The sequence below is a fragment of the Gobius niger genome, assembly GCF_951799975.1.
Source record: "Gobius niger genome assembly, chromosome: 1".
In the NCBI taxonomy this organism is placed as follows: Eukaryota; Metazoa; Chordata; class Actinopteri; order Gobiiformes; family Gobiidae; genus Gobius; species Gobius niger.
This window is the reverse complement of record NC_136852.1, coordinates 47,920,388-48,064,566: the sequence shown is the minus strand read 5'-3', so window position 1 is coordinate 48,064,566 and position 144,179 is coordinate 47,920,388. Positions and strand designations below refer to the sequence as shown.

Here is a 144,179-nt window from a genome sequence, read left to right as displayed (position 1 = left end):
CTCGAGTTTATAAAAGTTGGGGGGGGGGGGGGGGGTTTGAAGTAGGGTTGTACAAGCTTCTCGTGAGTCATTAGTGTTGACACCCTCGTGTGGAGAGCTGGCCCGTCATAGCAACGAGCGATCACGGCTTCAGAGGAGAGAAATGTGGAAGATGCAGCTAAATGATAATGATGGGATATTCCTAAAACGGTTTAGACATATATTCTGGAGAGCAATCATTATGGGTACATAAAGCCAACTAGTTTCCCTTCCCATTTGGCTTTCATAATCAAACATAAAGAATGACATAAACTGTCCCCTTTAGTCTTGAGGATTTGCACCGGTCAAATGAGGTTCTCAAACTTTTCACACAAAGTCCTACCATGAATTTAATTGACCTTCTAATCATATCAGGACTGAAACGGGTCTAAAAATAACCTAAATTGAACAAAAAGTTGTCTAAACTGGGTGTGAACCACTCCTAAACCATAAAAACACCAAACTTAAACACATTACAGAAGCTTAAATGAAGTCTTCTCTAATTAGAATGAGTAAAGTCTAAATTTGCAAATTACCCTGAGCAGAGAGCACCACCTGTAGAGGCGCAAGTAGTTTGAGAACCCCTAGTGCAGGCCATGGGTAGGCAACCTCAGGCCCGCGGGCCAAAGCCAGTCCTCCAGCATAGAGTTTCTGGTCCCCTGGATGACTATGTGAAGTATTTTTGCTCAAATCAGCAACCAAACACCTACAATAACATACTCTAAAAAATGTGAGGAGGAAAAAAATAATAATACTGACAATTACTTTTAAATTTCCTGGCAAAAAAAAGTGGTAATATGTTATTACGATGCTGGCAGTTGTGGAACGAGGATGCTTTACTTCGGCCACAATTGGGGAGGTTTGGCCCTCCACCAATCAAACTTGCCTACCCCTGCACTAGTATAAACATTACATACATGTTTAAAAAACAGCAATATACTGTTCATAACGCCACCAGTAGAATTTGTCAGTATATCACCATGCATTTAAATTAAAATGAAGGCTTTGACTGTGAAAACGTTCAACAAAGTTACTGTGAAATATCGGTGACTTGATTTTGATGTTGAAAGCCGTTGCAAAACTGGCCACTCAAGACTGCCCATCCAACACATGACTTAATTCTACAACTCTACTTCAAAACTCCGCTAAAATCACCATAGACTTGGCGTCACCCTTGCCCTGTTGTCGTTACCTAAACCAAAGACGTTTTGCCCACAGTGCCACTAATCGCCTTCTCCACTAAACAGCGTTACCTCAGTCGTGAATGTCTTTTTATATCGTGTATATGTCGCCAATATTTTTGTCTACATTGTGCTGTGTGGCCGGAGTTTTTCCAAGGCATTATCAACGCTCTTCTGCGATCAATTATCAATTACGCCCCGGCCCGATCTTGAGCCGCGGTCAGAGAAGCGTGTACTACATGCTTTTTTATTTTATTTTTTTCTTGTTGTCCTTGCGTGACCCTGAAGCCGTCGACCCAGCGCTTATCACTGGACTCGCACGAGATTAAAGCGCGTTTTGCGAGCTGTATTTACTGATGGAGAAAAAGTCATGACACCCGTGCACGCAGCGGCGGTGCTAAAGGAGCAGCGCCGATTATGCCCGGACACTGTCTGTGTTGACGGTACATGCGTAAAAGGGCAGCAGATAACAAAGCCAATATCCGTGGCTGTCAATCTCAACTGATGGGGGGGGGGGGGGGGGGGGAACATATTTATCCTATCTTTTGAATGGTCACAACTCCTACAAATGGCAGGCGATGGTGAAATTATGCAAACCCATTGATAGGCGTGATGACAGAGCTGGAGAAGAATCATTAGTAGTTGAATTTGTTCCACTGTATCGTGTCACTTCAAGCGCAATTTCACAGTGAGCTTTTTATAACCGGCGCAAAATCACTTATTGCGTAAATAAACAAAAGTCGATTGCCAAAAATCAGGAGCACAGTAGTAACATGGTTATAGGATGCTAAGAATACTGCGGGATAATGCAATTTGTGAATAATCTGATTGTGTTTCTTCTTGATTCTGGACTTCTTGATTCGTATGACCATGAAATGAATTGGAATGGCAGGTGTATGTCCTGTTTCCAATTCAGTTACTTGCTTCTTACCTCTTATCACTAAAAATGAAGGCCTTAAAGAGTCATTCTCTTGGATCCAAAACGCATTACATTGGATTCAAACTGGCATTAAATTAAAATTTCTCACATTTCTCACATTTTACACAATCTTTTGCTCAAAACTTGCCCGTCGTGTCCAAATTGGTTTTGCCCTCCATTTCCCCTCCGTTTGATTGAATGCTTACAAATCATTAACTATGCCATTTTCACTTTTTTTTTTTTGCATTAAAGCATGCACAGTGTTGGGAGACAATTGTTCAATTTACAGATGAAATGCTAAAGACAAATCACTAAGCTTGATTATGAATACTCCAGATAGTAATGCTCAAATCGAACTCCAAATTGTGAGGCCTGTGCCTCAAAATGGGCCCTCGATGGGGGGGTGTCCTTGGGTGCTTCTGATTTATTTACGCAGCTAATAGACTGCCAATGGTCGCTAAGGAGGTGTTTAATCTTCACACATGATGGTAGAAGTTTCTAAAGTTGTTTCTGCTCTCAATCCTGAAAACCGATCGAGAGCGAAACGTCCTGTCGAGTTAATCAAAGTTCGCGCACCCCTGATCTAAAGTTGGTGGTCTTGTGTCCAGTGTTAAGAATGATACTTTTTGTGATTTATCTCAGGGAATACGGCGGTTTTACGCTGCAGCTGCCAAACACAGTTCTTCAAATCGCCTTCTCCGCCTCTCTCTTGTCTGCTCCTGTTGACTACCTGTGAAGAATGTGATCCGTGTTAAAAGCATGTTTAGAATGTGTTAGGACTTGAAACCAAATAAATGTGAACGTTATGCAAGTGTACCTGGCTTTGTCCTTTTGCGTTTTTTTTTTCTTTCTCCCGCTGCTTAAAGTTGGGGAGCGGCGGAGGACGGTCGAGAGCTATATGTGAGATGATGGGCTATTGAGTGGGTGATACAGAGCTCAATGAAGCACGCCGGGCCCGGGCTAAATGAGCTGAAAGCACACATGGGAGGGAGGGGGGGGGGGGGGGGGGGACGCCTGTGTCCGTGACCCGCTGCTCTGGCACTCTTCAGTGTTTTTCACGGACAAGATGCCGGCATTCAAAAGCAGCATGAAAACGTGTATTTGAGCCACGGTGTTTTAAACGGCCACAATTCACTCGTTAATTTGAATTTATTCATGCAGATGGAGCCAGTTCATCAAACTTCAGCTGTCTTACCAACCTCATAGCGCCTGTTTTCGCTTCAAAAATACACTCTCTGGAATGAATCGTTCAGCTTTAATATAGTTTCACTTTCGCTAACTGTAGATTTCTCCCTGGAGCCACGAAAAAACACCACGTATAAAAAAGAAATGAAATTATATTTAAGAAATGAAATGATCTTGGAAATAACGTCAGTTTAAGTCTATGTTTTCAGTGGTAGTACGAGCGCTCCAAAAAGTAGATATCATGCTCTGTCTTAAAGGTGCATTATGCAACTTTTTATGTGAATTGAAAAAAGTTGAAATTTGTGCCTTATTTCTCCTTGTAGTGAACCAGCGGCTGTATGAGTGGTCAGCATGGCGCCTTTATTTTCCTTTAAAACTCTCCAGGATCAGTTGTTTTGTAGGTTTTCTGGTGAGAGGCTCCATCAGCAGAGAAAACCTACTAAACAATTGATCCTGGGGCTTTGTAGAGACCACTGTGAGGGAAAGTAAAGGCGCCATGTTGACCACTAATACAGCCACTACAGGGTCAAATACACACAAATATCAACTTTTTTTTTTCCATATAAAAAGTTGCATATTGCACCTTTAAATGACTTGAGGAAATGATGTGTTTTGTTTTGAGCAGTTTTCACTCATTTAGCCTTTGTTCCTGATCTGACCAAGTCTACTTTTCTTTTGCTGCATTTTTGTCACCCTTTATGTAATCGTTTTGTTGCTTTTTTTTTTTTTTTTACCTTTTTCTTGGTCGCTGGTTATTTTTTAACTGTAATATAATTATCCCTGATGCTGCTGAAAGAGTTTGAACTCTCTGCACAAGAGACAGTTAAAGAGGATGACACGAAGCATTTGGAGGTTTGTTTGCTTCCTTCTGGGCATTTTTTTTTTTTTTTTTTTTGCAAAGCTTTGTTCTTGCTGCCATTTGATGAAATCCTCCTTGAGGCTGTTTTTTATCTTTACATTTTAATCTGGAGCACTTACAAGTTTTAGTTTAGTTTAAATGTTTCACTCGTTTTCCTCTGAATTGCAAATGGTAAATGGTCTCAACTTATATAGCGCTTTTCCACCTACATTAGGCACTCAAAGCGCTTTACAGCAAGGATCCACTCACCCATTCATACACAGACACTGGGGGCAATGTGGGTGAAGTGTCTTGCCCAAGGACACAATGACAATGTGCACTTTCAGGAGGTGGGATTCGAACCCCTGACGTTCCGATCATGAGACGACCCTCTCTACCATCTGTGCCACTGACAGACACTGACAAGACACATTGAACCTACGGGTACGAATAACGAATCGGTCAATGCACTCCCGGTTGAAGAAGTTTGTTCCTCAGTTCGTTCTTTCAGCTGATTCATCAACAACTTTTATCAAACACATGATGAAGCAGGCGTCTCGTAACCGTTTACTGATGTAAGGTTCGTCCTTGTTGAGCTCCGTCCAGAGGTCAACTGGCGAACAGACCGTGTCCTTGCGGGAACATGGTGTAGTCATTTCGGCCGCAAGAGCTTTGTCAAGAGACATTTCGATAGGTTTTCCAAAGTTCCCCAATTGAAGCAATGGGGATTTTGACTGGAATACCTTCACCCCTTGGAAACATTTAAATCACGGAACGCCAATGCTTAGTGTCTGCGATGTATTTAAAAAAATGTGATACTGAATGCCCCCCCCTTTCATGCTTCTCTCTACTGTCCAAGGCAAAAGGGCGTTAAGGGTGAACAAGAAAATAAAGCTACGAATCATAAATTTGCAACCAGTTTCACTGGCTTCCACTTCATGTATAATAGCGCCATTATGAACCGAATGGGCCCGAAACGCTGTGTCATCGTCTTATATGGTAAATGGCGGCTTTTACGTTTAGAATCCATTAACCTATTCGCTCGCACAAAGGCTCACTGTTACCAGCTTACTCGTAAACACTTGAGGTAAGATGGGGTGCGGCGACATGCCTAAGTACATACTGACGATGTGAATGGAGGAGGGACTGAACCATTGACCTTCCTGATAGAAAAACATGGGCTTGATGTTGAAAGACATTTGTATATTTGTTCACCTCTTTAAACGGGTTCTCTTCTATTCATGTGGCTAGAACCACACCAGACATGTTGCCCTTAGATGAAACAGGAAGGGAATGTCGGGACTTCCAGATAATGGCGTAGCGGTGGATCTTGTCGCATGCCAAGGTTCGATTCCCTCGGGTTTTTTTGTGTTACCAGTGTAGCATTTCCTCAGGGTATTTGGATTTCCCCCATCATCCTGAACTATCCACAGTAGGCAAGATGTTCAGTTTAATCAAAAAGAGCTCAAAATCTGGAAATGGGCCTCCTGGAGGTGCACGGATGTTGTCCACTGAGACAGGGAGGCAGAAGAGAGAAATATACAGGGGCATGAGCACTGAGCAGATGTTGCAAAGCTTTAGGGCCCGTTGTCTCTAGATTAGATTTTCTTGGACTTAATACTGTGGGAAGAAAATGTGTGTGAAGGCTATGTAATTTCACACATTTTTGCCTAAATTAGTCATAAAAATCATAAGAATGAATAAAGGATGTCTGCTTAAACTAATACCACATATACCATACCATACCATATTGGCCATAACATGTAAACATTCACAGGACAGGGAGGAAAAAGTAAGTGAACCCCATAAATCTCGCTGAACTGCCTCTGGAATGTCTGTTTTATTTGCAAAATATCTTGATAAACTTGTTTGGGAGCAACACACAGTCATGTGTGAAACAGCACACAAACATCAAAACTCTACTGTGAAGTATGATGAGGATCGGATCACATTTTATGACCAATTTAGGCAGAAATGTGAGAAATTCCGTTCACATACATTTTCATCCTACTGCATGTTGACAGTTTTTTTTTTTCTTTTTAAAAAGATGAAATTTGCACTTTTAACCAGCTTGTTTAAAAATGTAAAGAGACTAGATGCAAGTTGGTCATTTTATGCTCACTACTGTCACCTCAGGTCTTACGCGTGTCTCTATATACGAGCATGACGGCACTTCGGACCCGAAGTAACAACTTTTTGAGTGCAGGATTTTAGAGGCAGTTGTGGTGAACAGGTCTGGGCTCATTCTACATATTAGGACATGGCTGGAACATGTAGGGGGAGGAAAATACATTTTTAAACTCTGCATAGTCCCTTTAAGATATCCAGATTTCCATCTGAAAAAAAGATCTTAACTAACTAACTCAGTTACATTTACTGAAGTAATTACGTATCTTTTTGGAGCACTAATTAGAGAAGTGAAATCATTCAGTCATTTTTTATTTCTACTTGAGACATATTGTAATGAATCTTTACTCTTACTTCAGTAAACAAAATGTTACTTGTGCCACTGTGAGTAGGTATTTAAAATATAATAAAACGTTTGTAGTTTGTTTCATGCCCTTTTTATTCAGCAATATAATTTTTTTCTTTTGTGTTTTTTGTGGCACAACTACAACATAAATCAGACTGCTACACTCAAACAGTTACTCAGTACTCATGGCACTCAAGTAACAAATACTCTTTTGCTTTTACTTGAATATTCATTTGGAGCACTAGTACTTCTTACTTGTACTTGAGCAAAATTATTTCAAAGTCACGATACTTTTGAGTAAATATTTATGCTACTCTGGCCACTAATACAAAATCAAACCATACATTTAAGCCTGGCTGCCTTTATCATTTTGATTTTGTCTTTGAAATTATAGGTAATTTTAGCCATTTTTTATTCACAGAATGGAACACAAATGACAGATATATATTTTTTTCCCCTCATATTTATGTCACTAACCTGTCACTCACAGCAAACATTTAAAATTGATGTCTTTACATTTCAATTGAAATGTAAAGGAGAAACTGATGCCATTTTTTTGTTTTGTTGTTGAGCACAGTCATATTTTAGTCCTTTTCGTGGGTCAGTGGCAATCGCCTTTGAACTTTCCTCTCCATATTTTTTTATCCATACGTTCTAAGTTACGGCTCAAAAATGTAAAACAGCAACCGTCATCAAAAGATCCCATCCCTGCGCTGCTCCTGTCTTCCCCATCCTGCTCTCGGTGAGTGATGGCTGTTTTTTCTGGAGGTCCGGCTCGTATCAGTTTATCTGCTCAAGGCTGACACTGCGCCTTTTGACAGGACACCCACCCCCCTTCCCAAATAAATAAAAAAAAAACATTAAAATCCCAACACACACACACACACACACACCATCCCCATCCCGCTCTAATCAGATGTGATGGAGTCAAGGCTGCCCAGTGGCGTTATATAAGAAATGGTGTTGGTTGGCTGCGGGTTTTCGACTGTGCCCTTCACCAAAAGTCTTATCTCTCCAGACCCCTTCCTCTGTCGGCCTGATACCGCAGCCACAGGACCACCGACTCTCACACTGATCTGTGGTCACTATGTCTTCTTATGTTCGGAATTAGAATCAGATGCAGATCAGCGGTTTATAAATCACTTGTATTTGTAACTTACAAATTAATAAACAAATTGAAATAGGACAATGCAAAGTAAACAGCCACATTTACACACACACAAAATAGCGTGCTTCAATTCACTTTCCTTATAAAACTGAGCTATGGCAAGCATGTTAGACCATTTTTAAGTTCCGTCAGTAGGAGTACAATACAGAGTACAGAACAGTGTATGATTAGATAGATAGATAGATAGATAGATAGATAGATAGATAGATAGATAGATAGATAGATAGATAGATAGATAGATAGATAGATAGATAGATAGATAGATAGATAGATAGATAGATAGATAGATAGATAGATAGATAGATAGATAGATAGATATGCCGATCATTACTGATAGTCACTAGTTTCCAATAAGAAGGAGCCATGGTATTATTATATTATAAAGGCACTTAAAATATTGCCACTTCCTTGTTGTCAATACCATCCTCGATACAATATTCCTTTTGTATGCATGTTTATTATCTTTTTTTCTATGTCTATGTTGAGGCGTGCATATTTAAACATTTCACTCGTCAAAAGATCAATACTCTATAGTGTTTCCTAACTAACAAAAAGGCAAGTTGTACAATATGTTTGATATTGAATCCTGGCTTTCACGTTCAGCGCGTTGTACATGGCGAAATTGTATTCTCTGAAACGCACAGCAATGAACTTGGTGCTGAGAAATTTGAATATGAATGACCTCTTTCACTCTTTCCCAAATCTAAAATGCCTCTGAGCCTCACAGACTGGAATGTTTTGCTCTGCCTCTGTGCGTGATTTTAATTAGCCTATCTCGCCTACATTGTGTCCAGTGCATTGTTTTTCACTGTGTTTTGTGTGTTCAAGGCTGGGGGGACGCAGGCTCACAAACAAAGTACTGTCCCTCCAAGTCACCGGCGTCATATCCCCCACAAACACATCGCAGCAACATCACAACGGCACAAGTGATAACATTGTTGCCAGTTTATCAAGGCAACGTGTCGATTTTTATTTACCACCAGAGACCAAAGTGGGGCCCGCAAGCTAAAAATGGGACCAGTTAATTGACAACAACATTGAGTTTGATGTATTTATCATAGAGAAGTATATTTTAGTGACATTAAGCCAAATATCAAAATATAGTATCCAAACATACATTTTAATGTTTTGCAACTTAAAGAGAGCTTAAACAGGCGTGCCAGAGCCTTTCCCCACCCACAAACAAAAGTCAAATATTGCTGTGAACGGGGTGGTCTCGGAGGCGTGAGTGTGTGGCCGGTGTCTGCTCTGTTGACAGTCTCAGACCAAGCCCCCAGATCTGACAGAACTGACAGGCTGCCGTTACCGGATTTTTCATTTCGTAGGATTTGTTGGAACACTCTCATGACTTGTGATTGGTTAATGTACCAATACACCTACGAACAAAAAAATTCGCCACGAGGCGGTCGTGTGCGCTGTGCATTTCCAGGTTGCTATGTGACAGAAGCCGAGGCATGTGTGGGCGGGAGCATAGAGCACAGAGGCAGAACCACGGGCAGAACTGATGACGTTCTCTGGATCCGTGACATTTCGTGGCGCCAAAAAAAAAATTCAAATAGATATGTGGAACCTGAGGGACGGGTTTACCGTGCGGTTTCAGACACAAAAGCGGGATTTGGAACAAGTTAGTGTAACCCCTATCATGTGACACGGACTATACTTGCCCTGATTTGTTCCCACCGCTAACATGGGAATGGTAAAAGTCATGGGTTACGCTCGTCCCCCTGCTCCCCCTGTGTGTTGTGGCTACCCCTTGGCGTCTGGTCTGAGATCTTGAGTGGCTTCTACCTCGGTGTTGCAGTGCCAAGGGTATGAGAGTAGGGTAGGCAGAGTCTCAGATAAGTTTAATGTTATTTATTATTGAGACAGAAGGTTTTGTTCCCATCTGTTTAGGTACTGAAATCAAGCGAATAAATCCATTAGAAACCTCTGAACACCGTGTACGGCGCAAACCCAGCCACAATACACTGCAATCTTTAGGTTGAACAAAAACACCCGGCTTAATTTAACATTGCAGCAAACACTGCAAACAGCCCCGTGTAACATAAACAAAGTAAATACAAAAAAGTAATGAAAAGGTTATTCCTTTACATGTGCATTAGGACCAACAAGTTGCTACCACTGACGGACTAACAAACAAAAACAATAACATAGGCTCTAAAAGGACAGCAGTTGGGTTTAGTTTAGTTTAGTTTAGTTTGTTTATTTGAGCAACAGATGCATACAGGTATAGTATACATATAACATACAGAATTTTTCACAACATAAGAGGTATTAGTGCTGCTCAAAGGGAGTAGGAAGAAGTTACGGCAAAATAGAACATTATAAACACACCATACCTACTTTAAACAACTTCAATATTGTTAAAAATGCCATAGCCTTAATCTAGTGCTCAAACAAATACATATACATTTACCCACAAACAAATATATTGAGTAGGACATGTATTTAACTCTAGTCAACACCCTTTACACCGCTTATCAGCAAAACATTTGGTGTTCTTTAAATGCTGATATATTTTACAAAAGAGGTCCCGAGTTGTTGGTCTGGGGGGCGTCACATCCCAAAAAGCTTGGGAATAGAAGACAAAATCAGTTTTTCCGATCATATTTAGAGAAATTTTAATCAACTCGTTTCTTTATTTTATTTATTGGTTTATTTGGTCGGGACAGTGCAGAAACAAGCATGCATGTAAACACCCCACACCTACGCACACACAGATACAGGGAGAACATGCAAACGGCCCCATCCTAAAAAGGCCCCATCCTAAATTGATCATCCACTTGTCTTTGTGTGGGATAAATCCACTGTGAAAAAAAGAGGGTACACTAGATCTAATCCATTAAACAATTTTAAGAGACAAGGTTAGCATGAAAATAATGCGCTGAAAAGAATATAGACACAAACTTTAAGTTGACTATATAGCTATTTCTGTAGTGCCATGGGCAGAGCATGTGTCTTGGAGTTGGAAGGTAATGTTAAGTGCAGCCAACAGCATTTATATACGATCGAGTGCATTTACAAATCGGTTTGTCAGATGAAACTAGGCCCCTTGACTGGAATACGGATTAAATGCCTTGGATTTGCCATATTTGCATGTTAGAGCTGTCATAATTGTCTTGTTTTGGCCACTCTCTGCTGTTTGTTCAGATCCGAGAGAGTATTGTTTGGGCAGTTCTTAGAGAGAGTACATTATGTGTGTCATTGGCAGTAACATCGGGGGTGCAACATGGCCTGGTTTATATTTTCTTCAGAGCGACCTTGTTGAGATGAGGCCGAGCTGCGTCACAGGAACATTTCTGACATCAAACCGAAAACCCTCTGAGTCACTTCCAGCACCAACATGAGGACATTTATGTTTCAAACGGAAAGTGCTGGTTCTGTCGGTCAGAACGTGTTTAATCACATGTACCGTGTAAGTTGGGACTTGGTTTATAAACGTGGCAGCCATGAACAAAGTACTGACTTGAAAAAACATGTAAATTGATCATTTTCCTTCAATTTCTATAAAATAACCATGGCTTTAATAGGTGCTTGACCTAAAGATGTATCCATCTTTTAATTTTACAATATCAGTTAATTTCCTCCCAATATTATTTTTCTTTAATGCACCAGTTTAAATTTGATCTCACTTTATAGACCAACTTTTTCACAGCAGATTGGTTGGTAATTAGTTAATTTACTCATTTACATTTCCTTGAGTAAAGTAGATAACACTTTTAAGAGAAGTTACATCAGAATTGAACGGATGGCATTTTTTTTTTTTTTTTTTTCCTTCGATATAATTTTTATTTTTATTGCACTGTCCATCATAAAACAGCCCATGTCCAAAAGCTCCTCAATGCTTGGGCTTTATTCATTTATCGATTTCTATTTAACAATAATAATGTTATTGATATGGTTGCTAATTATTGCAGTTAAATGGTCTCTTTTCACCGTTACTTCAGCTCTGTATAGATTTTCTCGTGTGTTTTTATAGCAATTTAGCTAGTGGCTACAGCATTTTGATGCAGCTCATTTTCGCTCAATATGGATTCAGTATCTCTTTAATCTAGATTATTTGAGTACTTTTTAGTTGCTGGGTTAGTTTTTCAGATGAATAAACCCCTGGGCATAAAACGGCGTATGAATCAGCAGAACTGTTAGCCGCGAGTTAGCGGCTAGTTAGCAACATTAGCCTGTATCTTGTAAACACTGCAGACTCCACTGCAGCACTAACAACATTTAGCTCTGGTTAAATCCAGCACAGACTCTGATTAAGGGAGTGTTGTCTGTAATAAAGTCAGCTCTATGTGGAATATTGTATTTCCAGTTTGTTGCTATTTTCTCTCCTTGCGCCGGCCACACATCATGTGGCGTCGGTTTCTGGTATTGGGACCAGATGAATGAGTACGTGTATGAGTACAAGCATGTGTTATCGGCCCGATACCCGATACTGGTATCGGCATCGGTGCATCCCTAATAATTAGCTTATTTTAGAATGAAACAAGATATCCCCCTCTGAATAAGTCTAAGTATTATATCAGCAAAACAAGCCCATATCTTTAAATGTGACTCAATTATTCAGATTTGGTCGCAAAAAATACAAGCAATTTTGGGCATAAACTACCTTGTTAATTTTTTCTTAATACATTTCCCTCATATTTATGTCAGTAATCTACAGTAAAAGTTTCACATTGAAATCTCTAAAATTAAAAATGTGTCCCCATTCACCTGCAGTGTCTCGCCTTAATTTGGAAATTTGGATTTTGAATACATGTTCTGCCTTGAGAACTTCATTAACTTGAACACGAATGGGTTTTGTTCCAAATGTTATTGATTACAACATTTCACTAATAAACTTTCAAGTATTTAATTAATTATTTAGCAAAAACCAAGTCACCTGAAAAGTGTTGAAAGATTTTCTGTTGATTTACCCCACTAATAAAACTGGCTGTAGCAGTAACTCATGAAATCTATATGAAATATTCAATGATCAAAAATAAACTGGTTTGTTCATATTCTGTGTATGATGTTTTATTACGCAAGGTTCACACATGTGTTTTGTTTTAGTATTTTTAATCTAATTTAATTTTATGATGATTATTTATATAGCATAAAGTGTTTTAACTTCCATTGAAGGTTAATATTTATGTATTTTTGCTTTAACTTTATTAAAGCCCAATTTTAAAAAGCCTTGCAAAGTTGTAGCAGCGGTTTACAGTATATTATTGTATTTGCTGCATTTCTCTCCTTCGTTACTGCTAAGATTTTGATTGCTTCTTCCTGCTCGGCCACATCCTCAGTTTCCACATATAAGTGCAGCCCCGCTGTACTTACGTCAAAAATCAAGGCTGGAACTGGCTGTGACTGAGCCCCGCGCCTCGTCCCGGCTCGTGTTGGGGGGTGCGTCCCACACTTCTGGAACGTGCCTCTCAGGTGTGGTCTGGCACCGTCTCTCGCCCCCTCCCTGCCCCTCGCGTGCGTCTCTCATCTGAATCCCCTTGACCCTGACACGTTCAGGACGGGGGGGCTGATAAGAGGACAGCCAGCCCCCCTCCCCCTCGCCCCATCCCCCCCACACCCCTCCCAACTCATTCCTCACCTCTGTCCAACTGACACACTTCCAGACGGGATAACCTTGTTCGGAGCGAGCCTGCGATGCCGTTTGCTGCCAATGGCTCCACTCTGTTGTGCCTCCTCTTTCCTTGAAATACTTCAGGCTTTTAGATTCAATCTTTTCATTCATCCATGTTTGTGACGGCCTGTTTTCAGGTCTTACCAAGTCAGCCCTGAGACGACTACAAATGCGGCAGCCAGAGCAGTCACAAAAAACAAAGAAAAGACTGCGAATCACTTTATTCTAATGGTTCCTTTAAGCCGTATATTAGCATTTTGCTCCATAGCTACAAATTCTGGAAATGGAAAATGACTTTATTAAAGAGGGGGTATTACGCTATGCATTTGGTAAAGTATCTTGCACAAGAAAATGCAATATTGATCTAAACAAGCTGAAGCACTTTCTGATTTTCAAGCAATCTCCCCGTAATCCCTGTTCCTCACGTCCCTATTGCTTCCCTTTGCTATACCACTGTTTCAATAAAAAAGTAGTCTGTGTTTTTACACTGTGATGAAAGGATTGATCAGAGCAAAGAGATCAAGAGCTGAGGACAGCAATTGCTCCCTATGTGGCTACCTAAGGTTTAAGAAATACTCAAAGATGTGCGAGTTGATTGAAACACAGACCAGCTATTAAAAAAAGGATATTTTTTGCAGGACCCCTCCACCCGATCGTTTATAGATCTACCATGCACAGTGGTTGGATTCTCATATAGCAACTATGGTCCTTTAAAAAAAAAAAAAAACAGTATGCTGCTTGCTTCCAATGTTGGGATAGTACTATCGTGCAGGGCTGGGCAACATTAAACTTGGGGCCTAATCTGGCTCTTGTGTTTGAGAAAACTGACACTGAATACTAAAAAACAATTCCTCCAGACACTTGTTTGTAAGTCCGAATGTATAGTGCTATAGGGTTTGTAAATGTGAGAAGAGGCAAAGTGCCCACTGGATCGCCACACTAGCAGAGTGAATGCTAGTGAGATAGCAGAAAAGACTCTTCAGGTTCGTGAGCCAGGTAACCGTTTGAAGAGAAGCAGAAGGAGCCGAGGCACTGTGGATTTTCAAAGATAGGTATTTTTTAATTTACAGCAAAAATAGGTATTTTCGTTGGAGTCTTCATCAGGGTAAATCGAGGGCTTGTAAACTGTGTTCATTACCATGAGGAGCCTCAGCAAACTTGCCAGCCCTGCTATAGAGTATGCAAAGAAACAGTGGAGAGTGGAGAGTCCAACAAGCACAAATCAACACTCTCCTCAAGGTCCTAGGTTAGATTCCCGGTCAAGTGAGGACATTCTGTATGAAGTTTTCATGTTCTTCCTGTACTCTGATTCAGATAAGAATTAGCTTAAAAAAGTGGCCTCTGAGCTAAATGCTTAATCACTTTCAATTAACTTTCTGCTTTTTGTGGGGTCGGAAACCATCCAATGGCCACTAAACATTAAATCATAGTATGTCAATGATAGAGAAACCACAGAAAGACAAATCACGTCTTGATCATCTTTGTGATAAAAAACAACAAAACGCGCAAGTTTTTCCGTCACCATTTCATCGCTTTCAAGGCAAATAAGAGGTATCTTTGGTTACAAGCCACCAGAAGAAGGGATTGAAATGAGCACATGATAAAAAAAACAAATGCACCAATCACTTCATATCAGGAAAGTAAGCCTGATCCAATGTAATAAGCTAATATGCATCAGCGTCACTGCAAAATCGCACACGACTGACCTGCTCAGTGTACGAGTGACATGACACGTGTTACCATGGATACGAGCTTGGTCTGTCATATCGTCCCTTCAAACAGCGTGTTTATCACCCAAACAGCAATTAAGTAAGGGATAATGTATAGAATGCTGGTCATTATCGGGGAAATAAGCACCGACAGGCGTTCTACTTACTTTGTGAAGAGCCGTATAATAAATAATGTTAGCAATGTTTACTTCAGCAACAAAGGACAAGTAGCCTAGCTTAAATTAGCCGAAAGCCACTTAGCGTTTTCAGGCTTTCGTGTCTGCAGCGATATGTTCAGGAGGACATTATCAGCGGGTTTAGCTCTCGCCTGTGTGTCTCCTCCTCCTCCTCCTGGCACCTGCAGCTGGATTTCACCGTGTCCGTGCTGCTTTTCACCGGCTTTAGTAGCACTGACACCGCAACATGTTTGAATCCCTCTATAGATGCCATGAAACGGGAATGCCATACCTCGGCATACTTTGAAATAGGGCCTGGCTTCACCATTAATTTCAATGGAGGGGATAGAACGCTCAATACAAACTAAGAGATGTTCTCATTTGTAGGAACAGCCTCAGATCGCAAACGGCATTTCGGTGGTTGGACCTGGGTGGTACCGGGATGGAGAACAACAGATGCTCGAAGCAACTGTAGGTCTGTGGTGTAGAGGGAATCGTCTTTGATTCCGAAGGTTTGATCGTTGTTTGATTTTGTTGTATCCTTGAGCAAGATCCTTAAAGGAATAGGCCACCGTTTTGACATACTAAGATATGTTCATACCTTAGCTTTGACAGGTTCTTTAGGACCTGTATGATCTTTACCCGTGCCTTCAATCACGTAAACAGGTCAAGATAGAAGCTACCAATCTCTTCCACGTTTTCCCTATTTAAATATGGTTACGTGAAGTGTTCCACTACAAAGTATAATTACACAAAATTAAACAATGTGGATTTACTAAGCGGATAAAAGGGGGAACTATATTGTAAGGCGTAATAATACCAGGAGTTTGGCATCCGCACAGCAAAGTACTGCACGGATTTTCTCAGTATGTAAAACGGTGGCCTATTCCTTTAACCTACAATGCTGTTGTGTGGATGTGAGGCTGGAATAAATGGAAAAGACAGTCCCAGAAGTTCTGTGTGCATCCTTTTTTCTGTGAAAAATGCTACAAATAGAATTCTCTTCCCCTTTCCCTTCCTACTATTCGTTGTCGCAGCAGCCCAAGCACTGGATAAAAGAATTTCAGCTGTCAATCTGCACCAACGACCTGCCAACACTGACCCCTGCTATTAGCTAATGCACTTCAAGTTGGTTTAGGCAGACTCCATTCAGCAATATTAAAATGTACGATCTGAATTTGAATGACCTGCGCTCTTGTCCTTTCTGTAAACTCCGCCAGTGACTCATGCATCGCGCAGCCATTCGCGTGTACTGTACATCGTTGAGAAAAGTTCTGTGTTGTTGTCTGCAGCAGATTGTGAAAAGCTATAGTAACCTGCTCTGTGGCCCATTGTCTGAAGCGTACGTACATCACTGTGGTTCGACGCTTAATACGAGCCCTCTGACACAACACTTGATCCGGCGTTTTCTTTCCCGCTGCGGAGGATGTGAAAAGAGTTTGCTTCTTGACTCTCTCTCCGCGCCTTGCTATTTAATTAAACGGCATTGAACTCTGACCCCTCACCAGCCAATCAGACGACCACTTTTATTCACTGTTTATGAGTTCTATACTGCAACGTACGGTATCCGCGCGGCGTTCGCGAAGCCATGTGTTTTAGTCATTCACCGAAATAGCCTTTTATTATATTTGAATACTTAGCGGCTACAGTTAATGGGGTCAACTGGACCCACACATGGCCCCTGACTCTTTTAGATTTTTGCGCATGGCGAGCATGATTGGAAGACACACAAAAGCCTCTCAATTGGTTTTAATTGAGTTCACATTTTGCCACTGTGTTTTGAAAGTAAATGCATTCACCTCTGCGCGCGCCGCGGCATGATGGTTTAGTAAAAAGCCCCTTTTATGACGGCTAATTACCAACTAGTCGGCTGTAGCCTTGAGAGTGAATGCGATTCTGGCATAAATCTACACTTGAACATCTGGTGTCCGGGATAATAGAATCTTTCACCAGCGCAACGCAATAAATTCACGCTCAGCGCAGAATAGCGATAAGGCTGACAATTACCGGGCGAGGGGAAGGAGTTTTTTCTTTTCTTTTTTGGCGGGGCCCCCGAGCCACCTCTTGCTGTTATGAAATGTAGGATTGGGCTTTTTAGAAGTCTCTCCAAAGTGAGCCGTGGGGGAAGGGGGAGGGGGGGGGGGGTTGAGGGTCAAGGAGGAAGCAGCTACACGAGCTGGAAACAGTCTTTGGCATTAGTATCGAGATCCATCCGCAAGAAAGGCTCATATCACTCGACAGGTGTGTAAACAAGAGCGGGATTCTACCAACCTGTGTGGTCATTTTCAATGCGAAGGACAAATACAGTAGAAGCTAGGACATTTATTGCTTGTAGGTCTTTGTAGGCGTGCATGATGAGCGAGTGGTGTGAGGTTGTGTCCTTATGCAACATTCACAACGATAAGACAAGACAAAAGGACCATGCTCCAGTCTCATTTGTCAATATACAGTAAGTGAGCATAATTTATGGAGATTCACTGAAAATCATGTTTGTGGGATTGGATTGTGGAGAGCTTTCACACTTCTGTGTGACCCATTGAAAAAGCAAATCTATGAATCTGCCCAAACTACACACAAATGTCCTTTTACTTTGCCACACATTAATTTTATATGGACTCATTAACCTGTTATCTGCCATTTTAGCTAGGATTAGGTTATGGTAAAATGTTAAATGGTCTCCATTTCCATTAGGCCCAAAGCGCTTTACAGGAAAGGAACCAGTCACCCATTCATGCATCAATGTACGCAGACACTGGAAGCAAGGTGGGTGAAGTGTCTTACACAAGGACACAACAACAGTCTACCAACTGTGCCACTGGTTCCCCACCACACAACAGTGAAATATCCATGACAAGTAACAGGTTAAAATGCAATGAATAAATATGTTAGTTGATGAAAGAGACATGGGTAAGTGCATTGATTTTTATCTATTTTTATTTTATGTATTACTTATTTTTGCTTACTTTGACGAGGGCCAGACTGTGGCCTTCTCAGAGTTCTGTCACTTTTACTTGTCACAACCAGTTGTTGGTAGGTTTTTGGTATTACTTTATTTTACACTACCTTGATACATTGTACCTAACTAAATTTAGTACAATGTAATGTGCTCTGTAACAATCTGTAATAACTTGTACATATGTAGTACGTATACAATGGAATAACTTGTATTAGTACTTTGTAAGTACATAATGTAATAGCACACAAGACCCTTAGGGTTAGGGCTTAAGGTTAGGGTTAGTGGCTTATTTTATATTATGTACATACAAACTACAAATACATATTATTTCATTGTGTATCTAACCCATAGGTACAACTTATTACACATTGTTACAAAGCCCTTACATTGTACTAAGTTTAGCTACAATGTAACTAAATCTAGTAAGTGCAATGTATCAAGGGTAGTGTAAAATAAAGTGTTACAACATTTTTTTTTCTTTAATCATGTTGTCATTTTACATTATCTTTCCTAAGGTAAGGTAAGTAAGTCGTAATGGGTGAAGCTTTCCTTCTATTATGATTTGTTGCTGTTGTATATGATGCTCCTCTGGGGTTCAGAGGGTAAACGTGTGTGTGAAGTACTCAGCTTGCCTGTAATAAAGGATAAAAGAGAGCACATTCGTTTAGCTGCGTTTACTTTGCATCAGAGGATTCTTCTTAAACAGCTTTTACAATCAACTATTCTATTCTAAATGGTTCTAAATGGCCTTATGCAACATTCACAAAGATAAGACAAGACAAAAGGACCATGCTCCAGTCTCATTTAGAAAGTCCATGTGGACATAGCTTAGTAAAGCTATATATATATATATATATATATATATATATATATATATATATATATATATATATATATATATATATATATATATATAATGTAAATTACTTTTAACCCAATGTATTTTAAATGTATTTATACTTTTTACCTTTTTAACTAAATATCTTTACTATGAAATGAATCACTATTTTTACTATTTATATTTTTAACAATAACTCTGTGAAATATACTTTTAATCAAATCTCTATGCTTAATACTGTTATTCACTAAGCACGTGCACAACAGTAGCCCTAAACCTCAAAATGGCTACCCTGTATCTAATACAGTTGTACAATAGCATTACGGGTATTTGGTAATAAACTCTTAATATGCATTGGTGACAAATAAAACTCAGTAAATGTCCTATTGTATGAAAAACGTTTCATTAATGTCCTTAAAGGAATACGCAACCGTTTTTACATACTGAGATATGTTCTTACCTAACCTTAGATGAGTTAATATATCCCCGTCTGGTCTTTGTCCGTGCGCTCTGTCACGCAAACGGAGCACATACGCAGCCTCTCCCACATGTCATATAGCTCCAAAAAAGCTTCCACGTGTTCCCTATTTAAATAAAGTCACGTGAAGTGTTTTCATGCGAAGTATATTTACACAGAAATGTAACATGTCGATTTTATAAGCAGATAAAAAGGGGAACTATATTGTGAGGCGTAATGATACGAGGAGCACAACGTCCGCGCAGTAACTCCTAAAGGTTATTAACGAAAGTGAGCGGGGGGAAGTCTTCTTTAGCTTTTTCCCACGTTGCAATTTCCCGTACACTTGACAATTAGCTTAGCAGGTTAGCTTCAAACTCGATGACACGTTGTACAACCTTTGTTTCTGTTTGACTTACGCTTGACCATATTATCGTAAACACCTTTGGATAACATGCATACAATTTGTGAACTTTTAGTGTTTACCAACCTGTGATAAAGAATAAAAGTGAGCACATGTGTTAAACTCCGTTTACTTCGCACGAGAGGATTGTTCTTCCTCTGACGCCTCAGCTACTCTCTATCTATGGACATGCGCCATCTACTGGTCAGCGTAGGGATTACACTTAACTCAAAAGAGATTGCATGAGTACCAAATGTGTTATTGCATGAAAATAAAGTAGCTGAATTACGAAAATAAAAATTGTAGGGGTGTCTATTGTTACTTAACATATGCTTACTATTTCCAGGCCTCTGCATATACATTCAATATGTGATGAAAAGGAGTTTCCCTTTTTCTTACCGTTTGATTCCGAAGAATGGCCATGACGGTACCTATTTCATCATATTTGGACTTAAAAGGGTAAAAAAATTAGTGATAGTGCCTTCAAGTTTGCGCTTTTCACAGATAAAATCACAAAGTGCTGTACAAGAGGATAGGTTGAAAACGTGAATACAAATTTATATATAAAAAGAAAATTAAAACACTAATGTTTTCTCAAATAAATGTGCCTTCAGTTCCACAAGCAGGGTCAGGGGCAGGGCATTACACAAAGTCATTTGATGAGTCTTTGTGTAAATGTTGTACACTGGAAACCCTCTCGAATGCGGTCCAGTTCATCAGTGCACAACATTACATTAGCATGTGATGTGGCTGTGTTGTGTTTTCCTTAATTGACATCATATTATTGCTGCACAATTAGATTATTAATTAAAAAACGAATTATGACATAAAACACTTTGTAATTCCATTTTCTTAACTGTTTCGCTTGTGAGCCCGGCTGCAATAACGGGAGGTGATACATTGTGATGCAGGAGATGGAGAGAGTGAGTGAGTTTACAATAGGTACAGAGCCTTATATGTCTCCGCCGTACCTTTGTCACTTAACAAACAATGGCAGTGTCTGAAAGAGCGTTGGCCAGAATCGAGAAAGTGCAAAAGACGCAATTTCATCAAGGCCACATATTGATTTATCCTTACATCTACTCTTATATAAAGCTGTAGTTCATGTCCTGGATATTCAAATATTCTCTCACATTCTCTTCTGGATGGTGTGGGAGAATACTTAATTTTAACATTTTTAAACTCCGTGCAGTCCCTTTGAGTATTTCAGTTTGAGAACTCCTGACAGAAGTCACATGATGCACTCAGAACATGTTCACTTACCTCCCAAGGTTGAACTATTCCCTAGACCATTTTGAAATGGTCTTCCATGTCTAATGGCACACCAACATCTAAACTTTTTAATATTTTATCTTATATTGAAATGGTTGAAAATAAACATGTTATTTGGAAAGTGCAGGAAGCCAACTGAACTGTATTAAGTGGGTTTGTGGCCAGTTATTGAACACACAACATCCTGAATTTCAATTTTCATAAACAATTGAGTTGGACAATTGAAACATAGGAAACAATATTAGACAATTATTAGAAATCATAGAAAATTATAATACGGAAAATAAAAGAGGATTACTCTTTGTAGCCGATCTGGAGAAGGCATTTGACAAAATTAGCCTAGATTTTATTTATAAAAGCTTAGCTTTTTTCAATTTTGGTGACTCCTTATTGCACTGGATAAAGACGTTATACAATAAAACAAACTGCAGAATTATCAATAATGGATACATCTCTAGGACAATACCTCTATTAAGAGGCTTAAAACAAGGGTGCCCTCTGTCTCCTTACTTATTTATTATTGCTATGGAAATATTGGCGATAAAAGTCAGATTGAACAAAAATATTGAAGGGCTCAGTAATAATAATATTGAAAGTAAAAATGTATGCAGACGATACAAGCTTCTTCATCAGCCCCAATCCTCATTGTTTACAAAACCTTCTAAATCTTTTGGACATCTTTTCACAGCAATCTGGACTTAAGCTTAATTATGAAAAATGTAAAATATTAAGGATCAGAAGTTTAAAGGGAACGTCGTTTAAAATGGAATGCAAAGTGCCTGTTGTGTGGACAGATGGACCAGTTAATATACTTGGTGTTGTTATCCCAGAGAATCTGGAAGACCTAGGTTCAGTAAATTATGATAATCGACTAAGAAAGCTGGATAAAATACTGCAATTATGGAAAGGGAAATCTTTAACTTTGTTTGGTAAAATATCTATTGTCAACTCTTTAATTATTCCTCAGTTTATTTATCTATTTTTGTCATTACCAGCTCCATCACAAAACTTTTTTAAGGTTTATGAGCAGAAGGTGTTCGATTTTGTCTGGGACGGCAAGATCAAAAGATCAAAAGAAAGGTTTTGTACAATGAATATGAATATGGGGGTTTGAAACTTCTTAACCTTGAAGCTATGTGTCTACCTTTAAAAGCATCAATTGTTCCAAAGATGTATCTTAATACTGAGTGGTACACAAGTGTCCTGCTGGACAAAAAACATGTACTGTATCATAAGAAATTGTATCCGTTTCTACAAGTGATGCCCTCCCATTTTCCATATGTAGAGAGTCTGCTGGGAAATATCTCGGGGTTCATAAAAGAAACAATCCACTCATGGTGGTGCTTTCAATTTTATGTATCTGAAAAAAGAGATGACATTTTGCAGCAGATAATATGGATGAATTCTAATATTCTAATAGATGGAAAGCCTATCTTTTGGAAGAATATGTTTGAAAGAGGAATCATTTTTGTCAATGACATTATCAATGTGAACGGTAAAATCATGGAGTATGATGAATTCAGAACTACGTATGGCGATGCCTGTTCCAGCTTTTCATTTAATCAACTAACAGGAGTAATTGAAAAAATGGAAACAAGTAATTAATTATGGAACTACTAAATTATCTGTCTGTAAACCTCCAATAAGAAACTTTAGTTGGCAAAAAGGAACAAAAATAAATAGAAAAATATATAATTTTTATTTAATAAAGAAATCTCTGAAGGCTGCCCCATATAGCACATGTGGAAAATGGGAGGACTACTTTGACTCCCCATTGCCATGGGATGCAATATTCAAATTAATCTACAAAACTACTATCGATGTGCAAAATCGTTATTTTCAAATTAAAATTATTTATAACTTCTTACCCACGGGTAAAATGTTAAAACTGTGGAATATGACAGAATCAGATGTTTGTCGTTTTTGTTGTCAGGAGTCAGAATCCACCCTGCATTTGTTTTGGTATTGTCATATTGTGTCTTTGTTTTGGGTAGAAGTTGAAAAAATGTGTTTAAAGATTGGTTTGTTTATGAAGCTTGATGTGGTTGTTACATTAGGAAAATTCATTGACTGTCATGATTTAGTTAATTTAATTATTGTACTCGGTAAAAGGTTTGTTTTTAAGGCCAAAAATAGATATTCACTTAATATTACTTTCTTTAAAACATTTATTCAGAATAAAATATAAATATAAACAGATAATGATGCCAAAAAACACAAAAGTAGATGGGAAGGTCTCAAATGCTTATTTTGAAAATGTCATTATTGATTAGATTATATGAAATCTGCTGTTTTCCTAATTTGAGTGTACATATACATAAAAGCATGTGTTGCTGAGCCCGACCTGGACATGATCTGGACTGGACCTGGTTTTAAGAACCCTATAGACCTGGTCTGGTAAAGATGATGTCCTATATTTAAAAAAACAAAAAAAACCAAAACAAAAATAGACAAAAAAGTACCTAAAATAAAAATTTGTAGTTACTGAAAATGGTGCTGTCAGTGGACCAGCAACACACACAGTTCCTGTGCCACGAACTTTGTTTCTTTGCAGACTGCAGTGATGTATATTGTGGGAGCCAGAGTAAGGCAAGGCAAGGCAAGGCAAGGCAAGGCAAGGCAAGGCAAGTTTATTTGTAGAGCACAATTCATACACAAGGCAATTCAAAGTGCTTCAAAGTTGAAAACAAATAGAATCAATAAAAACATCAACATAAAATTAATCAATTACAGTAAAAGGCGAGAGTGCAGATAAAATACTTTCAGTCATATGCATTGGTAAAAAGAACTGTTTTCAGCCTGGATTTGAACATTGTCAGAGTTGAGGCTTGTCTCACATCCTCGTGAAGACTGTTCCAGATTTTAGCTGCATGAAACTGAAACGCAGCCTCACCGTGTTTATTATTGACTCTGGGAACCACCAGGAGGCCCCTCCCTGAAGTTCTCAGGGCCCGAGATGGTTCATACGGCTCTAACATGTCAGAGATGTACTTTGGAGCTAAACCATGAAAAGACTTGTAGACAAGCAGAGCTGTTTTAAAGTCTATTCTCTGAGTGACAGGAAGCCAGTGCAGAGACCGGAGCACTGGACTAATATGGTCGTATTTCCTGGTTCTTGTCAGGACTCGAGCAGCAGCGTTCTGGATGTACTGTAGCTGTCTGATAGCTCGTTTAGAGAGGCCAGTGAGTAGGCCATTACAGTAGTCTAACCTGCTGGAGACAAATGCATGGATAAGTCTCTCTAAGTCTGGTTTTGACACTATTCCTCTGATCTTAGCAATGTTTTTCAGATGGTAAAAAGCTGCTGATGTTATTGCTTTGATGTGGCTGTTTAAGTTCAGGTCTGAGTCCATGATTACTCCTAGATTTCTAACCTGATTTTTTGGTTTTAGAGAGAGAGACTCAAGGTGACTGATAACACTTTGTCTTTGTGCCTGTGGGCCAAAAACAATGATCTCAGTTTTGTCTGAGTTTAGTTGGTATTGATACTGTAGGTAACAGCCCTTTTGTGTGAATGAGTGTGAATGAGTGAGAATGAGTGTAAATGGGGGTGGAGGGAGGGAGGGTTTTTGGGTTGGTGCACTACCTGTAAGTGTATCTTGTGCTTTTATGTTGAATGAATAATAATAATTTAAAAAAAAACAAAAAAACAAAAAACAACAACAATTGAGTTGTTATTCGCAAAACCTTGGATATATGTAGCACTGTAGCGCAGCGGTTAGCACTTGTGCTTCACAGCTAGAAGGTTAGATTCCCACCTGGACAGGGTTTCCGGTTTTCCCTAACACTAAAAACATGTGCAATAGGTGAATCCTATAGGTGTTTCTGGAGATGGGTCCCATCTCCAGAAATGGGTCCCATCTCAGCACTGTAGCTGCCCACTGCTCCCTATGGGTCGTCCTGTGGCGTCAAGGAATGGGTTAAATGCAGAGGACAAATTTTGTGCAGTTGATGTATAATGACAAATACAGCATCTTTACCTTTAAGTAAAGTATGTGGCACAGCCTAAATTATTCACATTATTTAACACAGGGTTTACTTTATTGTCCAAACATTATTCAGTAAACGTACATTTTGGATTTATAAGAAAACATCAGAAAATGTTAAGAGATCTCTGGATAAGGTTGGGACCTTTGTATTTCTGATTTGCCTTGCAGAATCGCTGCTTTTTGACAATGCACAAGGTCACTTTATTCTTCCATTTGAATTTAATTTACTGGGTTTTGTAATGCTAATCATGTTCAGTCAACACAGTCTCACTCCGAAAGCGTCATAAAGTGACGAACGGTCACTCGCCTTATGCGTAATATAGAACGCAAAAGGTACCCGTCTGCGTCTCCCTTGACGCAGTGGGTTTTTCGCGTATTTGAATGAGAGCCCGTTTGCGTCTCCCTTGACGCAGTGGGTTTTTCGCGTATTTGAGAGCCCCTGTGCGTCTCCCTTGACGCAGTGGGTTTTTCGCGTATTTGAATGAGAGCCCCTGTGCGTCCCTCTTGACGCAGTGGGTTTTTCGCGTATTTGAGAGCCCGCGTGCGTCTCCCTTGACGCAGTGGGTTTTTCGCGTATTTGAGAGCCCGCGTGCGTCTCCCTTGACGCAGTGGGTTTTTCGCGTATTTGAGAGCCCGCGTGCGTCTCCCTTGACGCAGTGGGTTTTTCGCGTATTTGAATGAGAGCCCCTGTGCGTCTCCCTTGACGCAGTGGGTTTTTCGCGTATTTGAGAGCCCGCGTGCGTCTCCCTTGACGCAGTGGGTTTTTCGCGTATTTGAATGAGAGCCCCTGTGCGTCCCTCTTGACGCAGTGGGTTTTTCGCGTATTTGAGAGCCCGCGTGCGTCTCCCTTGACGCAGTGGGTTTTTCGCGTATTTGAGAGCCCGCGTGCGTCTCCCTTGACGCAGTGGGTTTTTCGCGTATTTGAATGAGAGCCCCTGTGCGTCTCCCTTGACGCAGTGGGTTTTTCGCGTATTTGAATGAGCCCAGGCGCGGCTCATTTGACGATATCGGTCAACTCGTAGTATAGAACGCGTACACTGGCTTGAATCCCTCGCACAAGCGCATAAAGCACGCAAACACAAACCAGACGCGCAGAACTACAGTATTATTTGCGTGAATCTGAGGCCAAACTGTTGTTCATTAAAGCTAAAATGAGGGATCCAGGACAAACCAAGCCGGACCCAACCAACCCTCAAAAACTACTCCAGGAACTTTTACAATATCGTATTGCATTACAGCAATAATAACAATTTAAAGCCTTTTTCCTACCTTCTGCTGTCTTCATGGGACGAGTACTCCAGTATAAGTCCCACAAGTGTGCAGCCGCCGCGCGTCATGGTCCTGTTTTAATCCATGGCCTTGCCGGGTCTTTCCACCGGCTTGTACCCGGCGAAGGTGCGTTCTCTTCGGGCTAGCTTTGAGCTGCGGCCCGCTGGAGTCTAATGGAGTCTCGTAGCAACGATTCACACTTCCTCTGCTTCAGTCCTTTTGGTGAAAGTGATGCCAAGCGTCCGCGATGATATACATGATATACGCGCCTCTATACGGCCATTTGAGGTTCAAAAACACGCATTTATTGATCATATGTTTGACTAGGCGCCAATGTACAGTGACAGGATCAGCTGTTTTGATTGACACCTCCGTCAACCAGTGACACGCGTTCAAAACTGTGACGTCACTAAGAAGATGGTCAATCTATATTTTTATTGTATATTTAAGTCATTGAGCAGAAGATTCTGAAAGCACATTTATAGCATGGATTGGAGGCCTATTTTATTTTATTTTTAGAATTATTATTTTTTATGAATTTTTCAGCAAAAGGTAAACAGAACTGAAGATCCCTGTTTCTACACGGACTCGTTTTGGTGTCGCGCCCATCCCCCCGAGGCTTTAATAAGTTAGAGGTGAGTTGTTTTTAATCGTGTCATTTTACCTACTTAGTTGAACGCTTCAAACGTCTAGGCTCTAGAAACAACTTGCTGTAGGCTGTATGTGAGTATATTTTTGCTGGGATTCATATGGCTGTAGAGCCTTATACAAGCTACTAAGTTTTTTTAGACAGGATTTTATTTTGTGTTTTTAATAAAGTAGGAACTGATCCAGTGCTGAGCCTCTAAATTAGGGTGTAAACTGATACAATCATGATTAAAGCATGTCACAACAAAGATTACATTTATTATTTTTTATTTTTTTATTTTATTGACCTTTATTTAACCAGGATAGTCCCACTGAGATTTAGAATCTCTTTTTCAGGGGAGTCCTGGCCCAGAGGGGAATCTATTGTACATGTTTTTAGTGGTAGGGGAAACCGGAGAACCCGGAGGAAACCTACGCAGACACGGGGAGAACATGCAAACTCCACACAGAAAGTGGGGTGGGAATCGAACCCTTCTAGCTGTGAGGCGTGAGCGCTAACCGCTGCACCACCGTGCCGCAACCAAGAACCTGACCATCTTTACCAAGGCCCAAAACCATGGGATGCAGGTCATTCCTGTATAGTAGGAGTAGAACCTTTGTCATGTGCTGCAAACATATTATTAGTAATGAATCATTAATTCCTTTCTTTGTGCGAGGACAGACAGACGTCTTTCTGAATTGAGGAGAAGATCGAGGACATGGGATTTGGAGTTTGTCCACTACAAGACCGTAGATTCTTCACTCTACTGCATCAGATTGCTCCAGGTTTGTCATTTCCACATCAGTCAGAGGGCTGCACAAGTTTGGACAAATATCTACTTGCAAAGGTATTGTGATTGCAGCTAGATTTTTGTCGTTTCGTTAATACAAAAATGTTGTAATTGTGTCCTTGTAAAATAGACTAAATAAGACATGACGTCTTCTATCACTGAAGACACTAAAGTGCGCAGAGGTTTTGTGGCAATCACCTCTAATTTAAGCTAGGCTTCTTGTCATATATACTGAAGTTGGCTTTGCCAAAGCTATTTTGTAAATGTTTAGTGGTGTTTAGAGGCATTGTTTGAAGGGAGGATATGACAGACCACGCTTGTGTGCACTAGATGAGGAATTGTCTTTTCTTTACCTATGTTGTTAATGATCATTTCGTGTTTGTGTCCCAGCATTATTGATCTGCACCCTGGTATATCCTGGAATAGTCACTTGTGCAGTTTTGATGACATCTCTTGAAGTGTTATGACCATCGAGCACAGCAGGTAAGATCACGTTATACAGAAGAATCAGCCTCTGAATTAGCTGGTGCGGTGTTTTGTTTATATGGCAAACCAGAGCGCTCAAAAGCATATCAAGCATATCAGGTTTTCAGCACAGTTCATTCACAACTGAGGCTTATCTCACCAACAGACACTCAACTCCACATTTTCAGAAGACGGGGGACTGACATCCTGTCTGTGCGTTCTGTCAGAAAATGAAAAGTATGTTATTATTGTCACATGGTCTATAGTTCCGAGTTCATTTGCATGTTTTGAGCCAGCACTTCATGGTGGAAACAACCAGTCATCGCCTTGGTTTTGTTGGATGCAGGGAAAGAAAGTCCGCACAACCGCATAATTGGCTTGCAAATTTTAATGTTTACTAACACCAAAACATATACATATGCAAACATCTAACCTTAAAGTAAATATCTAAAAAATCTAATCAAACAAAGGCAGAAGCAGCTACATGAGTATTAAGTTTTTGTCATTTTCTCTTTCAAACAGCAAAGAAAAGTGTGTCATCAAAATGCCTACATTTACAGAATGTCTTGTGTTTAAACTGAATTTAAAAAATGTTTTCCTCTTCTCACCAGCTTCTACCGGCAAAGAGACTACAACGAATGAAGATTTTGCATCATTATAAACACACAGCAATAAGGGGCTTCTGAACGGCCCGTTGTCTGAGCCGTCAGCTAGGATCTGTTTGCCATGGAAGAGCCGACCAGGGGCATGAAGCCCCCGACAACAGAGCTCCAGGATCAATCAGGTGCTCAAACCACTCCCTTCCAGAAAGGAGGCCCCTTATGAGAGACCAAAAGGCCAGGTTAGAATCGGAAGGCCGTCCTTCTGTGGACCCACCACCTGTGGGAGGAGCCATAGGGGCACTGGGCAGCTCGTATGGTGGCCCCACGACCCGGCAACGGACAAGTGGAAGAAGATGGATGGATGGATAAACATAAGCCACAGCTGGACTGGACAACTTGTTTTCTGGGAACAAGAAGTACAGCATCAATGAATGTGTGACGAGAGACTGAAGTAACTGACTGACATTCTTGACTGAAGACTCCAGTCCATTCTGTACCACTTGTTCAAACAAAACTCTCGATTCTAAAAAGCTGAAGCATAGGTTTCAGGAAATGGCACAAATTTCATGCGTTTTTGTTTCATCACCCAGCTCTAGCAGGAACTGAATTGTAGTGGAGGAAGTTTGAGCTTTGAAATGACAAGAATAAATCTGATATACGTGCAAGTATTTCAAATTAAGAAGAAGATGGTGTCAGCATTTTGAAAGCTGTGTTAAAAAGTGTTATAAGTGTTTGAAAGGGATGGAATGCATGATAACCACATCATATACAGTATCATAACATGATTATTTTAAATTCTATTTTAAAATGATGCAAGCCATTTTAGCGTGTGGGATGTTTAACCTACTCCTGGTCAGTGTTTTCCTATATAATATTTTGGTTCAGTCTTGCAGGCACTGCTTTAGACGAAGACTTTCTTGTTTCAAACCTGTTTGTTTTCTTCTTTGATGGGTTCTGGCTGTACATTCTAACAATTACTGTACTAGTTTCTACTCATCAGGTTAGTTACTAAATATGTTCAACATCATTTCATGCTTGGTAATGTTTAACATTATATTAGAAAATAAAAATAACATTTTTAAAAAGTCTTTACAGCTTTGTCTTGGGTCTTTGGGCTGGTCTGTTTAGTCTTTACCAAGAGGCACATATACAACATTTCTTGAATAACAACCAGATATTAAAAATATGTAGAGAATTTTGAAATTGCCAATTTATATCAGTGACAGGATTCATGATCTTATGGTGCAACACTAACAAACTCCATAATGACATTACTATTTCACTAGTCACTGATCGCTATTGAATCATACAGACTTATAGAACGCTATGTCACCTGAAATGTATTCATAATATGTAAACAGTGCTTAATTTGTAAATTAGTATTTTCAGGAACACTTTTGGTCTGAAGTGATGGATTCGGGGAACAGGCCAAAACATTTGCCGGAACACTCTCATTAAACACCATTATATCAGATAAATCTTTTGCCGGATCCTCCATAATATATCCCAGATCCTTTAGCCTGGATCAAAAATCCAGCATAAAGGGTAAGAACTGTTGAAAACATTTTGCATGTGGCTTCTTGATAGAATGAAGCCATTCTATTCTTGATAGAATGGTAGCTAAGAAGTAAGGGTTCGATTCCCACCAGGGACGGGGCCTTTCTGTGTGGAGTTTGCATGTTCTCCCCGTGTCTGCGTAGGTTTCCTCCAGGTACTCCGGTTTATCCTACCACTAAAAACATGCACAGTAGGCCAGGATGAATAACAGTGCACATGGGGAACGACGGATGGAAATTAGCCCAAGATAATAATCCGTTGTGGCTTGTTTACATGCATTGGACCCATGTATGTTCATTAACATACACTGTCCCATCAAATAAACCAATCAATAAATTATACTTATTTTATGTGATCCAAAACAACGTATAGTTAGGTTCTTTATTTATTTATTTTTCATCAATTAGCTTTAAGCCTCCCGCGGGAGGTGTTCCAGGCATGTCCTAGTGGGACAAGACCTCGTGGAAGACCCAGGACACGCTGGTGGGACTATGTCTCCGAGCTGGCCTGGTGTCGCCTCGGGGTCAGAACAGCTGGAGGAGGTGTGTGTGGACCGGAAAGTTTGAGCATCTCTGCTGAGACTGCTGCCCCCACGACCCGGCCCCGGATAAAGCGGAAGAAAATGGATGGAGCTTTAAGCCCTGGCCACTTTTCAGGAACAAAATTACATTTTTGGTTAAAATACAGTACACATTTCTTTAAATATAATTAATTTGCATAGTTGACATGTCTTCAATCACTATTAAACAAGATCTGATCATTCAATTATAAACTTTAATACCTTTTCAATTTTGTCCATGTTGGGCAGCTAGAGAGTGTCTAAAAGTATGTCTGGAAGGAGGCATCAGGGCTGAAGTGAAAAAAAAAAGTTTTTATAGTAGAAGCAAATGAAAGGCATTTTCTGAAAGCTTATGTTAAATGGAGTAAGATGATGTAATTATAATGCCTGTACCCCACACCTGTTTTTAAATATTTAGGCTTAAGCACTGCATTTGGGCAGTTTTTAAATGCATATTTTTCAAGAACCGTAATAGCTATCATAACAAACTAAATTTTGCTGGATCAGTTTTGACCTGAATTTTAATATAAGAGCATTTGAAACTAGGGGGCGCTGTTAATTATTTACATTAGAAAAAAAAATATGAGTAAACATATTAAATGGTATAATATTGGCATGCCAATTACATATGTATTATATTATGTATTGACAATCAACATGAGTACCATTCATTTTATTTTTAATAAATGTGTTTTGAAAAAATGGCAAAATTAAAAATGTACCATATATTACTACATTTCCCATGAACCCCTGCCTGCATCTGTGCGTCCTTTGCCGCCATATTTGAAGTTCTGTAGTTGCCATATTAGGTTTAGAGATTAGGGCTGTAAACATGAATAAAATCGCTATAAACCCCCCATAAACTTAGCCGAATTATTAATAACATTTATAAAATATGAAAACTATGTTTACTTCGCAAATACGTTTTGTCATTTTAATGTATCACATTATTTACTGTTAGCCGAGTGGGTGCACTATTGTGTTGATGCTAGCTAGGGTTGACGTCCTTAAAACTTGTGTGTTTCGACATCAAAGAAACCAGCGGAACTAGTTAACATCAATAGATTAATAAGGTAGATATTAAAAAATAGCCAAATTATTTCGGATGGCCATTAATTTTAACTTTTTCCACCACAACGTGGTCTCCTTGGTAACCAAACAAAGATCAGGGCCTGATCTATGTACATTTCGGCCTAGATTCTAGGCCGAAATGTACATAGCCCCTTAATGCACAGACATACTAGCTCGGGACATATCAGAGAAACAACATACTGTTAATCATATAATTATGAACATGAAAGATACCAATGCTTTTTTCCTTTTATTGCAAATCATGGACATAAACATTTGAAAAAAATCTAAATCTCAAGAGGTTGAAGCGTATCCACAACTTTCCCTTGCTTCAATCAAGAGTCTCAGGAAGAAAGTCTGGTTTCTCTTCAAAACGCAAAACAAGTAGAATCAGACTTCCAGCCGTGGCTGTGTGTTTATAATGATACAAAATCTTCATTCGTTGTAGTCTCTTTGCCGGTAGAAGCTGGTGAGAAGAGGAAAACATTTTTTAAATTCAGTTTAAACACAAGACATTCTGTAAATGTAGGCATTTTGATGACACACTTTTCTTTGCTGTTTGAAAGAGAAAATGACAAAAACTTAATACTCATGTAGCTGCTTCTGCCTTTGTTTGATTAGATTTTTTAGATATTTACTTTAAGGTTAGATGTTTGCATATGTATATGTTTTGGTGTTAGTAAACATTAAAATTTGCAAGCCAATTATGCGGTTGTGCGGACTTTCTTTCCCTGCATCCAACAAAACCAAGGCGATGACTGGTTGTTTCCACCATGAAGTGCTGGCTCAAAACATGCAAATGAACTCGGAACTATAGACCATGTGACAATAATAACATACTTTTCATTTTCTGACAGAACGCACAGACAGGATGTCAGTCCCCCGTCTTCTGAAAATGTGGAGTTGAGTGTCTGTTGGTGAGATAAGCCTCAGTTGTGAATGAACTGTGCTGAAAACCTGATATGCTTGATATGCTTTTGAGCGCTCTGGTTTGCCATATAAACAAAACACCGCACCAGCTAATTCAGAGGCTGATTCTTCTGTATAACGTGATCTTACCTGCTGTGCTCGATGGTCATAACACTTCAAGAGATGTCATCAAAACTGCACAAGTGACTATTCCAGGATATACCAGGGTGCAGATCAATAATGCTGGGACACAAACACGAAATGATCATTAACAACATAGGTAAAGAAAAGACAATTCCTCATCTAGTGCACACAAGCGTGGTCTGTCATATCCTCCCTTCAAACAATGCCTCTAAACACCACTAAACATTTACAAAATAGCTTTGGCAAAGCCAACTTCAGTATATATGACAAGAAGCCTAGCTTAAATTAGAGGTGATTGCCACAAAACCTCTGCGCACTTTAGTGTCTTCAGTGATAGAAGACGTCATGTCTTATTTAGTCTATTTTACAAGGACACAATTACAACATTTTTGTATTAACGAAACGACAAAAATCTAGCTGCAATCACAATACCTTTGCAAGTAGATATTTGTCCAAACTTGTGCAGCCCTCTGACTGATGTGGAAATGACAAACCTGGAGCAATCTGATGCAGTAGAGTGAAGAATCTACGGTCTTGTAGTGGACAAACTCCAAATCCCATGTCCTCGATCTTCTCCTCAATTCAGAAAGACGTCTGTCTGTCCTCGCACAAAGAAAGGAATTAATGATTCATTACTAATAATATGTTTGCAGCACATGACAAAGGTTCTACTCCTACTATACAGGAATGACCTGCATCCCATGGTTTTGGGCCTTGGTAAAGATGGTCAGGTTCTTGGTTGCGGCACGGTGGTGCAGCGGTTAGCGCTCACGCCTCACAGCTAGAAGGGTTCGATTCCCACCCCACTTTCTGTGTGGAGTTTGCATGTTCTCCCCGTGTCTGCGTAGGTTTCCTCCGGGTTCTCCGGTTTCCCCTACCACTAAAAACATGTACAATAGATTCCCCTCTGGGCCAGGACTCCCCTGAAAAAGAGATTCTAAATCTCAGTGGGACTATCCTGGTTAAATAAAGGTCAATAAAATAAAAAAATAAAAAATAATAAATGTAATCTTTGTTGTGACATGCTTTAATCATGATTGTATCAGTTTACACCCTAATTTAGAGGCTCAGCACTGGATCAGTTCCTACTTTATTAAAAACACAAAATAAAATCCTGTCTAAAAAAACTTAGTAGCTTGTATAAGGCTCTACAGCCATATGAATCCCAGCAAAAATATACTCACATACAGCCTACAGCAAGTTGTTTCTAGAGCCTAGACGTTTGAAGCGTTCAACTAAGTAGGTAAAATGACACGATTAAAAACAACTCACCTCTAACTTATTAAAGCCTCGGGGGGATGGGCGCGACACCAAAACGAGTCCGTGTAGAAACAGGGATCTTCAGTTCTGTTTACCTTTTGCTGAAAAATTCATAAAAAATAATAATTCTAAAAATAAAATAAAATAGGCCTCCAATCCATGCTATAAATGTGCTTTCAGAATCTTCTGCTCAATGACTTAAATATACAATAAAAATATAGATTGACCATCTTCTTAGTGACGTCACAGTTTTGAACGCGTGTCACTGGTTGACGGAGGTGTCAATCAAAACAGCTGATCCTGTCACTGTACATTGGCGCCTAGTCAAACATATGATCAATAAATGCGTGTTTTTGAACCTCAAATGGCCGTATAGAGGCGCGTATATCATGTATATCATCGCGGACGCTTGGCATCACTTTCACCAAAAGGACTGAAGCAGAGGAAGTGTGAATCGTTGCTACGAGACTCCATTAGACTCCAGCGGGCCGCAGCTCAAAGCTAGCCCGAAGAGAACGCACCTTCGCCGGGTACAAGCCGGTGGAAAGACCCGGCAAGGCCATGGATTAAAACAGGACCATGACGCGCGGCGGCTGCACACTTGTGGGACTTATACTGGAGTACTCGTCCCATGAAGACAGCAGAAGGTAGGAAAAAGGCTTTAAATTGTTATTATTGCTGTAATGCAATACGATATTGTAAAAGTTCCTGGAGTAGTTTTTGAGGGTTGGTTGGGTCCGGCTTGGTTTGTCCTGGATCCCTCATTTTAGCTTTAATGAACAACAGTTTGGCCTCAGATTCACGCAAATAATACTGTAGTTCTGCGCGTCTGGTTTGTGTTTGCGTGCTTTATGCGCTTGTGCGAGGGATTCAAGCCAGTGTACGCGTTCTATACTACGAGTTGACCGATATCGTCAAATGAGCCGCGCCTGGGCTCATTCAAATACGCGAAAAACCCACTGCGTCAAGGGAGACGCACAGGGGCTCTCATTCAAATACGCGAAAAACCCACTGCGTCAAGGGAGACGCACAGGGGCTCTCAAATACGCGAAAAACCCACTGCGTCAAGGGAGACGCACGCGGGCTCTCAAATACGCGAAAAACCCACTGCGTCAAGAGGGACGCACAGGGGCTCTCATTCAAATACGCGAAAAACCCACTGCGTCAAGGGAGACGCACAGGGGCTCTCAAATACGCGAAAAACCCACTGCGTCAAGGGAGACGCACAGGGGCTCTCATTCAAATACGCGAAAAACCCACTGCGTCAAGGGAGACGCACAGGGGCTCTCATTCAAATACGCGAAAAACCCACTGCGTCAAGGGAGACGCACGCGGGCTCTCAAATACGCGAAAAACCCACTGCGTCAAGGGAGACGCACGCGGGCTCTCAAATACGCGAAAAACCCACTGCGTCAAGGGAGACGCACGCGGGCTCTCAAATACGCGAAAAACCCACTGCGTCAAGAGGGACGCACAGGGGCTCTCATTCAAATACGCGAAAAACCCACTGCGTCAAGGGAGACGCACAGGGGCTCTCAAATACGCGAAAAACCCACTGCGTCAAGGGAGACGCACAGGGGCTCTCATTCAAATACGCGAAAAACCCACTGCGTCAAGGGAGACGCAAACGGGTACCTTTTGCGTTCTATATTACGCATAAGGCGAGTGACCGTTCGTCACTTTATGACGCTTTCGGAGTGAGACTGTGTTGGTTCAGTGTAACACTTCATACACTGCCAATGTAAGGAGCGGAGACTGCAATATTTCTCCTGCTATGTCTCTTAATGTGGATAATGTGAAGAAGGACATGGCAGGACTGTAAGAATGAAATTGTGCTTCTTCACAGTTACATTTCCATGTTAATCATATTTAGATCATTAGTCCATTGTGACAGGAAAAATCTATTTAAGAATCGATAAAGACATTACACTTCAATAAGTGTGTTGACTGGGGAAGAAATGCTATGCACAACCTCGCCCAGTGGTTCTTAAACCTTCCACAACAAGGTACCGCCTCATAACATAATGACCTTCTACATAACTTGTCATAAAACATTTAACGTTGTTTGACCCTCTCCCCACAGGCAAAAGGCCGTGGTCCATCCAGACCAGTACCTCTCGCCAAGAACTGTTTTTTTTCCCTTCTGCAATCAGACTCAGTTACACTAAATAACTCTGCAATCAGACTCAAGAACACTAAATATCTCTACCATCAGACTCACCTGCAGCACAGTGGAGCCATCACAAGAGGAGCTACAGGTAACAAAAAAAGGGACAAACAAGGAGGTATCCGGGTAAGACTCACAGCAAAGCCAAACAGGCCTTATGTTGTTCTGGCTAATGGACGTTCACTGAAGAATAAAACAGATTAACCGCTAAACTCTTCCCAGAAGATGGCGAAAGACTTTTGTGGAGCGGAGGGACCTGCGCAGGAGGAAGAGGAAGGATTAGGTGGACCTGACCAGTGCAGGACACCACGCTCTGATTTAGATAGAAATCATAAAGACGACAAGTGTATTAAGTGATAGCAGTGGATCAAAGTGTGGACATACCACATAGAGCAATGCCAAATGGCCATTCATGAGTCTGATATAGAGTTATTGGATCTTGTAATTGTTCATGAGTCTGATGGTGGAGGGAAAAAAACTGTTCTTGTGGCGGAAGGTATGGGTCTGGATAGACCGTATAGTCCGGGTCCGGGTCCTGGAGTTGAACAGGTCCTGGAGAGATGGGAGTTCACAGCCAATCACCTTCTCAGCAGCACTCACAATGCGCTGCAGTCGGTGCTTGTCCCAGTCTTTAGCGCCGGGGTACCACACGGTGATGGAGGAGGAGAGAATGGACTCCATGATGGCCGTGTAGAACTGCACAGGCATCTTGGTCGGCAGCTTAGTTTCCTCAGCTGCCACAGGAAGAACATTCTCTGCTGGGCCTTTTTGATGAGGGAGCTGATAGTTGGCTCCCATATGAGGTCCTGGGTAGTGGTGCTGCCCAGGAAACGGAAGGAGTCTAAGATGGAAATGGGAGTGGGAGAGTCTGTCAGGGCGAGGGGGGATGGTGGGGCTGTGTCTTTCCTGAAGTCCACGATCATCTCCACCGTCTTCTGGGCGTTCAGCTCCATATTGTTGTGGCTGCACCAGGACGCCAGCCGGTCCACCTCTCTCCTGTAGGTGGACTCATCACCGTCTGAGATGAGCCCGATGAGGGTGGTGTTGTCCGCAAACTTGATCAGTTTTACGGACTGGTGACTGGAGGTGCAGCAGTTTGTGTACAGGGAGAAGAGTCAGGGGGAAAGCACACAGCCCTGAGGCGGTCCACTGTTTGTAATCCGAGTGTCTGAGACGATCTTCCCCAGTCGCACGTGCTGTCTCCAGTCCGTCAGGAAGTCCACCTATAGAGGGAGTCTATTGCTGTTTTTATTCTGTTTTAATTGACACATTTCAGGTTAAACATTTTGTTCTTTCCTGCTATGTCAATGTTTTAATAAACCTAAACCTTATATACATCACTGCAGTCACTGCAATTAGACTCATGGACACTAAATAACGCTAATCATCAGATTCATGGTTGTATGATTGAGTTTCATTTTGATCACCAATTTTATATTAGTAATTGCCGTCTGTATGTTATCAGCTGTACCTGCACTACATGCTCAGAGAGCAAATTTCCCCTGGTGAGACAATAAAGTTGAATTCAATTCAGTTCAATTCATGAACACGAAATAACTCTGCCATCAGATTCATGTTAACCTGTTGCTTGTTATATATACAGATATATGTGATTATTCATGTCACATCTGCAGCTTTTTGTACATTTGTACTGTTTGTTGGGACATATACATTGAATATATTTTGTATATTCAATCATGTTTATTGTTTTTATGGCATGCCCTTTAGACTTAATTTGTATTTTATCGCTAGTTCATGCTATGTTGTACAATTGTGCTCAATAAGTGAATGTTTCTGGCTGTGTCTTTACTGTCAATGGCAATTTAACCTTTTCTGATTCTTCCAAGTTAAAACAGGCCTAAATCCATGCAGATCAAACCAGGACTAAAACGGGTCTAAAAAGGAACTAAAATTAAACTACATTATATTGAGTCTAAACCAGAAACCACCCAACTTAAATGCATTCTTAATACACCCTGTCACAGTTTGAGACCCGCTGTGCTCCCCTGATACACACACACTATCCTTATAAAAATGTAATGTAGATCAGTGTGTGTTGTATGAAGAGTCAGTGTGAGCATACTGTATATACAGTAAGGGGGTGGTTCAGTCCGTTTGGGAATGTACACATAAAACCAGCACCATGATTATTTGCAACTTTAATTTCTAATATAAAAAAAAGATAATGATCAAGTGAAAAGAGTTTAAATAATTAAGTTGCAATGTGGATAAAAAAAAATGTCTGTTGGCTTTTCAATTAACTAGTTTTATTATCTAGATTGTTCTTTGCCTCTTTGCACTCTAGCGGGAACATAGTGCTCCAACAATTTGTCAAATTAACTCGAGTGTTGGTGAGACATCCCACTTATATCTGTCCTATAAATTTCACCGTTTAGTGCTTCTTAGATGAGGAAGCTATAATTATATAGAACAATTATATAGGATCCACATTTCCACAGATCCATGAATAAAGTATATAAAGGCCATGTCCTTGTGATGATGACTCCGTGACACTTCTGACGGGACACAGATAAAGAGTTCACTAACCATGTGGTCATGTCTGTTATACTGTAGGTCTAGTATCCACTTTGGAATAATCACACAAACCGAATGCAAGATGGTGCTGCTGGGTCACAATCTAATAAAATACAAAGCAGAAAGATGATGCTTGTAGATGTAGAAGTTAGTTTGGCATTGGACATTACTTGGAGGCTCATTAAAGAATAATGTGTCAGAGTCAGAAATGTTTCTCCTCATTTGGGCCCATCTTTCAATGCTGCTGCTTTGCATGTTTTTTTTTGTTTTGTTTTTTTTTGGGGGGGGGGGGTTGATTTATATGTATTCATATTTATTATTTTATTATTTTTGCATGCAACTAATTTTGCCTCAGAGCAAACACTTGGTAAATGGCCCCCTTTGAGTGTAGACAAGGGTTCTCGGTACTCTGTTCTGTTCATATCCTCTTTTTAAGCACTTCTTTTACTTCTTTTATTTTAGGAGACTCTGGGCACTGAACATTATTTTTAATAGTTTGTTTGTGCATCAGGTTTTGTAATATTTTTCATTTAAAAAAAACAACACAACATTATATTGTAAAACATCTTAGTCTTAGTATTTGTCTCTGAGTTTTACATCAATTCCATAATTAAATTGTATGCAACCTTGAGCATGTACAACTGCATTAACTCAACCTGCACATCCCGTTTGTCATGATGTGCCCAGCAGGGGGCACAAGTCAGTCATGAGTCATTTATCACCATCCCTCATTGAAGCTACTATTTATTTTGCGCTCAAAATGCAAATGCTCACACGGTTGATCTTCTGACCACACACTCACGTCACCCTAAAATAAAGGTTTTTGGTAAATCTGTATTCTTTATCGACCTTGCTCAGCGGCACTGAGGAAATCCCCTGCCATGTCCACTCTCTCTGCACCATTGTTGCTCCTTCTTTAAATTTCCCTTTTCTAAGTGGTTTGTTGTTGTACCCTTTTTGGTCATGGACATGTAAAGAAAAGTCCACCTTTTCTTGTGTTTTTATAGTGTGACATGGAACCAGCACTCCTGGACCCCAAAGTTTTAGATGATAAGATCATGTAATACAGTGGTATATGCTGAAGTTCTTATAAATGTCTACTCTTTTTACTCACAAGGCTACTGACTGGATCAATTTCACTCCCATCAGTTAAGTTGAATCAATATAGTACATATTTTTCAATGTAGGTTTTGATGAAAAATGTGCCTTTTTCACTCTCTGAAGTATAAATGTCCACATGTATCACTCTTAAGGATCATACCTTTATTTGTGACACTTACAATGCTCTGAGTTTTCTTACCGTTTTATACACCGTATATGCTCACCTTGTCTTAAAAGCTTGTGAATTGCTACCTTGACTTCTGAAAATATCAAGAAGCATATCAATTTCCTCCTATCATGATCTGACTCTGTGAAGGGATTGTACACCATTGCTGTAAAGGAGACTCCAACATTTTTGTGATATAACATAGCATCATTATTTAATATCCTTGAGCCCAGCTTTGTGCTGTATTGATTTCCGTACATGTGGATGCTTCAGTAAAAATGTTTTTGTTCTCTCTCATTAAACATGTTTCATGATGCAAAAGAGGTAAATTGACTTTAAATTTGGTTTATATCCATTACATCTTATTTCGGTGGCATGGACCTCGGATACTTTGGGCCTTGGTGATAGTGGCGACAACAAATATTCACATACAATATAAATAAAATATGCCAATCATTTAACATATTGCCATGTTTAAACAGCTGATTATGTTCTGAACAGAAATAAGCCCCATCAGGCCCTAAACAGAAAGGAAATTCACTCTGTGAACATAAAACCTCGATAAAAGAGCTTTCGGAGGAAGATTAATGACCAGCCAATAAAACTCTGTTTACATGTGATAAACAATAGTAAACAACCAAGCATTTATCTGATTATTACTGTTGGCGATAAGGGCTTAAGAATAGCTTTGCATGTGATTAAAGGTCACATTTCTGTGTCAAAGACAGTTAAAAAAACAAAACAAATATGATAAATTATTGAAAATATGCATTGACGTTTGTGCCATAGCTGAATGTGCCATTATCATTTTCTACCCTCTCAGAATAAGGAAGAAATGCTGATTCACAAAACCAGGAGAACGTTTTCAGCCTGAATTCAGTGAGCCTCACTGAAATGTCCCAGACATGTGACTGTAAAATAATCTTATTTATGGATAAAACCCATCAGTATATCTGCTTATGTGTATCAGTCATATCGCACTTGTACCAGTCACTGTCCATACGTGGAGCATCCTGCTGAAGATTTCACCCACACTGATTATGCACACTAAAGTGAGCGGAGGGCGGGGGCGGCGCTGCACAAAATATAATGGATTTAGTCTAAACATGGAGTAGGCCTTAGCCCTTCCCCTTTATTTATTGTACAAATATATCTGGGAGACAGAGACAGAGCTGTGCTCTAGTCACAGCACGCTCACTAAACAAAATGGTGCCGCAGACAAACATTAGATAGGCCATCCTTCTCCAGGGCAGTGACAGAGGGCCAGCACAGCAGGACACAGATGATATATAAACGCTGATATATAAATGAACTGATAGGGCTAATCCAAGACCTTGTAATGGTGAGGGAGGTCAAAGGTCACACAGATAGATTAATAACAGTTATCAGCTGGATGTGCTGAAAAAACAGTCTCCATTCACATCTGCTGCGTAAGTATTTCCACAGAGAGGCGGGACGGCTTCGACACTTCCCTTACAGCCCTAGCTCCTGCTCCTTCCCTCTGTTCCTGCCGTCTGCTCCTGCCATCAGCTTCTTCCCTCTGCTCGTGCTGTCAGCACCTGCCATCAGCTCCTTCCCTCTGCTCCAGCTGTCTGCTCCTGCCCTCTGTACCTTTCATCTGCTCTTGTCGTCTGCTCTTGTCAGCCGCTCCTGTCGTCTAATCCGGCTGTCTGCTCCTGCCCTCTGTACCTGTCATCTGCTACTGTCGTCTGCTCCTGCCATCAGCTCCTGTCGTCTGTTCCTTTCGTCTGCTCTTGTCGCCTGCTACTGCCGTCTGCTCCTGCCTTCTGCTCCTGCCGTCTGCTCCTGTCATCTGCTCTTGTCGTCTGCTCCTGTCGTCTGCTCTTGTCGTCTGCTCCTGTCATCTGCTCCTGTCGTCTGCTCCTGTCTTCTGCTCCTGCCTTCTGCTCGTGCCGTCTGCTCTTGTTGTCTGCTCTTGTCGCCTGCTACTGCCGTCTGCTCCTGCCTTCTGCTCCTGCCGTCTGCTCCTGTCGTCTGCTCTTGTCGTCTGCTCCTGTCATCTGCTCCTGTCGTCTGCTCCTGTCTTCTGCTCCTGCCTTCTGCTCGTGCCGTCTGCTCCTGTCGTCTGCTCTTGTCGCCTGCTACTGCCGTCTGCTCCTGCCTTCTGCTCGTGCCGTCTGCTCTTGTTGTCTGCTCTTGTCGCCTGCTACTGCCGTCTGCTCCTGCCTTCTGCTCCTGCCGTCTGCTCCTGTCGTCTGCTCTTGTCGTCTGCTCCTGTCATCTGCTCCTGTCGTCTGCTCCTGTCGTCTGCTCTTGTCGTCTGCTCCTGTCATCTGCTCCTGTCTTCTGCTCCTGTCGTCTGCTCGTGCCGTCTGCTCTTGTTGTCTGCTCTTGTCGCCTGCTACTGCCGTCTGCTCCTGCCTTCTGCTCGTGCTGTCTGCTCTTGTTGTCTGCTCTTGTCGCCTGCTACTGCCGTCTGCTCCTGCCTTCTGCTCCTGTCGTCTGCTCCTGTCGTCTGCTCCTGTCGTCTGCTCTTGTCGTCTGCTCCTGTCGTCTGCTCCTCTCGTCTGCTCTTGTCGTCTGCTCCTGTCGTCTGCTCTTGTCGTCTGCTCTTGTCGTCTGCTCCTGCCGTCTGCTCTTGTCGTCTGCTCCTGTCGTCTGCTCCTGTCGTCTGCTCCTGTCGTCTGCTCCTGTCGTCTGCTCTTGTCGTCTGCTCTTGTCGTCTGCTCCTGCCGTCTGCTCTTGTCGTCTGCTCCTGTCGTCTGCTCCTGTCGTCTGCTCCTGTCGTCTGCTCCTGTCGTCTGCTCTTGTCGTCTGCTCTTGTCGTCTGCTCCTGTCGTCTGCTCTTGTCGTCTGCTCCTGTCGTCTGCTCCTGTCGTCTGCTCCTGTCGTCTGCTCTTGTCGTCTGTTCTTGTCGTCTGCTCCTGTCATCTGCTCCTGTCGTCAGCTCCTGCCATCAGCCCACTTCACACAGGATTATGTGATTTATGGATCTTTATTCAATAGCTGCTAAATATATAGCATCCTGTATATGCTATTTATTTAGCATTTGTTTAGTATCTATATGTGTTCAGTTCCATATTGTGCATTATAAAGTTTGTAAATTAACAAACTGTAAAATTGTATGTGAGCAAAGTTGCAATTATATGTTTTTCTTTAACACAGTTTTAGTCCAGCACACATGTATGGTAATGAATGCTTGTACTGCCCATTTCAGCAGTGTAGAATTGAAATGTTTTGAAATATATTTTGCAGAACATGTTAATGGAGAAAGACAGGGTCAAAAAAAGATTTGGAGTATAAAAAACAGCTTTCATCATTTGTTTAAGCACTTCATCTGGGTTAGGCGCACCACATTTTAATTAACCCCTTGGTGCTGCAGACCCGTCCGGAAGAATGGAAGCCAAAATTGAGAGAAGACTTGCACCGATTGCACTGAGTGAAGCCTTGCCTTTACTCATTTTTATGGTTTTCAAATGGCACCAATCCCTACAATTACACCACTGCATTACACGGGCAGATGGTGAAAACAAACACGAATGCCAATTTCAGTGTTTAATCAATCTCCTTACGAAGATGAAACATTTGGGGACAAAATTGGTGTGGATCTAAATTCTAAATCATTCCATAAAGACACATTGATGTAAAAAGTCTGGAGCACAATGTCCAGGATGGAGCACTGGGAAACCACGGAAGAAAACAAATCAATGATTCTAAAATGGTTCATTCCAAGTTCTACTCGATATATATTTACAGTATTTTCAACCTTCCAAGAACCTACATCAAGATATAAAAGGACTAAACTGGGTCTAAAGGGTCTGAAATTGGCCTAAATAGTGTCTAAGCAGGGTGTATACCATGTCTAAAACAGAAAAACAAACAAACAGCTTGAAATCATGACTAAATCATGAATAATATGAATGAACAACGGTCCCGTTTGTCTGATCAAATCTACAGCTTTTGGCCGATAGTGTGAACATTGTGGGCCGATACACATGGTCTTGATTACATTGGCCTTTACACATTCATAAAAAGTGATGTCTTCCAGCTTTGAAACAGATTTACTGAATGAAAAGAAATCTCTGCTGCTAAGTTCCACCTCTCACTTCCAAGCACTTTGAACGCCCAGTGGTAAACACACGTAACATAATAATTGTCCAGCTATAGGCCCGGATAGTGTTACCTGACTGTCTTTTTTTCCCGAGTTCCACGGAGAAAGGGGCTCTGCCAGATCCGTATCATCCACTTCCTGGTTTTAAAAAAGTATGATCTAGCCTGAAGAGCTTGGATTGTCCGCGCTTCCGTACAGTGACCCCTGCGGCCTCCCACACTTCTTCCTGCCTTCGCCAACAATAGTCCCGGAGCCCTTACCCAGCGAAAAAAAAAAAAAAAAAAAAAGCCCCGTCAACCCCTCAAAAAAATTATGAATGCCACCACTTGACACAAATATACACATGCGGTGGAATTACCAAAATGTTAAAAATAGAAATTAGTGAAGAGGGGTGGGGGCAAGCTTGGTTTTTCTTTTTTTTCTTTTTTTTAAATAGACTTTGTTGCCAGTTGTGAAAGACAAACAAAACACAAAATCAGGCGGTAATGGAGATATTCCACCCACGCCCCCCCCAAAAAATCCAAGAAAATGGCATGAAAATGGAAAAAAATAAATAATGTTACAGAACAATCCATATGTACTCACAGAGGAAAAACTTGCAATTATTTTTTTACTCAAGTAAGATTTTTACATAAGTAGAGGTAAAAAAAAAAAAGTATAGGCCTACTGTATGAAAAAAAAATAACAAGTACAATTTCTTCCAAAGTAAATTGAGCACTCGCCTCTGAGCAAGAATGAAATGAGTAAACACCATTCTTTGTATGATCAGTTTGAACTGCGTGTTTGACTGTTTCATTCTAAGCCAAAGGTTTCAAAACCGTCACTGACGCAGGAAGAAAGAAAGAAAAAAGAGAGACATGGGTGTATGTGTCGAACAAATCTACAGGGAGGTCAGTCTATTTATTAATTTGAACAGATGCTGAGATAAATTAGTTTGATTTAAGCAATTTCATTTTACAAGTCCAATATGCTTTTCTTCTTCTTCTTTTTTTTTAATATAGTAGCGTAGAGATTTAGTTTCGTTAGCAAATGAATGACCTCGAGCTCAACTTCATGGAGGTGTATAGGTTAGTTGAGTTTCACTTTTATCTGCAAGCAAAAGACATTTTACGCATGGCCTCATGATACTGTATCAAGAGTGGCGGTGCATTAAACCTTATTTCACGCGTAAAATGGTTTCTTGCGCGTTTGGCGGCTTTCTACGAGCGCTATAGCCCTCAACACTCCGGTCACGTAAACGTTCTGCGAGTGCGCCGATGTAAAAACGTGAATGTTAAATACATGTACAATAGCTATATGTATGTATTTATGTGTGAATCTATTTCCGTTTTTTGTTTTGTTTCAATCTGGTCGAGGCCTCCATGAATTAGCCTGTTGTCTTGCCTGAGCGCACATCACGTTGTGTTGGGTTATATGGCGAAAAAAAGAAAAAAAGGAAAGAAAAGAAAGACAAGCTTAAGGAACTAAATGGAAAAAGTCACACTACATTTACGCGTGCGGTATTCGTGTTGATTCTAAAACTGCACATACTTTGTTCTCACACTGCCGCGACTTTTTAGGCCCGACAATAAGACTGAGAAAATTACAAATCTCGAATCTTGATTTTTTTTTTCTTTCTTTCTTTTTTTCCTTTTTTTTTTTTTGGAGAGGCTCGTCCCGCTGCCTCTCCCTCGCATCTCTGGGCTCACATCTGCCTGTGCGTCTCTCTACTGGCATTTCCACCGAGGAGGCAGCGAGCGTCCGCCACGTGACCCCGCCGCCTTCCAATCGCAGCGCGAGGAGCCAGAGTCGGCGATAAGCGGTGAGCAAGTAAAGAGCGCGCGGACGTTAGGACTCTCACTCCCGAGCCGTTCTGCGGTTACCGTGCAGGTGTTGGCCGTGACAGGCGCGTCTCTTTTTTTTTTTTTTCCCTCACACGGTATAAAACCGACTGACCGCGTACAGCCCGGGCCGGACCTGTAAAGCGTCCACAGCCCCGGAATCAGAGGCCCGCTGCCCCGCGAGAGGCTGAGTGGGGGTCGGTGTCTTTCCAGGTTCAAGACAATCACCCACGGCCGCCGCTGCTGCTCAATGCTGGGAGACAAGACTCACGGTAAGACTCTGACTGACGACGAAGGGCCCTTTTCAAAGCGAGGCAATACGAGCTCACTGTCGAACACTATTTTTTAGATAGAATTAGCTCAAAAGTCTGAACAGACAATAAGCTGTATAATATTCCAAATAGTTTCAACTTAATGGGGCTGCTTTGAGACTGTGTTAATGTTTTAATGCATTACACAACATAGTAAGACTATGATAATAAATATCGTCAGTTAAAGACGAATTTCGTACAATAAGCACTCTTGCTTTTAATCAGGCTAAAAAAATAAATAAATAGAACATTTCCTAAAATTATATATTAATATTTTCTGTAATAATGTCAGCATAAATTAGGCCAATTATTGGGCAAATCAATATTAAAATAAGACTTAATATATAGGTAGATTTCTGCTTGTTTTTCCCCGTTTCTAGAGCGACAGGCCTAACGCACACAACGCAATTAATAATTGTCTCTAACAATAATAGGTTTTATTTATTTATTTTTCCATGTATTCATTCAGGTGTCACAAACGGCTGGAGATTAAAAACACAGCCATGGAATTGTGTCGAATAAAATACAACTATTAAAGGGCTTTTATTTTATTTGTGTCAAATAAACAAGCCGGCACCTACAGTGTAGACAGTTAATGATGTAGATTATGTTTTGTCTACGATTCATCAAACCCGTGCACCTGTGTGACGCACGCGGCTGCTGAAACCAGCAAACGGCTTTTTACGCACGCAGCTAAATCATTTACGCACGGTTTCAAACCCCTGATAACACGTACTTCACTGTAACATATACTCAATTTACTGTGTTGTGAATGAATTGTAAGGCAATAATACGGACACGGAAATGTAAATATAGGCGAAATCATGAATTAAATTCTAAAGCGTAAAAATCAAATCAATAATATAAAACAAAGTGTTTGCATTTTGATTTTCTTTTGCTGTGTTATAGACAAAGTAATGGAAATTTAAATGAATTAAAACAAGCAAAACAAAAGGGATCAGGAGAAAGCAAGAAGTGACCGAAGATAAAATATCATTTCAGAAGTCTGTAATGTCTTTAATTAAACGAATTGATTTGGTAAATTTCAAACTGACTCCCCTCATCCATAACGGCATAGACTGTTCTCTCTCTGACTCTGACTGAAACATTGTCATTACTCCTCTGCAGGAGACATGAATAACGAGGCATCAGGCCGATGCTTGGGTCATGTCTCAGCACTTGCTCTGCTCTTCAACAGGCCGCTGTGACGCCAAACCTGGCGCTCATGTTCTGCTGTTGCTGTTGTGAATAAACATTGTGAATAAACCCGCATGCACGTGTCGTTTGCAGGGCTTGTGCGCGCGTGCTCGTTGGTGTGCGTTGGTTACTAATGTGTGTCCGCGTGCGCTGTGTGCGTGCTCAGGTGTGACTCTGAAGGTTATGGAGTACACGTACGACGACGACCTGGAGGAGCTGTGTCCAGTGTGCGGAGACAAAGTGTCCGGGTATCACTACGGTCTGCTCACGTGCGAGAGCTGCAAGGTACGCGTGCAAAGAAAACAAAAAACACACACACACACAATAGAACACTGCACTGTGCATTTTAGTTCATATGATTATGACATTCTTGATTCTTGTTGCTTATCTACATCGTCATGGTCTTCAATGCCCCTGAGTCGCTGCTGTGGCTCAGTCGTTTGTTTGTTTGTTTGTTGCGCACAGGGTTTCTTCAAGAGGACGGTACAGAACAACAAAAGATACACGTGTGCGGAGAACCAGGAGTGTAAAATAGACAAGACTCAGCGGAAGAGGTGTCCGTTCTGTCGGTTCCAGAAATGTCTCAACGTCGGGATGCGCCTGGAAGGTAGGCTACGCCTCAGTGATTAGACCGTGACCCGCGGGCTCCGGCTATACGACCTGGCACAGATAAGAGCTCGTCTGTTCACGGCTTTTAATAATAATAATAATAATAATAATAATAATAATAATAATAATAATAATAATAATAATAATAATAATAATAGGTAATAATAATAAAAAACACACCTCTCAAGCGGCCAGTTTTGGACTTTGGCGTTAGCGTGCGTGCGCCTGTCTCGCGTAAATTCATCTCGTCCACTTTTAATTGTCGCAGCAAACGCAGGCATACGCACACACAAGCAACATTTCCCTCTTGATTTGTGGACTCTGCGCCCTCTTTTTTTTTTTTTTAGACTCGGGACGGGCTTTATTCCCAGACAGCAGTGCGAGAAAGCACCTGCTTCCGTAGCAAGGGAAAAAAAACAAAAAAAAAACCGACACATTCTTGACTCGCTGATAAAAACTCCGGAGACTCCCCTGTTTTAAATCAAAAGCTATTTGGGCTCGCAGGCGAGGAGTGGAGAGAGTGGAGAGCGGAGCGCGCGCGCACTGAGAGCTTTCTTCTCAGCCGTAAAAGGGAAGCGAAAATGACCAGCGCGAAAACTGGGATATAGAACTGCAAATGTTGTTCGTTATTCACATTTACCAGCGCGCAAGGCCTTAAAACATATCGAGAAATCATCCAAATTAACGCTATTCTTTGCGTTATTGACTATTGGGTTGTTTCAAGTCATCTGCACTGAGTTTGTTTATTGTGGCCTCAAATCTCCAAAACGTCCACTCATCTAAACAAACCCAGAACAGATGACGACTTGTGCAAAATTGATAGAAAACTCCTGCATAACTAAGAGCTTGAACAAAACGTTACTAATGTTAATATTGTCATTTTTATAAGTTTCTTTTGTGTTGCTTCGCCGACTGTACTCTTACTTCCCCCTCTGTGTCGCAGCGGTGCGTGCAGACCGAATGCGTGGGGGGAGGAATAAATTCGGCCCGATGTACAAGCGGGACAGGGCCTTGAAGCAGCAGAAGAAAGCCTTGATACGCTCCAACGGGTTCAAGCTGGAGAGCAGCACAGTGGCCGCCCCGCCGCCGGCCTCCCCCCTCCAGGGCGACTACACCTTTAGCACCTCCCTGCACGCCCTCCCCACCATCTCCAAATCCCTGCTGCCCCCCACCACCCCCAGCTCCCTGCCCCCCACAGACTACGAGGCCAACCTGTACGGGCCCTCGCTGGGCATGGCCATGCAGTCCCACGTCTCCCTGAGCGCCCAGTACCAGTACGCCGCCTTCCCCAGCAGGGCCATCAAGGCCGAGTGCCCCGACTACACCAGCTCCCCGGACTCCCTGACCGGATACCCCTACCCCGACATGTACCCGTCCTCGTCCCCGCAGCCCCCCAGCCTGCCGCCCCTGGTGCTGGAGCTGCTGCGCTGCGACCCGGACGAGCTGGTGGTGCAGAACAAGATCGTGGCACACCTGCAGCAGGAGCAGGGCGGGCGGGGCCGGCTGGACAAGCCCAGCACCTTCAGCCTCATGTGCCGCATGGCCGACCAGACGCTCTTCTCCATCGTGGAGTGGGCGCGCAGCTGCATCTTCTTCAAGGAGCTCAGGGTGAGTGCCCAAAAGCTGACACTCACCAGCACTCGCGACAACAGTGCAGTACACTATCGTCACATGTCTCAGATGCTTTAAGTTTTTACATTTATTCATTACTATGTTTGTGTTTGCTATTATTATTATTATTACTATGTTTAGTAGTATGTATTGTCCAACTAGCATCACAGCAGCAATATCATTTTAATGTCACAAGAAGCCACAAAATATTCAACTTGACTTCAGACTGACAGCGTAAAGGAACAAATATTCAAATGTTATAGTGTGTGGTACGTCTATGTGTCTGCGCACGTTATAATGTCCTATGTTAGTTTTGATTGTTCATAAAAGTAGCAAATGGACTATATGGCCTTTGTATCTCTTTCAAGTAATCCTATTGAATAAGTAAATAAAAATGGCAGCCATTAGGCATTTTGTATCTTTTTGCCAGATGCATTATAAATGCACACATGCCATGGATCTACTTCCACAATACGATCTTATGTGGTGACATTTTAAGTTGTCTTGCGTTGCAATCTGTGTAAAAGAAATTGAAATCATGACCAGAAAGGCTATAAACCAGAAAATTCTGCGTGATGTAAAATTTGTTTTCTGTTGCAAATGAGATAAATGTCTTTTTTTTATTTTTATTCACGCTCCGGAATAGCGGTATCCTCTCTCTCAGTGAAGCCCGCTTTATGCTTGGCCTGCATATCTTCTCTCACGCTGATGGAGACGGCTGACCTTGGCGATATACATAAAAATACATACACCGCACACATTCATTTACGCAGTACTCCATTGGCTTCAGCACAATTCGCTGGGGTGCGTGTTTAATTGCTTTAATTGTTGTCAAAGTGGTGCCGGAAACACGGTTATTCCCTTTATAATTTAGTCAATGAAGTGGGACGTTGCAACATGGCAGTACGGAGTCCGGGAGGCTCATCGGTGTCAAAACGGTGCTGTCCCGGATACACACAAGCTATACACGCAAACAAACGCCCCCTGTGGGAATAACGATTGGGGACATGTGTCACTGTCCCATCCATCAAGGCACAAACGGGGGTGATCTTTGTGGACAGGACGTTTACGGTGATTAACAGCGGACAAATTGAACAAGCCCCGTGTGACGAGGGTCAATATTGGAGACGGAGTTAAGTGTGCTGACTCCAGTGATGTACAACCAAGTGGGATTCTTTAGAGGAGGGGGGGGCGGGTTAGCGTCCGTAACATGTAGGCTCAACTGGAAAAATAACTAAATACATGTGAAAATAATGGAAGGCCTAATCTTTACAATAAGGTGTTTGATCCCCCTCCTGACCCAAGGACATTTTTCTCGCAAATGTAAAAGTGACTGGAAGAAAGCGTAACGTTCTCTCCCATTTAGAGAAACTGGGTACAGACATTGGTTTTCTACTGGAGACCCACCTCAAGAATAAAGACCATTGCAGACAAAAAAAACAAAAAACAAAAGTGACAACAGAAAAGCAACAAATGAAGTAATGAAAAAGCCAAAAAAAAAGAGAGCGACGAAAAACAAGTGACAAAATAGGAGGGACAAAAGCGTGCCAGAAAAGCAACAATAACACGACAAAAAAGTGAGGAAAGAGCGACAAGAGCAACAAAAACACGACAACAAACGTGACAAAAAACGTGACCAAAAAGCTCTGAAAAAAGGCGATAAAACCTCCCACAAGAACACGTAATACGAAAACACAACAAAAAGGCTTCGAATATGTGACTTAAACCCATGTGACCGAAAAGTTAGGATCAGTTTTGCAGGCCTTAGTTTGCAAGTGAGACATTACACTGTTGCTCTCCAGTCAAGGAGCTTTCAGATTTGGGTAAAGCCAAACTGGAGAAAAATGTGCTCGGTCCATATATTTGTTTGGAAAATTGTAACATCACAGGACATCAAAAAATGCCTTTTCCCTCACATTTTACAGTACTGTACAATATTTTGAAGGTTTCTTTTACATTTTTAAACATCTAATTCCAAGCCATATTCATTTAGCTTTGGACCTTGAAAGGCATGAAATTTGAAATCTGAAGTCTGGTACAAATAGGCCGGAGGGAGTGCGAGTAGGGGTGGGGGAGGCACCAAATGGTAAGGAGCCCATGTATGCCCATGAAATAAACAAAAATAAAATCGTTGTGTCTGATACATCCACAAAATCCCTGGCTCTATCCATCTGAAACAATGCCATCTTATCTGAGACAAAAAAACTTCTTCACCCCCACCTGAACCGAGCACATTTTCCCCAGTTTGGTGTTACTCAAATCTAAAAGCCTCATGAAAAAAGCGTTACAATACTGTCAAAAAAAGGAGGATGAAAAAGCATCAAAAGAGCAACAAAAACATGTCGGGAAAGCAACAATAACACAACAAAAAAGTGACAAAACCAAAACATGATGAAAATTTGTCCAAAACAACCAAAACTTTGACGCACAGCTGCGCCACATCGATTAGACCCGTTTAGTCTCATTAATTCGATCAGTTTGGCGACAGTGAAATATAAATATACAAAAGTACATATGTGAAACATATCCAGAGGCGTAAACAGGCTTATGTATCTACAGGAGCACAGCCAAAACATCGTAATAGTCCGGTTACATCAATATCAGTTTGAAGTTTGAAGTTGAATATAGTTTATTAAAACGTGTTCTTGTGCGTTGTTTGTGATCACAGACGATGCAAATACACGCCCGTGGGCAGAACATGAATAGAGTTCGGGAATGTGATGTCATACCGCTAAGCATCATGAGATTAGCAGCAATAATAAACTAATGGAGACATTATAAGTTAAAATACTGGAGTTTTTGTTCACAACACTTGGACACCACAGTGTTTTAGATGTATTTACCAGCAGTAACTCAGCAGCTAACGGAGCTGTTCCACAGCTTTTTTCTCCACTTTTTATACTGTTTTTAGCTAATGTTAGTCAATGGAAATGTATGCTAACAGCTGCAAAGATGGCGGATCTCCATGGTAACTGTGGAATTTCCCAAACTCTATTGAAATAAAGTACGTCGGGTGAGGCGGCTAAAGCTAGCTTAATGATAGCTACGGTTCCACAAGCCATTAGCTATTAATTAATCCCTCGTTTGTAGCTCTGTGTAGTGAAGCTATATTTGATCTGCTTTACAATGTATAAAACATAACAGTGTTTTTAGCTGCTAATAATTTCGGGCTCCAGTCACTTCCGTTGTGGCTTTCGTTAAGTTGTTGTGTTGTGGCTTTTGTTAAGTTGTTGTGTTGTGGATTTCGTTAAGTTGTTGTGTTGTGGCTTTCGTTAAGTTGTTGTGTTGTGGCTTTTGTTAAGTTGTTGTGGCTTTTGTTAAGTTGTGCTGTGGCTTTTGTTAAGTTGTTGTGTTGTGGCTTTCGTTAAGTGGTTGTGTTGTGGCTTTCGTTGAGTTGTTGTGTTGTGGCTTTCGTTAAGTTGTTGTGTTGTGGCTTTCGTTAAGTTGTTGAGTTGTGGCTTTCGTTAAGTTGTTGTGTTGTGGCTCAAAGTTGTTGTGTTGTGGCTTTTGTTAAGTGGTTGTGTTGTGGCTGTCGTTAAGTTGTTGTGTTGTGGCTTTTGTTAAGTTGTTGTGTTGTGGCTCAAAGTTGTTGTGTTGTGGCTTCCGTTAAGTGGTTGTGTTGTGGCTTTTTTTAAGTTGTTGTGTTGTGGCTTTCGTTAAGTTGTTGTGTTGTGGCTCAAAGTTGTTGTGCTGTGGCTTTCGTTAAGTGGTTGTGTTGTGGCTTTTTTTAAGTTGTTGTGTTGTGGCTTTCGTTAAGTTGTTGTGTTGTGGCTTTCGTTGAGTTGTTGTGTTGTGGCTTTCGTTAAGTTGTTGTGTTGTGGCTTTCGTTAAGTTGTTGTGTTGTGGCTTTCGTTGAGTTGTTGTGTTGTGGCTTTCGTTAAGTTGTTGTGTTGTGGCTTTCGTTAAGTTGTTGTGTTGTGGCTTTCATTAAGTTGTTGTGTTGTGGCTTTTTTTAAGTTGTTGTGTTGTGGCTTTCGTTAAGTTGTTGTGTTGTGGCTTTCGTTAAGTTGTTGTGGCTTTCGTTAAGTTGTTGTGTTGTGACTTTCGTTAAGTTGTTGTGTTGTGGCTTTCGTTAAGTTGTTGTGTTGTGGCTCAAAGTTGTTGTGTTGTGGCGTTTGTATTTGTTTTAGCATTTGCATTTGTTGTGGCGCTTGTATTTGTTGTGACCCCTCTCGGCCACCGTACACTCTGACAAGTCATGGTCACTGAGTGAAAGAGTCAGACCTGGCTGAGTCTGGCCTTGGGGAGGATCCATGTTGTGCTGTGATCAAAGAGTTTATGAAAATGCTCAGTATTGGCCGATTACACTGTGAAATGTGTTACCGCAGACACAATAATAACCTATCTTTGAACACACTCCAGGTTTGGCGATGTCATACGCTCTCTCGATGATCAGCCAGACACCTTCAGGATATAGTTTTGGTGGCAACACAGTGATGGCAGTGGCTATCAATGGTTTTATTTCGATATTATTTTATTTGTTGGAAGAAAACAATTTGTACTAGTCGTTTGATGAATGTCTCTCGCTAATGCTCTCAGAATCACGTGCACACTCTCCGATATACGTCAGCTTTCTGCAGTCCCTGAAACTGCAAGTGGACTTACTGCCAATGCAAAAAACTTTACCAGACTTGTTCTAATCATTTCAGTGCTCAAATATGATAAGATAGAAGAAGATAAGACAGGACTTTATTGACCTCACGATGGAGAAATTCGCTTCAGCTCTCAAGAAACACTCAGGGGGTGCAAAATAGACCATAAATGTACAATTAAGTAATAGTAAATAGAGGTATTGAAACCTTTAAAGGGCAATATGTATTTAGTTTGGGGTCTATAGCTTCTCTAATCAGCACAACAGTTTTCAGCAGTGCTAGCATAATTGCACAAGGGTTTTCTAATCATCAATTACCTTCTAACACGATCAGCATAACACAATGTACTTTTAGAACACTGGAGGGATGGTAGAAATGTGCCTCTGCACCTTAATCCTTTCCGTAGTCCTTCTGGGGGTAATACAAGTGTTATTGGGATGATTGGGGGGGTTTCATCTCCCCCTGGTGTCTCTGGCCAGAAAACCACAATTGCAACTTCGCCGCCTACGGGTCGGAGGCGCAATACACACTAATGGAATCATGAAGAAGAAGCTAACAGGCTAACAGGCAAAGCTAGCTACAGGCTAGCGCCACTTTAGCAGTGTTTACAGCCAAGTTTGAGTGATTTTTTTTTTTTATCTCCATTGTGTAATTAGATGTACAATATCCCTCTGTCCCTTTGTCTTTTCTGTCAGCGTAGTATTTACTCTCACGGACAATTAACTAGAAAAAAAACCCCAACATGCTACGAAACATGCAGTGGCGCTTATGACCTCTCGGGGCTTAGTACTGCCTTAAACAATGAGTGTATTTCTGATTAATTTAATGTTACCCTCATTAAAAAAAATTAAGTGACCCTAAACTTTTAAACAGTAGTGTACATATAAAAAAAACAGAAAATAAAAAAAAAAAGAATAAAAATATATAAATATCCCAATTATCAAAGCTCAACAGGTTTCACTCTCAACAAGTGAAACCATTTTGTTTTGAATACTCATTCTCGTTCGATCGATCTAAATGCAATACCAAAGTTGAGAAGTCCAAAAGGGACCCAAAAGTATGTTACAGATCGATTGTGTGGCTCAGATAGTAAAGCAGGTCCCACTTTGCCTGTTTGAATGTGTGGGCGAGGGAGTTGGCGCAGACTGACAGTCTCACTTCTCCACTCCCTCGGGGCAGTTGTGGCTACAATAGTAACTCATCGCCACAGATTTGGAAGTGAACGAAGAATCCATTATGAATAATCGAGTGTCCAGAAAAGGTTAAATGTCTGTTGACGGTCTGTTTTGATAGATTTTAGCTTATGATCTGGGAGGGAAATGTATTTTGGTCAAATATACAATAACACTCTCCTCCTATTTTTTTTATCACGTTCTCGCCACGAAAGGTCAGAGGTGAGTCTCAAAGCTGCACCTGTTGACAAACATCGCTTAAATGCTCGAGTGCTTTGCCGTCAGGCCTCGGTGCGTCAGTCTGTCTGCGGCGCATGATATTGTGTTGCCTTTATCACTATAGTTAGAGCTATTCACTTTTGGCTTGAGACGGATAGTTAGTAACCTCACCAGATTTCTACGGACCACCATGAAAGAGACGGATTTTTCACGCACATACTTGTGTTAAGCCAAAGTATTTTCAGGAGTGTTTCGTGAGCCCTGAGCTGATCTGGATATGCACATTGTAAACTATTGAACACAGGAGAGGAGTTGTGTTGCTTTGACTGGAACAAAAGGGACATTGTGCTGTAAAAAAGAAAAAAAAAAGACATTTGTAGCTCTTTCCGTCTCTTTACCAACAATGACATTATTACCGACACTCCTGACTGAACCCACCCATTAGAGCAGAGGCCGATATTAAAATAAACATTGACTCAGCTATTTATGAGAAATATGTCATTTTCCAATACAAATAGCTGCTGTGTCTTTTGCAACAATTGTGACACGGTGGTTGAGTTGCTGGCAAACGTCCCTCAAAAAATATGTCAGATTCTGGGACCGTGTGGGACCTTTCTGTGTTGCGTCCACTTTATTTCCCAATATTGTGACAAATTGTGGCAGTGTTTGTCATTCCCAAACGGGACCATCACGTTCCGGACTGAGCGTCAAAACAAATTATACACATTTCATAACTCGGCGTTGCTAGTCGTTTGGCTTCTGCCGTACCTGCAATGTTGTGACGTAATGTGCATACCCTGTGCACCAGCGGAAGGCAAATTTGTGTCCCGGAGGGTCGTCAAATGCTAGTGTTGGGCATCACATATTTTTGAATGGGGTGTTTTGACATGAGGAAAATTACATATACAGTGGGGAAAAAAAGTATTTGGCCAAAATCCAATAGAATGTCTATGTGAAACTGACCAAATACTTTTTTTCCCCACTGTATACAGTACATTGAAGGAACAGGCCACCGTTTTTCCATACTGAGATATGTTCTTACCCGAGCTTAGACGAGTTGATGTGTAACTGTCTGGTTTTTGCGCGTGCGCTCAGTCACGCAAATAGACCAAAGACATTGTTAGCATTTAGCCTCTCCCAGCATATTCCTATGGCTCCAAACTGGGGTGAAGATAGAAGCTACCAAGCTGTTCCACGTTTTCCCTATTTATATACAATTACGTGAAAAGATACACAATCCAAGTATAGACACGCAAAATTAAACATTTCGATTTTCTAAGCCGATAATAAGGGGCACTATATTGTAAGGCATAACAATACCTTAGGAGCACTTGGACTTTACTGCGCAGACTCTTCCTGGGGTCCTTTTAAAACATTACAATTACATACTTTACCATTTGAATTTAATTGGAACAACACGATTTAAATACATTTTCACAGTAATTCTTGTGTGGACATCTTTTTAAATGTGTATTTATTTTGCTAACTGAGAGCGGATTCCAGTTAAAAATAGCTCTGTAAAGCACTGTGGACTTGGGGCGAGGAAGTTTTACGTCGCCACCCTGTGCCCGTCTAGTGGCATATTACCAAGATTTTCTATGCTCCAGGGCCGGATTTGGCCCACAGGCCTGACATTGCCTACCCCTGCCCTACACACTGTTTAATAATAGCTGTGATTTTAAAGGAGAAAACAATGATAGCTTTTCTATTATTAGCCGGCGTCTTTGATATGTCCTTGGTTTAATCTAAACTCATGTATTTCAGTCTCAGATATTCTCAGAAGTGTGTACAGCAAACATGATCTATGTGTACGATAAACATTGGTCTATCAAATGTCCGTTGCGATCGTCACATTCACAATCACCTTTGATGTGAGTTGGGTTTCTTGCTCCAGTGCAATAATAGCTCCTGCGTGTACTACTGGGAACAAAAGGATCATACACTTGCCTCCATTTTTTATTCATGCAACTCTTTGTGCTTAATAAGTAAGAAGATTTCCACTGACTGTTTAGTGCAGGGGTCTCCAACGTTTTCCCCTCAAGCTACTTTTACACATCAAGAACCTATGCCAAAATGAAAATAAAAAAAAAGCAGATTGAAAATGGATTATAAAGAGCGGGCGCCTTTATTTCCAATGTTCCAGACTTTAGACTTGCCTCACGTTGATTGCCCATGACGCATTTCTCACACACTTAAAGCATTTTTACATACGCGCTCTGCCAGTGTGGACAGTGAGAACAAAGCTGCACATAGAAAACCTCCCGCGGTCGGCGAAAAGCTGTGTGCCTGGCCGGGATAATTACATTCTTCGTGAACGATAAGCGGGGAATGTCATCTCTGCTCGGCTGCACTGACTGAGCGAGGCCTGCTTCTGCACAGCGTTTATTGTTGAGAGCTATTGATCGCTGCGGAGGTGGCCTTTGTCATCTCTTATATGGAGTGTCCCCGTGTTCACCTGGTGGACATGCGCTGGAGGATGAGGCCTATGGCGTTCAGACAAAAGATACGAGCTGGATTGTTCTATTGTAGCTTCCCGTTGCAGAAGAATGTGACAGCCTCATAAATGCAAGAAGGTAACAAGTATGCAGGACAGAAAAAAGTATTTTTCATAAATGTAAGAATTTAGATTAAGTCTTGGTAATTGTAGTCTCTTAAGATTTAAGCTACAAAATGTGATATTTTGTTTAAACCACAATGGCTGCAATTGTTGAAGTAATACCAACAGTCTCCATCTGGTCACACTATGTGCAAAACCTGTTTAAGTTTGGTGGTGGGTCAAAAACCAAAGCTCAAACAATATGCTGTGCTATATGTCAAACAGGGGAGGTCTGGAGGTCCATCCCCCGGATTAAAAAACTCAAAACGAAATATACTATAACTTTAAAGGCGCATTCTGGAACTTTTTATGTGAAAGGGTCCGTCAGCAGAGAAAACTTACCAGAAAGTGTATAATGATGATTCTGGAGCATCATTTAGGGCACTATAATGGAAAGAGACACACATGCACACAAATAAAAATACTTTTTTTCCACATAAAAGTTCCATAATACACCTTTAATATTATTTTAATAAGTCAATTTGGATCTCTGTTGTGTGCAGAGAGATCGACCGAAAGGCATTAGAGGTCGAGCATATGTATGTTTCTTAGGCCTCAGCCGATATTTTTGATCAATATTTTTGGCAGATTTTTCCAAATGTCTGATCTATAATCCTGTGTAAACATAAATACTTGGCCGCTCCAGCAGTGGCCGATTTTATTACTTTAGGTGATTCAATCATATTTTCTGTCCCAGCTTTGATTGGTCATTAGCATTAGCATGCTGCCGTTAACATTAGCATACTGTTTCTAGCCCGCATCATTTTGCGCTGCAACCAAAATACTCAGCAATTGATTTCCCCAGGTTCTGTGCTTCAAAATGACATGCAGCATGTCCATATTGACTGAGGTTGAACTTGAAGCTAACCAATTTTCATTGCGATGTTTCTCTTTTCCCCCGAGGCCTAGGAAGCTGTGGGTGGACTTGTTTTAATGCCCTGACTTGGCTCTTTACAATGCAAAAAGTCTCGGCAAGACACTTGTCTTCCAGAATCTGCGTACACTGGTGTGTGAATGAGAGAGAGTGAATGGGTGAGTGGTTCCTTTGAGTGCCTAATGTAGGTGGAATAGCACTATATACTGTAAGTTGAGACCATTTACCTCAGTATCACCTCAGTATCAACACTTTGTTTGAGTGGGAGTGCATCTTCTTCTTTTTTTTTCATGTTTGTGAAATAGCCCTGATATAAGAGCTTATGTGAGCATTAGATTTTGCTGACTTTTGCTGACTATGAGCCCCCAAGCATGGATAATTCAAATCATTATCCTTATACCCTGTTCACTAACCCTTAGATAAATTCAGTCGGCCTATTTTTGGAAGCTCCTTGAATCTGGCTTCTTTCGTTGATTTTATGTGATTTTTGCCTCTGCTTCAAATGCATTTTGAATTCTATTTTGACAGAACTGACTGAACTGTTTTTTCATGTGCGTTAGTCATATATCACAATAATGTTTCGTTTGTTATAACATTTTGATCTCGTTCCTTTCATGGTGACCAAATGAAAACTGCCTGATATGCTGTGAGTTTTATTGCTAGACGCTCTTCCCGATGACACTTTGTCTTTTTATCCAAGCTTGGGACTGCCTCATGCAGTAAACAGGCTTGTGTGAATGCAGTATTTGGACTCTGACGTTTCACGAGAGGACATGTAGACATCGACTATTACGCCATGCTCCGGGTAAAAACCCTCAGAGAAAGTGTTGGTGAAAGATGGTTATTTGAAAGGTTTATGCAGCAGCAAATTAAGTACATCCTTGTGCCTTCATAGTCAACAGTGTCAATGAAATGTTACCATAGGGTTACGATATACAGGAGATCATCTTACAGTAACGATGAAAATATAAATCGTCTACCCACACATGCAGACAGACTGTGGGAGCGGAGAGAAGACTTTCCGCTCAGCACATCTCCGTTTTTTTCTTTTTTCTTCTTCCTTTGGCCGCTGCAGCTCCTTTTGGAGAGGAAGTCTCGGAGGTCGCGGAGACCTCCAGCTTCCTTCACCCGGGCGCTTTGTGGCGCTGAGCCCAGAGCCCCTTCCACTGCAGCGGGCGAGAGGAGAGCGCGTCACCAGGGCACACCTTTTACCCCCGCCATCCTTACACAGCTCTGCAGGAGAATTGTAGCCAGAGCACTGCAGGTTATTCGTGAATTTGTCTGACAGCCAATTTCTGGGCAGTGCAGACAACCCCTTTTCTTTTGTTCCCTATACAGACATATAACCTAAATTTAACTTGAATCTAAACAACAAACATTAAAGAAAACGTTCAACGAATTTTACATTTCTCGGTAAAAACTTTAATGGCTAATCACTTTTGAAAGACATAGCCTGCTGTAGTGTATATAGACTTCAGAACATGCATGTACGAGCTTTATCTGCGAGTTCAGTCAGTTTTTGCTGCTGTATTTTTTTTCTGCGGTCTCTCGACCACCACAATAATCCTGTCAGCTCCCTGTCAGACGGATGGTTGCATGGAACCCGTTAGCAGCTGTGGCCCGGGGGAATTACCGACAGCGGCGTCCTTCAGAGTAGCACCGAAGGCGGGGTGCAATCCGAAGAGTCCCCCCCCCTCCCTCCCCCAGGAGCCGGGGCAGATCCGCTGGTTCTGTAGGCGGCTTTTATAGCCTCCCTTCAACATGTCGCTCTGTTACATCTTTGTGGTCTGTGGGGGACAGTGATTATTTTGTTCTTGTTGATTTATTGCACGCAGTGATGGAAGTAATACCCTTGTGTATTTGAGTATCTGCTGTTCACCACGACATGATATTCTCAGCGAAGAAGTAAGAAGTAATGGAATGCTGTTTATAAATCTACCTCTAATTCTATTACTGCAGCAGCTTTCATTACTTTACGCCTTCTGCTCATTCTGTATATTGCTATTAAGTGTAGTACATTTTTCATTAGGAACTGCTACAACAAGTGACGCCACTGCTATCGATATTGACACAACCACACTGCTGATATCATGGCTGTCATGTTCGAATTATGACTGATTTAATGCTCAGTTCATGCCGAAATAATTCAACTCACTCTACTGGTTTTACAATACTTTTAAATCAAAAGCCCAATTCCCAACTGCAACTTATTAAAATGTGGAAAGTGAAATCATTTAAGTGGCTACTTGAGTTGGGAAAAGGCTAGTCACAGTGGCCAATGAGCAACAAAGTTCATGTCAAGCCCTGCACGGCGCAGCCATCTCCGCATTTCAAAGAAAAATTCATTGATCCCGCGAGTTCGCTGTAAACACCGTCTTTCATGATTGTCCTTGGTGTGTTTGCAGGTGGGGGACCAAATGAAGCTCCTGCACAACTGCTGGTCTGAGCTCCTGGTTTTCGATCACATTTTCAGACAAGTGCAACACGCCAAGGAAGACAGCATCCTGCTCGTCACGGGCCAAGAGGTAAAACCGCCTCCTCCCACGCGGATCCCCTCCCTTTACGCACAATGCACACTGGCCTCATTCATCGAGGCAGTCGGGGAAGCAACACTCTTCGTACAATCAAGTATTAGAATGGTTATTATCTAGCGTATTTGAGCTGTTAAGAAAACACAAAAAAAGAACCCAACATGTTTAAGTTACCCTGCAAGTTCAAATCAAGTTACATGCATCAAAACAAAATGAAAGTGTTTAAAATGTCAGATTGTAGGAACATAATATGGTTAAATCAGATTATGCACGATACTAATTTAAAAGGAGAAAACTATCTATGTAGCTGGGCCTATACAAAGGGCATTTTCCATTAACCTGGGTGCCTGTCCAAAGCCTGGGAACAAATGAAACAGGTAGATTATTACATTATTACAATAACCTAACCATACACCATATAAACTGACTGTTCCCTATGGTTGGTTTATACAACTGTATTTTGTAGCGTCAAGACAAAGTGCATGCAGAATGCATATAGCTACATCCGTTTTGTTAACTACTGAGCCTGTGACGAAATGTCGTTTGGCAATATCGCATTATTTTTTGCCGCAATACCAAGTATCGAAAGTGTCGATACTTTCAATACTTTTATGAAATATGTTAATGAAGAACTAAGTAACTTGTTTACCTTAATAAATCATTTCCGTAGTTCCTCTGGGGGTAAAACAAGTGTTAATGGGATGATTGGGGGTCTTTCATCTCCCCCTGGTGTCTCTGGCCAGAAAAACACAATTGCAACTTCCCTGCCTACGGGTCGGCGGCCCCAATACACACTAATGGAATCACGAAGAAGAAGCTAACAGGCTAACGGCAAAGCTAGCTGTGGGCTAGCACCACTTAAACAGTATTTACAACCAAGTTTGAGTAAAAAAATTGATCATTGTGTAATTGGATGTACAATATTCCTCTCCCCCTTTGTCTTTTCTGTCAGCGTAGTATTTACTCTCACGGACAATTAATGAGTAAAAAACTGCAACATGCTACGACATCTGCAGTGACGTGACGTCTGAAGTTAAAAGGATGAACTAATCAAAATAGTCTGAATTAAATGTATTATTAGTAGTACATGAATTCCTCCATGTTTTGTTTGTTGAAGACATTTTATAAAGTGAGAAGCTTAGCTTAGCTTTTGGTTGAACTGTAGCTATTTGCAATAGGCCTCTGTTAAAGTGTGGCTATGAGTTTGGAGGCGTATTTATCTTGCAATCCTTTATTTTTTGAGGAACAGTCACACAGCTGTGTTAAATTTTATTGTGTTAGTGCAAGTACAACTTTTTAACACTCTTTGAAATTAATTTAATGGCATTTGGTCAAATACCTTTGGACACATGACGGTTTTCCAATTTACACTTTTCAAGGTTAACATATTTCTTATCCTAAGTACTTACTGTATCGCAATATGTATCGGATCGGCCCCTAAGTATCGTGATATGTATTGGATCATGACAAAAGTGGATCGTTCCAGCCCTAGAAAGTAAAATGAAATTGGTATTTAGAGTGCATATGACAGGTTTTAATCCTTTTGAAAATATCACTTATTCAGATGAATATCATCTGTTGTAAGTAATAATTATCATTTTATTACAGTGAAAAAGCAATTATAATGAAGAAACATTGGTCAGAAAATTATTTTTCACAGGAAGTGACTCAGTTGGACTCATTTCCCATCATTACATGGTCAGTGTTACGAGTTAAAGTAAAAATAAGAAAGAAATGGCCCATAATGCAGACTGCAACGAAAATGATGTAATATTTATTTAATATAATAAAGCAGGAGCAACTCAAAAACAGACTCGGACATGAAGACAATGAACTGACAAAGAACAAGGGAAACACAGGGGTAGAAATACGTGAGGAAACGGGGCACAGGTGAGACACTTTAGGGCGGGGCAGGCAAGAACGAGAGGGAAGTCAAACAAAAAACCACAAGGACCAAAAACTTGTCAAAATAAAACAAGGACATAAACACAAGTAAACAAACCAAAACAGGGTAACAGAAAACACACCATGACAGTCGGCACGGCAACAGTTGAAGATTGTTTGCCTCTATCTATGTCACCTCCTGTCAGTGTTCAATAAGGAAGTGAAACTATAAACATTACAACGAATGTCAAATTAAAGAAATGTGTTTATTTTTTTTTATTTTTTTTGTGTGCAAAATCTCAATTATAATTGTGAAAAATCTGTTTTATCAAATGTTGTGTTTAATGTGTCATATGCATCTCTCCTTAAAGTCCTGCTTTAAGGAGAGAGAAATAAACATCTCGATTTGATTAACTGAGGTATACGCTATAGGAGGCTGACAATATTTTGTTTGACGCCTGATGTCTTTCGTACCACAGCTCTTACAACACATTTATTTCTACTTACCTATTAGATACAAACGTGAACAAATGCAGACAACAATGCAGCCAGATGAGTCCAACGCGTTTTGAAATGGTGGTGGTTGGTTGTAAAAAAAAAAAGCTCCTCTGGTCCACGGTTCACGGTGATGTTAGGGGTCACGGGAGGTCAAGGTTGTTTCCATGGCGATATACAATAACCTGACCGTGTGCCTGTCGTTACATCCGAACAGGCTTCAGGCTGCAGTGTGCTATATGTGGACGCTATCTACTAAATAAGCATAATAGTGCGTATTTCGAAGCGCGGGTCAAATGTGAGATCTCAGCGTTAACTAAACAATCTCATAAGAATTATATTATTAATAGTGGATTTGGGATCTAATTAGTTTATTTGCCAAGTGATTTTAAATGTATGGGGATTTAAGACTTTATTTATAGAAGTAAATGGAAGGTAGTGTTAGTGTTTTGACTTGTGACCCCCTTGTACTTTTCCGTCTGATCCGTGCAAAATCGTTTTTGTACTTAGTTTCGCATGTTTCTCTGTTCTCAGGTGGAGTTGTCGTCCCTGCTGTCCCAAGCGGAGGCCACTCTGTCCAACCTGGTGCAGAGGGGGCAGGAGCAGGCCGTGCGGCTCCGGGCGCTGCAGGTGGACCGCAGGGAGATCGCCTGTCTCAAGTTCATGCTCCTCTTCAACCCCAGTGAGTCCAACACAGGTTTCTATTTCTTTTTAGGATTCCCCCCCCCCCCCTCTGGCACAAGTAATTGCCAATGTGCGCCAACAGCCACTCACACGCTGCACTCATGAGCTTGGTAGTGTGAGAACTATCACCACCAAACACCGAGTGAAGCACAATCACAAGAGGGTGATGTTCCTTGCTCAAGGACATTATGTTACCTATGCAACACAAGCAGCAGAAATGAAACCAGTAGCCTGTCTATCCGATGGTGCCGGAACTGAAAATGCAATTCAAAATCTCAAAAAATAAGGCAAGGCATGTTTATTTATCCCGTGCATTTCGTACACAAGGCAACTCAATGTGCACATCTTTATAGGCTCTATGCACGCAAATGACATGTAACTTCCGAGTGCGATCTCCTGACATTGCGGTCCTTCCTCTCGCTATTTTCCCATTAAAGGGACTAAACAGAGTTGAAAAATGTTAAAATGATGTATTTTCCTCCCCCTACATGTTCCAGCCATGTCCTTAAGGTGTAGAATGAGCCCAGACCTGTTCACCACAACTGCCTCTAAAATCCTGCACTGTCATTCAAAAAGTTGGGGTCCAAATTGCCATCATGCAGGAGCTTAATATAGAAGTTGCAGTTACATGTATGACCTGAGGTGGCAGTAGTGAGTATAAAATGGCTATCTAGCTCCTTTAAGGATTAGCGATGTTTTGCACAAATCAACAAATAGTTCAAGAAAACATCACTGACAGTGAGATACTGATCCAAAGTCATTCGCTACGTGTTTAAAAACATTACGCTAGATGTAAATTATTGACTGTGTTTTTTGAGTTAGTCAGCATTAGTAAACAAAAACAACACCACAAAAATTAAACAACTAAAAAGTATTTATACTAAAGACACACCAATCAGTTTTTGAGCGGCTCGTTCAAAATCTTCCTGCTCTTTCAATTTTTAATTTGTGTTGGCCGTTGGCTTCAAGACAAAAACATCTACCGTGATGAACGCAGAAGTTTCCTCCGGTGAATTATTTGCTGTTGACGCAATGTTTTTAACATGATGCTAATGCTAATGTTCAGTGTCCACCAGTAACTCACTGCCTGCCATGGAATCTGAGCTGCTCCTGGACCTGAGGATCCACTTGGATGTCACGTGACGCTCGCGTGCATATAGCCTTTATATCTTACAAATGTGTTGCTTTAAAAATGCAATGTGGATCTAAAATATCCAGCTGTTTCACTCACCCTAATTTCACCCTAGCTTCCTGCTCATCACTGTAGGTATTTTTGTCTTCAAGCTAACAGCTAAATTACAAACTAAAATAAAACGAAAAAGATTTTGAACGAGATGCTCAAAGAAAAAAGTTTTTTTTTTTTTTTTTCATACCAGTCGTTAGCTCTGAGATGAAAAGTCCTACCCCAAAGAACACAGGCAAGTCCTGCAGTCAAGTATTTACTGTCTGCGATGTTTTGCTGAACTATTTGGGGATTTGCGCAAGACGTCGCTAATCCTTACTGGGAAAACAGAAAGAGGGGAAGAACAGCGGCGTCCGTAGTTTGCACCCGGAAGTACGATTTGCTTATTTCCAGTACCTGCAGGAGGGGCGGCACTTCTGTCTAATTCCTCCTTACCTGTGCCCAGAAACCATCAGATCAAAAGAGAAAGCCTTGAGGAGAGTCAAAACATTCCAAAAGAAAGAGTACAGTTCAGGACGGATGAAAACGATTTGCCCTGAGGTTACTTTTATTTATCAAGACAAAAAAGAACAACAATTGGCAACTACTGGCTTGGGTCTGACAAGAAGAGAACTGGAACGGCCTGTGACCTCATGAGGCTGGATAATCACCGCAGCGGGGCAAATGTCCCTCTTTAATCCGATAGACTTCTGTGTTTTGAAAAACAAATTGTGTCTTCTTTTTTGCCATTACTGATGTTGTCTCTCGCTGATGAATAGCTGCCGACTTCTTTATGAAAAAAGTCACAATTGCACCTATCCGTAACCATTTATCTATGAGGCTACAAGTGTTTTCAAGCGGTCCCTTCTTTCCCTCCCCAATAAACCCACTTAATTAGATTTCTAGGGTTGACAAAAGCCAACATTAACAAAGACATCCTCCTCCCATTGTCCACTTATGGCATTCAAAAGAAGCGGTAATGGACGGGCTGTGTCACTGCGATGCGGGGCCGACATTCATGCGGTGGCTTGCGCAGATGGAGAAAGCCGAGATGCGCCTTGCCCGGATTTCTCGTAAGTGTTTGCTGTTTAGAGCTGCCGAGGCCGGGAACAAAGCGCGCCTGAATGGGAAGAGCACTTGTCATTTGAGGCAGAAAATATTTGCTATCTTCCGCCTGCTGCCGCGCTCATGCCGCGCAGTCAGGTTGATCGTGGTACAGGGGTAACTTAATTGCCCTCACGCAGCCTGAAAAGATGCTTGAAAACGGCGATTGAAAACAGTTAATTACTCTGTGTGGATGAATGTGCGCTGCCGGATGAGTCGGAGCCGTGGGTGAATGCAAACCGCGGCGAGGTTCGTGTACCGTATTGTCTCTCGCAGAAAAATACAGATACACAAAGTCATGGAAACACACAATCCTATTCATGCCTTTGATTTGACACAGCAACAGTTAAATTTTTCTCAGAACTCCAGCCACTGCAAATGTAATTTCTAACGCCTGTCTAATTCTTCCCCTTCTTTGTATTGAGCTGCCATCACTTGTTTCAGCCCATGTAGTGATTTGGGTGGTATAGGGACATTGCCTGTTGGAGGAGGTTTTATTCAGTCAGAACATTTTGTATCAGAGCCTCTTTGTATCAGCTGCACAATAGCAGACACTTCTGAGAATTAGCTTCGTATCATATCTCGCTTCCTCTCTATCGAACCAAAGTAGAAGGCAAACATTTCAAAATGATATTTATAGCAGGACAGGCTATCTGTGATAGCTTTAGAAATCACATGTTAGTGAGAAATCCAATTACTAAAGGTTGTGAGCCAGTTAACTATTTGGGCCAATCCCAAGCCTGCTGAATGGACAGGCTTGTTTCTGAAAGCCAGTGCCAGATCAATATCTGCTGTTGCAACCTCTAGAGTGAAAACACTCAACAGAAGCTTCTGGTTGAACCTTAGAAGTGCACACTTTCCTTGTGTTCCAGGGCAAGACACTTCCCACATTTCTTACCAAAGTTTAGGTGGAACTAATATAGACAGGGCATGAAGCACAACAATCACATCAAACATCTAATGAAGCCTGTCACGTGTTTTGTGCAGATGTGAAGCTGTTGGAGAACCAGGCGTTTGTGGAGGGCGTGCAGGAGCAGGTGAACGGGGCGCTGCTGGAGTACACGGTGTCGTCGTACCCTCAGTTCCAGGAGAAGTTCAGTCAGCTGCTGCTGCGGCTGCCTGAGCTGCGCGCCCTCAGCACTCAGGCTGAGGACTATCTGTGCTACATGCACCTGAACGGAGAGGTGCCCTGCAACAACCTGCTCATCGAGATGCTGCACGCCAAGCGCGCCTGTGTCTGAGGACTGCTTCTTTGTATCTATGAAAGTGCACAAGAGACCAAACAATCAAACTAAACTATAACTGAGGGGTGTCCAGACTGGACTTTCACTTTGGAATTCTAAAGCTCCATCAATGTTTTTGTGTGTTCTGTTCAGCCTTTAAAATTGCAAAACTGAATTTTATATGAAAAAACAAACAAACAAACAAACAAACAAACAAACAAACAAACAAACAAACAAACAAACAAACAAACAAACAAGCCCTGAACTAAACCAAAAAATATTCCATATTATCTTTTCCTTAAATAAAACTCAACCTCAGAGAGAACAGAGATCTTGTACAGCACAAATGCTCATGTCCAACTCATCTTATTAAACCAAAGCTTCCCTCCATTAGGATTTTAAAAAATATTTTAATGACATGTTTTAGAAAGATCGTATTCTGACCATGTCTGTTTGGTCACTTTCTGTGGCAAACTTAAAACACGACGTAGAAACATGTTGTGAAATATTTTTGTGTTCTTGGAATGTCCTGACCTGGGTTACATTTAAAAATGTCTTTATGTAGCTTTTTTAAATATACTACAATTAGCATTATTTATGGCTGTTGAGTGAGCACCTTGTAAAATATATTTCAAGGCTGAAAGTGATGAAACTTTATAATTCCAATATCCGTCGTTATAGTTTAGTGTTTCCTGTGGACAGCCACAGACAGACGTTTAAGCACTGCCCATATCTCTGCACTTGTTTTAAAAATTATATTTGAATTATAATTATGATAAACTGTTGTTTTCTGTGTAATTAGATTGTAATTTATTTATGGTATATATGGGCCAGTTTTGCCAAGTTGTGTGCCAGTGAAGACCAATGCCCAGAAACAGACATTTCAAACTGTTTCTGACACATTGTGACACAAAAAGACTGAGCCTGTGACTTTTCCCACAATTCCTCCCATCATTTACCGAACAGAGACTGTTTCACATGTTTTGCTTTTTACATTTATCTTTTGTTTGTTTTTCTGTTATTAACTTTGTACTAAAGGTGATTCCACAGATACACTTGACAAAGGCTTCTATTGTCTATGAACATTAGAAAACCACGTAGGACTATCGTGACAGATCCATTTATGGTCATTTCATCGAACAAACCAAGAGCACATTTTTGATACCCACTTCATCTACATCCAGCCAACCTTTCACTTTACCTTTCACTGCTGACATTTGATTTAAGTGACACTCTGTAAGATTGCAAAATGACGTTGAGAGAGAGAAGAGATTTCAAATGTAAATGATCAAGCTCCTTTTCCCTTTCTCTCTGATCGTTCCTGACAGGTCGCTTCACAGTGAAACTCGTCTCATTGGTCAGAGTTATGGCACCATGTGAGTGAATTCCGCTTAGTAGCTGAGATCAGCAAAGGCTTTAGAAAAAGTCATCATTATTAAATGTTACTTACGTTGCATCAAATTGCAGGTCTGGGCGTATTTGTAAAACATCTAAACTTACAGATTGTCACTTAAAAAGAAAATTGTTTGCCGCTCTTTGATGGGAAAAGAAGACATTGAATTCAAATTGTTTCATCAGAAGCTTGGGTCTCTCTTGATTTTTTTTGTTCATTTAGTAGTTTTGTGATCTTTTGAGCCTTCTCTGGTTCTTTTTCCTCAACAAATTTGGGTTGACCAAATATATTTGTCAGCAAAACCTTTGTCGCAGGTTTTGGGTCTCTTTTTTGGGTCTTCTGTATCGTGTGAAGCAATCCTGGAGAAATCCTCACAAAGACAATGGCATTTCCCAGTTCCCAGGACAACACTGATGGACTGATCGAACGGTGTATCTTGCAGCTAAACTTTCTTACTGTGTTCATCTGAAACTTTGACGACACTGGCCATTCCAATGTAAAGTAGACAATCACTCCACCTGCCTTAACCTGACGCCCGGTCGAACCAATCCACACTGTACAGAGTATTGATGTTGTGAAGTCTGTCCACAGCAACATTACTTCGACACGAATCTCTGCTTTATGTTTAAAAAAAAATATTGTATTATCCACTAATATTAAAAAAATGTTATATGTTATTTTGTTCCTGTGACTTTAAGTATTAAATTGAGTCTTTCCTCATTTTGCAAAAGAGAAAGTGAACAACATATTTTCTTTTTGTTAAATATATTTTATTGTTATAGCATCAAACCAATAAAACTCAGTGAAGAACAGTCAGGGTCGTGTGACGCCTCTTCATATGCAGTGAATAAGTACAACTCGTCTTCAATCAATGGGGGTATTAAGATGTATAAAGACTTTTGTAGATGATTTAGGATATCGTAGTCTCATTTTATTTTGAAAAGAAGAAAAAAAAATCCACAAAATAAATTAGTCTACAAGTTAAAAAAAAGAAAAGAAGAAAAATCCTTCAGAAAACATGCAGTAAAAGTGAGGGAAATGTGGTGCCTATAAAGGGAACAAAGGGAGTGTTGCCACAATGTTGAGAAATTGGAATTACATTTTCCAAATCAATCTATGAGTAAACACTGAATTACTGCATTTAATTTAACATCGTATTGTGAAGTTGAGACAATGCACTTGTTTCCAGGTGAAATGTTAACATGTTAACAGAGCAAACTGTTCCAAAATCTGAAAATAAAAACTAAAATGCTTTATGCTGGTGTCTCCCTTTAAGATAAACTGCTTCTTTGAACCTTGCTCTTATCGAAAGTTGAATTGTCATTATACTTCTATGGCGCCTAAGATGACCTTGCTGCGAAGTCCTGCTCTATTGTCATCGCAGGAAACAAGAATTCATTGTTTTTCAAACAACAAACAAACAGTTACTACGCTAATGCGGTTTTGTTAAAGTGTGTTTAGAAGACACCTGATTATGTACGATGTAGAGCCATACAATTTAGTAAGGCCCTGGTATTCTCAATATTGGCTATCGTACAATAAAAAGGCTGATATTTCCGGAACTGGAAGTGACAGAGAGGGGAGCACAGAAACATTGCGGTGAAAATGGGTCACAAGTTTGTGCACCTGTTTTATACATTTTATGTTGTAGACTTTTGCTTATCATTTCAGAACCATAAGAGATAGATTTACCCTTTTTTGTTTTTGAAATCTACTGATTTTCGTCTTTCTGTCTTTCAAGCTCCCTCTGAAGCACCTACTAAAAATGATATACAGCGCCCCCTGCTGTAACAGTTCAACACTGACAAATTTAGAAGCATCATACATATGGAAGATTTTTTAAGAATGTGAATTTTAAATGTCTGTGTATTTTCTGCTTTTAATTTTTTTTAATACTGACATAACATGTTTAGCCTGATAAACCACACCCACCTCTTTCTGCGCGAAAGAAGGTGGGTGTGGCCACACACGGTCAACAAGTTCCTGATTGGCGGCTAAGGCCAAGCCGAACCAATTACAACCGTCACAGAGAAATGACAAGGCTACGTCACTCCCTGCACCACTATGTTGTTAGTTCAATTAACATTAACATTAGCCAAAACTAATGGATGAAGTAGTCGAGGATTTTGCCTGGCGTTCTCCGCGTGAGTTTATATTCAGTTCATATTTTTTTAATTGGACTACGGCTGTCGTCACGTCCGCTAATTGCTATTGGTTTATTTCACTGACAATCTGTGCGCGTTAGGCCGTCCCTTCAAACTGCTCCAATTGCTCTGTGACCAGACTAATTCCCTGCGTGGAATGGACAGGGAAGAGTATGGCAGAGCCAAGCAATAACATGTTTGAATATATTTTGTCCTTGAATTTCAGACACTGAATATTCAGCACATAATTCAGTACATTCATTCAAGTGTTTCAAATTCAAAATGAAAAATTCACATTGAAAATATACAATGTTGTTTTTAAAATTTCAAATTCAACAGTCTAAATTCAGTGAAGAGTGAAAAAAAATGTAAAGGAAAAATTCACGCGTAAAGGGGCTAGATACAAGTTGATCATTGTATACTCACTACTGGCACCTCAGGTCATACGTGTAACTGCACCTTCTATATTAAGCTCGTGCATGACGGCAATGCGGACCCGAAGTAACCACTTTTTGAGTGACAGTGCAGGATTTTAGAGGCAGTTGTGGTGAATAGGTCTGGGTTCATACTACACCTTAGGCTAGAACATGTAGGGGGAGGAAAATACTTAATTTTAATATTTTTAAAGGAATAGGCCACCGTTTTTACATACTGAGATATGTTCTTACCTAACCTTAGTCCAGTTAATATATCCCCGTCTGTTTTTTGTCCGTGCGCTCTGTCACGCAAACGGAGCACATACGCAGCCTCTCCCACATGTCATATAGCTCCAAAAAAGCTCACGATAGAAGCTACCAAGCTCTTCCACGTGTTCCCTATTTAAATAAAGTTACGTGAAGTGTTTTCACGCGAAGTATGTTTACACAGAAATGTAACATGTTGATTTTATCAGCAGATAAAAAGGGGGACTATATTGTGAGGCGTAATGATACGAGGAGCACAACGTCCGCGCAGTAACTCCTAAAGACTTCCCCCGCTCACTTCCGTCAATAACCTTTAGGAGTTACTGCGCGGACGTTGTGCTCCTCATATCATTAAGATAAGATAAGATGATACTTTATTGATCTCACAGATGGAGAAATTGCATTCGATGAGAGAGCATCCGGCAGCAGCACCCATTCAGTGCGCACCACTCTTTTTTTTTTTTTTTCTTTGGTGAAAGATCGTTGTGTCACGGCCGCCATCTTCACTGTTTTGGTCACAGAAGGAGCACTGGTTGATGGGAAATCTGTAGACGATGACCACGGCGGTGGAGCTCTTGCACTTGGCCACGATGTTCTTGGCCACACAGGTGTAGTTGGCCGTGTCGGACAGACGCGCCTGCTTGATGATCAGGTTGTGTCCACGGTGATGTAGAAGTTCCTGTCCTCGGCCGGGTCGATGATCTCGTTGTCCTTCAGCCACTCTACCCGCATGACCTTGGAGGATGGAGAAACTGTAGCTGCCCTCTGTCATTCTCTGATCATCTGAAACGGTGCACCGCCTCCTGGGCTTGTCCCCGTCTCAGAGCGTGGTGTCCTGCACTGGTCAGCTCCACCTCCTCCTTCCTCCTGCACAGCTCCCTCCACAGTCTATCACCATCTCCTCATTGGTCCCTTTCGTTGTTTCCTGTCGCTCCTCTTGTGACGCCTCCTCCGTGCTGCAGGTGTGGGGGCTCTTGGTGCCTCTTCACTGTTCAGTGTCTCAGAAGAAGATGTTTGTAGATCTCAAATGGGTTTAGCTGATAAGCTAGCAGTTTGTTTACCTTCAAAAAGCTGCTTTATTCAGGACCATTTTGGACTCTCAAAGTAAACAAATCCACCAAACCTCCACAAAAACACGACAAAGATGTACAAAAGTATCCAGAAAAGCAACGTGGTTCGCTGAAAAAGGCAAACAATTCACTGAAAAAGGCAAACAATTACGCCTCACAATATAGTATCCCTTTTTATCTGCTTATAAAATCGACATGTTACATTTCTGTGTAAATATACTTCGGTTGAACGGTTGAATTTCTTTTTTTACAATGAATATTTATATTGAATATTTAAGGGAATATATGTATCGGAAATTGTACACTCTGAATTTAGACTGTTGAATTGGATGTGTTGAAAAATAATACAGTGAATATTTAAAAGGTGAATTTTTCATTTTCAATTAAAAAACCCTGAAAAATGAGCAGTGAATATTCAGTGACTGAAATTCAGTGACTGAAAAAAATCAAACATGGTATTTCAATGTTAAAAATATTCAAAGCATAAATTGCACAGATGTTTAAAATTCACATTTTGACAGAAAAAAATCTTCCATACATACACAGATTCGATATTTCTATGGTGGAAACCTTTACTATAATAATACATGTTTAAGTATTTGAGAGATTAAGACAAAAAATACATCAAGTTAAATGACTTAAAATATCAGCCTTTATATTGGCTATGCCAACCCCCGTCATATCGGTATCGGACCCCAAAAATCCATATTGGTCGGGGCCTACAGTTTAGTTCACTGTCCTGGCCAGCCAGCCACAGTTCCTGCAGCAGTTACAGATTTTGTCACACAACAATCATACAGCTTTGCAAAAGGTTATTTCTGCACCGTCTTGTAGCACAGCCGTTTGGATATAATGTTAAACTGCCATTTGGGGAGTTCAGTTTTAGACCATATATAACAATATGTTAATAATGACTTCACAAACATAAACAGATGCACAGTTTAAAGTTTACTGCTTGTTGAATAAATATATTACAATCATTAGGTTATGTATTTTTCCACACATATTGAGAATATCTTTGTAGCAATACAACATACATAGTCAGGTAGGGGGAAAAAAGTCATCAAGATCTAGTATGGCCGACACTTTATCTTTTAATTTTTGCTCAAGCAGAAAGTTGGTGCTTTTGGGGCGTCTTCAGCGGCCTACGGGATTTGTTTTATAAAACGGACCAGTTTTCTTTGCTTTAATACAGAGTTATATCGGCCAACTGTAGCCTATATAACTTTGTATAAATGTTAAGGGGAGACACTGCAGACAGGGCCAGTTTGCTCTCTTTAACCAATAAACTTTCACCTGGAACCAAATCAGTTCCTGAATTCACAAATTCCACATCCATACTTTTATATGGGAGATTGTAATTTCAAATTTTCCAGTCTTGAAGAAAGCGATTTTTCAAGATCTGAAATAACTTATTCAAAAACAAAACAGGAAAAGCTAATATGACAACTAAAAGAAGCCTTACATTTGCACCTGGCTCCATTTTCGTCCTTCTTCCTTATTTTATGTTTCATATTTGTGACAGTAATCTACAGCACAAGTTTCAAATTTTTATCACTATATGTACATGTATCCTGCAGTGTCTCTCCTTAAGTTGACTCTTTTGTATATGTTTGTGGAACTGAAAGTTGCTCCTCTTGAATGAATGCCCTTTAAATGGCCCAGGGCTGTGTTCATGACCCGCTATACCAAGTTCGAACTATAGACACATTGAAAATGATAGAAATATTGAACAATAGTGCTCGGGCTCGTTCAAGTAACTTAACGCCCACCTCGCCATCCGTCTAAACATAAAAAATAAACTGTGTACCTTTATTTGATATTATGAAACTCATAAGAGCTTTTATTTATTTTTACAAAGGCATTGAGACACCGAGAATGATTTTTTTTTTCCAAGGACAAATCTTAGTGGTGCTTATTTCAGATGTAACCTGATTCTTCCAATGAGACAGTCTCATGGGGAAAGAAAGTTCACATAACATGGATAATAACAGGTTTCTGCTCATATGAGTGTCGTGTAAATACATACAAATTTACATAACAATTCCACTGCAAAAGTTTTGGTTTTGGGATCGACAGAGAAATACCGAACTATCCTACGGGAGCTTGAAACAAGAAATAGGTAGTGATTTTTTACTTAATTCGGGCCTTGTTTCAATTGCGGCACGATTTTGACTAAATGCAAAGACATTCATTTAATTGATCTTACAATGACATCAACACATCAAAACAAAGAAATAGGCATAGGTTTCTAAGGCTACGTTCAAGACTTCAAGAGAAATCCGAGTTTATCGCAAGGTGTGCATTTTTCCATGCGACTGTCCTCACTCTCCTGGGTGGACATACTGTTTGCCCAAGGCCAGAGTGACCCACATGCACATACAAGGATATAACGTCACATGCAGCTCTGCGCGAAAGTAAACATGTTTCAGGACATTTTGTAGCACAATCGGAGCTGGAGAAGAAGATCTATGACAGGTGTCTACAACCTTTTTTACCTGGCAAACTTTTATGCAACATTTTATGTTTTACTTCCTTGACACTTGGGTAACCAACAAACCTTGCAGAGTTTACCCTGGAGAGGTAAGAGCCAAGATGATATTTAAACATGATTGTAGAAAATGAATTAAATTCTGTCCTTGACTATATTTATAGGTGCGTTATGCAACTTTATTTGTGAGGAGAAAAAAGTAGATATTTCCGGTTGTTTGACCTTGTAATGACCTAGCGGCTGTATGACTGGCCAACATGGCACCTTTACTTTCCATCACAGTGGTCTCTAGGACGCTCTAGGATCAACTGTTTGGAAGGTTTTCACTGCAGACGGACCCTCTCACCAGATAGGTGAGAGGGTCACCTATCTGGACTATGGGTCACGTTTTTAAAGCATGGAGCGCAGCCGTTTGCTACAGCGGGACTGCGGCGCATTCTCTCTTCTCTCAGGACGGTTCACTTCACAGGGGGATAAATAGTACTGCTCTCTGTCCTGTGAGAGTGTGAAAGGTAAATTCAAATAAAGCTGTCGCAACTGCACACATCTGACCACCACCATTCATTCACGCACGCACACATCATTCATCCTGGCCTATTGTACATGTTTTTAGTGAAATCGTAGTACCTGGAGGAAACCTACCCAGACATAGCCTGGCCTTAGCCATCCGTAAACTCCGGTCACTTATCATTTCCCTACATGTACGTCTGGGTCTGATCTCAGTGGCTGCGTTACATCGGCAGAATTTCAACCTGCCATTCAGCGAGCGGGGGAGGCGGGGCTTGTAGGTGACGTCAAGCATTTGCGCCGCATTTGCTGGTTGTAGTTTTGCAATGGCAGCGGATACAAAAGTAATGGAAGCTCTTCAATCCGTTCTGGCTCGAGTCCCAAATATCCAGAAATTAAAATTGATGCCTTGGAATGTCCCCAAGAGTTATAATAGCTGCTTCACTTACTCCGGCACATTACATACGTCACGACCAAACGCTAGAGAAAATCACATCCAATCATTTCAAAGGAGTTTACCCCTCCCACCTGATAACGGAGCTCAATTGTGAAGGTCCAGACCCACAGCCGCTGGGTCAAATACGCACAAATATCAATTTTCTTTCTGCAGAAGAAGCTGCATAATGCCCCTAAACACGAAATGTTTGCAGATTCTGTTCAACGTGTTCAAAACAAACAGAGAATGCCTCTAAAATGGAGGAGGCTGGAGAGCTACCGGTTGGAAATCCCTGATCTGTAAAGACAGACACCCAGGTTTGTTTGGCCTTTCATGGTAGCCTGGCCAGCCATCTTTCTCTTTATAAGGACAGTATGGCTGGCCAGGCTACGTTCATGGGACACTGTCAGTCTCTTAACACTTAAAAATGTGTACAAGTCACAGCAAAGAATGTTGGGACAGTGTGAGTGGCTTCAATGAACACAGACTTTGTTCAAAAGCAATAGGCATTTGAAAAAATCACATCTGTGCTGTTCACACTGCCATGAAAAGATAATAAACAAATGCGCTCTCATCTTTCTATCACAACGCGCGGTCCTATTCTACACAACTCAGTGATGACGCTTGATCCGACAGAAAAGCAAGCCCACTTCTCCTTTGCCTCCTCCGTGGGACAAACATTGACAGTGCCAGGCCTCTTCTCTGGGCTTGTGGCTCAACAGTCTGAAAAAGAAAAAAGGGGGCATTAGCTGTGACTTGACGTTCCGTGTTTACCTTTGTTGAGTCGTGTTTGTGTACGAGGGAGCGGGCCCCGGTGAGAGAGTGAGCAGGTGTTGAAGAGCGTAATGGCTGCTGCGCTGAATAGGCTGCCCGGTCTGTCTTCCGATTAAGGGACTGAACTTGTCCTTTGTCTCTGCGGTCAACAATGCCGCATCCCCGCGACCACTCGAAGCCACCCCTTCTGGGGCCTGTCGCACAGACGGGGACCGGCGTCTAATGGAGCCGCGACACTAACTTCTCACTTCCCGTGCGCACTCGTTTAGCTTGGACCAATTTAGCCGCCATCATTGACAGTGACTTAACCCCCTCGCCGACACGAAGGGAACCATCTGTTGTATCCGCCTGCAACATTCACGGACACAAAAGGCGGTTTTCACACACGGCTAATGCAGGTAAAAGCAGACAATGTGAATCTACTGCCGCCCCCCCCATTTCAGTCTCCAATCTGTGTATTGTGTATTCTTGTAGCCTAAACACCGCCGTGGGTCGGCCACATCTCTTGCAAAGCCTATAATATTTTCCATAGAAGCTATCAATGGTATATTTTAAAATAGCAACATGAAAATACTATAGCGATAAAGAAAAGATATTTGTATGCAACAGCTCAGTTTTTTGTCTTCAAGGCCATTTGCAAAATAAAATGATAGCCTCGGCTCAGAATGCGCACAAAGGCTGGAAAAAACAAACAAACACCTGGAACACAAAGCAATGTTACTTCTTAGGTTTGTTGTAGCATTGGCCAGACGGAATACAATTGTGCCTTTAGTTTAGTTTGAAAGTTGAAGCGCTGTAAACACAAACAAATAAAATAGAAGTGTATAGAGGGTTAAGGTTAGAGATGAATGTTTGAAAGAAAGTCAGGAGACAGTTTTAACGATGCTGAGGTCTTCTTTACTCTTAATGACTCAACTTTTGCACGCCGCAGCAAAAGTGCATCTGTCCGTCTGTTAAACTCGGGGGTGGAGTGATCATACTTTGGGTTTGTATCACAGCAAGTGGCACAGGGAACATTTTACGAACAAAGAATGAATCCAATTAAATTCCAACAAATTATGGGGGAAATCAGAACACCATCAGTGAAAAAGCTTCAGTTAAAAAGCAGATGGGCTCTACAAATGGGTAAAAAGTCCTCAACATCCACAAAGGATTACATCAAGAGGTGCAGTCTAAAGGTTTTGCCTTCACTGTCCCTTTTCCTAAATATCATTGAAGATCTGTGGATGGACCTCATACAAGACAGCCCAGAAATCTTTGTTCTGGAAGACTTTTGAAAGGAACAAAATTTCCCTCAATCTGGAATTGAAACTCTGAAACAATTGGACTCTTAGCTGCCGAGAGAAGCCTTTAAAGCTGTGATACTTGCCATCCCGGGCTGCCAAGAGGTCTTGAGTCCTTTTTCTTTTTTTGTCATTTTGAAAAAATAAAAGATTACTTTATAATTGTTATGAGAATGTCTCATCTGTAATGTCATGCCGTTTGGAGATCAGTTCATCTTCCCCTTGCTTCATTGACCACATAAATAGAAGTTTCATCGAGGGTGCCTAAACCACTGTAGGTGGGTGTGTACAAATCGTTATTGCAATAATAACGACCAATAACGTATTAAATTTGGCCAGTTTCAAAATGTGATAAGCCGTAAAAACACTGTTGAGCCAATCCGGTAATAATGATTTGCCAAAAACGTAATTATTGGCTATTATTTTGCCCTGACAAAATGAAAATATAGAAATTATAATATGTTACAATACCTAAATTTGACTTTGTTTTCAAAAACTAACACATGTGCAGTTTTTCTCTAAAATGCTAGATTATGTGTGTTTTTCATCAAAATTCATATATATATATGTATATATTTTCTTTTTTACACACAACTTGTCGCAGCTCATATGACGGTAGCACAAATGGTAAAAAGGGTCATCTTATGACAGAAAGGTTGCCGGTTCGAGTCCCTGCTCCCACAAATGCATGTATTATTACATTATTGAATGACTGTATTACATTTGTGAAGATTTTTCATCTTGTCAGGCCAATAACCTAATCTGTATTACATAATTGTTTTCAATGTAAAAACTAAGAAACTCTTGCCCCTAGAGCCCATAAGCGACACTGCAGGTGTCGTAGAATGTTGCGTTTTTTTAACTCATTAATTGTCCGTGAGAGGAAATACTACGCTGATAAAAAAGACAAAGCTAGAGAAGGCTATTGTACATTGTGCCACAACTCAGTGACACAATGGAGATATTTTTTTCTCAGAAACTTGGCTGTAAACACTGCTAAAATGGTGCTAGCCCGTAGTTAGCTTTGCCCGTTAGCCTGTTAGCTTCTCCTGATACCATTCGTGTGTAATGGAATCCCGAAGGCAGGGAAGTTGTAAGGGTGGTTTTCTGGCCAGAGACATCAGGGGGATCATCCCATTAACACTTGCATTACCCCCAGAGGGACAACGAAAAGGATTTATTAAGGTAAACAAGTTACTTAGTTCTTCTTTAATACATTTTGAAATGAGCTGTTTTTACATTATCGGTTCCTGCAGGGTGAAACGTCTTCCTTAAAGTAGATGCTAGATTAGACCACTGATCTTTTGCTGCTCTTCTACTCAGCCCTATTGCCCCTATGAGCCTGGATTGAGATGGTCAGGACAAGTGCAAAGAAAAAAGAGTGGATATATGGGACAAACAGGCTGAGGTTAGAACAGCCAAGAAACAAAAGCCAAAAGGAACACCAAAGAAGTGATGGCTGAATAACATTGTGACTACATTCTTCATTTAATCATTTATCAGAAAGAAACAGGCCCTAACTAGAACTGCCCAAGACTTGGTCAAAAGCAGAGCACACCCTCAATATGCTACTGACGTTGCAATAAATCTACTTGTTAAGTGAAGCGCATTGAAATGCAGTTATTGATGTTCGTCAGCCTTTTATAAAATTCCCGGGGTTGAGAATGATACCTGTACGAATGAAACGACTTCAGGTGCAGATATAGGCATGATTATATAATTTCAAGTCTTGCATGATGTAAAGAGTGAGCATTTGAATTACTTAACACTGCTTCGTTATTTGGCTGCCTCTTGAGCCCTCTGTCCCGCTGTGTTATCCAGATCAAAAGTACTATGCTCTTTTACCAAATGAAGGTCAATGGATCATGGAGAGGAGGATGACTCAGCCTTCGTCTACTGTCTCTCTGAGGAGATGGTTGGAACACAGTGGGATGAACCGAAGTGAGCAGTGTCTCTGGTTAAAGTTTACAGCAGTGGGTCACTGGCTCCAGTCGAAGGAACCACAGCGGGTTACAACATTTGGATTCAAGTCACTCTGAATCCATTTTTTTTGCTTCTAAACCATATAAACTTTCTGTGTCTTGAGATTTCTTTGACATGGGAGTCCTGGGCCAAGAAGGAACCCTTTAAATGTTTTGGAGAAGTAGGAAACCACATGCCCAGATGAAAACACTTTATCTGCACAAGTCACTTCAAATGACTGCTTTTTTCTTGCTATACTTGAATGTAGTTTTAAGCTGTGGCACATTTTGAATTGTGCTCAACGTATAAATGTTTGCCTAAGCTCTAAGTTGTGTTGCAGTTTACCATCATCGACAAAAAAAAGCATGTATATTATTCTCTCACTTGTCGCTCACACATGACGGGACAATACCTGAGGGTTTGAATCCAGTCAGCTGAACAACCTGTGAACAAAACAAATGTTTGTCACAACAGCGTTTCTCTTTTTGCAAATCCACTTCAGTATTTCTTTGCACATTTTAAAAACAGAAAACAGTGAACCAAGGAAGAACAATGCACCAAAAAGTAATAAAAATAGTGCATAAAACTAAGAAATTAAAATAAAAAGGTTGCACTTTAAAGCAGAACTAAGTAACTCATGCCCCTAGTGGCCACAAGCGCCACTGCAGGTGTCGTAGCATGTTTTTTTACTCATTAATTGTCCGTGAGAGTAAATACTACGCAGACAGACAAGACAAAGAGAGAGAGGGATATTGTACATCCAGTTACACAATGGAGATAATTTTTTTCACACAAACTTGGCTGTAAGCCTCTTCTTCATGATTCTATGTGTATTGGTGCCTCCTAGTGAAGTTGCAATTGTGGTTTTCTGGCCAGAGACACCGGGGGAGATGAAAGACCCCCCCAATCATCCCAATAACACTTGTATCACCCCCAGAGGGACTATAAAAAGGATTCATTAAGGTAAACAAGTTACTAAGTACTGCTTTAAACAAGTCAAAAACATTTGCATATACATTTTTTCTATAACTGTGTTGAGCATCAAAATTATTGTGATACATAGTTTCTGATACGATACACATATCACAACACAGAAGTATTGCCATATAACAGCCCTATTGTAAGCCATATCTCCTGGTATCTTTCTATGGGGTAGGGTTTGAGTAATCATAACCATGAAATGAATTTGGTGTGTAACCTGCTCCCTTGTAATTCACATAATTACAGAGTTCACAGTCACCCAGGAGTTTTTTTTTTTTCCATTGTAATAACTGTTTTCAAAGTGGTCAAATGCATCGCTGAAGGTGTATGATTAAGTTTGTCAGGAGAGAGGTGAAAGACACTGCCAAACAAACAAAAAAGTAATACGCTCTAATATTTCATTGGCCTCCTTCAGCTTTGATTACAGCACGCATTTGCTGTGGCACTGTTTCCATAAATTTCTGCAATGACCATTGTGCAAAGCCTTTTCCAGCACATCCCAAAGATTCTCATTGGGGTACAGATCAGGACACTGTGTGAAAATGATGAATCACAGGATTGTCATCTTGGAATATGTCCGTGCCATCAGGGAGGAAAAAATCCACAGATGGAAAAACCGTGGCCCGCGGGAAATGTTATAGGGAGACGCACAAATGCCACTCACCTGATTTCCTGATGATGGCCTTGAGAAGCTGACAAGACTCTCCTTTCTGAAACTTTCTACAAAACAACAAAAAAAAATTTATTATTATTTTCTTTCCGGGAAGACACTTTTAGACAAGGCCAAAAGCAAAAGCGACAAACCCGTTCACACAAAGCCCCATTAGACACCGAAATAGAAAGAACAAAAATCAAAGTCAGGCTGGGTAAATGACAAAAGTTTACAGACGTTATTCTTTTTTTAAACCGTTTTCTGTTCTGCTTGTAAGCGTACCGTTCTTGATGACCAGAGAAGTGGACGCGGAGCTGGACGGGCCTGAGGTCTCGCTGGTCTCTGGGCTGGAGGGAGTGGGGGGATAGCGCCCCCAAGAGGTCACTGGGGCACGCTGGGACGGCAGGAAGCCACTCGGCTGGGAACAGTTCTGAAACAAGCATTGGGGCAGTTGAGCCGAAGTGAAAATCATGTCACAAAACTCAAAGAGGAGATCCAAGTCTCTTCGACCAACAGGCTATACAGTGGATGCCCCAGGGCTCATGGGAGTTTTCGGACGGGGCTGAAGGCAGTGGAGCTAAAATCCAGTCCTTGCTGGAGCTTTAGCAAACAGCAAGGCCAAAAAGAAGCTTGCGGCTTGCAGGCGCCTGGTCGAAATCTGATGACTTAATAACGCAACAAATGATTAAAAATGTGTTATTGTAGGTTCACCAAAAGAACAGGGGTCTGTAACTTTCCGAACCCCCTTCTGTACAATCAAGAAGCAAATGAGAAAGTTTGCATTGGTCCATTCTTGCATTGGTCCTGTCTGCGTGTATACTGATGGCGCTCTGCACAATTTGCTGAAAGACTCACAGTGAACGATAAGGCCTTCCTCTTTTCTTTGATCCTCTTGATGGCATTCCTCACCTGAAGCAGAAGAACAGCTATAGTGGGTGTTGTGTCTCAAATACCACACACACAGATACATTCTGCAACATCGACGCAGAGAATGGACTGAATGGCTCCTTACCTCACTGTTGTAAACAGCATAGACCAGGAAGATATACAGGCCCTATGGAAAGAGACAGCGGCAGAGGTACATTAGGGAGCGCAGGCAACAAAAAGCATTCATGCGGCATCCATTTAGTGCTCCGGTCTGCCTTCTTTTGCGAAACACTCTTTATGCTGTTATCTGCGCGGCTTTCTACTCCCCTTTGGATGGGGCTGCGGCTGGATACACAGAGCCAAGTCTCAATATGCCTCGGCATCACCTCAACTCCAAATTGAAAAAGTAAGCTGTGAAAATGCATAATACAAGAGTAAAACTTTCTGATTCAATGGGATAAACCTTGCTAAACATGGCCAAGGAGGGGAAAAAAAGGGCTCTTAAATAGTGAGTTTAAAAAAAAAAAGTTTGTCTGTGATATGAGACAATTGTATGACTGCAGAGAAGTAGAAAAGACAGTACAGCTCGGGAGCTTGCTCTCTAGCCCTTTCAAAGCAGATTCTCCAGGTCTGCAAACACATTCAGATGGATTTTCATTTTGTTATGAGCATGTTGAACACACAACGTTTACACAATTGTAGTAAAGTATAAAGTGTTGGCTCAAGTCATTTTCTTTAACCTCAGCCTTTAACCCAGCACATTTTCTCCGGTTCGGCATTACCCAAATCTAAAAACTTCTTGAAAAGAAGTTTTAGATTTCGCTTTAGATTAAAGTGTGCTCATTAATAAGCATCGGTAATCATTTTAGGGTTAGGGTAAGGGTTAAGGTTAGGGTTACGTTAAGGGTTGGCTGTGAAAAAGCGTATTATTAATGGCCTAGTAGTATGTAAACAGATAAAAGTATATTAAGCAGTGTGTTAATGCTTTACAAGTATATTATCAATGCTTATTAATACCTTATTAATACTAAACGAGCACACCTTAATATAAAGTGTTGCCAAAAAATGTAAAAACAAACATGAGACAAAAAACATCCAAAAAAGTGACAAAAACGTGACGATAAAGTGAAAAAAAAAACCCCACAATAGAGCAACAAAAAAGTGACAAAAAACGATGGTAAAACCTTTTCAAAAAGGTGATGACAACGGGAGGGAAAAGATCCATTTAGATGATGTTTTTTTTAGGTCTTAGCTTTCAAATGAAGCTGGGTAAGACTGAACTGGAAATGTGCTAGGTTAAGAGGTGAAGCGTCTCGTAATATCATCCTGGCTTCCCGAGTGTCCAGAGAAAATTTGCTGTTCATTGTCACCTGCTTCCAGTGAATCAAAGATTATACAAACATGAATTTAGATAAGACTTATACAATGTTTCCATGAGTAATACACTGACAGGAACTAAATATGTGTATAACCCATCTCATTAAGCCACTTATTGGCGCAGTGCACTGTCGAATTGTGACTTCTGTGAGCTGTTGGATATACGCACAAAGCTTTACACCTCGCGTTCAAACTTCAGCTGTTGTTTAGTGTTGCAGACTGGTAGAAAGTGGGCAGCCCCAGTCCTCGTCCTCCTCCATCCGCGATGGAAGAACTCCTACCGCAGCCTTATCTGCCCTCAGCTGGACACTGGCAGTAAATCTAAATTAACTAGCAGCTCTCAGGGTCACACAGGGGCCAGCTCATTGTGATTAATTAAAGACCAGGGGGAGTGCAGAGAGGCCAAAAACCACAGACAGGAACAGACGAAAGTTTTCACATCAGACGGGCAAATCATGCTGGGAGTTATGACAGAAGTGTGACAAAGGCGTCTGCAGTTCGTGGACTGCAGTAATGGAGAGGGTTTGCCACTTTAAGTTAGAAGTTACTTCGTGGTGCAAGAAATCCTGATGAATTAGGTGGCAGTATTTCTGATAACTAACACCTTTATGGCTACTCATTTACAAGACAACGACGATCGGGTATAGCTTTTTACAAATATGAAAATACCTGATTGAAAACTAAAGATTTAACGGCTCTATTATTGTAGTGTTGTTTAGTTAGATGTTCAAATGTGCCTGTGGTCGGCTAAAAGCAGTTGCCCTTGCAACACATTCTCCGCTGAAAGTCCATCCACTTCACAAACATTTTCAATACATGAGTCATTACAGATTTATATTACTGTGCAAATGTTCCCACTGTGGGACTTCTTGACGCTCTCCGAGGTGCGTCCCCCATGTATTTTCAATGTAAACCTGACGCTTTGGCCGCGCTTGGTGTGAACCCAGCATTAGTGTCAGTGTAAAGTATTTACCTGGAAAGCATTGAGTGCGATGAAGACATAAGCCACAACCACCGACAAATGGACCAGGACCCCACAGAGCCACGTGAGTCCCAGGACAGGCAGCAGGATCAGCACGGGACGAGTCACTGCCCTGAGGATCCACAAATGAAAGTGTAAACGCTATTATGATTAATGAAGGGATGGACAGTGCTCTCTTGAATGGTTTCATTTACACTCTGTCTTCGGGGACTTGGGACAAAAGACATGAATGCGTTGGTGGTTGGTGCCTTTAAAATGCTGAATGAATGTCTCCTGTGTTCTGTGACTCAGCTCTGAAACTCTGCTCATGTATTTGCCTAATAGACTTCAACACCTGAAAAGAAAAAGTATAACATGATGTAACACGCTGTTATATAATTCCCATTGTGGATCTGGACGATTAAGCTGCAGTGTTTGAGTCACAATTTTAATATCAAACAATGCTTTTTGGATCATGTGATTAATGCCACACAGTTGCCTTTCATGTTTCAACCAACAGTGAAATCTGAGACATTTATCCATGTATATCAGTTGCAACCAGGGCTGCAAGAATAATTACAGATGAATATATGGCGACGTGTAAACAAGCAGCAACCTCCCTCTCTCTCGGTACGGCTGCATTTTTTGCCTTTTTCTGCAAACTGCATTTGTGGTTTCTGTGTTTCACATTGTTTCACTGGATACTTTTGTACATCTTTACCATGTTTTTTGTTGGCTTCAGTGGATTTTTTTTCCTTGGAGAGTTCATAATGGTCCTGAAGAAAGTACGTTTTTAAAAGTAAACAGTCAGCGTTTCAGCTAAACTCCCTTGAGACCGACACATTTCTTCTTCTGAGACACTGAAGAGGCACCAAGAGCCCCCACACCTGCAGCACAGTGGAGGCGTACAAGGAGGCGACACTCACAGCTAAGCCACACATGCCTTCTATATTGTTCTGGCTAATGGACGTTCACTGGAGAATAAAACAGACTAACTGCTAAGCTCTTCCCAGGAAGATGGTGAAAGACTGTTGTGGAGCGGAGGAAGCTGCGCAGGAGGAAGAGGAAGGAGGAGGTGCAGCTGACCAGTGCAGGACACCACGCTCTGAAACAGGGACAAACCCAGGAGGCGGTGCACCGTTTCAGAGGATCAGAGGAGACTGTAGGCAGCCAGCCAGGTTTCCTCCAGGTGCTACGGTTTCCCCTACATTCAAAAACATGCTGGTCAGGTTGCCCCAACAGTGGCAGCGCAGCTCAGTAGCAGCGCGGCTCAGTGGCAGCGGCTCAGGACTAACACCTTAACACTATTTCGTTGTACGTTACAATAACAAATAAAGCACTTACTTACATAAAAGGTTGAAATTAGAAGGTTACAAAAGTTGCAATTTATTATGTAAGACCCTAACGCGTGCAACAAATGAATTTTGTCTCTAAATTTAAAATCCGGATGCCGACCTTCAAAGCCTTGCATGGTCAGGCTCCATTCTATACTAGAGACTTGTTATGTCCTTATACCTGCTCTCAGAGGCAGAGGTCTTTAGATCAGAACCTTCATGTGGTTCCTCAAACTCATTTCAGGACCAGGCTGTTGCACTGACGCTCTGGAATGATCTTCCGCTTTCCCTAGGTTTGCCTGATGCTGTTGATGTTTTTGAGAGAAAAATACACTTGTTTTGGAAAATGTTTGTTAAATCCAGTGGAAAGGGTTGTTTTACTATCATGTTTTGTGACTGCACTGTACCTTGCACAGCCTAAACCCTAATACTAACACTAATCCAAACCCTAATCCAATCCCTAATCCTAACCCTAATCCTAACCTTAATCCAAACCCTAATCCTAACCCTAACCCTAATCCTAACCTTAATCCAATCCCTAATCCTAACCCTAATCCTAACCTTAATCCAAACCCTAATCCTAACCCTAATCCAAACCCTAATCCAAACCCTAATCCTAACTTTAATCCAAACCTTAATCCTAACCTTAATCCTAACCTTAATCCAAACCCTAATTCTAACTTTAATCCAAACCCTAATCCTAACTTTAATCCTAACCCTAATACAAACCCTAATACAAACCCTAATCCTAACCCTAATACAAACCCTAATACAAACCTTAATCCAAACCCTAATCCTAACTTTAATCCAAACCCTAATCCTAACCCTAATCCAAACCTTAATACAAACCCTAATCCTAACCCATAATACAAACCCTAATACAAACCTTAATCCAAACCCTAATCCTAACTTTAATCCAAACCCTAATCCTAACCCTAATCCAAACCTTAATACAAACCCTAATCCTAACCCTAATCCTAACCTTAACCCTGCACTTTATCAATACTTAATGAGCACACTTTGAAGCGATACCAAAACTCCTTAGATTCATGGAAACCTATGTGCACCGTGCGTCATGTGATGGGCCGTGCTGTGCCGTGCTGTGCCGTGCTGTGCCGTGCTGTGACGTGCCGTGCTGTGCTTTGACGTGCTGTGCCGTTACGTGCTGTGCCGTTACGTGCTGTGCCATTACGTGCTGTGCCATTACGTGCTGTGCCGTGCTGTGCTGTGCCGTTACGTGCCGTGCCGTGACGTGATGTGCTGTGATGCTCCCAGTGCAGTTCCAAAGTTATTTTTTGCATTACTAATAAGTGACACAACAGGCGTTTCACCAAACTTAGTCCACAATGCAAATCAATGTGAAGAGTGTTGAAAGTATTCAGAAAACAGTACTGAATACGTGACAAAACACATTTTAAGTATTCAATACCGTGACCTTGCGTAACTCATTTGTATTTTCATTGTTATTTTGTGAAACATTTTGTGACAGGTGCTACATTTATATAAATAAACTTTACTTGCTTACTTGCTTATTATATTGTACAAAAGTCTGTTCAGCCCGTTGTTTAAAGCTATGCAGTCATGATTCATGCACATATTGCATCATATTTCAATGGGCTCTCCAGCGTCAGTGCTCCTTGATGCATCTAAAATGTGCATTATGAAACGATGAGTAAAATGGAAAAGCTAAGATTGGTTTATTTGCTTAAGAATGGCGTGTTGTATCGTCTCTGCATCTGCCTGGCTTATTCTGACACCTCTGCATCGGCCTCCAAACTCCAAACACTTCAAAAAATGTAATTTTTCTTTTCTTTTTTTGAAGACGAAGGACCGAGGCAAAGTGGAGTTTTCAAGGTATTCCGATAATGTTCCCTTCTCAAGTCTCCACCAAACACTGCGGTATAGATCTGGCGACCGTGCCGCTTCTGTTCTTCTCCCAATCACAATTTCAAAGATGGCGGTGGGTGCTTAGACAGCCAATAACTGTCTCACAGGTCAAGGTGGGAGAGGCTGTTTTCATTTAGAGACTATTGTAGTGGCAGCGCTTGCACCTGGACCGACAGATGAGATTTAAGTCTGTGCCGTTGCCACAAGGACAAAAGCTCGCACTCCCTTCACTTTCTTTCCTCTGTATTTTTGTTGAGAGTTTTTTTTGTGTGTGTCTAAACTGGAAAATTGTCCAACAGGCTCCTGCTCTGTCACAGACCTTTAGAACATTTGTCGTAGGAAAAAGGTAGAATGTACAATGGAAGCTGATGGTGCTTGAATTTATATTTTGACAGGGATCGGGGAGAGGGAGTTGACTGTGCACATTCTTAACATGTCCGGAAGACAATCACAAACATACCAAACGGCAACACATTTTATTAATTTTTTACACACACAGCCTACTGTCAGTATGAAATGAAACTTGTAAAATAAATCATGTGCTTTACTTTAGGTTTCATTCCTGACGACATTCAATTTGCATCTCACCGTTGAAAATAAAACAACATCTATTTCCCAGACTTATGGTTCGGACTTTTGTTTTCGCATAATATGATGAGCGCTATGAAATGAGGCTCCACTGATGCAAAGAGAGGAGATATCTAAAGAACTGAAGGGTTTTTGTGAAGCCTAATACATTGTTTTTTGGTCAATGTCAAGTCTTGCAATGTCGATTAGATTTGCTTCGAATTGTTTTATAATCATGACTCAGTTCGAAGCAATAACACTTGAGATATGATTTATTTATGAACTGTTAAACTACATAGCTGGTCCCGTTTTACACACAATAAATCCCATGGACATTAGCGGAGGATGCAGCCTTTGCAAATGCCTACTAACAACTAACATTGGATTATGATTCATCTTTACTTAGATAACCTCTTGCAATGACAAATAAAGCACTTACTTCCTTACTTACTGTACTCCTGTATCTGCCAGCTTAGGGTTAGGGTCCAAATCTCAAAGCGTATATGCCGGTGTAATGACTCATTTGAAAGCCAAGACCTTCTAGTTTCTAAATATATGTGTAATTTCTGAGTGAAACACAACACCTAACTCCCTGATCAGAGACTCTTTCCACGGCTGGTCATAAGGCTATGCAAATCAAACTAGTACAAACTGACACCAGAATACCTGCTTTCCATTGTTCAACTTTTGAAATATTCTACAGACAGACCATGTACAAAAATGTGTCGGGCATAGCTTTACTACAGGCAACTGCGCTGCCATTGGTAACCATAGCGACATTAACTTTGCAATAAAAGGAGGGATTGTGTTTCTGAATGTTAAGTATGTATGCAAAGAGTAAGAGCACTGAACAGCACCGGAGTTTAGGAGAAACTTTGAATTCGTATCGAGCGTTGAACATCCAAAGAATTGATTTATTTCTTGTTGACAGCCACTGATGGCCTTAGGTCCCAGGACTTGGGGCAGATAGTCTCAGAATGGATTTCAGCTTCCTTATGTCACCAATTGACCCTTTTTTTTCCATGTCTTTGGATGGTAGTCAGGACGGCAGTGGCTCAGATGGAAGAGTGGCTCTCTCATATCCAAACAGTGCATGCAATTGTTGCGTTGTTGGCAAGACGCTTCACTCAATTCATGAAGTTGACGTGTGAGTTCTGCACCTGGGACATTAATCTACAAACTCCAGGTGGATATGACAAATGGAAGAAGTGATAGGAAGTGGCTGGAGATTCCAGTGTGGTTATCATGCAGTCTCGCCATGTAAAATCTAAACCAATGTTTTTCTTTTCCAGGTTCGAACTGGGAACAGATAAATGTATACTGGGAATTAACCGGATCAAAACTAGAAGTACACAAGTAAACACAACTTAAAACTGATTGGTGCTAATCCAGAAATCGAGATCATCTGGACTTATTAAATAAATGACTTGGTGTGAACTGGCTTAACAATCAAGTTTGACCATGCACACACGGTGGAAAGGAAAAGTGCTGTATTGAAAGACAAAAACAGCTGTGTCCCGAGCAGGTGTGGAGCCGATAAGCCCGTGCACTCCCACAGCAAACTCCCGTCCAAAACCTCCCCACGCCTCTCACACTTCAGTCTTCATGGATGAAAAAAAATAATGTCTGAACCTCTCTCACCAGGTCAGGTCGAACGTCTGCATCTTGGTCGCCGAACTCGGACTCAGCATCTTAGTGCGTCGCCGGGCGCTGGACACGGTCACCATGACGACGCGACACAGGACCACGGAGTTGACCTGGAGGCGGAAAAACAAAGTGCTTCAGCGTGAGAGGAAACTGTGTTGGATGTGCTCCGGCAAAGCGGATGTTCGACATTCTCTCGTGACTGCAAAACCGGCCTGTGAAGGACAGTGATTCAGAGTGCGGCAAGAATAACATACAAAAGACTAGGAAATTTGTAAAATGTATAATTTTAGGATGTATTGTAATGGTTTGGCCTTGTGTTTTTGTCTCCCTCTTGTAGGGGTCTTTCTGTTTGTTTTCTTTTAGGCTTGGCTTTTGAGAGGAGTGTACTCACCTGCAAGCACTGCAATACTAAAAGTGCATCCAAAACTGGCCAATTGGTAAGAGGTCTAAGCCAAACCCTGATGCAGTCATACACCATAATAACAAGTGTGTGAATAGTGCTGTCAATTGAATATGAGGTAGGAGCCTGTATGGTTCCTATCTTAACTCCTGTAGCATAGGAACCTCTAGAGGCTCCTTACCAGTGAGCCATCCGGCATCACAGCCCTTTTTGTTACGTAGAAGTAGCTCATGGGGCACCCCTGATCCGATCTACTGCTGATTAAGTCCTTCATATACAGTTGTGCTCAAAGGTTTACATACCCTCGCAGAATTTCATCATAGGCCATCATTAGCCTATTCACCTACTGTGAAATATGGAGGTTCTTCGCTGATGCAACTGGCTCCAGCAGAATAAAATGAAGGTCCCGTTAGTGCCCATCTCAGTCTCCTGACCATGGGAGAGCTCAAACGTGCAGTTCATGCAAGACAGTCCAGGAACTTATAGAAATTGGAGGCTCTTAGCCAAGTAAAATGGGCCGCTTTATCATCAGAAAAAATAAAGAACCTCATCCACAACTATCACAAAAGACTCCAAGCTGTCATTGATGTTAAAGGGGCAATACACAGTAATAAAACTGGGGTATGTAAACTTTTGATCAGGGTCATTTTAGTAGTTTCTTTTGTCATTATGATTTAAAAACAGTAAACTCATTTGTGGCTTCACACGACCACTAACTATGAGTGAAAAAAAAAAGGCCTTTTGTTATCTTTCATATTCTTTGAAAAAAAGTTCTGCCAGGGCATGTAAACCTTTGAGCACAAGTACATGCACTCGTTCTCCCCTCCTTTTACTCTACACTTCTCAGCGTCATGTCGTAGCTCCTCTCCTTGTCTACACCGCAGCCGCAGATCTTTCATAAACCTAAACTTCTCTGTCACCTTCACAAGACCACTGTCCAGGCTGCCAGGGTAAGGTACGGCAGTGGTTCCCAACCATTTTTCTATCCAAAAATATGGATAGAATAGAAATTGGAGTGTTTTCCGTACCTGTAGCCCTTTCTCAGTAATATATCATGTTTTTTGTTTTGCAATTTAATTTGCAAAAGGATGATATGACCCTCTGATCCTGGAAGAACATGCAAACACAACAGAGATGCCCACGCCGTCCCGGAATGAAACCCAGGGCATACGTTCAGCTAACCACTCAATTTTCAGTTCCCATTAACTAGAAATCTTCACCTGCTGGGGTATAATCGCTCAAGTTTATACAACGTCAATCAATTAATTCTCCATGTTTAGTTATGAGTACGGATTTTAAAGACATAAATAAAATTAATTGGACCAGTGAAAGAAAAAGGCACTCTAATGTAAAGAAAATAAATAATTTTGTAGCATGTGTCAATTCGAAGAACTGTGTGCTCTTTCAGTGGCTTTATCTTTCAGTCCGGGGTTGATTAAATTTGGTTTGAATACCTCCACAAATTAGACATTGCCGCTCCACTATTGAAAACCGACTCCAGGGTGAAGCTCTCAATCACCGCAGGCGCCAAATCAACCGGAAAAAAAATAAGCATCGCCAAATTATCCGTTCAAATTAGTCTTATTCGCCGTCCTTGAACATTTTTAGACTTTTTTTTTTAAATGTATTTGATAAGCCCGATAACAATAGCAGTCCAGTGCGGCTCAATGCGATTCAAAAGGCTTATTGACGCACATACCGCTAGGACAAAAACGACGGGTCCCACAAAGGCCCAAATGGTGTCGTTCTTCACATTGAGCCAGCAGTGCTCCTCTGCCTTGTACTCGTCCACCGAAACAGCCAGCGTTACGCCCACGATGAGAACAGGAAGTCCTAAGAAACGAGAGATAGCAATCAAAATCAAAACAGGGGATGTGTGGTTTCAGCATGTGACAACGTATCCTTCATTTGGCTCGGAGTAGTTGTGGATTACAGACGATTTAGACCCAATTCAGAACTTCTTTTGTCATCGCTATAAGGCCTGGTTTTGACCTATGAGAGGTGACCCAAATCTGAAAGCTTCCAGACTGGAGAGCAACAGTATAATACCTCGTTTGAAAGCTTAGACCTACAAAAGTGTTCTTTTTGTGTCGTTGCATTTTTGTTGCTTTTCCAGCACTTTTTTTGTTGTGTTTTCATTTCTATTTTGCGGCGTTTTCTTCACTTTTTTGTTGCGTGTGCATCCTTGTTTTTGCCGCTGTTTTTTTAAGCTTTCAGATTTGGGTAAAGCCAAACTGGTGCTCGGTTCCAATGGGGGGATTGCAAAATGAGGAGAGAGAGAGAAATTTCAAAAGTATAAGTAGACAATCAACCCTCCCTTTCCCCTGCTGCTCCTAATTTGCAAAATGAGAAAAGAGAGACGGAAATTTCAACGGTAGGCAATCTCGCTCCCTTACTTCACGTCAAATTTTCATCACATTTGATTTGATTTGATTTATTTATTTCATTCAAAGGCGACATTTAAAAGGATTACCACAAAACTGCCAAGCCAATACAGTTTGGATGAAAAGGAGCAGAAGAGAAGATAAATCTTACGATATCTCTGCTCATTTGTTACTTTACAATTCCTTTTCATCAGTTCAGTTGTGTTGTCTTGTGAAACCTCTTAACCCTCACTTTAAAGCAGAACTAAGTAATTCATGCTCCTAGAGGCCATAAGCGTCATAAGCGCCACTGCAACGCAGCATGTTGCGTTTTTTTTTACTCATTATTTGTCTGTGAGAGTAAATACTACGCTGACAGAAAATACAAAGGGAGAGAGGGATATTTGTACATTGTACATTACACAATGGAGAGAATTTTTTTCACTCAAACTAGGCTGTAAACACTGCTAAAGTGGCGCTAGCCCACAACAGTTAGCTTTGACCGTTAGCCTGTTAGCTTCTTCTTTGTGATGGCATTAGTGTGTATTGAGCCTCTGACCCGGAGGCAGGGAGGTTTTCTGGACAGAGACACCAGGGGGAGATGAAAGACCCCCCCCCCCCCTTTAACGAAGCGCATTTTCTCCAGTTCGGCTATACCCAAATCTTAAAACTTCTTACAGCCTACAGACCAGTGCAACGCCTCATTTCAAAGATAAAACCTACAACACTGGTCTACAATTTTTCCTTTTGTTTCCATGCATGGTTGCCGTGTTGTCGTCACTTTTTTATCACATTTTTCAAGTTTTTTTTTACTTTGTTGTCGCTTTTTTGAGTTACATTTGCAACACTTATTTATCTCCAAAATCTTCCAACCCTAGTTCTCACTCTGATCTCGCCAAGATCTGCTTTAGTTCCTTCCAGATATTACATAAAAGTTCACATCCAGGTGCCGTGAAAAGCTACGAATCGGCTAATATTTGAATGACATAACAGTATTTAAAGAACAAGGACTTTCTGTTTCTATTTAGTCTCTTTGGGACGTATTTAGTCTGGGGATTGTTGCCCTGCCTGTCCCGCACTGAACTGGGGCCGCATGAATCCACAACAGCCCACAAAGCGACATAACACAAGCTCGCTCTCGGGCAACACGCGGAGCCCCAGCTGCAGCCTGTTTTGGTGAGGGCAAAAGTGGGTGATGGTGTAAGATGTAGTGAGAAACCATGACCGAAGCTCTAAAATAAATACCACGTAAGACACAGCTACAACACGGCTAATGGCAACATCCGTGTTTTAGCCGTTACGGGCAGAGATTATGAGGCGTCCACCTGCAAGCAGTGTGTAAACTGAAATATCGCTCTGTGATAATGACTGGGCAATGGGGGGACTTACCGGTAGTTTAGAGAAAGTCAAATATCTCAAACTGAATACATGATTGCTCTAACTGAATGGTTCGGCAGTTTTTAAGTGCTCTACAAATCATCAATCGCTAAATGGTCTCAATTTCTATTACAGCTGTACAATACAAGAAACATTACAACATTCAATCTGTCTCAAAATTATTATTATTTTTTAGGAAATTTATTTTTGCTCCAAATTGGTCCAAATATTGGGCCACACAACACAACTATGACCTAAGCAAGGCTAAAATGGGTATACTTTAGAAAACTATTGGCTAAAGCTGAACTTTTAACCTTTTAACCCCCGCCAAGTGCACTTTCTCCAGTAATCTAAAAGGTTGCAGCCAATAGGCCAGTGTAATGCCCAATTTGAAAGCTAAGACTTGACTTTTTTGTTACTTTTTTGTTGCATTTTTGTCACTTTTCTGTTACTCTTTCATTGCTATTTTGTCACGTTTTTGTTGTCTCATTTTTGTCGTCATTTGGACACTTTTCTCAAGAAGCTTTTAGATTTGGGTAAAGCCAAACTGGAAAAAAAAAACATGCTCGGTTCAGCTGGGGTTAAGAGGCACATTTTAAAGTGTGCAAGAGTGTAAGATTTTCCGGTGTCATGGCGGCAGCATAGACGGCCACGTCCACGTCCTCTCTCTTCAAACTGAGAAACCGAAACTTTCCTGATGTGACTAAAGTGTTACAACTGGTAAAATATAAGCAAACATCAAACTGATGACTGCATACGCCTATGCGCCGAACAAGAAAGGATACAGCAGCCAAACAAGCCATCGCGTCCGAGATGACCCAGGAACTCGGCGTGGATAACACAGCCCTCGCAAAGACTATCGAGGAGATCATGTCCAAGTATTTTAAAGAAGCGGACGAGAAATCGGAAGCTCGAAGCAACAGACTCGTAAAACGGCTTGATAACATGCATGCCACCCTTTCCCGACACACTGAAGACATTAAGGCTCTGCGCTCAGATACCACGCAACTGCAAGAGCGTGTATCTGGAACCAAGATGCAGTTGCAATCCCTCTCCGAAAAAAATGTGGAGATGGAGGATCGTTCGAGAAGAGATAACCTGCTCGTCTTCAACCTGAAGGAAGGGGTTGAGGGCTCTAGCATGGTTTCCTACCTGACGGAGAACGTCCCACGCTGGTTTCCTGCCTTTGCGCGCGGCCCGTCAGGCTCGCCAACCAACCCAGAGATAATGAGGGCGCATCGGCTTGGCCCAGCACCATCGAGGACCACTCCAAATCCACGCCCGGTTATCATCAAGCTCCTACGCTACACCGACAGGGATCTCTTGCTGAAAGAAGCTCGTAAAAAAGCCCCAGAAGTGTCGGGAGTGCAACTCAAATTTGCAGCGGATTATAGCGAAGCAACAGCCGAAGACCGTGCTATAAAATAATGCACGAGGCCCGGGCACAAGGTTTCAGTGCCTTTCTCCTGTAGCCTATCCAGCAACCATAAAGCTATCCCGGGACAACGACAGCTCTACACGTTCAGCGAGCAAGGTGAGGCCGAAAAGTTTGTGGTTGCTTCCAAAGCTGAGAACGGGTGATGTTAACGGAACAGGATCTAGACTGCTCTTTGAATAACTAGAGTTTGCTGATATGCAGGTTAGCAGCCTTCTCTGTCCCTGGAAGCCTGAATGCCTTGTTTTGTTTTTGTTTATTTATTTTTCTTTTTCTTATTATTATTACTGCTCGTACTCTGAGGGAATAGGCAGTGGCAGCTGTTATCAATGTTTAAGTTCTACAAATAAAATGTATCAATTTATTCGCTGCCATTATGATTTTTTTATTTATTTAATTTTTTATTTTTTATTCCTATGGCCTAGCAATCAGCAACATATTAAGGGCGAACAAAAAATAAACAACATTTTCCTTAGCTATTAATGAAGAGAGAGGGAGGACTAGGCTCTGGCCATGGTTCACTGGTACATTAGTATGGGGAATGGGGTCAATGGGTCTTCCTTTTTTTTTTTTTTTTCTTTTTTCCTAGTATTTTTATTTGTGCGCGGGCGGAAGCGGGGGGTGGGATGTCCAGGCATGGGTGCACTATGTTATATTTTCCAAAATGTTATTATTATAAATGAATAAAAATAAATGTACTTTCATTGAATGCCCGTGGGTTGAACTCTCCACAAAAGCGTGCTAGTGTCTTAGATGTGCTACATAGGAAGAACATCCACTTTGCATTTGTTCAAGAGTCACACTTCCAAGAAGCTGATACATACAGGTTCAACAATAAGCATTATGAAGTGACCGCATCCTCCTGTTACACTAAAAAAAAGCAAAGGTGCTCTCATAGCCATTAGGCGTAATTTATCTTATATCAATCTAGGTACAGGAGGAAGCGGTGATGGCCGAATCACTTACTGTAAAATTTCATATAATGGCATTAAAATTGCATTGATCTGTGTTTATGCTCCAAATAATTTTGACAAAACTTTTTTTTGATTCTTTAGAAGCTATTTTACTGGATCTCCCTCACTATCAGCTTCCTATAGGTGGAGACTTCAATGCCGCGCGTCTTCATCAAGAAGACAGGACAGGGCTAAACGAAAGCTATGATCAAAAACCTGCCTCCAGCGCACTACAAAAAATGACAAATGATTTCAATCTTATTGATTCTTGGCGTCTTATGAACCCTTCTTCCAGGGAATTCTCCTATTATTCATCGCGGCACAAAACCTTTTCCAGGATCAACTATATATTTGTCTCCAAATCACTGTTTCAGTTAATTTACGAAACGGATATGATTCGTTTTCCACTATCAGACCATAGAGCTGTGTCATGCTCACTCAAAGTCAAAACCGGACAGGCTAAGGCATCTCGCTGGCGTTTTAATACCACTTTACTTCAGAATGATGATTTTAAAAACGAACTCAAACAAGAATTGGACTTCTTTATAAATATAAATAAACCTTCAGTGGAGGATCCAAGAATTCTGTGGGAGGCAGTCAAAGGATGTATCAGGAATAAAACTATTTCATTTGTTTCCAGACTTAACAAAGCAAAGAACAATAAGATTAGTTTATTAGAAACCAATATCGTTCTAACAGAACAACAAATGCTAATTCAACCAACCCCCGAAAATACCATAAAACGACAGGAATTATTAGAGGAATTGAATCAATTGCTGAGACAGAAAACTGAATTTCAGATTCACCGTACTCGCCAAAAGCATTATTTAAACGATGCCCGACCAAGCCGCCTCTTAGCCCTTAAAATCAGAAATAGTGAGCAGCTTGCAAATATACCTGCAGTCACGACAGAGGAGGGTACTGTAACTTCTGACCCCGTCGGCATTAAATAACACGTTTAAAAAATTCTATCAAAAACTTTATGCCTCAGAAGCCACCTACAACAGTGAAACTTGCGGTAACTTTTCAAACTCCCTCCACTTACCTAAAATCTCATCTGAAAGCGCTAGCTTACTCGAAAAGCCAATCACCTTGAAAGAATTAACCCAAGCAATAAACTGCATGAATAAAGGCAAGTCCCCGGGTCTGGATGGTATTCCTCCAGAGCTATATTCAGTTTTCTGGTCTCAGCTTGGTCCACTGCTTCTAGACATGATTAATTTTTCAATCTCCCAAGGTTCCTTTACAGACAGCAGCAATGTAGCCATCATAACTTTGCTATTAAAGAAAGACAAGCCGCCTACCCAATGTGCCTCCTATCGACACTTGAGCCTCTTGAACACTGAACTTAAAGCCTATGCCAAAGTTTTGACAATGAGATTAGAGCACATCATGACAAGTCTTGTACATCACGACCAAACAGGGTTCATAAAGTCACGTTTGGCCCCTGATAACATGCGCCGGTTACTCCATATTTTAGATTCATCTTCCAAATCCACAGCGTCAAACGCAATTCTCTCGCTTGATGCAGAGAAAGCGTTCGACAGCCTAGAGTGGGAGTATTTGTGGTCAGTACTTCAGCATATGGGCTTCAGCGAGGGGTTAATCTCTATGATTAAAACGTTATACGCCAACCCCACAGCAGTAGTGATAACGGGCAATTATACCTGCTCTCCTAGATTTAAAGTATCTCGCTCTTCTAGACAGGGCTGCCCACTGTCTCCTTTCCTATTCTGCCTGTCGCTGGAGCCCATTGCTCAATTAATTAGGCAATCAGAAAATCTGGCACCAATAATGGTCCACAACACCCCCATTACATCTCCCTTTATGCTGACGACATTTTAATTTATAGAAGCAATCCACACGTATCAATACCATTCCTTCTTCAAACCTTCGAACAATTCGGAAAAATGTCAGGTTATAAGGTGCATTGGACAAAATCAGCAGTCATGCCGTTGAATAGAACCTCAACCAACTTGGAATCTTTTAATATTCCCGTGGTTGAAAGTTTCAAGTATCTGGGCATCTCCATATACCCAGCAGTGAACACTTTAATCAACAATAATTATAATAAAACATTGCATTCTATTACAAATGATCTAAATAGATGGGGCTCACTCCCAATATCCTTTCAGTCTCGCCTTTCTATCATAAAAATGAATGTACTACCGCGCATTAATTTCTTCAACTCCATGCTTCCTTTGGCACCTCCAAAAGGATATTGGAAGAAATTACATGCCATCATAGGGTCCTACTTATGAAATTGGAAAAAAACCAAGAATAAAAACCTCAACATTATACCGGCTTAAACCATCAGGTGGCATTAACCTCCCAAACTTCGAATGGTATTCATGGTGTTTTGCCCTGCGTCACTTTCCCTTTGGTTGAAACCAGACACGCTCACATCATGGAAACCAATCGAAGAACAGTTACTTCATTCTCATGACATGTCATGTTTTTTATACTCTAATATACCACTAAAGATAGTAAAAAACAAATGTGGTCCAATTATCTCTCACCTCATCTCCGTTTGGTATAAAGTCAATCAATTCATGAAAATAGAAAACAATTATTATCAACAATCTCCAATTTTCCACAATTATTCAATGCTAATAGGCAAAAAAACAGCCTCCTTCTCTCCATGGGAATGCCAAGGGGTCCACACGCTTGGAAAAATAATAGACCAAAATGGACTAAGGGAATTCAAAGACTTGCAGGAAAATCACAAATTACTTGCAAGGTCTTTTTTTTTTTAGTTGCAAATACGAGCAGCTATGCGTGCCCATGGTGTCCCATGGGGATGTAGTTTAGAAAACCATCCCCTCCATACCACTTTGTGTAAAGAAAAAAGCAATGGCCTTGTTTCAGATCTCTATACACTTCTGTAAAACAGAGCTAAAAGATCACTCCGAGTGGAACTGGACAAGTATTTGGTCCAATGTGTCTCTGTCTTCGAGAAACCCAAACCACCAAATGATCCACTATAAGTTCATTCATAGGGCTTATCTCTATCTAGGAGATTGCACCTGATGAAACTCAAGGACAATCCTTATTGCGACTTCTGTTCAGACAAGGTCATTGGGACTTTTCTTCACATGGTATGGGAGTGTCCCCAGGTTCACTGTTTTTGGGAAAATGTTGCTGGTGCTCTGTCAAACCTAATGGAAAAAGAATTGCCCCACACTCAGAGGTTACTCTTACTGAATGAGACTTCCAATTTTAAATTAAATATCAACAAACGCCGTCAAATTCTAGCTGGTCTCACAGCTGCTAAAAAGATGATAGCATGTCGATGGAAACTTAGACAAACCCTGAGTGTGGAGCAATGGCTCACATCATTTAAAGACATTGTCCAGTTGGAGCTCTCAGCAGCTCGGATCCACGGCGCCAAAAGCGAAAACATCTCATGTTGGTCAAACCTGTTACATAAAATGCAGCTACTGTATGAAACTTGATTGCAAATGCTTTGATTGTATGTAATAACTATGAATGTACAGTACATAATTATATGTATTCCAAATACAGTATAATCCTTGTCTAACTATATGTATCCAAAGCTATTTCTGTAGATGTCACTGACGGAGGAAATTAGCAAATATGTCTGTTCTGTCTCCTGTCTATCACTCTTGTCTACCAGTGTTGTTTGATCAATTCTTTTTTCTTTTCCTTTTTTTTTTTTTTTACCATGCCTGGACAGAAGGGGTGGGACATGGGGGGTGTGAGTGAATGTGTGAGCGTATAGTGTCTATGTGTGGTGTTGTCTTACTGTATTTTTATTTCCTTAAATTATACATGAACATGTATTGTGCATAACTGTTCATACTAAAAGCTCGTCTCATTGGTCAAAATGATGACACCGGGTATCCTGATTATCCTTATTAACTTAATATTGCGATAATAATAATTTGGTGATACATAGATCTAGATGCATGGATGGATATACTTTATTGATACTTTATTGATCCCGATTGTGCGGGATCAATAAAGTATTGATCCCGCACAAGGCTTTATTGACTAACCCACACAGTCAAACATTAGTTCACACAGACAGTGGAGGCAAAGTGTGTTAAGTGTCTTTGCCCAGGGACGCAACATTGTGAAGTGGGATTGACTTGAAAACCTTTGGATTGCTGCCCAGACTGAGCTTCTGCCGCCTTCAAAAGGAAGGTCAACTTCAGGTTGAGCTAAGCTTGAACACTTTCAACGTGCTCTCCGAATATCATCTAAATGTGAAGATGAGTAAAGTCCAGGCGATAATGAATACTATATATGTGAATTTTCTTATTGCTCTTATACAGTACAGTTGCTACTGAAAGCTGAATACAATATTTTGCACGCTGTCACGTGATCTCACCCCAGCCAATGGCGTAGTAGACCTTCATCCTCCGGTCCTCACTGATATTGACAGAGACTACTTTGCTCCAGAGCAGCAGCCCCTCCACCAGCATCCAGCAGAACGAGGCCATGTAGAAGAGGTGGAGGAGAGCCGTCACCAGGAAGCACATCACCTGAACGCAGAGAAGTTCATAAAAAACAAATGGTTTTCCAAAATGTACACATTTCTACAGTTAAGTTTGAAATCTGTTGACTGAAATTAGTCAACTTAGCACCAGATCCTTACCTCGTTGGCCGATGCCTTGTCACTACACATAAGCAGCAGTTGTGCCACAGACAGAGCCACAATCAGGTTTTTGTGCACCGTGGTTCGGTCAGATTTTGGGACTCTGTGAAGAGAGAGAGAACACAATCCTATTTGTTACCATTTTATCAATTGTGAACCTGGAATTATGCACTGAGATACTAAGGGCAACATGTCACACCTCAAGGGGGCGTGGCCTAGCTGAGGAGGCCTAGCTGTTTTCTGGCAGACTATAAACATATTTATCACACCCCAATAAAGTCAAGCCAATATCGGGTTCATATCACCATATTATGGCACTCTTTAGCATTGTTTTGCTAATGTTAGCATGTGTAGCATTAGTGGACAAATATATATATAACTCAGCATTTGTTAAAGTAATGGTGGAGAAATTGGAGAAAGTACATTTTTTTCTCTTCTTTGTTTTTCCCCCCTCTGGGTGCTTCGAACATGTCCATATATGGGCAATTGGGCATTTGCAAAGATGCCGTCGCTATCTATACACTGGGAGTTGTTGGTGTTAGTAAGCCCTGTTGTGTACAGTAACAGCACAGAAATGGCATAGTAATAGGACAGAAATACCATGGTATCTAAAAGTGTAACTGTCATGGAAACCGGACATGCATCTAATTTATTTCATGGTAATGCTGTATGACTAACCCTCAGCCTAACCCTGTTTAATGGCTGTCAATTACCAGGAAACAATAACCATGTTGTTACTGTGCTGTAAACTGATAAATGTGCTAGTTCTTTAATGATCAGTTGTATTTTGCGAATACAACATTTGACAAGAGTATCTTTGAATAAATATTTAATACGAAGTAAAGGGAGTAAATGAATGCAGTTCTGGCACACAGCGGATAAACAGTGTGTCTTCGAGCGTGGCTGAGGAGCCTGTGCTGTTCACATCTCCACAGCAGAGTCTTTTTTATTTTTTGTGTTGCATTTATTGATGCGAGTGCGGCCAGGAGTTGTAAATGCTTTTCACCCCTGGCGCTTTGCGGAGTGCTCCTGGCGAGGCGCTCCACTCACCCCACGGCAATGAAGAGCACGAAGGTGAAGAGGAGGCCACAGAGAGACACTCCACAGCCGATAAACGTCAGCACCTCCAAGGCCCTCTGGTTCTCCGGGCTCCACTGTGGACGAAAACAAAAAAAAACAACACAGGACATAAATAGAAATGTGTGTAGGAAAGTCTACAGCAAGGCAGAGAAGTGAGTAGTAGTGGGAGTGAGAACTGTCTGCTGTAAAACAATAATGTTAAAGCAATACTGCGTAACATCCCAACCAAGCATTCACAAACCTGTATTTTATCACAGGTGTTTTATTGTGAAAAACTTTTATAAACCTGAGTCTTCAATGTGAACGGGCTCGACTCTACTCATACCTGACTCTGGGAGCGGGACATCACTAGCTCGTCTCCATGGAGATGTTACCTGCTTTACTCTGACTATGGGTAGCTGCATATAGAGCTCAGAAGTCCCACCCACTTATAGTCACATGCTGGGGACCGGAAGGAAAATCCCATTCATCTTCAGCATTGACTTTTCGGGAAATAATAATAAAAGCATTTTGCTGTTTTTTCAAGTATTTCAAGTATTGGTCTATGTTAGTAAGCACATAGCTTATTAGCCTGTGTTGTACTTTTAAACTCTTACTAATTAAATTTTTCAGAAAGTGAATGCGAAATAAAGGAGTCCTACCTGGCCTTGTTGGCTTGTGGGACTCCGGAGGCAGCTGAGAGGTACCGGCAGGCCAAGCGTGCTGCAGCTCGTGAGGTCACAGAGGCAAAAACTCGGGTCTGGGAGGAGTTCGAAGAAGCCATGGAGGAGGACTATCGGTCGGCCTCGAGGAGATTCTGGCAAACCATCCGGCGCCTCAGGAGGGGGAAGCAGTGCTTCACCAGCACTGTGTACAGTGCGGGTGGGGAACTGCTGACCTCGACTGGGGATGTCGTCGGACGGTGGAAGGAGTACTTCGAGGACCTCCTCAATCCTGTCGTCACGTCTTCCAATGAGGAAGCAGAGGCTGGGGACTCGGAGGTGGGCTCGCTCATCACCGGGGCTGAAGTCACCAAGGTGGTGAGAAAGCTCCTCGGTGGCAAGGCTCCGGGGGTGGATGAGATTCGCCCTGAGTACCTTAAGTCTCTGAATGTTGTAGGACTGTCTTGGCTGACACGTCTCTGCAACATCGCGTGGCGGTCGGGGACAGTGCCCCTGGATTGGCAGACCGGGGTGGTGGTCCCTCTCTTTAAGAAGGGGGATCGGAGGGTGTGTTCCAATTACAGAGGGATCACCCTCCTCAGCCTCCCCGGCAAGGTCTACTCCAGGGTGCTGGAGAGGAGGATCTGGCCGATAGTTGAACCTTGGATCCAGGAGGAACAATGCGGTTTTCGTCCTGGTCGTGGCACACTGGACCAGCTCTATACCCTTCATCGGGTGCTCGAGGGTTTGTGGGAGTTCGCCCAACCAGTCCACATGTGTTTTGTGGATCTGGAGAAAGCGTTTGACCGTGTCCCTCATGGTGCCCTGTGGGGGGTGCTCCGGAAGTATGGGGTCCGGGGCCCTCTGCTAAGGGCTGTATTGCCGGCAATAAGTCAGACCTGTTCCCGGTGCGTGTTGGTCTCCGCCAGGGCTGCCCTCCGTCACCGGTTCTGTTCATTACTTTTATGGACAGAATTTCTAGGCGCAGCCAGGGGCCGGAGGGTGTCCGGTTTGGGAGCCTCAGAGTCTCATCTCTGCTGTTTGCGGACGATGTTGTTCTGATGGCTTCAACAAACCAGGACCTTCAGCTGCTCTGGGGCGGTTTGCAGCCGAGTGTGTAGCGGCCGGGATGAGGATCAGCACCTCCAAATCTGAGGCCATGGTTCTCCACCGGAAAAAGGTGGTTTCCCCTCTACAGGTCGGTGGGGAGTCCTTACTTCAAGTGGAGGAGTTCAAGTATCTCGGGGTCTTGTTCACGAGTGAGAGACGGATGGAGCGTGAGATCGACAGACGGATCGGTGCGGCGTCAGCAGTGATGCGGTCGCTGTATCGGTCTGTCGTGGTGAAGAGGGAGCTGAGTCTGGGGGCAAAGCTCTCGATTTACCGATCGATCTATGTTCCCGCCCTCACCTATGGTCATGTGATATGGGTAAGGACCGAAAGGACAAGATCGCGAATACAAGCGGCCGAAATGAGTTTCCTTCGCAGGGTGGCTGGGCGCACCCTTCGAGATCGGGTGAGGAGCTCAGTTACCCGGGAGGAGCTCGGAGTAGAGTCGCTGCTCCTTCACGTCGAAAGGAGCCAGCTGAGGTGGCTAGGGCATCTGTTCCGGATGCCTCCTGGTCGCGGGAGGCATTCCAGGCATGTCCTAGTGGGACAAGACCTTGTGGAAGACCCAGGACACGCTGGTGGGACTATGTCTCCGAGCTGGCCTGGTGTCGCCTCGGGGTCCCCCCAGAACAGCTGGAGGAGGTGTGTGTGGATCGGGAAGTTTGGGCATCTCTGCTGAGACTGCTGCCCCCGCGACCCGGCCCCGGATAAAGCGGAAGAAAATGGATGGATGGATGGATGGATGAATGCGAAATAATGGCGCATTCCAAGCAACTGGTAAATTTCCCACCTCCGACTTGGAAAAATGCCTTGTAATGTCGCTCGAACTGGTAATTACAACTTGTACTCAACTCGGAAACCTCAAGATCTTGCCATTGAGTTTGTATTCGAGATGAAGACAGTAATGGCGGCCCCCAGTGGAGGAGCGCCGCTAATGTTAAAACTGTAACGAAATCACTGCATCAGTTATTTTTGGTCCCAGCTTTCAACATAATGTTATGTCGCATGATTGTAATTATATCTGGTTTGGAGAAACTTTCATATAATGCTAGCATCGCATGAGCTAACTGTTGTAGCATTAGCTGTTTTGTTTATATACGAGTTTAATCAACGCTCTCGGATCGTTGTAATTTTCAAGTGGGAAAGATACCAGTTACCAGTTGCCTTGGACACAACATAAGAATGTGGTTTTAATTTCTCCCAGCATGTGACCAGAAGTGGGTGGGACTGTTGAGCTCTATTAGGTTTAAATACACTACCGGATCCCCCCCCCAAAAAAAACAATTATCCACCTGGGTTTAACAAACTGTTAACATCTGGGGCTGCTGGAATTGGTCAGATCTAGGTTCAGCAACATTATGTGCCCTGAGAATGATGATCCATTGCAAATATACGATATGATCATACAGTTAGGCATCTCTGGCATGTTTGCTTGTGTTTTGACTTTTACTTCAGCTTAGTTGCTCTTGTGACATAGCAACATATAACCTGTAATGTTCCACAGTGTATCTTTACTCCCCACAAATTCAGTTCATTTATTTGTTTATGTTTTATTTTTGACTTAAAATGATATATCTCACTCTATTGTTAATGCAATTCAACATATTACAACAATATCGTTGTCAGTCTTCATAATAGACAGTTATGAAATACATTTTCCTCATGTTGTGCAGCAGCAGAAAGAAAGACAGGAAAAGATGGTGCCCACCTGGACTTCGTACACTTGAAGAAGCAAAGCGAAGTTGGTGGTGTGGTTGCAGTAGCACACGGTGTAGCTGTAATGTTTAGAAACCACTTCACAGCCTTTTGTGTTCCACCAACCTCCGGACTCCGGCCTAAACAGAAAAATATCTGAACGCTAGCGCTGCTATAATGTCTCTTAAATTGATTTTTTTGTTCTTTGTGTACATTATTGTATTGTATCAACATATATAAGGGTTGAGTCACAATAGCCATGACTTATGCTGTGGATTATATTCTAGTTGAAAAGAAGTCCAGCATTTCCATGACATATTGTAGTTAGACTTACGCAAGAGCAAAATCCCAGAAAGCACAGACAGGATCATAGACAGCGCCTGTGGGACTCTGCAGAAATAAAGGTATATAGAGTAAGTTCATATCAAAATAAACCCGCTCACTATTGATCAATTACCTGAGTCCTATGGTGAAGGTGGAAGTGGACGGCAGTGCTGACCGGCTGCTCATCTCCCAACACGGTGGTGGAGATGACCGAGGAGCCCAGAACTGTGCCCAAGTAACTGCAGTAAAAGGTAAAAAAAAAATAAAAATAAAAGAGGCCCACACTTGTTTTGAACCACTTTCAGAAGAAACATCTATATTTATCTGTACAGTATTTCTGATTCAGCCGAGTAATTGGTCAGAGCAGGAAGTGATCCACCGACTCTACATTAAGGCCCCTCTCTGCACTGTGGCCTCATTTCATTTCTCTGAAGAGTATGTCCAGATTTGAACTACACTTTACTAACCCACAGGTTGTTAAAGTTGATAATTCAATGAGAAAGGTCATTTAGTGTATAAGCGCTGTTGCACTATTTAAAATAAATAGCAAGCGCGGGTTTGAATTACTTGACTTGAGAATATTAAGCTTGTTTTGAGCGGTGTTCACTCATTTAGACTTATTTTCCCGATCGAACCAACTTTACTTTGCAAGTTTGAGGACATTTCAATGGTTCTGAAGTCATTTAGCTTGAAATAAGAAAGTAAAACTGCCAATGGGACAATTGCAATTGTCTTACCCCATTGGCAAATAATTGAACCTGAAATAAAGACAAAATGTATTGAAACGAGTCAGAAACATCTTAGAACAAGTGAAATAATCTTGGTCAAATGCCCAAATGCCATCTAGTCAAAGCAACTCAAATTTAAATTATTATGCTCAATTTGAGACGTTTAAACTAATATAGATATACATTTTTTGGAGTGTGCCTAAAACCAGTACACCTAAAATGGACTCTCTCTGGTCTAATTATTTCCTGTTTACCCGTCCCCGAACAAGTCCGAACAGTGTACTATATAATAGTGCAATTGCACAAGGTCCTGAGCTTTCAAATGAGGTATAGCAGGTGCACATACATTGAAACATGCATCATGGCGACTCAGATTGAGTTGTTTTGTACTGCTATTTGCTACTGAGACACCCTCAGTGCAAGAAGGAGCGCTACCGCAAAGCCTTCATCCCCACTGCTGTCAGACTGTACAACAAGACTGTAAAGTAACAATAACCCCCCTTGCAAAACTAAGTGCAATAATCTATAATCAGCTGCACTTTATTCCCTGTACCAGCATCACTTATTGACAACCTGCACTAGGACTGTAACTTTACACCCCAATATTTTACTTATATAACCTGTTCTAATTTATCCTATTTTTATTTATTATTATTCCCTTATTGTTATAACTCTGCCCCCTAAGATTTGTGCTTTACTTATTGTACATAAGATACCACATTTTCTACTATTGAACTGTTTGCACATTTCCTGTCTGTTTTGCACACTCTGAGTGATCTTATTGAATTTCTCCATTGTGAGATCAATAAAGGATTATCTTATCTTATCTTAGTGTTTGGTCCACCTACAGTCTTTTACTGAAAAGCGAAAAGAAAGCATTCTGTTCTGTGAGTATCTTAAGCTCAATAGTGAACCAAATGTATTTTATTTCCCTATAACTTTAGTACCAAGGTTGGCAATGAATATTAATGCACCGCTGCTATTGTTGTGCATATGGTCTGTGCCTCTACTCCTACATACAATTGCAAAACCCATGCCATTAAGTGCTCTCCATCATCCACCCTTCAGAGAATATGGTAAATTGGTTACATGAAAAGATGTGAACGCTTGTGATCGTGGCCACACTGCATTACATTTCACCCAAGACATAATTGTTTTGTATTGCTGAAAAAAAATAAAGAGATAAGTGTGTGTGATAAATGAGTGGGCTCGCTACTCTTCAAGTATCTGTACTTTCATTCAAGTCATGAAACAAAGTGAAGTTTGAGTTGTTTTGACTAGTTAAGATTTTGTTGGGCATTTGACCTAGACTATTTCACTTGTTCTGAGGTGTTTCGGACTCGTTTGAAAACATTTAGTCTTTATTTCAGGTTCACTTGTTTGCCAAAAATAAAGAAAATATCTCCCTCGCTGCTCTTAGTTGTCCACAAAATCACTTTTGGTTCGCATTTCCGATGTGTCGGACAGGTAAGTCCTGATTGTATTCTGTCTACAGCTCTCGGTTTGTTGATGAACATTTTGCAAAGCGTTGCTATTTGGTTTATCATGATCAAGGCAAGGCAACTTTATTTATACCGCGCATTTCATACACAAGACAACTCTATGCGCCTTACAAAAGAAAATATGCGAAATTACAATCAGGTTAAGTTAAGGCAAACCTAATTTAACCCGAAGAAGAAGCTGACAGGCTAACGGGCAAAGCTAACTGTGGGCAAGCGCCACTTTAGTAGTACTGTATGTACAGCAGAGTTTGAGCGGGAAAAAATATCTCCATTGCATAATTGGGTTATGCCACAATGTAAAATATCCCTCTCTCTCTTTGTCTTTTCTGTCAGCATTTTATTGCGTAGTATTTACTATAGTAGTATTTAAAGTTTAAAAAAAGCAACATGCCTCGACAGCTGCAGTGGCGCTTATTTGCTATGCTATCCTTGCTATAGGGGCATGAGTTACTTAGTTCTGCTTTAAAATTCTCATTTCAAGTAATTCAAACCCATGCTTGATATTTGGATTTTGTAATGTAGATACTGTAAGTGTATGTTATCTAAAGTTCGGCAGCAGTACCACACCTCACACCTGTCTGATCTCCGTCCCTTTCCTCAACGTTCCCATTTACATGCATTTCTTCTATCTTTTAAGTGGTGCTGAAAGCTCGTCGTTGTCGCTTACAAAGCGCCAAAACGGCAACATAATTTGGCGTCATCATCATCCTGCTTGTTCACTAACATTTATTTCATTTTAATTTGATGTTGTGGTCCTTGTGAGAGAAACACTAGCGAGTCTTCATCAGGGCAAATTTGTGAAAGGGCAAATTTACAATGCGTTTGCACAAATTCTATTCCCTCATTTGCAAGTCATCCTCCTGTATAATGAATCAAAGTACTTTGATCACCCCTCACAGGCAGCCAAACAATATGTTTTACTAGTTATTTGTTATTATTGTGTATTTTATTTTATTATTGTACTAGTTCCTCTTCCACCCACTGCACGGGACTGTAGAAGAGCCTCAGTGCAGGACGGAGCGCTACCGCAAAGCCTTCATCCCCACTGCTGTCAGACTGTACAATAAGACTGTGAAGTAACATGTGCAATAATCTCTGTATCAGCTGCACTTTATTAACTCTGAGTGATCTTCTTGAACGTCAACTGTGAATTTCTCCTTTGTGAGATCAATAAAGGATTATCTTATCTTATCTTAAATGCTTTATATTGATCAAAAGCGGCGGTGTTGATGTCAAGCTGATCATCAGGAGAAAGCTTTTTGTATCACTGGCAGGTTCCTTTATTCATCAGGTGTTTTACTATAATACTATATATTCCAGAGTCAGGTTTTAAGTAGCTTCTCTTCCAACAAAGGTGGGTACAATTTTAGCGACCCCGTCATACAGCGATAATGACACATCAACCTGAGACGAAGCTCTTTTGTTTGCTGCTTACCGCTGGCTGCCGTCAGTGACAGTAGGGACCATGGAGATGTTTTCCTCGGGAGGGAACAGCGGACGCAGAGATCCATACCACGTGTTGACCAATGTGAGTGTTTGAAAACCTGGACATTACAAAAGAACGTGAAGCTTTCTTCACATAGCAGAGCAGACAGACACAGCAATGCAGAACTGGAAGACGGCTATTGTGAGAGGAAAACAACAAGAACTTGGCATCACAGCGAGGCCTTGGGAAAACCACAGAGGTGAGAGGAAATGCCACTCATTAGAAGTTTGAATTTGCAATTCTAATGGGAAGGACTGAGTTTGAAATCGCATTATCTGTACCAAAAGTATGTTTCTCAAACAGGAAGCAGAAAGTTGTTACACGTTGTTTGCCACGAAATGTACAGCCAATAAAAGTACTGGAACATATAGTGGTCTATTACAGTGGTTCTGAAGCCCTTTGATGACGTCTGGTGCGTATCAGACCACAGTCAGTATCAAAGGGCGGCTTGTTGCACGATGTAGCTAATAGTTGTGAGTGCCAGTACTTCGTGTACATATTTATTTCCTATGAACATTAGCTCAGACGTGCTTGAATAATCATATTTTCGAAAGATTACCTTGTGGACGGTGAGTTCCTGGTAAATGATCACTTACTACGTGTTAAAATCTTGATGTAGGATGTAAATAGTTCAGCAGAGGAGACGCCTGTGGTAATAAATGTCTTACCGTTTGTCATGAAGCTAAAGGCTTATATGCAATGAAACTACTAAATAAAGAAAAATAAATAAATATAATATTGTATATAAATTGAAACTATATAAAATTAGAACTATAGATAAGACGATTGTTTTTATGCAGATTAGTTCACATTTGCGGCTATATTTCAGATTTTTATAATGCATAAAGTGCGTTGCCTCCACTAAAATATTTACATACAGCAAGTTGTTAACAAGCAGTAAGTGACCAGGAACTCATGGTCCACCGCTGAATCTTTAGAAAATAGGCTTTTTCGAACAGGTCTAAGCTAATCTTGGTGCACAAGAAGTAGTGGCACTCCCAACTTCAGGTCAGTGGAGCTAACGTAGTCACAACAAGCCATATTTTAGAATATCTAGAAGTCAATTGTAAATAAGCTAGTCACACCAAAAACAGTGCTTTTGCAAGATACTTTTGTCTGTAAATCATGTGTAAATTTACAAAATACATGTGGACTTTACACATTTGGAAAACAAGAGTCCTTAAACCACTTGCTTTCTCAAATGCATGACTTCTGCATAAAACGGGGTTTTTAAGTTTAGATCCTACCATTGCTGTGCAGATCTTGTATGCTGTGTTGTGGCACTGAGATACAGTCGAGTGCAGCGTGTTGATCAGTGTCAGGCCCGCAGAAGTTTGGCCCAGTGGAGCTCTCGCCCAGTCTCTGCTGCTGCACCTCCAGCTCTGCAGACACACAGCACTGGAGTTATCACAGTGACAAAACAACACACAATCTCACATCTCACTGGGAACCGGGTGAAAATCGCAATTTGCATGGACACATTTAGCATATTACTGAGGCTCAAGTAATAATAATAATAATAATGCCTTATGCTTGTATTGCACTTTACAAGCCTACACTGTAGTCATTATTCAGTCACTCCATACTCGGTGGTGGTAAGCTTGTAGCCACAGCTGCCCTGAGGTAGACTGACGGAAGCGAGCCAACCAGGCTGTGCCATCGCCCCCTCTGACCACCAACCAACTCACCCACTCACTACATTAACAGAGGCTTCCTGGTGTTACCAAACGGTCTCCCACCCAAATATCGAGCAGGCCTGTGCTTGCTTAGCTTCTGAGATCTGACCGGATCAGGCAGAGCAAAGGCGGTTTGACCCACGTTTAGGTCACGCATTTGAAGACTTCCTACCTCCTGCAAACCTCGTGGGTGTCGACATTTCCTGGATGATTGAGAGCTTACATAAGATTTCAGTCTACTTGCAAATGTTCTCCTAGACATGTTCAAAACATTCACTGTGAACAATCTTCTATTAAAGTCACACATTTCACCCAATAAATGAAAAACAAAAACAAGAAATAATTTCTTAATGTTGAAATAGTCACTGAGAAAATGATGTGTCTTGAGCTCAATTCTCTTCAGAAGTGACTTGTAACTTTGCAAGGAGCAGGACATCACTATCAATCGTAGCCAAACAGGAGGTTTAAAAACACATGAGGTGTGTTTGTGCATGAAAAGCATTATCTGTGTATAGCTGAGCATCGCTTGGCATTGTTGTTCATGTTTTGAGTTTTATGTTATGTTATCATTACGTTTTCAAGTTTAGACTTTATTCATTTGTTAGTCGTTAGGTTAGTTAGGTGAAGATCTGTTTTAGACAGTTGTAGACCCAGTTTAGCCTTTTAGATATGTGATTTCACAAACAGGAAAGACTCCAGTCTCCAATGTTCGGAATATACTGACAGTATTAAATAGGCGGGTTTTACATTGCTGACAACAACAAGCACTGTTATCGATACAAATTACTATAAAACGGCAGTAATGGAAAAACACGAGGTATGCTACAGACACGAGTCATATTTTTAGAAACAAAATACTTAGTAGTGATTTGCTGTTTAGCTCTGGCTGTCGACTTAGCTGTGATTGGCTACTACAAGATGTACTTGATGTATAGCAAAAATCCATCTGAAAACCAGAGCCTTTCCAGACTCATATTACTGCACGCTAATGACATTTGCACTGTAACATCAATCGTAGGGGATCACAAATGTTTCTTGTCATTTTTACATATCAATAAATCCTTGATTGATTGATTGATTGATTGATTGATTGATTGATTGATTGATTGATTGATTGATTGATTGACATGGTGTAAAACGTTTGAGAACCATTGGAATAAACAATACTGAGAAGTTGTGTTTGTTTGTTCTTTTTTTTAACCCCTTCCGCTTATTCCCTTCACAGGTTTTTGTGACATCCCACCAAGTACGTCTCATCTCAGTAAATTCAGAGTACAGTGTCGGCAATGGCTTGTGTCACGAGGAGAGAGTCAAATATACCTAATACACGCTTATTTAAATGTTATTCATCTCTATTTGAAGCGCCTGCCGCATGAGATATACTGCATTAGCTGGATTCTGACCGGAAAGTGTAGTGCTTTTGTGCTTTGAACATTTGGGTGATGAAAAACGGCGATGTCCAAATGTGCATTCACAGTCAGATGAATTCAATCCATTCTGTATTCATGCAACAGTGGCGCCGCTCCTCCGCTCCTTCCCCTCCCGCCCCTGCGCTTTCCACCCGGCGTTTCAAAACAACAGCCGCGCGTTCAATTGCAATCAACTTTGATTAAAGCCGAGCAGGAATGCGGTTTCCATGGCAACTCTGTCGCATTTCTCGCGGATTGTAAGAAGTCTTTTATCTTAGGAATCTGATTTGAGAATGTTTTCACAGCAACATTTTCGAGACAATGCGCTGGGGAGGGCGGTGAGTGCGTGAAGGACGGACATTTTGTTCAGCCAGACGTTATGCCGGCTATTTTTATTTTTCATTATTAGGAGATTTCTTTATCCACGTTTGCCCAGTAACTGCACATGTCACAACACATGTGCCGGCCACATACGGTGCATTTGTGAGCTTGTGTAGGGTTTGCGGAATATGTCACAGCATGGAAACAGAAACTAAATGAGTGTCAGTGTTGAGCTCTGACATTTCCTGCTTGTTTCGACACTCTGGAACGTCGAGTGGTTTGTTTAGAATGAAAATGACATAAGTGCATACCTTATAGATTTCAGGATTGTCTTGTTATATCGCTAAGCATAGATACAGACGGCATCTTGTCATAGAAGGGGGCGTGGCTGCGCCGAGGGGGAAAATAGAATCTTTAGAGAAACACAATTTTTCACTCTTTTTAGCCATTTTCTGGTGTAATATTTATTATTTATCACATACAAATAAAATCAAGTGTATATCGGGTTGATATGGATATTTTCTCACAGCAGATTGTTCAGTAGAAGTGAAAAAACTGCAGTTGTAGCAAGTGCTAGCTAACCGTTAGCATTAGCCCGATGCTAACATGTAGCATCATGTTAGCATTCTCCATTTTTTAATGTATTTATGGGCTGTTGAACCACTTTGCTCCTCTCCATGTCTTTGCATCTTTATTTGGTAGAAACTATATTCATAATTCAGCATTTGTTAAAGTAGTTTTTGAATAATTAGAAAAAGTTTAGATTTTTTCCTTATCTGTTTTCAAACATGACCATATATGGGCGATTCCAGAGATGCCGTCTGTATATATCATGGGATTGGCAGCAATAATAAAGGAAGGAAGATTCTAAAAGGTAAAAATACTGGAGCAATTGTTCACATTAGAACACTTATAGGCTAATCAGTAACCAGTAACTCTTTATTTCCTCCGCTTTTTACACTCTATTTAGCAAATGGAAAATGTATACTAGGAGAAGACATGCAAATGAACGCAAGGGACAGACGGAAACTACCTGAACTTACACTCACCCTACCCACACTAAAGAAATGTACAATAGGCTGTCCACTGAGGCCAGGACTCCCATTAAAACGTAATTCCTAATCTCAGTGGGACTTTCCTGGCCGACTATAAACATATTTATCACAAAACACACAAGTGATGTAAAGCCAAAATCGGGTCCATACGATGTTTTTACAGCAAATTGTTCTGTAGAAGCCAAAAACAACACTTGTGTCTAACGTTAGCATATGTAGCGTGAAGCTAACCATAGCTTCACATTACATAGGAAGCTAACCTTAGCTTCCTGGTTGTCTGTTATTGAAGTATGAGGAGGAGCCATTTTGACCTTTTAATTTGCACCGCCTACCACTGTGTGGCGCTATAGATTTGTGTTTGTTTTACCCCTACAAAAAGAGCCTAGAAGTAGCCTCAGGTGCTGCAAGGTTTGAAGGCACACTCATAGACTATATAAATGGACAGCTTCTGCTCACTCCTCCCCGTTTACCATAATGACCACGGTCGTGGGGGAATTCATGGCGGATTTTACAGACTCCCCCTCCCCTAGTCTAGTGTTGAAAAAATTGAAACCAGGCGTTAAAGTTGTTTTTAAGGTGTCTAAACTCCAATGCTTTTCAATGGGGCACTAGCGGCGATATGGAGGTACTACAGCAATGGCGGCCCCCAGTGTCGTGGGCATAGAGCAGAGCAGCCAGCGAGCATTGTGCACACTACTTTTGACCGTAGCAAAACGACAAAGAGTGGAAATAAATGGATATCAAGCATTTTGTGGAATTTTAAGTTGTTTTGTGCACGTCAGAAGAAACATCATCACTTTGCAGCCTAGTGGTTCGTGACGTGGGTTCACGGCCATTACAAAGTCAAAAGTAGGCCTCAAGTGGAAGAAGCTAGGTTTTGTTGTTCATTTGTGGATACGTTTGCCCGCGACACGTGGAAGATGGAACTGGAGATGTACTAGTGTTAGGGAGGCGCGGTCAATCTGGATCTTCGTGGTGTGGTGTAGCGCGGAACATTTCCCTACCCGGTGGTGCTGTGTGAAGGCGGCCTGTCGGCGCTGCTTTGAAGCAGTTTCTGTTCGACACCGGCTGGTGAGGACCGCATCGGCTGGCGATTTGGTAGGCCTGCTGCTACCTTTCTTTTTTGACTGTCCATGCGCAATCAAGCATAATGGTGGCTAGCTGTTTGAGCGCCATGGAGAAGATAAACATAAACATACATGAGATGAGTGCGCTAACTACGGCTATTATACGGCCCATGCTGCACGAGTGCACAGAAACTTTGAAGTGTCTATTGGAGCAATATGAAGGATTAAAGCACGAGAACTACAAGCTCTGGAAGATGGTACCCTGTCAAGAGCACAGTGCACATGAAAAATGGTTCAAAGCAAAATCACTTAGTTCATCTCAGTTTGTAAAAGAAATAAAGAAATAAATGCATGTATTACCAATACATTAAAATTGTATTCCTCAAATAAAATGCTAGATGTATCCCATAAGGACTGAGCTATTTAATTTCCCCTGCGCCATTTGGAAGTTTAAAAATAACAGCGCCTGTGATAGGACTTGGCTTATGACTCTATCACTATACAGATTGTGAAGGCCACGTTGCTTTTCTCGAAACCTTGATTCAGTCTTCAAATTTTGCTGACGCATTGAAACCGGTCATTAAAGGAATATTTCAGGATTTTTGACATAGGGCTTCATTACCTAGTTATCCAGAGTGCTGTTGATTTCTGGTGGTGTTAGGCTAGTGCTAGGCTAGTGCACGTCTATAACTAGTAGCCTGCATTAAAAACCTCTTAAAAAAGTCATCGGGTAGTCCTCCAAAACGTTGCCATATCGAATTTGTAGAAAGCTCCTTTGTGAATTCCACATGTAGTAATGCCGGCCGCAGGTAAACAAACTACTGTAGATCCGGTAACCTAGCAGATCACTCCGCCGCTGCGTAGCTTACAACCATGAAGCTGATGCTGCTCAAATATCAGTTCTTTAAAATGCAAAATGGTTATATTTCAAAAACTACTCAGTCAACACAGACATTTATATCGGTAGTAAAAGTGATTTGCATCAAGTGCACTGTCCTTGGGTCAGTCTGTTTCTAATGCAGGCTACTAGTTACCATAGACATGCACTAGCCTAGCACTAGCCTAACACCACTACACTCTTCAATTATAAGGACTGCATGAATAATAAAAAATAAAAAAATCTCCAGAAATCAACAACACTAACTAGGAAATGAGGCCCTATGTCAAAAATCCTGAAATATCTCTTTAAGTCGTAGCGAGTGGAGCATGCTTATGGCATTTGGACTTACTGATGTTGGAGCTCTGAATCGTCACGTGTGGACTCTCCGCCATCAGTCGAGCACTGAGGCTGGTCGCCATGCGGTCGATACTCTTCACCACGTCCATGGGCCCGTTCACCACCTAACATACACAGGAGAGGGGTATTTTAATCATGATTAGGGCAGCAATTAATAGTAATAGAATAATGGCCACTACAGACAACACCTGCAATTACGTAGTTTCATCGTGTCATTTAAAGAGACGTTTTCACTGGGCTCTTTCCAGCCTCTGGTGGATCCAAACTGTGGGTGTTTACCCAATTGCCAGAATTCTCGTGTCTCAACCACTTTGTAGTAATTATTATATTATATAATAAGATATTTTCTAAGCCTGAACAGTGGAAATAGGAGCAGCATTTTTGATTTGGGCTGTACTTTGGACAATATCTGAAGAACAAGAAGAAAACTTGCACAAGCAGACGGCGACACGAGATGCCAAACGTTTTGCTTTTTCGTTTGACTCGCAGCCATTTACTGACATTTCAGCACTAAAGAGCACATTTTCTCAGCAAAATAAAACACGACAGGAAGTCCTGCCAACTTTTCATACAGCAGTTTAGGGATTATATCTATGTATGCGTAGATTTGTTTCGTTCTTTGCCTCCTGTTCGTAGTTCCTGTTCTCATATGCAGATACTTCATGGTCATGAACCTTCATTATGCTTTTGTCTCTAGCTCCATGGTTGTTTTCTTAAGTTACACGGCAGTCTGAAAACAAGTAGAGCCACCAGGTGCGGAGGGATACAGTCGGCACTTAGAGCAGTTAATCCAGAGCTGTAGCCACAAATTATATTTAAAACTCGGTTTAGAGTGGCGCTGAACTGCAGAGTTTTCGCTGGAATATCTATTGAAATAAAGTATGTGAAATGCATGCTTGATCGGCAGATTTTATGGATCACACGTTTCAGGCCGTGATCGGCCGATCATGATCGGTGACCGATCAGATTGGTGCATCTCTAGAGGTAATGAGTGGAGGCACTGTGCACTCTAAACCACATTATACTCATCATCTGATGAGAATGAACTGACTCAGAAATTGTAAATCAGCACCATTAAAAATCTACATGCCCCACTGCTATGTCTCATGGGTATATTCTAAACCCTGTTTTCTTTTGGTGGTTGTTGTGTTAACAGAACTTACGCTGCAAAACTTTTTACGCAGACAAGGACACTGTATTCTGATACATTGACCTACATATTTTGAGACGGATGTTATTGTGAAATGAAATGCAGGAATTGCAGAGAGTTAGTACACTATTAGCCAAAGGTTATTGGAAATATATAGAGCGGAAGATTTCAAAATGACCATTTAAAATTCACAAAAGATAAGAAATGTTTTGACTAAGTCAAAACAGTCTGGGCTGACAAGAGCCCCCAAGAGTTTAATGGGCAAGCCTCCATTGTGAACGGTCGGTCATTGTTGTATTTTCAAACCCCTCCGCTCCACCTAAGAGGCCTGGCACAGAGGACACACAGCGAGGCGGAGAGGGCTGCTGCACGAGGAGCCACATAGGTTTTCCAAGTGGTGCAACTGCATTGAATCTTGTGGCAGTGTCCTTGGAGCTGAGAGGCTGTGAGGGGGAAGGCGGGCACTTGTCATAAGGCAGTCTCTGTACAGATCTATACACGTCAATAGTGCAGCGGAGCCAGTGACAGAAACATGCAGTGTGTCAGTATAGTAGTTACTGCCTGTTCTTTCAAAGGAATCAGTTTACTGATGTATGTCTGTAGTTTTATTTAGGGCTTGATATATGGCCACAGATATTTTCTGACAAGTCTATTATTTTACATCTCTTGGATGATTACTAATTTCATATCAATCAAAGTGTGGCCTGAAGAGTTGTGTCTGTTGGTTTTCTAAACATTGGTTAAAAGTGTCTTCTTTACAAGCCATTGGCATTGTCTCAATACCTGGAAGATACAAATTAGCCATTTTGCAACATTTGTATATGCAAACTATTAAACAGATTGATCTAACACATTGCACAGCCTTATTTGAATTGGCTTGTAAATGTAGACTTTATTATCTACATCTGGAAATGTACCCGCTGTATTTCACCTATCCTTCCACCAGGGCCTTGGGGTAACCTGTTGGGAGCCTGAGGGTTAGCCTGCTGGGTATGTTTCAGGTTGAAGAGGGAACCGCAGTGCCCGGGGGAGACCCACTCAGGCACACTAAGAACACGCAAACTCCACAAAGCCCTGTCTGGCACGGGAACTGAACCTGGGTCTTTCTGTGCAGAGTGTGAGCCACTTAACCATTGGAAACTTTGACTGTCAAACCTTTAAATGATAACGGGGCAATAATGTAAATTAGCAGGTTCAACATTTGGAAGTTTCTTTTGACAAAAGTAGATACTGCCCCAAAGAGAGTGACACCACCACAGGTCAAAAACAATCTATATTACATATCAATATTTTAAGTGACACCGTTAATCCACCAGTGAGTTGCGCACATGTTACGTCACTATAGATTAGGGGAAAAGGTTGAGGCAAAATCTACAGTATTATCAAAGTACAATCAGTAAATATGAGCACACTGCCCTCTAGCAGTCCTAAAGAGAACTGTACTTACTGAGACATTTCTCTATGTTTTACAATTGCATTTAAATTTGTGGTTTGATTTTAAAACCAAGATTTAGCCAGTGCGCATTTCAGTGATCAACATTCAAGAGAAATCTGTAATATCACCTGCAATAATACAAAATAACATTCAGCTTTGTACATGAGGTCATACAGAGGTCTACACTGCAGGGTTTAGACCTGTAGTTCAAAAATACTACTCATGTACTGATCCAGTACAGGAGAAAATATCCGTTGTTACTGACCACCTCTGGTTAGTATATTTTTTTGCCAAGATATACTTTCTTTTTTATAGGTGCAAAGTGTTTCTATTGTTCAAAGATTCTTCCTTCTGGTTCACTTTGTCCGGAACGCAGTAACGTACCTCTTTTATGGCCTGCCACTTGAGGGCGTTTTCCTCGCTCATCACGCTGTCGGCCACGCTGATGAAGGCTTTACTGAGCTTGTGGACCTGTCCCTCGCTCTGATTGGTTAGAGCCGGTCCAGTCTCCGGCGGGACGTCTGCGGTTTGGGACAGGAGCTGGATGAGAGACACCATGTCCACGGGCTGCAATCCCTCCTCCTCTGTCTCCTCTAGGGCCTGGACACACGAGTCCAGCTGGACAGAGGCCTCCACCAGACTGGACGGGCCCGACACCTGATACATTGATACAAAGACTAATATCAGCAAAACCTGCGCAAAATAATTCACAAAAGTTCAAATTGCAAAGTTTCAGGTGGAGATCAGTAAGTAAGCGCTATTTGTCACACTTCTTTTTCTACAGTTTGCTGCTCATCACCACAAGAGTCAGACCTGCATTAAATGAAAGCTTGAACCCTTGACTTGAGGGTGTAAACCTCACTAAAATTACCCAAACATACAGCCTCTATAAAAGCTAATGTTAAAATAAAGTGATTAGAAAACATATTAGACTCAAAAGAAAAAAATGTCCCACCATGTTATACACCATGTGACAAATAACCCCTCAGTTTTTTGTGACAAATAGCCCTGAGTGTCCACTTTACCAACAATGCTAGCTAGCTAACAAACTACTTTAGCATGTTAGCTCTAAAACGGCTCAAATCAAAGCAAACATCTTTAACGTCTTTCAGATCACTGTCTTTTGTTAAACCTCTTACCACCCGCCTAAACCGAATGTGTAACACCTCATTTGAAAGACCCACAAAACTGATCTTTTTTCCTCGCGTTATTGCTGTGTGAGTTTTTGTCATTTTTTTTTTTTGAGTTTTTGTCACAGTTTTGTTGTTGTTTTTGTAACGTCGTTGAATTTTTGTCACTTTTTTGTAGAATTTTTGTCACATTTTTGTAGAATTTTTGTCATATTTTTGTTGAATTTTTGTCACATTTTTGTCACTTTTGGATGAATTTTTGTCACTTTTTGTTGAATTTTTGTCACATTTTTGTTGAGTTTTGTCACATTTTTGTTGAATTTTTGTCACTTTTTGTTGAATTTTTGTCACTTTTTGTTGAATATTTGTCACATTTTTGTTGAATTTTTTGCACTTTTTTGTTGAATTTTTGTCACATTTTTGATGAATTTTTGTCACATTTTTGTTGAGTTTTTGTCACATTTTTGTTGAATTTTTGTCACTTTTTGTTGAATTTTTGTCACTTTTTGTTGAATTTTTGTCACATTTTTGTTGAATTTTTGTCACTTTTTGTTGAATTTTTGTCACTTTTTGTTGAATATTTGTCACATTTTTGTTGAATATTTGGCAATTTTTGTTGAATTTTTGTCACATTTTTGTTGATTTTTTGTTGAGTTTTTGTCACATTTTTGTTGAATTTTTGTCACTTTTTGTTGAATTTTTGTCACTTTTTGTTGAATATTTGTCACATTTTTGTTGAATTTTCGGCAGTTTTTGGTTGAGTTTTTGTCACTTTTTTGTTGCATTTACATCCTTGTTTTCATCTCATTTTTTGTAGCTTTTTTGGTGCTTTTTTCCCCAAGAAGCTTTTTGATTAGGGTAAAGCCAAACTGGAGAAAATGGGATCCGTTCAGGTGGGAGTTAAGGGGTCAAGGCACTAACTAACTAACTCATGTCTTCAGTCCAAATGAGAAAAAATTATTATTGTAAGAGAAGAAGAATACCAATACACATATTATATATCAGTACCAGCGTACAGCGCCCTCTAGTGTGGCTATAAAAAGCAATGTGACAAATTACCCCGCATGACGAAATAAATAAATAAACAACAATATAAGTATTACAGTGAGATGAGATATCTTTCCTTGATATACAGTGTAAAAAACTTGCATCATGGACAACATTAATTGAAACCTCCACCTGAACCGAGCACATTTTCGCCAGTTTTGCCAGTTTTACCCAAATCTAAAAGCTTGAAAAAAGCATAAAAAATAGCGACTCAAAACGAGGATGAAAACGCAACAACAAAGTGACAAAAAAGCGACAAGAGAGTGACAAAAAAACTATTACTTTTGTCTGTCTTAGCTTTCAAATCAGGCGTTACACTATTGCTCTCCAGGTAAAGCCGAACTGGAAAATATGCACTCTTTTAAGGAGTGTATTGCCTTTTCCCAGAGAGGTTAATCATTTTTTCATTTTCATCATTCTTTTTCTTTTCATAAAATCTGAAATTTTTGGTTTGATGAAGCAGAGGAGGAGTTTGAAAATCCCACAAAACAGACCAGGAGGATGTCCAACAGTCGTCATTGAAGCTGCAGACGGGTCACTGTCCCAGAGCGCCCCCCCCCCCTGTCCTGAACAGAAACAAACACCGTGAAGCTCAGCAGTTACAAACCTGCGTTGTGTTGGCGTGCATTAGGACGTGGCTCATGAAGGCTGTGGGCTGACTGTGCCTCGAGTCACTGATCAGCTTCATCTTCAGGTAACGCTCTGTGAAAGCAACACATTATTAGTATATCTCTGTAAATCTCTGTGGATGGATTCATTAGAAGCACTTTCACTTTCAAGTATAGTCCACTCTTTACCCAGCAGCTTGTTATTTACCGATCTATTTTATTGAGGAAACGCCTAAATGAATGTAGAGAGTCACATAAAGCTCGTGATGAGATAGCTATAAACCATTTGCAAATGCAGATTATGAGAAATGTGGACATTCAAACTTTGTAAAGCACTGACACTGAATGGTTAAGGTCACCGGCTTCACTGGCTGATAAAGGCCTGTGTTAAACGATGTGCGTGTTTGATAGTAGTACTTCCTGAAAGGCTAATACTTTTCAGGGTTTAACCTCAGCTTTACCCAAATCTAAAAAATTACAGCCTATAGGCCAGTGTTAACGCCTCATTCAAAAGCTAAGACCTACAAAACGAAATGAAATAGATTTTTTTTTGCGTATTCGTTACATTTCCCCCCCACACATTTTCATCGCTTTTTGTCACTCTTTTGTTGCTCTTCTGCGGCTTTTTTTTTATTGGTCACGTTTTTGTCGCTCTTTTGTTGCATTTATATCAAGTCAAAACAAGACTTAAAAATAGTGCTCAAGACAGAGCGAGTCAAAACAAGACTTAAAAATGCATATAACTGACAGTATTTTATCTATACTCTTGCCTCTTACTGTAATTGATTAGTTTTATGTTGATGTTTTTATTGATTCTATTTGCTTTCTTGTATTTATGCAACTGTGAAGCACTTTGAATTGCCTTGTGTATGAATTGTGCTCTACAAATAAACTTGCCTTGCCATATCCTCGTTTGTGTTGCTATTTTGACACTTTTTTTTCAATAAGCTTTTAGATTTGGATAAAGCCAAACTGGAGAAAATGTGCTGGCGGGGTGTTAAGAGGTTCACATTATACGTTAGCAGGTAAAGCGAGTGACTGAAGTGATCATTGCCTGTGTGTGGGATGAGAGGCATTGGGCCTGGATCACAGCTCCTCCCAAACTGCCATACTTCATTAGCTGTTCCAAGTTCTTTTCACTCCATCCGCAGAGGCCCGAGCTCCCAGTGTGTTGTTTATTGAGATCGCCCACTGTAAGGTCATGGTCGTAATGCATTGAAATGTTGTGAAGTGTGCCGTGAGGACGCACAGAGGAGTCCCACCTTTGTTGCTCCTGCAGATAAAAGGCAGTAGATCAGAGCAGTCTGTGAGGCCCAGCGCTGGCTGCTGACTGGACCGGCTCTGCAGCGTCCGACAGCCCTGCAGCTCCATCTGCTGGTTCTTCGCTGTCAGTGCACAGAGGACAAAGAGTCAGTGTGTGGTTCCAAACAATGATTAGCCAGTATTATTATTATCCAGCAAAACGTTTCCTTCAAAGACCAAACTTCAAACATATAGCTGTCTTTGTCACGATTTCAATATTTTGAGTCATGTGAGAGAAAATAGTTTTTCACGATTATAGACTAATGCGAGTAAATCATTTGTTCCGTGTAATTTGTTTTTGTCTTTAAAATGCAATTGAACTTGTAAATATTCACTTTTTCTAAAAAATAAAGATTCTTCAAGATATCTTTGCATTTAAAAACAACAAAACAATAGTAAACTTTACTACTTTCTAATCATCATAGGGTAATTATAATAATCATTAGGGCTGGGCTGTGTTTATGCACTTCTCAATCTTAACACTTTAATAAATGTCATTTGGTTTAAAAACGTTGGACTTTTCTCTTTTTAGACATTTTAAGGTAAAGATATTACTTTATATTTCATATTTACTTATTGTAATTACTTGTTTACTTATCATATTTACGTGTTGAGTATTGTCATATGTATTGGATCAGCCCCTGAGTATCGTGATACGTATTGGATCAGCCCTGAGTATTGTGATACGTATTGGATCAGCCCCTGAATATCGTGATACGTATTGGATCAGCCCTGAGTATCGTGATACGTATTGGATCAGCCCCTGAATATCGTGATACGTATTGGATCAGCCCTGAGTATCGTGATACGTATTGGATCAGCCCCTGAATATCGTGATACGTATTGGATCAGCCCTGAGTATCGTGATACGTATTGGATCAGCCCCTGAATATCGTGATACGTATTGGATCAGCCCCTGAATATCGTGATACGCATTGGATCAGCCCCTGAATATCGTGATACGTATTGGATCAGCCCTGAGTATCGTGATACGTATTGGATCAGCCCTGAATATCGTGATACGTATTGGATCAGCCCCTGAGTATCGTGATACGTATTGGATCAGCCCCTGAATATCGTGATACGTATTGGATCAGCCCTGAGTATCGTGATACGTATTGGATCAGCCCCTGAATATCGTGATACGTATTGGATCAGCCCTGAGTATCGTGATACGTATTGGATCAGCCCCTGAATATCGTGATACGTATTGGATCAGCCCCTGAATATCGTGATACGCATTGGATCAGCCCCTGAATATCGTGATACGTATTGGATCAGCCCTGAGTATCGTGATACGTATTGGATCAGCCCTGAATATCGTGATACGTATTGGATCAGCCCCTGAGTATCGTGATACGTATTGGATCAGCCCCTGAATATCGTGATACGTATTGGATCAGCCCTGAGTATCGTGATACGTATTGGATCAGCCCCTGAATATCGTGATACGTACCGGATCATGACAAAAGTGTATAGTCCAAGCCCTAATAATTATTACTGCTATTTATCATGTATTATTATGAGGCCACAATCTCGTGTAGATTATGTTATTAAATTTATGCTGCCATGCTTAATAATTTGTCAGATGTTTAGCAGACAGGAGCACATTTGCTTTTTGTGGCAGCTATTTCTGAACATTAGAACAACTTTATTGGGAATTACGTGTTTTATTACCTTGACTTTGACATTCACAGTGAAGGATTGCAAATATTACCCAATCACTGGCGAGTTTACTTGTTTATACCCCCAGCAAGAGATTTCATCGGTAAAGCTGTGCGGTAAAATTTCTCTTAAAATAGTAAAGAACAGTTAATCTTGACATCGCTAATACAGACCTGTTTACCGCTAATTGAGGATTTGATTAAATTCTGATCAATTCCACAACCCTGCAGTGAATGAATGAACAACTATACAGACTTTCAAATTGCCGGCCACAAACATAGGGGATTTTGCCCATTACATGCCGGAATCTCTGCTCTTTGCTCTGGTCTGTAGCGCCCGACAGAGATAGTGCTGCTAACATTGACAGATTGTGTTGACACAGGCTCCATTTGTTTAATGATGTGTGTTGTTGCAGCGCACAATAATATGGTTTCCTTGAACTTTAACGTGTTGACATATTTTCAGAAACAGAACGCACATTATTTAAAAAACAAAAATTAAAATGTGTGGGGCGCAAGGACAAATGAATGGTAAATCTAATCTTTTTCTTTGAGATATATTGATCAAGGTTTTCATGTCTGTTTAAATATTTTAAAATGGGAGCAGGTTGGACTTTTTTAGGTCAATGACACACTCATCACCAACATAGTGACTGTACAAACGTGCTGCAATTACTGGGTCTATATTATTTTACATACTTATACTTTTAGATATGGTAATCAATTTAGTAAAACTGTTAATCAATTCAGTAAAAAATAACTTCATGGTTGTGTGTGTGTATTTCCCCCCAAAAGTTTGATTAATATCTGTTTTTGTGTGAATATTTTGAGAGAGGTTTTGCCAGAAGACTTTATTTAAAGCTAAAAAATGGGGAGAGACCAGCCGTTGCCTCACGTGTGCACTGTAACCCAACCCCTAAGTCAGGAGAGCTCAAACTTATTTCTTCGAAAGCCAAAAAAGAAAAGGGTATCTTTTGTCCCCATGGATTATCAACAGATCAAGGGCCAAACACAATAATGTTTTGCCAAGTGATGTCGTTTATGTCAGTTACATGTCTGGTCTCCCAACAAGTACAGGCTATGCAGTTGCGGCACAAATGATCAGTGTTGGGGGTTACTTACTATAAAAGCTACAGAAATATATTGCTTTTGTCAGTAACTAAAGAATATAAAATGTTACTTTCAACAAAATACGGGAATATAATAGTCATTACAATTTAAGTGGTATGTAAATGCCAAATGCCCTCCAAATATAATGTGGTGTGCCAAATCAGATAGTGAAGGAAAAGGTTATGACTGCACTTTTGCTCAGTGGCATTATTACTGTTTTCAGTAAAAGTAACTCCAAGTAGTGTATCTCAGTTAAATTTTTGACACAGTACGTAATACAAACTTATCTTTTTAAAGCAGTAACTAATAATATATAGTTGCCTGGCCAGCAAACAACATGCTTTTTCAAAGATGCTTTTTATGTAGTCTGGGAGTGAGTGTGATCTTAGCAATTTCCCGGTTAGCATAATTGACAGACGGCATCATTCAACTAGAGAGACATGTCGTATGTCGTAGAAACCAGCAGCGGGAAGCCTTTACAGTAAACTTTAAACAAGGCAGGGATGGCATGTCGGCCAGGATAACGCTGTTTCTTATTTAAAACAGGCAACTAATATAGAATATATTATTTTAAAGTAACTTGCCCAACACTGTAAATGAAGGGCCAAGTCCCTGCTTTAGGCCCAAGAAGCAAAAATATGTTGTGTAAAATCCCATTGATTCTTATTCTGATCCTCACAGTACAAGGTGACGTGACAATGCAACACGTTTAGTCCATACATCACATTACCTTGTCTGCTAGCTAAATTGTTGTGGTGTTTGCACGTTCACAAACAAATGATCCATCTGGAAACGCTTCTGTCTTCACCGTTCGGGACCAAACCAAAAATGGTTTTGGCCAAATAGATACTAATTAACACCGTGACAAGGACAAAAAAACGTGAGGCATAATGCTGCTACACATAACACATCACACAAACATTTTTTTAAACTAAATATATTTAATGGATTTGATCCAAACCAAAATGTGTGTCCTCTATCCGAACGAGTCAAGCTGGAGCTGAACTTTTTGTTTTGAAGTTTTTGCATTTCAAATTTCAGCATTTTGATTGTGTCATGAGATAATATCAATGTATTGGTCACATCTTGAATTAAAACATAATTATAATAATGTGGCTTTGTGAGAATGTGATTTTCAAATGCGTTGACTTGAAAGGTTGACTGACCTGGACAGAACAGCGCGGCCTCCATCTCTCTGACCACCTCGTGTCTGCTGAGCTGCTCCAGGCTCCAGCTGAAGAGCACCTCACGTGACACGGACGAGCACCCGTTGAGCGCCCGCACGTGCCTCGCCTCCAGAGAACTATTCCACACATTCATGTCCGTGATATTCCCGAAGAACGGCTCGGTAAAATTCCCTCCGAAAGAGTCCTGATCCTGTCCCATGATGAATATCCCCTCTCCGTGAATGTCCCGGGACGTCTCCGCTCCAGAGCCCGTGTCCTTCCTCTCGCCGTCCACGTAGATCGCCCACTGTTCTCCTGCTTGCGTCCACGTAACGCAAATGTGATGCCAGGCCCCGTCGTTCGGGAAGGACGCCTTGTAGGGCATGTGTTTCCCGTGGATTATGAGGGCCAGGAGGATGCGGCCCTGGGAATCCACCTGGCTGCGCAGTTGGAACTCGTTGGTGAAGACGGGGGCGGCGTAGGAGAAGATGGTGGACACTTCGCTCCATTCGGGGTCCCACTGCACGCGCACGCAGACGCTGATGGAGGAGAGGGCGGGGAAGGACATGTTGACCCGGGCGAAACCGTCCCGAGACTCCTTTGGGAAGTTCAGGGATGAGAATTTTAAATCTGGTGAGAAATAAAAGAGAGGTACTTAAAGTGAGACAGCAAAGATACGTATGCACGAGCTGGTATGCTAATCTAGGCAAAGAGACACACACTTACATTGCTTAGATATGGCCAGCGGTTTTACGGGTGCTTTCGTGGAATCCTGAACCCATATTGGCAAGACGAGTCCAGTCTGGAGCAGCAGTTCCCGGACGCCATCTTGGTCCTCGTCCTGGTCTATAGACGCCAAGCTGCTGAACTGTCCTCTGCAGAAGCTCTCAGCTCTGGAGAAAGACAGGGACGTGTTGACCAGCTGGAAGGCCCACTGTGACGTCAGGTGGACCAGAGAGGCCGCTTCTGTGCACACAATAAGGAACAAAGAATGGATAAGTTAAACGATCAGAATGTCGACGTGCTGTAATTGAGTTGTTGGACAGACGGGCAAAAACAGGACGTCACAGTAGTAGAAGATCTTTTTTTTAAATTTATATAGCGCCTTTCATAGACATAGTCACAAAGTCCTTTACATGAGGCAATTGTAGTATGTAGATTCTGGTTTAGTGCCTCACCATGGGACTGCCCTGCTCTGTCCATATTCGGCTCACTCACACACACCATCTGAAAACATGCACAGAACAGAATAAACAGACGTTAAAACTAACAAATATTGATATTCAATTTAATATCACAGTGAAGTAGCAGCAGTGGTTCTGAGCCCCTTTTCTGGCCGTGACCCTCAGGTTGAGAATGGTAAATGGTCTCAACTTATATAGCCCTTTTCGGTAACGCTTTAGAATACGGCCCGGTAATTAACAGGTAATTACGGTGGTACATCCCTGGTACTTACAGAGGTAATTAACAGGTAATTACGGTGGTACATCCCTGGTACTTACAGAGGTAATTAACAGGTAATTACGGTGGTACATCTCTGGTACTTACAGAGGTAATTAACAGGTAATTACGGTGGTACATCTCTGGTACTTACAGAGGTAATTAACAGGTAATTACGGTGGTACATCCCTGGTACTTACAGAGGTAATTAACAGGTAATTACGGTGGTACATCCCTGGTACTTACAGAGGTAATTATTATGTAGTTGCAGTGGTACATTCCTGGTAATTACAGAGGTGTTTAGGTAACCTAAGTGGTAGTAACTAGGTACTTTTAGTGGTAAGACCTAGACCATCAGTGATATATAGTAAGAATGGGCTTATGTAGGTTATGATAGCTGGTACTGATATGATGGTTGCTTATGATTATGATGACTTTGTGAATAAACAAAAAGTAATACATGTAATAACACATGAGTGTCTTTATTTTGATGAAAACACAGAGAAAGCAAGAAAAACATTTATACATTTATTACATTTTGGTATACATTCTCCTAAATAGGTTTTCCCATACAGGCAAATAAGCTGTATTTACATCCCTGGACTTTCATGTACAAATGACTGTAGTTAACCAGTAATTAATACAGCAACCCCACAGACTTACCAGTTACAACACTTGTAATTACCAGGTAATTAACACAACTCACGGGCCGTATTCTAAAGCGAGACAAAGCTGGTAACTACCAAGGACTTACCAGTTACAACACTTGTAATTACCAGGTAATTAACACAACTCACGGGCCGTATTCTAAAGCGAGACAAAGCTGGTAACTACCAAGGACTTACCAGTTACAACACTTGTAATTACCAGGTAATTAACACAACTCAAGGGGCCGTATTCTAAAGCGAGACAAAGCTGGTAACTACCAAGGACTTACCAGTTACAACACTTGTAATTACCAGGTAATTAACACAACTCACGGGCCGTATTCTAAAGCGAGACAAAGCTGGTAACTACCAAGGACTTACCAGTTACAACACTTGTAATTACCAGGTAATTAACACAACTCACGGGCCGTATTCTAAAGCGAGACAAAGCTGGTAACTACCAAGGACTTACCAGTTACAACACTTGTAATTACCAGGTAATTAACACAACTCACGGGCCGTATTCTAAAGTGAGACAAAGCTGGTAACTACCAAGGACTTACCAGTTACAACACTTGTAATTACCAGGTAATTAACACAACTCACGGGCCGTATTCTAAAGCGAGACAAAGCTGGTAACTACCAAGGACTTACCAGTTACAACACTTGTAATTACCAGGTAATTAACACAACTCACGGGCCGTATTCTAAAGTGAGACAAAGCTGGTAACTACCAAGGACATACCAGTTACAACACTTGTAATTACCAGGTAATTAACACAACTCACGGGCCGTATTCTAAAGTGAGACAAAGCTGGTAACTACCAAGGACTTACCAGTTACAACACTTGTAATTACCAGGTAATTAACACAACTCACGGGCCGTATTCTAAAGCGAGACAAAGCTGGTAACTACCAAGGACTTACCAGTTACAACACTTGTAATTACCAGGTAATTAACACAACTCACGGGCCGTATTCTAAAGCGAGACAAAGCTGGTAACTACCAAGGACTTACCAGTTACAACACTTGTAATTACCAGGTAATTAACACAACTCACGGGCCGTATTCTAAAGCGAGACAAAGCTGGTAACTACCAAGGACTTACCAGTTACAACACTTGTAATTACCAGGTAATTAACACAACTCACGGGCCGTATTCTAAAGCGAGACAAAGCTGGTAACTACCAAGGACTTACCAGTTACAACACTTGTAATTACCAGGTAATTAACACAACTCACGGGCCGTATTCTAAAGCGAGACAAAGCTGGTAACTACCAAGGACTTACCAGTTACAACACTTGTAATTACCAGGTAATTAACACAACTCATGGGCCGTATTCTAAAGCGAGACAAAGCTGGTAACTACCAAGGACTTACCAGTTACAACACTTGTAATTACCAGGTAATTAACACAACTCACGGGCCGTATTCTAAAGCGAGACAAAGGTGGTAACTACCAAGGACTTACCAGTTACAACACTTGTAATTACCAGGTAATTAACACAACTCACGGGCCGTATTCTAAAGCGAGACAAAGCTGGTAACTACCAAGGACTTACCAGTTACAACACTTGTAATTACCAGTTAATTAACACAACTCACGGGCCGTATTCTAAAGCGAGACAAAGCTGGTAACTACCAAGGACTTACCAGTTACAACACTTGTAATTACCAGGTAATTAACACAACTCACGGGCCGTATTCTAAAGCGAGACAAAGCTGGTAACTACCAAGGACTTACCAGCTACAACACTTGTAATTACCAGGTAATTAGCAGGTAAGTTTGTAAGCTGTTAAGTTGCATTACTTACCAGTTACATCACTTGTAATTACCAGGGACATTTCAGGATTTTTGACATGGGGCCTCATCTCCTAGTTATCCAGAGTGTTGTTGATTTCTGGAGATATATTTACTTTTTAATTCAAGCAGTCCTTATATTTTAAGAGTTTAGTGGTGCTAGGCTAGTGCTGGGCTAAAATCAACAGCACTCTGGATAATTAGGAAATTATGCCCTATGTCAAAAATCCTGAAAAATCCCTTAAACAGAACTCAGGGGCCATATTCTATATCGAGACAAAGCTGAAAAGTTCCAAGATTTACCAGTTACAACACTTGTAATTACCAGGTAATTAACAGACCTCACGGGCCACCTCACGCGAGACAAAGATGGCAAGTCCGAAGACTTACCAGTTGCAACACCTGTATTTAGCCAGAAATAACGGGCAATTAACAGTAAGGTTAAGTTTTCAACAGGAGTCTCTGAACAACGTGTTCTCAAGATCCTGCCTGCGGGTCCATAAGCCTGGTTTCCATCAACAAAAAACAGCAATTCTTCTTCTGGTTCTGAGGCTTCTTATTTTCTTTGGTAGCCAAGGAGAGGAGCCTGCGATTCCACTGAATGGACTGTGGACTTAAGAACTTCATTCAGTCGTCAGTTGTCCTCACACTGGCGGGGTAGATACAGGTGAAGGTTACCTCTGCAATACATAATGTTTATAAAGTAATTGCGTGTTGAACATTATTCTGTTCTAACAGCAGGTGGATAGCATTATCACTTACATTTGTTTTGACCCATCGGTGTGCCTCTTCTTGGAAGCAGGACCTAAAACATGTAAGTGGAAGATGTAATTTTAGTTGCAAAGGTTTCTATATTTTAAACTTGTAATGAAGTTCACATAAATACATAGACTATTTTTTATTTATGGCTGAGCTTATCAAATTTATTTCTGTTCAGTGGATTGTGTGTGTGTTGGGGGGGTCTTGCAATTGTAATCGCAATTGATCACATTTAATCCTGCTTCATTACGTAAATGTATCTTCTGTGAACTATAAGGAGAGTGTTCCTAACGTGTGCACACCTGAACTATGGCAATGCAAAGCTCCAGGTTAGGAACCACTGCTTTAGGCAACAGTTTGTGCTTCCTACTATACATTTAGTCCATCTGTGTCACACACTCACAAATTATTAGGATCCAATTTGTATACACGTGTGCCTTAGTCCATGTAAATGCGACCACATGAAAGAAAATAACCCCCAAATAAGTTTGTCTAGAGCCAGATAAATGCTTCAGTGAAATTAAAATAACAAACAGCTTTAGCAAGTGCATTACATTTACTCACTTTTAAAGGGAAGAGCTGAGAATCTTTCAGGGAATGCTTCTCATCGTCACATGGAAAATGGTCCAAATCTACACGGCGCTTCTAATGTCAGTGCACGAGCGGCCTCAGGTCTACTGTAACAAAACCTTTAACAACATGCACATGTGTAAATACTTCAGTCATAGATGAGAGGTAAACAAATTAAACCTTACTCAAATCTACTTACATTCTGACTGAGTCTTTGTCAAAGTGTGTGCTTCATTTCCCGGCATTATTCTTTTCCGAATAATGCACGACATACTGGTGGATACTGGAAAGCCTTCATGTCTTCATCCTCACAGGCCTTTAGATCACAGTACCTTCTCTGGTATTTGTAAAATGGACAAACAGGATACTGAGGTGAGGACACTTAACCTTCCCACAACTATTGCACAAGTCACTTTACCTTCTTCTTTGTGCATATCACTGAATTCCAATGTAGTAAGATGTTGTTGCTAGAGATGATTCTCTAGTTGTGCAGACACTGGAGACAATGTGGGGGAAGTGTCTTGCCCAAGGGCACAACAGCAGCATGTACCTGTGGGAGCTGGGGTCATCTAGGTAAAAAGGAGAGAGTAAAGAATTAGCCCCATTCCCATTTGTGACAGTTTTATGTCAAACACCAAAAGAAACTGTCCCTTTTCTTAAATTAATTCCAATAGAATTCTCAGATTAAATTAAACAGATAAATGTAATGCACAGGGATGGCCTGGTCAACCAGCAGCTCTTGCTTTCTGCTCAAAGACAAGAGTATCTGGGACTTTTCTCACAGCCAATCATTCAACACATTTTATAAATCGATCCAATCAGAGACGCCCGTTTGTAAATGAAGACTCTCAAATCACATCGCATTCAGAACAAACTTTATCACTTCTGTTACCTGTAATTAAAATAATTAAGCGTTTTTCCTGATTTGACACAAGATGAGTGCAATATTTGACAATTAAGTGTGGTGGGATGGGTCGGCAATGGCATGTTCTCCAGATTACATGTTTCTCCCATCCTGCGAACAATCTACACATTTGTGTGTGAATTGGAGAAGCGCGTAAGCTAGCTGGCTCAAGATCCAGTGCAAGCAGGAAAAAGAGGCAAAAGAAACCCCAAAACACAACAAACAGATCTCGGAATCGATTTGATTCTACATTATCTTAAAAAGGGACCATTGTACTCGTTTATATTCCATCCTTTAAGGCCCCGTTTATTTTGGATCAGCACTTTTACTCAAAGATCATTTTAGAATCATTTATTGCTTAAGCCCTAAGAAGTATCACGGAGTTAAATTCTCAAAACTCTGCCTGTTTGCGCCTCTGCACAGACGGAGGGGGGCAGGGGCGGGCGGAGCGTCTCGGTGCTGGTGTTACGTTGAGGGGCAGACAGCGTTAAGGATTTATGGAGACAATGCTGAAAACAGCGATATTAACGTTACTTGCACTTTACAGTTTCTAATTGCGTGCATATGGTCATTTGTAAGGATTTTTCTTGTAAGACTCGGGCGGATGTGCGTCACGGTCGCCGTTTAAAAAAAATGAGCGGGAACGGTCAGACGCTACGCTTTATCGACTAACAGTACAGTCTGAAGTATAAATAATTCTCCTGGGTCAAACTACCTGTAAACGGAAGTCAGAAGTATCATTTCGTTGGATATTAATGAAGTATATTACCTTATTTCGGTGGCTTAGGTGGTCTACATTGCTTCACTTCAGCTCCCACAGCAGCGCACTGCGGCTGCGCAGAACAAAAACGTAACTCCATCCGAGGTACGCGAGCGTCATGACGTCCACAGACTCCACACCGCGCTGAAGAGCGTAGATCTGCAGTCTGAATAAGGTACTATGCTTTATTAATATCCAACGAAATGACATGTCTGACTTCAGTTTGCAGGTAGTTTGACCCAGGAGAATTATGTATGCTTCAGACTGTACTGTTAGTCGATAAAGTCTGACCTTTCCCGCTAATTTTTTTTAAACGGCGACCGTGACGCACATCCGCCCGAGTCTTACAAGAAAAATCCTTACAAATGACCGCGAGGACCTAATTAAATATGCACGCAATTAGCCACTGTAAAGTGCAAGTAACGTTAATATCGCTGTTTTCAGCATTGTCTCCATAAATCCTAAACGCTGTCTGCCCCTCAACGTAACACCAGCACCGAGACGCTCCGCCCGCCCCTGCCCCCCTCCGTCTGTGCAGAGGCGCAAACAGGCAGAGTTTTGAGAATTTAACTCCGTGATACTTCTTAGGGCTTAAGCAATAAATGATTCTAAAATGATCTTTGAGTAAAAGTGCTGATCCAAAATAAACAGTATAAAACTGCTTTGTATGGGCCTTAAAGGATGGAATATAAACGAGTACAATGGTCCCTTTTTAAGATAATGTAGAATGAAATCGATTCCGAGATCTGTTTGTTGTGTTTTGGGGTTTCTTTTGCCTCTTTTTCCTGCTTGCACTGGATCTTGAGCCAGCTAGCTTACGCGCTTCTCCAATTCACACACAAATGTGTAGATTGTTCGCTGGATGGGAGAAACATGTAATCTGGAGAACATGCCATTGCCGACCCATCCCACCACACTTAATTGTCAAATATTGCACTCATCTTGTGTCAAATCAGGAAAAACGCTTAATTATTTTAATTACAGGTAACAGAAGTGATAAAGTTTGTTCTGAATGCGATGTGATTTGAGAGTCTTCATTTACAAACGGGCGTCTCTGATTGGATCGATTTATAAAATGTGTTGAATGATTGGCTGTGAGAAAAGTCCCAGATACTCTTGTCTTTGAGCAGAAAGCAAGAGCAGCTGGTTGACCAGGCCATCCCTGTGCATTACATTTATCTGTTTAATTTAATCTGAGAATTCTATTGGAATTAATTTAAGAAAAGGGACAGTTTCTTTTGGTGTTTGACATAAAACTGTCACAAATGGGAATGGGGCTAATTCTTTACTCTCTCCTTTTTACCTAGATGACCCCAGCTCCCACAGGTACATGCTGCTGTTGTGCCCTTGGGCAAGACACTTCCCCCACATTGTCTCCAGTGTCTGCACAACTAGAGAATCATCTCTAGCAACAACATCTTACTACATTGGAATTCAGTGATATGCACAAAGAAGAAGGTAAAGTGACTTGTGCAATAGTTGTGGGAAGGTTAAGTGTCCTCACCTCAGTATCCTGTTTGTCCATTTTACAAATACCAGAGAAGGTACTGTGATCTAAAGGCCTGTGAGGATGAAGACATGAAGGCTTTCCAGTATCCACCAGTATGTCGTGCATTATTCGGAAAAGAATAATGCCGGGAAATGAAGCACACACTTTGACAAAGACTCAGTCAGAATGTAAGTAGATTTGAGTAAGGTTTAATTTGTTTACCTCTCATCTATGACTGAAGTATTTACACATGTGCATGTTGTTAAAGGTTTTGTTACAGTAGACCTGAGGCCGCTCGTGCACTGACATTAGAAGCGCCGTGTAGATTTGGACCATTTTCCATGTGACGATGAGAAGCATTCCCTGAAAGATTCTCAGCTCTTCCCTTTAAAAGTGAGTAAATGTAATGCACTTGCTAAAGCTGTTTGTTATTTTAATTTCACTGAAGCATTTATCTGGCTCTAGACAAACTTATTTGGGGGTTATTTTCTTTCATGTGGTCGCATTTACATGGACTAAGGCACACGTGTATACAAATTGGATCCTAATAATTTGTGAGTGTGTGACACAGATGGACTAAATGTATAGTAGGAAGCACAAACTGTTGCCTAAAGCAGTGGTTCCTAACCTGGAGCTTTGCATTGCCATAGTTCAGGTGTGCACACGTTAGGAACACTCTCCTTATAGTTCACAGAAGATACATTTACGTAATGAAGCAGGATTAAATGTGATCAATTGCGATTACAATTGCAAGACCCCCCCAACACACACACAATCCACTGAACAGAAATAAATTTGATAAGCTCAGCCATAAATAAAAAATAGTCTATGTATTTATGTGAACTTCATTACAAGTTTAAAATATAGAAACCTTTGCAACTAAAATTACATCTTCCACTTACATGTTTTAGGTCCTGCTTCCAAGAAGAGGCACACCGATGGGTCAAAACAAATGTAAGTGATAATGCTATCCACCTGCTGTTAGAACAGAATAATGTTCAACACGCAATTACTTTATAAACATTATGTATTGCAGAGGTAACCTTCACCTGTATCTACCCCGCCAGTGTGAGGACAACTGACGACTGAATGAAGTTCTTAAGTCCACAGTCCATTCAGTGGAATCGCAGGCTCCTCTCCTTGGCTACCAAAGAAAATAAGAAGCCTCAGAACCAGAAGAAGAATTGCTGTTTTTTGTTGATGGAAACCAGGCTTATGGACCCGCAGGCAGGATCTTGAGAACACGTTGTTCAGAGACTCCTGTTGAAAACTTAACCTTACTGTTAATTGCCCGTTATTTCTGGCTAAATACAGGTGTTGCAACTGGTAAGTCTTCGGACTTGCCATCTTTGTCTCGCGTGAGGTGGCCCGTGAGGTCTGTTAATTACCTGGTAATTACAAGTGTTGTAACTGGTAAATCTTGGAACTTTTCAGCTTTGTCTCGATATAGAATATGGCCCCTGAGTTCTGTTTAAGGGATTTTTCAGGATTTTTGACATAGGGCATAATTTCCTAATTATCCAGAGTGCTGTTGATTTTAGCCCAGCACTAGCCTAGCACCACTAAACTCTTAAAATATAAGGACTGCTTGAATTAAAAATATATCTCCAGAAATCAACAACACTCTGGATAACTAGGAGATGAGGCCCCATGTCAAAAATCCTGAAATGTCCCTGGTAATTACAAGTGATGTAACTGGTAAGTAATGCAACTTAACAGCTTACAAACTTACCTGCTAATTACCTGGTAATTACAAGTGTTGTAACTGGTAAGTCCTTGGTAGTTACCAGCTTTGTCTCGCTTTAGAATACGGCCCGTGAGTTGTGTTAATTACCTGGTAATTACAAGTGTTGTAACTGGTAAGTCCTTGGTAGTTACCAGCTTTGTCTCGCTTTAGAATACGGCCCGTGAGTTGTGTTAATTACCTGGTAATTACAAGTGTTGTAACTGGTAAGTCCTTGGTAGTTACCAGCTTTGTCTCGCTTTAGAATACGGCCCGTGAGTTGTGTTAATTACCTGGTAATTACAAGTGTTGTAACTGGTAAGTCTTGGGACATACCAGCTTTGTCTCGCTTTAGAATACGGCCCGTGAGTTGTGTTAATTACCTGGTAATTACAAGTGTTGTAACTGGTAAGTCCTTGGTAGTTACCAGCTTTGTCTCGCTTTAGAATACGGCCCGTGAGTTGTGTTAATTAACTGGTAATTACAAGTGTTGTAACTGGTAAGTCCTTGGTAGTTACCAGCTTTGTCTCGCTTTAGAATACGGCCCGTGAGTTGTGTTAATTACCTGGTAATTACAAGTGTTGTAACTGGTAAGTCCTTGGTAGTTACCAGCTTTGTCTCGCTTTAGAATACGGCCCGTGAGTTGTGTTAATTACCTGGTAATTACAAGTGTTGTAACTGGTAAGTCCTTGGTAGTTACCAGCTTTGTCTCGCTTTAGAATACGGCCCGTGAGTTGTGTTAATTACCTGGTAATTACAAGTGTTGTAACTGGTAAGTCTTGGGACATACCAGCTTTGTCTCGCTTTAGAATACGGCCCGTGAGTTGTGTTAATTACCTGGTAATTACAAGTGTTGTAACTGGTAAGTCCTTGGTAGTTACCAGCTTTGTCTCGCTTTAGAATACGGCCCGTGAGTTGTGTTAATTAACTGGTAATTACAAGTGTTGTAACTGGTAAGTCCTTGGTAGTTACCAGCTTTGTCTCGCTTTAGAATACGGCCCGTGAGTTGTGTTAATTACCTGGTAATTACAAGTGTTGTTACTGGTAAGTCCTTGGTAGTTACCAGCTTTGTCTCACTTAAAAATACGGCCCGTGAGTTGTGTTAATTACCTGGTAATTACAAGTGTTGTAACTGGTAAGTCCCATAGTTACCAGCTTTGTCTCGCTTTAGAATACGGCCCGTGAGTTGTGTTAATTACCTGGTAATTACAAGTGTTGTAACTGGTAAGTCCTTGGTAGTTACCAGCTTTGTCTCGCTTTAGAATACGGCCCGTGAGTTGTGTTAATTACCTGGTAATTACAAGTGTTGTAACTGGTAAGTCCTTGGTAGTTACCAGCTTTGTCTCGCTTTAGAATACGGCCCCTTGAGTTGTGTTAATTACCTGGTAATTACAAGTGTTGTAACTGGTAAGTCCTTGGTAGTTACCAGCTTTGTCTCGCTTTAGAATACGGCCCGTGAGTTGTGTTAATTACCTGGTAATTACAAGTGTTGTAACTGGTAAGTCCTTGGTAGTTACCAGCTTTGTCTCGCTTTAGAATACGGCCCGTGAGTTGTGTTAATTACCTGGTAATTACAAGTGTTGTAACTGGTAAGTCTGTGGGGTTGCTGTATTAATTACTGGTTAACTACAGTCATTTGTACATGAAAGTCCAGGGATGTAAATACAGCTTATTTGCCTGTATGGGAAAACCTATTTAGGAGAATGTATACCAAAATGTAATAAATGTATAAATGTTTTTCTTGCTTTCTCTGTGTTTTCATCAAAATTAAGACACTCATGTGTTATTACATGTATTACTTTTTGTTTATTCACAAAGTCATCATAATCATAAGCAACCATCATATCAGTACCAGCTATCATAACCTACATAAGCCCATTCTTACTATATATCACTGATGGTCTAGGTCTTACCACTAAAAGTACCTAGTTACTACCACTTAAGTTACCTAAACACACCTCTGTAATTACCAGGAATGTACCACTGCAACTACATAATAATTACCTCTGTAAGTACCAGGGATGTACCACCGTAATTACCTGTTAATTACCTCTGTAAGTACCAGGGATGTACCACCGTAATTACCTGTTAATTACCTCTGTAAGTACCAGAGATGTACCACCGTAATTACCTGTTAATTACCTCTGTAAGTACCAGGGATGTACCACCGTAATTACCTGTTAATTACCTCTGTAAGTACCAGGGATGTACCACCGTAATTACCTGTTAATTACCTCTGTAAGTACCAGGGATGTACCACTGTAATTACTTGTTAATTACCTCTGTAAGTACCAGAGATGTACCACCGTAATTACCTGTTAATTACCTCTGTAAGTACCAGGGATGTACCACCGTAATTACCTGTTAATTACCGGGCCGTAATCTAAAGCGTTACCCGCTTTTCTACTGTACCGAGACAGTAAAAAAGTACGCAGAGACATTTCTGATTGCTTATTTCATCGCATGCTATTGTGTATATATATATATATTTTTGTTTTTACCTGTACTTTGATTACATGTTACTGTATATTATTCATGTAACCAGGGACTGCAGATGGAAACTAGCTATTTAGCTGTTTTCTGGTGCAGAACATATCTGTCTTTGAGCTTAATGTCTCTGTGCACTGTCCCTTCAATACAGACTAAACTACAGGCAACGTGGGTGAAGAGTCTTGCCCAAGGACACGACAGTGTGCACCTTCAGGAGCTGGGATTCAAACCCCAACTTTCCGACCATGAGACGACCCGCTATTGCTGGGTTGCAGGTTCTAGAATGTGAGGTTGTCATCGGACCAGGAGCCAGTTTTTCCTATTAACAGCATTACACTTTCACAAGTCGTAGCTAAAAAGAAAATGTATGAATTAAAACATATATCATCAATATCAGTCACTGGGTCCATGATCTCTCTGTACAAGACCAAAACATTTCCTCAAAAACAAAATAATTGTTCCTCTATATATAGTATAGGCCTTTAGAATGCTGTGATGTCACCTGCAACCCAGCAATACCCACTGCGCCACCGTCACAGAATCACTAATTAATTTCACCTCAAAAGGGGGCATTTAAGATAATGATGTAATGCACCCTTTTGAGCCCCCGTCCAAAGGTTTCTGACCATTAACCCTGAAAACTCATTAAAGTTCCTGAGCCACTGGACGCTGCTCCCTGGTTAAGGCCATTTATCTCATAAAGACCCAACACTTTCATCAGACAGGAGAAAAGAAGGCATGTTTTCCAATTTGGAACGATACATTAAAATAAAGTCCTCAAAGTTGACACAGTTGAAGCAATCATAAAAACAAAAACATCGCACTACAATATCTATATTTTACTATATTCTACTATAATATTATACTATAACTATATATACTTGACCATCAATCACTCTAATTTCTATTACTGCCGGATGGTAATAGCGGTTAGTAACATTTTATCCTTATTGTGTTTTATGTGTTTGAACTTCACTTAAGCAAATGCTACCCTTTGAACAATTTCATTAAATACATGCATTGTAATTTTTCTTACCAGAATAAAGAAGAGCAGCAGTCCGGTTTGCAGCGCTCCGGTCATCTCCAGGTCAGTCTAGAGGTGTGCACTTAAAATTGTACTTGTTCTCCAAAAATCAAACTCGCTGCATGGCATGACAGGCCAGACTTCAGCAGGGTCTCATTGCAACAGGTGTCCCGCTGTTCCTAATATCTGAAGCAATCTTTATCTCTCATTCGTACGCGGTAGGTTCCATTACAGCCATCCCACATAGCGTTGCCGGCTCTAAAATATACTCCTCAAATCTCTACGTTCACGCTAGGCTCCAATATGAAACGAAACATCCAGTGTTGAGCGCCCAAACCAGCAAAGAGTCTATGTCCAAGAGTCTTCAGCCTCTCTCCAGACCCCCATCCCGTCTCCTCCCTCCAAAGCACCAGCGGCCGCGGGGTATTGTCATGCTAATATGGTCGTTTTTTAAAAGAAGCCTCTTACGCAAGCAGTGTCAGGCGTTTGGCACAGGAGTCCATGTAGAGCAGCAGGACGGCGGCCATTTTTACCACATTTTTCTTATTTATGCAGCTCTTAGACTCTGCAGAGCATGTGCTTTATAGGCAGGCCTCACGCTCAATAAACTATTACCACTACTCAAGTTGTTACCGTATAGTAAACTATAAAGTGCTTCATTTGCTCCACAGCAAACATACACTTAATAATACAACAGCCGAGGTGTTTGGTTAATCATGTGAGGGAGTTTTTTTGTGTGATCAAACTGCTTTTAATAGAGCTATAACACTATATAATCAATTAATCATTGAATTGTTGCTGTAAAGCCCAATTGCAAGAGTAACTTCATTGGGATGTCTCAATATATCTGAAATGATCACACACAAGAACAGAGATAAAGAAAAAACGAAGTCCAACAGTCAGCAGTGAAGCAGCAGATAGTGGAGGCTTGAGTAGAACCACAGTGAAGGAGAGATCCGCTTCCATGGAGGGACAAGTTATGGATATGAGAAGGGTTGTCGGGAATACATCTGCCAACACATCTGCAGATAGGTGAGGACTGTGGAGATATTATCCTTGCTGCAAGAATATTAAGTTATTTAATTGGTCCGTGCACTCCTGATAAACATTTTGGTGGTAAATCCCCATAACCACAGCTGCGGCAACAGTATCTCAGATCAAAACACATTTTAGTTCATCCATGTTATGCAGGAGATAGGTAAGATGGCTAAACTCTACCTCATGAGCCACTGCTAACGGTTACAACAATTGCTTATCCATCATAGTTGTTGAGCAAGAACGGCTCTTAAAGCTGCACTAAGTAACTCTTGCCCCTAAAGGCCATAAGCGCAACTGCAGGTTGCAAGTTACGATTTTTTTAACGTATTAATTGTCTTGGAGAGTAAACACTACACTGACAGGAAAGGCGAAGGGAGAGAGGGATATTGTGCATCCGATTATACAATGGAAATATTTTTTTTTCACTCAAACTTGGCTGTAAATACTGTTTAAAGTAACATTAGCTCGCAGTTAGCTTTGCCTGTTAGCATGTTAGCTCCTTCTTCGTGATGTGTATTGCTTGCTCCGGTCCGGTGGCAGTCAAGTTGCAAACATGGTTTTCTGGCCAGAGACACCAGGGGGAGATGAAAGACCCTCCAATCATCCCATAAACACTTGTATTACCCCCACAGGGACTACGGAAAGGATTTATTAAGGTAAACACGTTACTTAGTACTGCTTTAAACTGCATAAACTTCTCTGTATCAACTTAGCCCCATTCTGTTCTATGTCTACAACTCCAGTGAATGGAAGTAGAAAAGACCGAAACACACTTGAAATCAGTTAAAAGGAGTAGTTATTGAAACTAAATGAGCATCCAATTAGTATTCTCAAAGAGAAGGTATT

The 144,179-nt window shown here is 41.1% G+C and overlaps 2 protein-coding genes across 3 annotated transcripts; one reads left to right on the top strand and one right to left on the bottom strand.

The window, feature by feature from the left end:
• The first annotated feature begins 46,189 nt into the window (after window positions 1-46,189).
• Window positions 46,190-68,744, top strand: nr5a1a (nuclear receptor subfamily 5, group A, member 1a). Of its 2 annotated transcripts, none has more exons than XM_079568153.1 (7): window positions 46,190-46,586; window positions 47,989-48,107; window positions 48,288-48,429; window positions 49,375-50,039; window positions 61,901-62,020; window positions 64,940-65,087; window positions 68,343-68,744. In XM_079568153.1, the coding sequence occupies exons 1-7, from the start codon at window positions 46,565-46,567 to the stop codon at window positions 68,594-68,596; spliced, it is 1,470 nt and encodes a 489-aa protein (XP_079424279.1). In that variant the 5' UTR covers window positions 46,190-46,564; the 3' UTR covers window positions 68,597-68,744. The 2 variants fall into 2 exon arrangements, with proteins under 2 accessions (XP_079424279.1, XP_079424280.1); XM_079568154.1 differs by having other exon boundaries at window positions 47,916-48,107.
• A 9,095-nt stretch (window positions 68,745-77,839) lies between these two features.
• Window positions 77,840-142,687, bottom strand: adgrd2 (adhesion G protein-coupled receptor D2). The gene is made up of 25 exons (XM_079567155.1): window positions 142,308-142,687; window positions 129,865-129,913; window positions 129,413-129,652; window positions 128,687-129,316; window positions 124,707-124,829; window positions 123,444-123,538; window positions 121,044-121,316; window positions 118,067-118,178; window positions 112,557-112,691; window positions 111,259-111,367; window positions 107,727-107,832; window positions 107,604-107,659; window positions 107,283-107,409; window positions 103,794-103,897; window positions 102,744-102,846; window positions 102,477-102,630; window positions 93,694-93,827; window positions 91,589-91,704; window positions 86,172-86,292; window positions 83,967-84,008; window positions 83,810-83,863; window positions 83,237-83,384; window positions 82,967-83,022; window positions 81,734-81,764; window positions 77,840-78,025 (listed from the first exon to the last, which is right to left on the bottom strand). The coding sequence occupies exons 1-25, from the start codon at window positions 142,350-142,352 to the stop codon at window positions 78,018-78,020; spliced, it is 3,171 nt and encodes a 1,056-aa protein (XP_079423281.1). The 5' UTR covers window positions 142,353-142,687; the 3' UTR covers window positions 77,840-78,017.
• Window positions 142,688-144,179: the final 1,492 nt, after the last annotated feature.

Coding starts and splice junctions, on each gene's coding strand:
- adgrd2 (XM_079567155.1), bottom strand. CDS start 142,352: ATGACCGGAGCGCTGCAAACCGGACTGCTGCTCTTCTTTATTCTG. Junction 84,009..86,171: donor TCGCACTCAATGCTTTCCAG/GTAAATACTTTA, acceptor CTCTTTCCATAG/GGCCTGTATATCTTCCTGGT. Junction 83,385..83,809: donor GGAAGGCCTTATCGTTCACT/GTGAGTCTTTCA, acceptor TGCTTGTTTCAG/AACTGTTCCCAGCCGAGTGG.
- nr5a1a (XM_079568153.1), top strand. CDS start 46,565: ATGCTGGGAGACAAGACTCACG. Junction 46,587..47,988: donor GCTGGGAGACAAGACTCACG/GTAAGACTCTGA, acceptor GTGCGTGCTCAG/GTGTGACTCTGAAGGTTATG. Junction 48,108..48,287: donor TCACGTGCGAGAGCTGCAAG/GTACGCGTGCAA, acceptor TGTTGCGCACAG/GGTTTCTTCAAGAGGACGGT.